General features: G+C 40.6%; 2 protein-coding genes across 4 annotated transcripts in view; one reads left to right on the top strand and one right to left on the bottom strand.

Moving 5' to 3' along the window:
- PPHLN1 (periphilin 1) overlaps positions 1 to 49,308 on the top strand; it is a 78,163-nt gene extending 28,855 nt beyond the window's left edge. The window contains exons 8-13 of the mRNA XM_027657495.1: positions 2,301 to 2,371; positions 10,306 to 10,425; positions 11,640 to 11,780; positions 39,719 to 39,833; positions 39,996 to 41,630; positions 49,050 to 49,308. Of these exons, the coding sequence (XP_027513296.1) occupies positions 2,301 to 2,371; positions 10,306 to 10,425; positions 11,640 to 11,780; positions 39,719 to 39,833; positions 39,996 to 40,024 (476 nt within the window). The 3' untranslated portion in view covers positions 40,025 to 41,630; positions 49,050 to 49,308. The remainder of the gene's footprint in view (positions 1 to 2,300; positions 2,372 to 10,305; positions 10,426 to 11,639; positions 11,781 to 39,718; positions 39,834 to 39,995; positions 41,631 to 49,049) is intronic.
- Positions 49,309 to 52,714: 3,406 nt separating this feature from the next.
- Positions 52,715 to 119,356, bottom strand: PRICKLE1 (prickle planar cell polarity protein 1). Of its 3 annotated transcripts, none has more exons than XM_027657470.1 (8): positions 119,215 to 119,356; positions 62,070 to 62,249; positions 59,736 to 59,849; positions 58,757 to 58,894; positions 58,052 to 58,255; positions 57,298 to 57,484; positions 56,293 to 57,156; positions 52,715 to 54,968 (listed from the first exon to the last, which is right to left on the bottom strand). In XM_027657470.1, the coding sequence occupies exons 2-8, from the start codon at positions 62,199 to 62,201 to the stop codon at positions 54,112 to 54,114; spliced, it is 2,496 nt and encodes an 831-aa protein (XP_027513271.1). In that variant the 5' UTR covers positions 62,202 to 62,249; positions 119,215 to 119,356; the 3' UTR covers positions 52,715 to 54,111. The 3 variants fall into 3 exon arrangements, with proteins under 3 accessions (XP_027513271.1, XP_027513285.1, XP_027513275.1); XM_027657484.1 differs by lacking the exon at positions 119,215 to 119,356 and adding an exon at positions 68,154 to 68,244 and having other exon boundaries at positions 54,112 to 54,968; XM_027657474.1 differs by lacking the exon at positions 119,215 to 119,356 and adding an exon at positions 68,133 to 68,190 and having other exon boundaries at positions 54,112 to 54,968.
- Positions 119,357 to 144,179: the final 24,823 nt, after the last annotated feature.

The raw sequence follows: 144,179 nt of genomic DNA, 5'->3' as shown, positions 1-144,179 counted from the left end.
TGGTATTCCTTCAGTGGGCCGGGAAGTAAGGAGTCTGTAGGGGAGTGTGCGGAGGAGATGCAAGAAGGCAAATATGGTGCATGGAAAATGTCATGTTTAGTCTTACAGGTAGGGCTTTTGGGTTCAAAATAACCACACATATTCAGAAAAAATGGCCTAATAATGTCTCCAAATTAAATGGTGTTTTTTCTCGCTGCTTAACTTTGAATAATTTACTGCCACTTTTATCAGCTCATTTTCATCTGTTTAGGTGCAAACATATAATCCATTCAGCTGAGATAATCTTTAAAGAATCCGGTCTGATAAAGGAGGCGTGTGGGAGGCAGAGTTAGAGTAGTCTGTAAATTTAAAAGGAGGTGGCCCAGCCATGGAGCTGAAAAGCAGGTATCACAGGAGCAAAACTTCAGGGTGGCAAGGGAGATGTTCTGTGCTTTGAGGAGTATGACAGATTAAAGACATGACTATTTCTATTTTGTTGGTTTTGGTTTTGACAAATACTTTGTATTTATAGGCGCTTTTTATTTTTCATAGTTTTTCTATTTATGATTTATTTTTAAAAAGCTTTTTTCTGTTAAAGATCAATTTCTTTTGTTTTATGTCTACTAGAAATTCTTAAATAAGGTTGATTGCTGTGTTTTTAAAGTATGCTCTCCATTTAGCATCCTCTCCAAACTGAGATTTAAAGTGCAATTTAGAACATTCACTTTTGTCAAAGTAACTTTCCCACCTATTTTCATTAGCATTTTTGAAAGACCCATCAGTAGCTGTGAAGATTTTTGCATGGATTAGTAGGCCTTCAACATTACAGCAGTAACTTGCTTGCCTCCAACAGTGATCTTTGCTTTGTATTAAGTCTACACTATTCATATGGTATGAAAATGTGGCAAAAGACTTGAAGACCACCTTTTCAAATACCTCTTAAACATTTCCTATTGTTAAAGATATGCGTTTTGCATAGACTTTTCCTTACATTTTTGTGTAGGTTTTTTAAAATACGTATGCACTATTACTTTATGGCATTGAGTAAAAAAAAGGAAAATAGCTCAGTTCATAGGAGTGAGATATCGTGTCTGCTCTTTATTGCTTTGACTCATTAAATTAAAGCCATAATGAACAATCATGTTTATAGCTCTACTAAAATAATTTTGTAAGTATTTGATAGGCATTTTAAGTCATTTCTTCATTAATTGTCTTGATAAAAATTTAATGGAAGCCAAGGTAAGTTTGTATTTTATTTGTGAACAGTCAACTGTTTCCCAGTGAGAGTGAATAGTCTAGTTAATTTAGACCTACTGACAACATGTTTGCTTTTTGTATTTACCTTTTGCAGATCCCTTAGATGTAATCTGTGGACCACAGCTTGAAAACTAGTAGTTTACACTGCAACCATTTCTGCTGCTGTGGGCTGCCTGAAACTGGTCTGTGGCAAGACCATGCATAGACTGTGATTAGCACAGTGAATTTGATTTGACATTTTGCCAATTGTAACTCTTATAAGAAAAACACTGATCATACAAAGAACATGTAGCCTGTGGCTGATACAATACAGGAGTGTTTCCCATGGCAGGGCTTTTCAACATACTGTGGCCTGCTAAACCAGTTCCTACACTGCCTGGTTTCCTGGAATGATTGACTGTGTTTAATATTTCACCCCTTTATATTATTACATTAATATTAAAAAGTGAAACTACATCATCTTGCTGAATCATATTGATATGCCCTTTCAGTTAATGATGGAGAAAAGGATAGTGGGTTTTCCTAAATGCGTGAAATGACACAGCTGTACCTCTTCTCTCCTTGTGAAGAGAAGAAAGTCTTATCAATATTTATCAGATGATGAAGCATGTAGATTTCACAGAATCATTGAATCACTAAGCTTGGAAAAGACCCACAAGATCATTGAGCCCAACCCTTGACCAAACACCACCTTGTCAACTAAACCATAGCACTAAGTGCTATGTCCAGTTGTTTCTTGAACTCTTCCAGAGATATTGAGTCCACCACCTGGGCATTCTGTTGAAATGCTTGACCACCCTTTCAGTGAAAATATTCTTCCTTATCTCCAACCTGAACCTCCCCCCGTGCAGCTTGAGGCCATTTCCTCTTGTCCGTTGCTTATTTGCCTGGGAGAAGAGGCCAATTCCTATCTTGCTACAACCTCCTGTCATCAGGTAGTTTTAGAGAGTGATAAGGTTCATGTCTGACTTGAGCAAATTTCACTGCAATTTTTGTAAGCCAGTAAGCATATTTGAAATGTATATCTTTAATTTCACAGTCATTAATTTTTTCCTTAATTGTAGGTAAAGAGAGGACACTGAGAACATCGAGAGATGCATCACCTTCAGGGTCCACAGCAGTACCCTCATCAAAGGTGAATTTTTGAGTATTTCTCGCCATGTTTTTAGATTGCTCATTGTTGGATTTTTTCCTCAGTTAGAAGGAGATGCTGTGTGCAATTGTTATGAAAGGGAGCATCTTGAATTGCTCTGCAATCTGCCAGAGGATAGACTTCCCTTATCTGGTAGGAAGGTGCTGATAATGCTGTGTATCTAATGATGACACTGACAGACCTTTTTATTTGGTATTCACTGTCTCATTTTAGGAAAAAGAGAGTTTTGTATGAATTTAAAATTGCCATTTTTCAAAGTTCAGGTTGTACCAGAAAAGGAATGGCAAGGAATAAAAAAATGATCAGGTGGTTTTTAGGAGCAACAGATCAGTTGGACAAGCCTGTATTTGCACTGAACTTCATCCTTTAGTGATTCCTAGACTGTGACTGGATTTGGAAATAGTGTGTAAAGTGTCTGAGTGACTGAGAATATAATGTAAATAGCAGAGAAACAGGGTGCTTGAGGATGTGGCAGGAATGGTGGCATTTAATTGGGAAGGGAACTGCATTGCAAGATAGTTTGGTAAATGTCACCTTATGTTTTTACTAATGCCGTTTTATTTCCCATCAAATCTTGTGGACTGAGCACCAACTACATAATCATGCTAATTAGTTAAATGGACAGACTAATAAACAATCAACATTCAATATTGTTCTGGCTTTCCTGTGACAGCAAAATCATTTTCACATCACAGACTGCTTCCCTGCAAATTATATTTGAGGTTAAAATTAACACTTCCACAGGAGTATTTCTGTAAATTGTTGTGGAATACTTTAATGAGAAGTAAAGAAACAATGCATGATATTGTTTGAAATTAATAACGTCCTATTAAAAAGTAGCACTTACCCTAAGTAACAGGGTGTACTAGCTCAGTTCTTGAGGTCTTTTTAATAAAAGCAATGGAGTGCTTAAACAAAAACAAAAAAAGTACTTTTTGTTGAGAGAAGGGGACGCTGAAGAAAATAATTAAGTGGGGAAAAAAACAGGCTTTGGTTGTGCTATGTTATTCTAAGTACTTATCCCTTATGCAGCTCTTTTAGAAGTGCTGTGCTAGCTAAATGCCAATGTCCTTAAGGGCGGAGGCAAGTGATATATTTTCAGTGATGTAAATAAGGAAAGTAAGATAAAAGCTATTATGCATAAGTTACACTGATTTAGATCATAAAATAAACTTCATAATTAGTTCACCTACTTTGCTTACAGACTCAGCATACTGCAGCTTAATATCAAATCCTTGCTTAATACAAAACTTTGAGAACAAGGAGGAATTGCAAAATTTCTTGCTCTTGTTCTAATATGTAGTGTGAGCTTGAAACATAAAGTATTCTGTAAATGTTCTGTTTTCATCTTCAGTCAGATCTGACCTATGCTGCATTGTTTTTTTTGCTAGCAGTTTGCAAGTATATGCTTATCTGGTATAGGTTACACAAAATGAAACTTTGGGTATGCATCAGCTGCAGAAATGGAAATATTTCCATGCTTGTTTATTGCTTTTCTCTTGAAGTCTCCAAATCTGCTTGTAATGTACTGTCCTATGTCAGTGGAGTCTGTTTGGGATCAACCTCTTGGCTGGATTACACTGACCAGTTAAGTTACATAAGTGCTTCACTGACATAGTAGTGACAGAAAAAGTGTTGGCAAAAACACAAACATCTCTAGAGCCAGAGTCTTACAATCTACTAAGGCTTGAGAAATGACTTATATACTTATATTAAAGGAGATGATTTTCAATGCTCTAAGTTATAATTTAGCTTTGAAATACTTACAAAGGTGTATGTTTCTCCAGCAATACCTCTTTTCACTGTAGTATCTATTTGCAAATCTGAAAAGGTATTCTTATCTATCTTATAATTAATTTTTTACATAATCGTGATTGTGAATTAATACGTGTTGATGTTATCAGATCTTAGCCACCTGTTTAATTGACTACGGCATGAAATCTCTTGTGTTTTTCTTTAATAGCTGCGTGGACCATAAGCTTCAGAGGCTGTGTCCAGCATAGTTAGAGCAAAAGACAGATATAGGAGACAGGGAAACCTACTCAGCAGTGACAGGTTTTTACTGTTCTGTGTTACCCATGAGGTAAAAAAAAACCCAAACAGACCCACTCCAAAAAAAGAGACTTCTGTTTTGAGGCAGGCAATGTGGGGAGGGGGAGCAGTTTGGGGTTTTTACAAGATATACTAGGTTGTTCATTTTTTGCATGTTTGCAGCCTGCGTAGCAGCAGACATTTTCAACTGAGAAGTATGTCCTGTTCTTTCCCTTCAGTTGTAGTGTACCTGGGGAAATACCATTACTTTATTACATAAAATTCACTTGGGATTTAATACATATTTATCGACATTCGACAATGTGGTGGTTTCACCCTAGGCCTTCCTGGAGACCAACTTGTAACCAGGAAGGAACTAGAAAAGTGATCACGGAAGTATTCCATGCTATTCCTTTACGTAACTGGAGGTATAAATAAAGCCAGTGGGAGGGATCGCGCCCTCTTCCTCTCCGGCGAGGTTCGAGAACGGTGGGTCCCTGTTTCGGTCGGGCTTATCTGGAGCCGAGGCCTACAGCGACTGCCGCTATCCCCCATGTGTGAGAGGAGAGCCTTGGGTCGCGTCAAGTCACTCTGCCTGTTCGAAGGGAAGTGGTGAGATTTCTGCTAGTTTGCCTTCGGCTGGCTGTTTGACTTGCTCGGTCCTTGCCCCTTTTTGTCTTTCTCCCTTTCCCTTCCCCTTCCACCCCCCCCCCAGGTGCGTGGTATTTTTCCTTTTGTGTATCTGTCTCATATGTAAAATATATATATATATATTTGCTATAGCTTTGGCTGCTTAGTTTTTTTTTTCCCTCTCTGGGAGGCGGGTCCTCGTTGTCGAGTTTCGGGGAACTTGGCGGGAAGCCAGCTCGAAACTTGTACAACTTTTCTGGTAGCAGAGGATGGTTGTTTTGGTTAAGCTTGGCTTGTTTTGATAAACATTCTCCAGGAAGACAACCAAGCTCAGTGTTGTTTTGCAAACCAATCTATTGTTTTGGGAACAGGTCTGGGAACACTGCCAGAGTCTGGGAAAGCAGCCAAGGAAACTTTGTTTATATAAACAAAGTTTGTTTTGGGATCAGGAAGAAATAATAACAAAAACAATGGCTATTTCATTAATTGGTCTTATAATTCTAACCATCTTTACACCTGTGTTAGGCTACTCTATAGGGAGGCGTCCAGACCTTGAGGATGGATGGAACAAATTGCTTCCATCCTTGAATTTTGACATCGAAGGTTTGGTAAAGGAGATCCCCATGGTCAAAATCGGCTCTAATTACTATGTAAATCTTATCGCAACCATACTGTCATTGATAAAGATACTGGAAGTGCTCCTTAAACTTGGAAGAATGGGGTTCCGTTGCTTTCCCTCTTGTAGGAAAGATCACACCTCAAAGGGACTCGCTGGAACTTTGGAAAGGGTTGCAGACAGGCCAGTCTCCGGGTGGCATGGAGCTTGGGAAGATTTCGGTAGATTAGTAGGACATGTGTCACCCCCCATTAATTGGGAGTTCACACCAGAACAAATGTTTGATTCTGGTGAGATGGCCCGCTGTTTGGCAGAAGGGTGCTTTTCCTACAAAGACCCGAATATGCAATTCTCCGCTCTGTGCTGGGGCCTGGCTAATGCTTATCGAGCTGCCATAGACCACCTTCAGAGGGTTAAGGTCGACACAGAGACCCAAACCACGCCACTTGAAACCAGTGATGTCCCTATTAGGTCCACAGAAGTTGGCGTCCAAACACAACCTAAAGTCAATGCCATTTCTACTAAGTCCACTAGAACTGGGACCCAAGCTAAGAACTGGAAGGTCATCATTGCCCCTATAAAGAAGAAGAAGACGTGGGTAAGGGAGATCAAGGAACTTACGGACCCATCTCCGCAACTAGAACGCACAGAAGAAAGAGGAGAAGAAGAAGAAGAAGAAGAAGAAGAAGAAGAAGAAGAAGAAGGAACAGAGGACGTAGTGGACGAAGGAGCGGCAGCAATGGGAGAAGGAGCAAGAGCAAGTGATGAAGGCGCGACAGCAAGTGATGAAGGCGCGACTGCAAGAGAGGAAGAAGTGGTTGTGACTGAGGAAGGAGCGATTGGAAGAGAAGAAGTAGCTACCAGAGAGGAAGAAACGGCTACACGGGAAGAAGCACGTCCAAAGGAACTAGGGGCACGCCCAAAAGAATACAGAATGGCATCAAAAGGAAAGAAAGCAACAGTACAAACGACCGGTGGTGTATTGTCGCTTGATGATTTATACCCTGACTACACATTCAGTGTTGCAAAAGACGCAAAGAAGGAGCCAAAGCATTCCCCTCAAATGGGGGGGGGAATTATCCCTACCCCTCCAGACCCAACCTTCTCTTGGAGGTGTGAATGATTGGAGGAGGAGGCCCTTATCTCAGCACGCGAAAGATTACTCACTACCTCCACCCGCGGGGTATCGCGAACGACACAGGAGTCCATCTCCACGGCGTGAACGACACAGGAGTCCATCTCCACGGCGTGAACGACGCAGAAGTCCATCTCCACGGCGTGAACGACGCAGAAGTCCATCTCCACGGCACGAGCGGCGTAAGAGTCCATCCCCACGGTATGAACGACGTAGAAGTCCATCTCCGCGGCGTGAACAATATAGAAGTTTATCCCCATGGCATGCCCAGTCTCCACCTCCACATGAGAGATATAGGGAGGAAGTGGGAGCAGTCCCACGTAGGAGTGGAAGAGTAAAGAGAGAGGTGGAAAAGATTCTACGTGGGAGAGATGGACAAGAAATAATGCAAGAAAGTGAAATTACACAATCACTGACCACAAGAGAGCTTCGAGATTTACGGAGAGATTATATGCGCTTGCCTGGTGAAGAAGTCCTCACCTGGCTGGTGCGATGCTGGGACAAGGGAGCTGATAGTCATGTAATTGAAGGTGATGAAGCACGACAGTTGGGATCCATTGCTCGAGACCCAGTGATAAAGCAAGAAATGGGGAGAGAGAAAATGGCGTCCAGCCTTTGGCTCCGAATCCTCCACGCGGTGAGAGTGAAATACCCATTTAAGGAGTCCCTGAAGAGTTCTTCAAGAAGGTGGAGAACTGCAGAAGAAGGCATCCAATACCTACGGGAATTGACCATGCTGGAGATCATCTATTCTGATCCAGATTATTATGACATCCAAGTTCCTGAGAGTGTTCCCTGCACGCAACCAATGTGGAAAAAGGTAATTCAAGGTGCTCCTAAACCATATGTTTCCTGCTTGATATCCGCATATAATCCAAAGATGGAGGAACCAAACGTGGAAACCATGTGTACTTGGATAAGAACCATAGAGGAAAATATGGAAGACTCCTTCAATCCCCTCTACCGACGCACCTACGACAGGGAAAGAATGGAGAGAGATTATGAATATTCCAGATATGAGGACGACCTTAGAGACAGAGAGGACAGAAGGTATAGAGATTACCAAGAAAGGCCAATGGGAAGATCACGGCGGGACCGACAAAGACGACCTCGGCCTAGACCTCGATCCTGGTCTCGATCTCGCTCACGGTCCCTGTCATTCACACGTCGAAGGAAAGAGAACTCTAAGCGTTGGTCACGTAACCAACTATGGGCGTACCTTCGTAATAAAGGAGAAAACATGAAGAAGTGGGATGGTGAACCCACTTCTAAGCTTGAAGCTAGAGTGAGGGAGCTGAAGCGAAAGAAGACTGACAAGAAAGTTGTCTATGTAGTAGACGGAGATTTCTTAGAAGAGAAACTGCGGTCACCGAAACACGAGAAGATGAAGGTCCACTTTGACAACAGCAAAAAGTCTAAGAAGTCAAAGTCAAACTCTGACGACGAATGCTCTGATCAAGACCAGTAGAGGGGCCCTGCCTTCTGCCAGGAGAAGGAGAGGGACCAAGAAGATAACCGAGTTTACTGGGCTGTGTGGGTTCGATGGCCTGGCACATCGGATCCTCAGAAATACCAGGCCTTGATAGATACTGGAGCCCAGTGTACTGTAATGCCTTCAGAGTATAAGAGTACCGAGACTGTTACTATTTCTGGAGTGACCGGAGGGTCTCAAGAATTGTCAGTAGTAGAGGCAGACATGAGCTTGACGGGAGACCAATGGGAAAAGCGTCCCATTGTGACGGGGCCAGAAGCCCCTTGCATCCTTGGTATGGAAGCCAGCTCGAAACTTGTACAGACCTATAGAATTAAATTTAGTGAGATTAAATCCAACAGTTTTTTGTCTGTATTCCACTAGATATTAGAGTGATTAGATTCTTTTTATGGCTTGTGGAAATATAGTAGGTCGTGTGAGATTTTATTTATCTTCATTTCATGCAAAGCTGACTGTTGGTTATGAAGATATTGGGTTTTTTGTTAGTAATGGACAGAGCTATATTTGAGAAAAGGGAGACATTAATAATAGAACCACAGGACAAGATTTTTTGGCAGCTAGGGAAAAGTCGGGGTAAAAATAAAAGTCAGACATACTATGGGAAATAGGAACATTGGGGGGAAAAAAACTTGGCAGCAGATAGTTTTTGGTTAGACTAGTGTAAGAATAATTGTATAGTTTGGAGAGGTGAGCTGGCCAGCTGTTCTATGTTTGTGTCCTATTCCTTGCTTTTAAGAGCCCTGTTCATACTCCTGCATATTGAACTTCCTGACTTTGCTGGTTGTAATTCTGTAATTTGCAGTTATAGAAAAGAGGGATTCCTGATGGAACATCATGTTGCACTTCTCTTCTGGATGCAGATAAAGGTGGTGTCTTTATGACACCGAATTCTGGAAGAGTTCTGTGAATTGTGTACTTATGCCATACTAAAGCACAATGACATGTTTGGATAATAGTTTACTTGAGGTAAACAGAAAACATCTGAAGACAAAGCAGTCTTGATACAGGTCACAGCATTTGTTTCCACTGGCCATTTATGTAACCTAGAATGAACTAATGATAAGAGGGGGCATTGTTTTTTTCATTTGGGTTTTTGTTTGTGTGAGGTTTTTTGTGTACCTGTTTGCTGAGATGAAACAGGTATTAAGTAGATATTGTTACAGCCTTTTCAGGAGTATATCTTTTTTCTTTAGATATCCATCTTAGTGTTGCAATTTTTAAAGCTAGAGTGGTATAGATTCTTGGGTGGATGCTTCTATACATACAGTTAATTCAAATTAAGTACCCACGATAGTGGTAACTAGATCTATAAAGCTAGCTATTCCTAAACTGGTATTTGTCATTGTCTGTTTGCTGCTCTGATAGTAAAATAGTATTCTTAGAGAGAAATCAATTTTTAAATATTATTTATACAAGAATTTCCGTATGAAAAGGTAGAATTAAAGGCCATAAAACCATGACTGACTCTGTTATAAATGATCAGCTTTACCCCCAGAAAAAATAATTGCTTTTAATGGAACCAACACTGATCACTTGAAGTATGTATAAAATACTTTTTGTCCCTAATTTGCTTAGGTTGTATACCCTACCTAGTATTTAATAGTTTAATTTAAATTGTTACAACCTTTTATGCCTGAAAATCACATTGAATTATTACATCACTCCACACTTGTCTGACTTCCTTTAGCTTCCAAATGGTCTCAGATAATTGTTCTGTTGTCTCTGACCTGTGAATTTACTAAAACTGATTCTGAAAGTGTGGTGGTTTCTTATCAGTCTACTGAACTTCATTGATTTATTTTTTTTCTCCTCTTCCTTTATTGCTTTATTATCTGCTCTTTCCCCACCTACTTTTCTTTAAAGAAATCCGTCAGCAAATGAAATAATTTCAACTTTCTTATTTCCTATTTTAAAATGTTTTAGAGATCTGAGTAACTCCTTAAATCAATTTTGAAGATGTTTTGCTGTAAGTGTATTTCATGTTAAATCTTGACTATAATGTTTTTGTACAGGCCTTGGAGAAGAGCAACAGACTATCAGAAAAGGAACTTGCAGAAGCTGCAAGCAAGTGGGCAGCTGAAAAGTCAGAGAAGGCTGAGGAAAGCAATTTACCTGAAATAACAGAGTATGATGTAAGATATGATTATTAATCCACTTGTTTTAAAATGTTACAATGATAGACTCTTTGTTTTTCTGTATTCTTCTGAAAAGCACATTTTGTAACTTACTCTTGAATTTTTCTGCTTATGCTATGAAATATTTGTTGGGAGGGAGTGAGAGGGAGACTAAAGTCTTGGGATTTATTTATTTATTTTGAAAAAATAGACAAAGCCAGAGTACATTTTGTTAGTATAATTTAAATTCATGTTGACCTACAACTGACACAATGAGGCTCCAACTGTCCTGGGGATTCTCCAAGGAACTCTTGTAGCAGTGTAGCTCTGTATGCCTACTGAACTCCTTAAAATTACCAAGGGACTTCCGAGTCAAAACATGAGTGTACGTATAAAATATAAGACTTAGAAGAGAAACTCTGGTTTATTAAGTTCAGTTTCATGCCATGGCAGCCTACCGTGTCATGTATTCTTTTTCAGAAAGTAGTCCTCCTCTATATTAAAAACTAAGTTTTCGCCTTGATACTGCAGGGGTAGATGTGTTGTTTTCCCCTGGAACCCTTATTTCATTAATAATCAATATTAATTATTTGCTAGTTTATTCCCATCTGTTCTTGCCCCTCCTTGTCTTCTACCAGTGGCTATATTGAAGTGTGATTATAACCCTTAGTCATTGTTTTGTTATGCTACTTTTGGGTAGGAGGTACTTTTTTGATTCGGTTATTGTTAGTAGAAGATGTATCGTTTAAAACAACCCAAAAGTCATGTAATGTTAAATTACCTGTTTTAATTCTGTGGTAATTTGCTCTTTGGCTTTCACTTGGCTTCAACTTTAGAGACACTCTTTAAAAAACAAAATAGGACCTACTTTACAAAGTCATGTGTCTTAAACTTTACAATTAATGGGTTTGATATGTATTTTTTTATTTGCTTGTAAATAATTTGAGGGAAAATGAAAACATCTTGGGAAGCATCACATTTCCTCCTCTGTTTCACGCTTGTGGAATGTAAGGCTGTGTTAGAGAAAGGTTTTTATGATGTCATGTTTTCTACCTGTTTAAAATCCCTATTTCTGTATCTGTTAAGATTGTAGCAATAATACTTCACTAACAGTCTTGATGAGCAAACTCCATATCGACCTGATGACTGCATTTGGGATTTTATTTTTTTTCCTCACACTAAGGTTTTTATTTTGCTCTCAAAACTGAATTTATTGTTTGTGGTTGTTTTAGGCTGGATCTTCAGCTCCATTATATGTCGAACAAACAGGGGAAACGGAAGCAAATATAACAGATAGTACGGAATTATATGAGGATGGCCAGTTTCTTGGTCGCTCAAAAGCAATTGCAACTAAGACAAAGGAGATTGAACAGGTGAGTCCTTTTGGCATTTTGTCACTAATACAGTAATGGCTTGCTCTGCTAGAATTATCCTGATTTATTTTTTCCTCCTTCTTGGAGTATAATATGAACGTAATTTGATTTCTTGAGATGATGTGATGATAACATCTCTGACTATTTAATTCTGAAGAACCATGACATTTATCTGCACATGGAAATTAGCGTAGTTTTCTGTAACTTACATACAGCAACTGCTGTTTTTCAAGCTAAGATAATGACTGCTTCTTTGAGTAAAATTGTTTTAAAATCAAATATAATACAAATAATTTCAAATGTAATTAAAAAGTAAGTCTTTATGTGAGATCAAATAATCAAAAATCAGTTTTGCAGTGTAATTTCCTTCACTGAAATGTATGCAGTTTGCAATTGAACACTAGAAGCTGCCTGTTATTGGTTTGTGTGTTTGTATTTGTTTAGCTGGGTTTATTTTTGTTGTTGTGATTGGGGGGTTGCTGTTCGGCTTTTGTGTCTGTTTTGGGGTTTTTTAAATCAGCTTTGAATCTCAGTCACTTTGTCATTCTCTGAGTATTAAGAACCATGAAATTTTGCTTTGACTACAGACAGATGAGAGAGGGTTACTGTATTCAAAATTTGTATTTTTTTCTCTTTTTTGTTGAGTACTGGGGATTGATTTAATACAAAACAAGATTTCTATTACTCTTGTAACAGTTTTTGAGGTAGTTCAATGAAAGCTTATTCATGTATTAGTCTTTATTATGTCACCTCAAAGTAAGGAAATTATCTACAATGACCTTCAATTTCATTTGTCATAAACAACTGAAAGTGGCTTGTTTCTGTTTTTTCTTATTTTAAATGCAGAGTTTGGAGATTTTTCTGACTTGATCTTTCTAATGTAAATGCAACTATGTCCAACTCTGTAAATTGCATTTAAAGTTTATAATTTGGGTGAGAGAAAGAGGTGACTTTCTTCAAACTTGCTGTAATGTACAGTGTTTTCAGTGTATATCTGGGATGGGTGAAATAGAAATACAAATCAGTTTTCCCCCTCATGTTTATCTCATAATAACATCCTCAAGAAAATAGGTTTCATGTCTTGTTTGAGATAAGCTTATTCTAGGTCTTCATTTTTCATCTTAATTCTAGTGGCCTTGGTTCTGTTGCCTGTGAGCCCATTTCCTGTGCTGTAACACTGTTCCTTTTTACTGACACTTGAAAACTAGCTTTCTACTCAATTGTTTTTGCATTTGGGGGTTTTTTCCTCTTTTAATAGTGACTTTTTGCATAATCATGTTCCTGGTGGTCATGGCTTTCCACATGTGCTGGGCCTGGCTGGGATGGAGTTAACCAGAGTATACTGTCAATGCAGTTGGTTTATCCCTGTGCATCAGATCATAGGCTCGTACATGGCCTAAATCAACTACTACCAAATGCATAAACTTATGGCTATTTAAAAATGACAAACTGAAAAAAATACAAAGACTAGGAGCAGATTTTTTAAAAAATAGCAGTTGTGATTATTTAGGCTGATACTGGTGAGTCTATGGATTGGTTTAATTCCCCTAAGTCCTAAAGGCAGGGTTATAGTGATGAAAACAGATGAAAATTTGGACACGAAACTCTAAGGTTGTTTTCGGTATGATCTAATGCTATTGCACTTGGTAGAGTTTGCACTTAATTCTAAGGAAATGGAATACTTTTAGGAACTTGGCTCAGAAAAACCTGAGGAATAATTAAAGATTTGGATTTTGCAGAACCAGTTTCTCCTGTTGTTGATTTGAATATTGAAGCTGTCAGCTTCCGCAGAATTTAAATAAGATTTTAGAATGATGCTAGAAGTACCTTCAATACATCTTAACTGAAGGAGATGCTTATTTTCTTATAAAATGAGGTACTGTGAATTTGTTAAGAGTTAGACAGGATATTTATTTAATCATTGAAACTCAAGACTGGAGAATTATCTGTTTATTTTTCAAATAAATATTTAAAAGTAGATTCTGCTTCAGCAATTAAATTTTCTGGATTTTTTTTATTGTTGTAATAGACCTAATGATTTTCATAATCATCATAATGAAATACTGTGGATCTTCCTACTGTATACTGAAGCAGTCTCTCTGTACAAACTTATATGCTATTCTATTGACTTTGAGTTCTCAGCATCCAAAAGTAAATTTAATTTAGTTTTGTGTGGCTTGAGTTCTCTTCCTTTGACAAATAATGAGAGAGGGAGCAAGGACTGGAATGCAGGGTAAATTTGCAGTGCTGTTGTGAACTGCTTACTAAAGGTTCTTTGGACGAATTTCTCAATATAATTTATACTGATTTTACTACCTTTTAACTGAAAGTATGTTTCTGTTTTTCACACAGTAAAATTAGTCCTTATCATACAAATTTAATACTATCACTAGTCATGCTGTATTGTTTATACAGATGTAACATTTCAATCTTTAAAGTGAACTGTAAGCTATAATACACTTTAGGAAGAGTGACCTGATAATAAAATATATAATATATTTATAAGAAAGCTTTTTCATTATTGGTTTCTGATTATTTGTCTTGAAGACTCAAGTAATAGCAGAAAAAAATTTTGCTTCATGGACTTCTTTTCAGTTAAATTTCACTCAGGTGTTCAAAATAGTTTCTGAATAACTAGTTTTAGTTATTATTTCTGGAATGTAATTTTCTGGAAGGATTACTAAAATAAATTATTTATTGCAAAGAGTTATGCTGCACAAGTGGTGAAACTGTAATCCCTCTGCAAAGCAAGATTTCCAAAAGGTTGTTTTTCAGTATACACTGGACAGCTATTAAGGTATTTAAAATAAGTAATGAGGTCAGACAGGGCTTGTGCCACTGGGTATGTGTCAAAGAATTGGTGAGGGTCTAGCTAGTGTTTGAGGAAATGAGGCTTGATTAGAAGGCTTGACCCATTGGATCTCTTCTACGTCTGTCTCCCAAGTTGTTCTGCTTTCTCTTGGAGCACCAGATCTAGTGATGTTTACTTTTCCGTTCATATTTATTCTTAACCTGATTGCCAGGTATTTTTGCTGTTCCAATCTCCTGATAAAGCCCTCTTTGCTTTGTCCTCTCCACCTGTCTCCAAAGCTCTAACCAGGAAAAAGAGCAAAATTTTCCAAATTTGTACTTTTACTTCATAGTACTGTTGTTCATCTGTAACGCTGCTGATGCTTTTGAGAACGCACGCAGGATCACCCTTGAGGAGAAAAGACGATGCAGAAAGAATCGTGTCTTGCAGAATATACCACCTAAGGAGTCTTTCTGCTGTGCCTTTTGCAACTGGACATGCCTCTCTCATATTGGCCTTTTCAGCCACCAACGCGCTTGTGACAAACGTGGGTAGAGCCCTCCCCAAATCTTCATTTGTGAAGCCCAGCCATGACTGTTGTTCATAGTACTTTTACTACATGGTACTGTTTCAGGCAAATGCAGAGGCAGAAAACTGTGCTGACAGAACATGCAGTGTCACAATGAGCAAATTCATTGCTGTACAGCAGAGAAACAGGCAGCCTGATGCCCTGGGGGGTGGTGGTGGCAGCTTGTGATATAGTCTGTTATTTCTCTTAATAAAAGCAAACAAAAAAAAAATCCCTTGAGCAATTGAATGAAATATTCATACAGGTGTTCTGTTTAAATAAGTGCTTCTCTGTATCTTGTGTATCGCTCATATCACTCTTTTGCAAAGTTCCCATTGCCTTTCCTCTAAGCTACAATAACAGAACCTCCAGATTCAGAATTTTAAAGGAAATGTGATTGTAAATGATCACTCGACTCATCAAGAAAATACTTGTATATTATTTATTTGACGGGGGACTTATTGCAAGCATTCATGTAAAATCATGCCATTTAAAAAAAATGAAGTTTTGTGTGCTATGATAACAGGGGAAAAAGTGTCAGACCAAGTGCTAGTTTCTGTTAGCTGTATAGTGACTATTTTTTAAGAGTCTGCAGTTGCTTTGCAAATATTAACTGAAGCTGACATAAAGAGAGGAGACTAGAAGTTTCATGGATAAAGGCTTGGAAAAATCGAGACACTGTCACTCTCAAACTAGAAAAACTCCAAAGTTTATATTTGATTTGAAATGTGCCAATATTACTTGGAAAGGAAGAGCATGGCTGAAGATGCACAGGTGCTTGAAAACATTTCTGAACTGGGTCTGCAGATCCTGGACATTTCTGATCTCATCTTTGAAAGAACAGGCATACTGACAGTATTGTGGAAACATCCAGCTTGGATGGGATCTCACCTGAGCCAGTCTCCTCTTGAAACAGGGCCTTAGATCAGATTGTTCAGGGCTTTGTCAAATTGAGTCCCACGTATTTCCAATGAAGAAGACTCTGCTGTTTCTCTGGACAGCCTATTTCAGTGTTTCACTGCTCTGTCTCGAGCTCAACTGCCATCACAGTCCAGAACATGCTTTCTTCCAACAAGGACACAGTTTCTGCTCACTGCTTCTCTTGACAGTTTCCTGTCCCCGTTCTTGAACTGCAGAATCCCAGCTCCTTGCTGTGTTCCCCTGCTTTTAGGACCTACTGCACTTGGAGTGGGCTCAGCTGCTCTCAGGGAAGGGTTGATTTCCTAGAATCCTCTGGCTCTGCCGCTTTGTGGTTGAAAGAACAGAATTTTTCCTGTCATTTTTGCACAGCAGGTACTGGGAAGACTGTTCCCTTCCATCCAGGTGCATAGTCTTTTCAATCTTTGTGCCTCTTTGTACTGAATGAAAATTCTGCAGCATTAATGTGTGTCTCATATTTTAATATATTCCATTAAGTAGGCTCTAGATCTATGATGTGTTCTTTAATGTTCGGTTTGTAATAGGAGGCTTTGGAGAGTTTTTAAAAAATAAAATAGGGAAGTAATTAACTTTCTCAGTTGAGGTGTTTTTTGATTGTTTGGGTTTTTTTGAAGCTAGGTGTTTCCTTAGACCTTTGAACATGGCTTTCCCTCTTTGCTCTACATTTATAATTTTGAAATAAAGTGTTACATGTTGTCTGAGTATTTGTTTGAGCATAGTGAGGTAGAACCCCATTAAAGAGATGCTTAAAAGATTGATCTGAGTACTTGAAAATAGTGTAGCAGAAAAGCTTTCACTGTCATGTCAAAATCAATGAATGCCTATAGTTTGCTAATGAAACTATTTCATGCACTTTTTAAATAATTTACATTTAATAACATGCAGTATGCATTAAAGTATTGTTCTGGAGTTGTTTAGTTTCTGTTCTTATATAGTTAAGGATCAGCTTATGCTTTCAGTATGTAATGTGCTGAAGTGTGGTATTTTTTTGGAAGTGATGACAAATACGTCCCTGGTGTTAAATTCACAATTGGAGCTATTCAGCATCAGTGTTACACAAAAGGCTATCTCTTTGTTCTTCCTTTACGAGGAGGAGTAGCAAGGATTCTTAAAATGTCTTATCTTGTCTAGACATCAAGTCTGCAATACTGTGTTAATTAGTCCATTATTATGTGTCCACTTTCTTACACATTGCGTATGCGAGTGACATCAGTTACCTCTGGAAAAGTATTATTTTCTGAAGACAGATATTACCAAATGACAATTTTACCAAGTACCTTCCTTGATTTTGGCAAAAATCAAACCTCTTAGTCTCTGCATGAGATTTGACACTCAGAACTTCAATTTGGCTGTTATCACAGAGTTCTGGCATCTAACAAGGGAGCACAGGAATTAATACATTCACGATGCTTTTTTCTGTTAAGGGAATTACTGTCTAACTGTATGCTTCCAGTTCACCAATGTCTTTAAATATTCAGCAGAATAATATTTTAAAATGTTCAAAACATTTGGATTAATTGCTTCTTTACTTGAATTTCTAAATGAATATTGCTTGTTAACAGCCTTCTTGCTGGAAGATGGTGAAAATAAGAGGTTTTTCTAAAGCTTGCATTTGAAACTTCATAGCTACAATGCATAGAAAGAAGGAAAAGTAGGTGTGTGACTGGGTCCACAGGCTGCCCATATTCTGTTTCCAGATCTGCTACCTCCTTTTTTTAAAGAAAATTGCTTAAATCTCTGGCCTAGAAGTTACAGTTAAGTAAGAAAAACAGGTTTTAGCAATTATAGTGTGTGTAGTTTCAGAAGAACTGTTTCTTGTTCCCCTTCTCTGTCATATTTCTTGTTATGGTAAAATCTGTAGAGCAATAGCTGAATTGTCTTTGTGTGTATTTAACACAATTGATGGGACTGTTCTCTGGAGGTGCTGCTCTGAGCGAAGACTGACCTGTCACAAAGCAATACTTCACGTTGCAAGGACTTAGTTAAGAAAGCTTTGGTTCTAATATCAGAACATAAAAACATTATTACTGGCATTTCTTTTGTAATAAAATAGTTACAATTTCTGTAATGTATGGGAGTATACTGTATGCCTCCCTCCCTGCCCCCAACCCCCCCAGTGTCCATTGCTAGTTTTGTTTTGCTTCAAACAGTGTAAAGATGAAAGAGGGTGTAAATATGAAGTAGCGTCTGCATCTTGGCTAGGAATAAGCTAATGGTGAATATATCAGAAAAGTTTTATAAGGCTTGGATATGATAGATTAAGCACCTAAGTTTTAGCAGTTGTAGTAAAATAAATAAATAAATTACTAATTGGAGTAATTGGAGTCCAAGAAAAAATTAAAGAGGCTTTTGAAGCTGGCCTTGGGTGCACCTTTTCTTTTGACTTTAGCTGAACCAGGGAAACAGGTTACTGTTTCCTCAGATTAGCTTGTTGGTCTGCTTGTGCTGCTGCTCATTTCAGGCAAAATTATCTAGGTTAGAAGAAAATCCCCTAATTAAAATATAAGTTAAGAAGTAGGTGAGTTAAGTGAAGCTGAAGGAACTGGAACACTGGCTAAAAAACACATTAAAGGATTATTTCTGATTGTGGATGAGGTCAGGCATGCTTTGTTTCTGACAGGGATAGACCAGACAAGAGTAACAGGCCAGATGAGAGTAAAAGATGGGGAGGCTGTAGATTTTCATTCCCTCCTAGCTTTTCTGTTGTCCTTCAAACCTTGTGTACTTAATACACAGTGGCAAGGCCTTAATGATGGAATCATCATCATCAGTCTAATTTGGTTGGTAGCATAGTATGTATCATGCCTCCTCTGAGCTTATGTTTATTTTATTTAAATGTAAGTTGTAATTAAGAGAGTTAATTTATTTTTTCATAATCAAAAAAACATTTGTCTCAGGTTCTGGTATTTTGCCTTAGGCTTCTCAAAAAAATTGATGACAATCCCTTTACTTAATTATGTCATCTCCCTATGATCTTGTTTCATCCTTTTGTGGTTTATTAGTTTCCTTGTATCAGTTTCCCTCTCTTTATATATAAGGGGCAAATAATTTATTTCTTTTTACACATTCTTAGGCACTTTTTCTTCGGTAATAATTCTGACTTGCTGATTTTTCTACGACCTTTTACTATTTACTCTAGACTTCCTTTTTATCATTGCAAAATCAAATTGGTTACATTGCTGAGTTTATTTGATCTCTGTAGTTCACACTTGCCCTAATTCTTTTTTTTTTGTGTTGGATCTTTTGGTGTTATAAATATGAGCTGTTTGTTAGCAATTTGTGTTTTCATGTTTATGAAACTGCAAGATGAAGCACGTAAAAGCTTTTGGTCACTGTCTTCATAGTATCTTTTATTCTTCTTACAAATACGTTTATTTAAAGCAGAGTACTTGTAAAAGGATGTGAAAATTTTAGCTGCTTTCCTTTTCTTGTGTTTGGGTCACAATGCTTTAGAAGTTGTAGTCCTTCACTTTACAGTTTTTCAGCTGTGTTCTATTCCTTTTCCGTGGACATTAATGGGTTATTTGGTATGCACTGCTGTGTTCTTAATTACAAACTGCTGCATATGCAAAATCAGTGCAACTCATTCATTTTACTTCAACACCTGAAGGTATGGTTTAATAAGGAAATATATTACCACATTTCAGCTTTTTGCCAGCAGCTTTTTTCATTGGAAAACTGATAGAAAGTGTTATTTAATATGCAACACTCTCAGGGAAATACTTTTAAGAGAACTTAATACCAGAAATGTATGCATTTATGCAGTAACAGTAGGGTATTTCTTAGAGAGGTAGGAATTAGATATAATTCACCTTTAGCTTTCTATCACTAACTATCTATTGAAGATCTTATGTTTTTTATTGTAAACAGTTTTAGGCCTGTGCTGATCACATTATTTTGGAGTTGGTGAATGCTGAACCCATTGACAGATGTAGAGTTTTTGATGTAGAGACACTTCATTATGTGATCATGCAGTACTGCAGATTGCAAGATCTCACAAAGATCTGTTTGTTTACACACAGTCTTAAGGGGGATTGTTTACAGGTGTTACAATGTGGACACAAATCTCTGTAAGACTTAAATGAGAGAGGGTTAGTAGTTAGGTACTTGATAAAATTGCTGAACTAGGTTGAAACCAAAGAAAATGTGAAAGAAGGTTGTTCAGATCTGAAAGACAAGATCCACTTCTTGGTCAGATAAAGTGAAAGTTTAAGGAGATATATATTAAATAGCATTTTTTCAATCAACAGCTAGCAGTGATTGCTTGATTTAAGATTTCTGGTTCTGTCGTGAGAAACCAGAAGAACATAAAAACAGGATGAAAGAAGACTTGGAAACTACAATACTGAGTAGGCTGGAAAGAAAAAAGATTAGTTTTAGGAGATGATGAGTGCGAACAGGATTGGAAAAGGTGTTAGAAAGAGAAGAAACTCACTAAAAATGTGTGGGCCTTGTTATATAATTAGGAACTAATTATGAAAAATTGCTTACTGAAAAAACTGTCAGAAGTTGAGATGCTTGGAAGGATAAGCTGAACTGACACTGCCCAACTCCTGAGAATGCTGAAGGATGAAACCAGAAATGATGAATAGTCTGAGCCTTGATAAAGGCAGTAATTTCTGTAGGAGTGAGTGTTGTTTTTGTGGTGTGTTGCGTTTTTTGTTGGGAGGGGTTGGGGTTTTTTTGTTTGTTTGTTTAGGGTTTTGTTGGGTTTTTGGGGGTTTTGGTGGTGTTGGTGGAGTTTTGTTGTTGTTGCTTTTGATAACTTGGATTTAATTCAGAGGGTAGAGAAAGCCTTCTCTTCAATTTTGTCTCCAGCTTATTCTTGCTTTAGCAGAAGGGCATTGGTGGACTTAAGAAGTAGGTTAGCAGTGGTGTTTGATTTTATTTTTGGACTGTTTTAAGGATTAATGATCAAATTCTTTTTTAGTTGACTCAAGGCACTGATGATCAAAGTTTTAAGTATTTTTTGTTCTTACAACTAATGTCTCTTCAGCATTGTTACTAGGGAAACCTACTGCTTCCTGGATTGAAACAGAATGAGAATAGGATCACTCCCATAAACCTAGTAATTTGATCCAGAGATCTAAATTCCCTTAGAAATAGCCCAAGCTCAAAGAACTACTGTCTAACGTCTGTACCTCCCCCCTCCCCACTCACATCATCTCTATCAGTATTCCCAATACAGTCTGAGCATTGATCTTCTGGAAGACTTAGAGAGGAAACAGGAGCCCAAGTGGTGCTTAAAATAAGATGTATGTAGAGCAAATGGAGGACAGTGTCATAAAGGAAAGGTTTCGTAAAACCATGTGATGATGGGAATGCGGTAATTGAGCGAACATGCAAAAAGTGCTGTAAGTGATAAATGAAATGTGGTGACAGAAAGGACTTGATGTTTGGCATGGAAACTGGTTTCCATTTCTCCTACACTGACAAGAGCTTTCAGGCCTCAGGAGGTTGAAGTAGACAGCGGCAGAGTAGTGTCACTCTACCTGTAGGGAGGGAAAATTTGCAGAAGTGTGAATCTACAGTTTTATGGATTTTTTTGTCTTTTACAGGCTGGGGTGCTTATCTTCGTATAACAGAAACTTGGTTTGTAGATGAGAGTTTTCCTGGTGAATATAGTTTAATCCTGTGATCCATTTGTAATCTAATTTATATACAACACTGATTCATGTGTAAATATAGGATCATCTGTGACCAAAGACACTAGGGTGACAGGTTGTATTTGTCACCTGATTCTTAAATTTATATGTTATATCTCACTGCCTGATGTCTTCTTTCTTTTGGCAGTTGTTTCACTGAGCAGGTTAAACTCAGTATGTTCTAAAGATGGATAGACTACACCCTTTTGCAATAGCTTGTTCTTTTCTGTGAATATTAGTGGATTATTTAAAAGTAGCTACAATTTACAGAAGACTGTTACATAGTTTTTTGTTCAAATTATTTTGAGTACATTTAATATTTATATAGGTTTTTATCTTAAAACCTTGGCATACAAAGTATTAATTTTCTCTGACCTTGAAATACAGGGTAATCTTATAGTTTCAAAAGGCATCAGAATTGAGAACTTTCCTAAATGATATGGGGAAAAAAATCTATTGTAGCATAAGTTGTTTATGCATGGGCTTCTTCTGTAAGTTAAGATTGTGAAAACATTAGATTTTTATCTTGGGGTATAAATGACTAATGCACATCGTCATTTATTGCTGACCCTCAAGGATCAGTTTTCCTGTTTTGTTTGACTCTTGTTTGCATTGATGTTGCAACTTTTGAGTCCTCAGTGATTGTCTGGACGTACATTAGTATGGATATCACAAGGGCACGCTTCACGAAACAGGGCAGAAAAACAGGGGCTGAGACTCCCCACCGGAGAAAGGTTACAGTGTGCCAGTTTTCCTTGCTACTTTGACTTGCAAAGGCTGAAAGAGTCAGCCTGACTTGAAATAAACACAGAAGGTGAATACTGACCAATTGAGTGGGTCATGGTTCTTTAGCTTTTCATGCTTCTTGAGAAGGATTGTTCATACATTAATTTTTTAAACTACTGAACTTCAAGTACTGCTCTCAATGACACTAATGACCTTTAATACATGTTTTTGGTACTGTTTCTCCAATGTTTAATTCACTCGGTAACAGTCTTTCCCCTTCTCCTGACTGCAGATACCTTAAACACTTAGTTTCATTACAGCATGAAATGTTGTACTTATGTGGGTTCTGTGTCTGCTTACTTGACCATAATTACACCTCACAAGCAGTTCACCACCTCAGTATAGTAGATAATTTATATATTAACTTTTTTGGTCACGTGCTACCTAAAAAAAAAATCTCCACATAAGCATTTTTAAACAGAAAATCATAAGTAGATTAGGATTTGCTAACACAAGCTTCAACTGGAAATTTTCCCCTTTTATTATGTTTCTTTTTAAAACTTGGCTTTCTGGAGAAACTAGCTTATGCAGTTGCAGAGTATCTATGCTCTGTATCTTTCGACTCTATTGTCAGATTTCAACTAAATTCAATTTAGACATAAACCAAAATGATTAATTGTTACAAGCTTTATGAAAATAGGCAGTGACAGAAACTGCATGCATTCCAGTGGAGACCATGTTATGATTGCATCTCATTAGACACCTGAAAGTCTCCTTAAGGAAGTACTGCTGTTTAAAAACAAACAAAAAACCAACTAACTCCCAACTTTTACCACTGCAGACTTCAGCTGCACATTACAAAGAGTTTGGTGCTACCATAACTTAAGAAATTATGTCCCTGTACTGTTCCCTGTGCTGGCGCAGTAGTCTTTGTGGGCCTGACCATGAATCAGGTCAAGAAAAAGAATGAGAAGTTTATAGATACTCATTTAGCCAGCTCTCTTCACGGTGTGGCTCCTTAAATGTGCCTGCTGCTACAAGGGAGTACCCTCGCTGTGTTGTGTGTCAAGCCATTACCATCTCTGAACATTCACTGTCTTGAAGGTACTGTTCAGACACACTTAGTGTACTGCTTAGACACTACTTAGTTATTTAATCATCAGGCAGAAATCTATAGAAAGCTGTAGTCTTTGGTGGTATTTGCAGAGTACCTGTTTATTTTTTCAGGGAAGATAAAACTTTAAAAAATATTTCTGTTCAATTTCTATCTAAAGCTGCCATAACGAGAACTCTCTTCTTCAAGGCATCTCACTATCTTCTAACTTTGATAGCATTGGTTCTGCATATTTTTGAGAATTAACTCACTTGGAAGTACTAGTGCATCACTAGACACCTCATAACAACCTCTTCCACGTGGCCTGTTGGAGCCAAACTTTGATTTAGTTGTGAACCAAACTGGTATCTGTTGGCTCCAACCTTTAAGTTTTTGAGTAGATTTTGAGCAGAAAGAGCAGTCACAATAAACCAATATTTTTGGTAGTCAGATAGCTTGGTTTTGTAAACTAAATGATCTCTTTTAATTCAGACTCTAATCGCTTACAGTTCTTTAAAGTATTTAAAGAGATTTTTGTTTTATTTATTGTCTCTCAGCTAATGCAATGAAGAACTGTAAGTGTGCAATTATAGAGAAGTGTTCCCACGCCAAGGCACAACTTGCTGTGAAGTAAAGCTGGAAGCTCTTTTGCATGTGTCTGTTACCTGCCACTGAATAGGGTAGTTGTGACAAGGACTCTGTTACAGTTTAAGATAAGGATGTCTCTGTTCGTTTGGGGGGACCTGTGAGCTACATGCAGCCTCCTTGAAACGTGGAATTAGATGACTTCTGTTGGTGGTGCAGTCTCGCCTGTAGCTCTCCCAGCAAAGGGGATGGAGACTGTACCTTCACCAGTTCTTGGCAGTGGCACTGGTGGGCCCCTCCACACCCACCAAAAAAATTTTGTTTTTTCACACAACTGAAAGGGAGAAACCAATCTAGGAAGGCGAGTGTCAAGTTAGGAATCTTCCTGTCCAAGTTCTTTTATATGCCAAGAGGTGGACCATAACGTAAGGAAGAGAAGAGGACTGGATATGTCCTTGGGAAGGCAGGAACAAAAGGATACAAGAGTTTCTGTGGAAGAGGCAGTGTAGAACTATGTCTAGCTGAGGAATGAGGTGACCTCTGAATTGGAGGGTGGAGGAAATCTGGAAGGGATGAAAGGATTTGTGGTGACAGGAGAGGTAGGGTTAGTAACTGAGTGTGGGAAGCAATGAACCAGGGTGGGACTGGACTTGCAGTTGAAAAAAAAAAAAGATTTGTGCCAAGATCAGGAACTGCAGCCAAGAGGGTGGGGGAAAGAATGAGATGGGGAACATGGGTGGAGATGGGAATTAATTCTTAAGATGGGAATTAGCTCTAAAGCTCATGGGCAAATGCAGTGGAGTTTACTCCCTGGCTGGAGGGTGGAGACGCTACATCATGCAAGAAAACTTGCTGCTATTTCTGGTGCCAGAAACAAGTGGGGAGCAGTCAGGTGCTTCCAGCATGGTGTCTTCCCTTCTGGATGCCCTTGAGCTGTCTGCAGGAAGCTACAATTGTAAGGCAGGAAATGCAACGTTCCTTCATCGAGTACCTGAAATTACCTACTAAAAAATTTAATGAACATGTCAGTCAGTGCTTTTGGTTCAGTTTACTGTATTTGTCGACAACTAGAAAAAAAATTTCTTAATGTAATAACGAGTTTTTAATGAAATTATTAATCTGTTCACCCTAGTGTAGGTCTAGCCATAACTCAAAAATGCCCCGATTATTTTTTTTAATGCTTTTCATAGTTTTTGTCAAATTTACTCATAGGCATAACTACAGCTCACTGTACAATTTCCCTTTTTCTTATGTTGATATGGAAGGAGATTTTCTTGCAACTCTGTTTTTGCTAAAATCAGAAGCAAAGATAAGCAAGTAATTATATGGTCTCTCATGACCCAGATAAGTCACCAAGAAAATTGTGGTTTAGGAGTGTTCCTATTTTAAGCAGGATGGGCTTTTTGCTACTGAGAAAAGCATGTATCATTATAATGAGTTGACTCTGGAGCCTTTTAATGTGTGTAGGTGTTACTTGTGTCACAGTAAGCAGACAGCAGTGATCCCAAAGAAAAGTATCCCATCTACTGTTAAGGTTGTATTAAGTATTCTTGAAAAAACATATGTGGATATTGCTGAAGAGTTATATTAAGATATGCAGAGGTCTCTTAGGGATAAAGTGCTGAGCTTGTTTTTGTCTATTGTAGATCAGCTAAGATTTTAAAAGAGGCAAGGTCACCTAGCATGTTACCTGAGTATGAATACTCAATGCCTAGTGTTGGGTAAGGTTTTATGTGTATAAGGATGCAAATTTTCATTGGTATGTTTGCAGTTGATTTCACTATGTATCACTCAGCATGTAAGTGTAATTAGTAAGTAGGTAGCTTTTTACTGTATCCTTAAAGCTGCTGTATTATATATTATATTTAAGCTCTGAAAAAACATGTGTGCATATGTACATAATATATACAGTGGACAGTGTTTTCATGAATGTTTCCATGCAACTAAGGAACATACCTTTTGTTTATGTTTTCCTGTTTGGCAGAAATGCATGAAATGTAAATTCATGTATCACAAAGTAATATAAAGATGCTCAGATAATTCCATTGACATGAAATGTTTTTCAATGAATTTTTGATTTTTCAGAGTGCGAGGTTGTATGAGAACTTGAGTGAAGACTTGCCAAGGGAATGTGAAGGACTCGGATAAAATTGTGGCAGAAGTGCAGGTTGTCAGAAGTAGTAGTGGTTCCTTTGTCAGATATGTATTGGCCAACTGCAGGATCTTTGGGGCAGGAAGAGTGATTTGGCTTTGTCCACAGTGTAGTTTGCTGAGTGGTGGAGAACTAAGGAGAACAAAGAGAAGATGTGAACAAATGAAAAAGAGATTATTATTAAATTGAGGTAATATGAAGTGAGTCAATGGATTATGTTACAACTAAGCAATAATTTTAGGATCGGTTTTGGTGTATTGCAGCCAACAGATGGGAAGTGTTAGTCGTGTTCTCTTCATTAAGAGTGTGAGCTACTGACTTACCCTAGAGAAGGCAACTTTTCATTTTTTTAAAACAGTTAGTGTTATTATTCTACACAGTCCATGGTACTCTTAAATAAATATATAAATAAATGAAATAATCCTTTGTTTACTATATAAATGAATTCTTTGTGGATGCTGATCCTTGAAATGGAAAAATCCCTTACCTGGTGATTTGAAAATAGGAAGTTTGCAATGTTTATACCTTTATGAGATTTTAAAGAACAGAAAACCCATTTAAATTAAAATTAAATTTTTAATTTAAATAAGAAAATGTCATTCATTTTCATTGTGGTTTTTTATTTAATTTGGCTTACTCTGTTCTAAATAATTAAATATTTTTTCCTGATTTAGTTTTGATTCTAGACAGTGTAGTTCAGCCAGATCTTTATAAGCACAAACTGGCTTTAATGTTGAGGTTTTGTTTGATTTTTTTTTTCCCCAAAAAGTTCTGTAAGGCTGCATGAAGGGAGGAATGCCTTATTTTTCAGGACATGTTTGTGTGAATAACCCATCTACTCTATATCTTTGAGAGCACATGGTAATCTTGTATGAAGTAAGGTTAAAAGGTAAATGGTATGGTATTGTTTCTTTTGGCTGTTGCATTAAAGTGCTTGACCTTTGGCAACCTGTTTTTATCTTAGGCAGTAAACTGTTTAGTTCTGCTTATCAAAAGAGACTTCACTGCTCTCTTTCCATGCTGTTCTTATCCAAAACAGACTGTATCAATCCAGCATCAGTAGACTTTATGAGCAGCAGCTATTATTCTGCCTAAAGATGCAGCATAAAAAGTTTATTTATGTTGTAACAGTACATTTTATTCAATAAATACTTTATATTTTTGTGGTTTCCAGCTTCATTATAGTTCAGATCTTCTTTTGTATTGCCTCCTTATTACTGTACTCTTTCCCTGGATTTTGGCTGTTTGATATGAAATTACTTGGTTTGGTGTTTGCTGTAAAGTGAATTATTTTAGACTATTCAAACTATATCGTTTGTATCTCTAAAGGTAAGATTAAAACAGAAAAGTATGTTTGCAGGTATTAGCAGATTTTCTAGTTATTTGATGATGTCTTCAAATCATGGACAAGGTGGTGGTAATTTGAAATTTTATGAAGTCTTTAGTTAAAGGGTCAACTCCCCCATACCTTCAGTTGTCTGTATGATTTGCCAAAGTGAAGTTCTATACATTGGAATTTTGGCCAGAGGCAGAATTTGCTGTATCTCTGAATTGAATCCCAGAATTAGTCAATTCTGCTGGTGATACTCACCAAATCTTTAACCTGCAGGAAGCTGACAGTTTCAGGGCAGCCGCTGATTTGTCCTAGCTATATTTTTTTTTTCATTGACTTGTTAATTTACATGATGCTTTACTGTTGTTACTAGTAAACAAATACTGGCACCATAATGAGCCTCCCTTTACAGTTAAATAAGATATTTCATGAAGTATATCCAAGAGGACTGAGTCTAGACTGCAAGTATCCTTGTATAAGGCATAGTGTGGCTGGCAGGCCCAGGGCACTAGTGAGGCTGCACCTCAAGTCCTGTGTTCAGTTCTGGGCCTCTCACTGCAAGAAAGACATTGAGGTGCTATAGTGTGTCCAGTGAAAGACAATGGAACTGGGGAAGGGTCTGGAGCACAAGTCCTACGAGGAGCAGCTGAGGGAGCTGGGGATGTTTAACCTGGAGAAAAGGAGGCTCAGGGGGACTTCATCACTCTCTACAACTATCTGACAGGAAGTTGTAGCAAGGTGGGGGCGTCAACCTTTTCTTCCAGGTAACAAGTGACAGGACAAGAGGCAGTGGCCTCAAGTTGCACCAGGGGAGGTTTGGATTTGATATTAGGAAAAGTTTCTTCACTGAAACAGTTGTCAAACATTGGAACAGACTGCCCAGTGTAGTGGTGGAGTCACTATCCATGATGGTATTCAAAAGATGTGTGGATGTGGCACTTAGAGACATGGTTTAGTGGTGGACTTGGCAGTGTTATGTTTACAGTTGGACTCAGTCTTAGAGGTATTAGAGATCAACCTTAATGATTCTGTGATTCTGAGTTTTGTTGTTTGAGTACTAGAAATATCTCTGTTATTCTTTGATTTAGTGGATTTGTTGCATCATGCTGTTACCACAATTTATAGGTGTCACAGATCACAGAAAGCTGCTGTAAGCTGTCTGAAGAATACAGAGCTAAAGCTCTGTAAAACTGTCTCAGGAAAAAACCCAACACAGAACAGTATTTGATGATCCTGGTTTTCTTCTTATGGTCATAAAACTTCTTGTAAGGACTGACTGAAGCCAGGCTTGAAAAGAATCAAAGCTTTTCACTAGATGCCAGAATCTGGAGACAAGCAAACACTTCAAAAAGTCCTGAGTGTGTTCACATATCTTGCCAAGTTTGTTCCCAATATGTCCTCTGTCAGTTCACCCCATCAGACAACTTCTGGAAAATGTACAGTGACACTGGATTGAACAGGGCAGACATTCCTTTAATGCGTTTGATAGGTAACAGTTCTTGTGTTGAAATGCTGCAGTGTTGCTTAACTATCTCAGTAAGAAAGGCTTTTAAAGAGAATGTAGAAAGCTAGTGTTGTGAGATGATGTTTTTAAATACAAATAGGCTTGTTTTTCACATGGAAAAATAATTCACAATGAAAAAAACCAGTGATTCCCGAGCTCTTTTGAACCAGCTAATCTCTGTGATTCTTCAGTATTACTTATGAACTGTAACCCAAACTTATCAAATAATTAATTCTAAGTACTGTGGGATACAGTCAGTGGTATATCCACTCAGTAAATGCAGAACTTGTACTATGTTCCCTTGGAACCACAGTTGGTAATCGCTGCCCTAAGACATATGATTTACTAACCATAAAAGACAGTCTCTACTCATTGTGGCTTTCTCTTCGGGGAGAGACATGCCTTCTGTTTTTACCAATTTTTGGATTGAATTTCTGCTTCTAAATTGAAGTGGAAATAGCTAGAATTGCGGGAACAGATTCAGAAGGAGAGATGATTTGGGTGTCGAATACTAAAAACACAGAAGGAATGCATATATTTGCAGTAAGAAATGAGGCTTCATCATAAAGCTTTTCTGACCTGCTCCAACCTCAACCATTGTTCTAGCTGTATGTTCTGTTTCTGTGTATGTTTTGTATTTGACCGAAGATACTACTAAGATGTGCAAACATTTAAACACAGATCCTGTATGCTTTGTCTTTCTGGGTTATGTGGAAGTTCTGTGAGTAGTTCCAGATGAGCTCAAGGAGACTGTAAACACTACTGTAAAGCTATAGATAAATGTCCTCTTTAGATGTCACTCACAGATGCTTTGTCACCTTCTCACCCAGGATAGGTGATTCCTCTCCACAGCCCAGCCAATGTGCTATCATGTGACCTACTGAGGCTGGTTTTGCCTAAAAAATAATTTTAGTCCTGTATCCTACTGGCTCACACAAACAAGTGGGGTGATGGTTTCTGGCACAGGAATACTGATAGCTGTGAAGGGGGAAGAATCTTTTCAGCTGTCACAGCTGCATATGGAAAAAGATATCCATCCATAAGCTAAGGAAAGATTGCAGAAGTCTTCAAAAACATGGTCTTAATTGTCATTTTCCTTTATTTGATTTTAGATTTGAAATGAGTACTTAAAGTAAATGACGAGAGAGCCTGTTTCAAGGGTAGAGATAGGACAATGACTTGGAGATGAAAAAAGTTTGATCCATTATTGAGGCACTAATAAAATCGATTTGTGAGGCTAATATAATGTGTGAAGTAATTCTAAACTTTCAGAAGCAGTAAGGTTTAACATAAACTAAGCAATAAAATGTGGGTAATCGAAGTAATTGTTTTTCTTCTTGCAGCTGTTGCTTTTCCTTTCTGAAAAGCTGTCCATTACATACAGTAGTTTACGTATTTTGTGTAGTGTTTTCTTTATACTGCATATGTGATGAAAAAACCTACCCTTTGGCATGCAATTTCAAACCTGTTTTAGCATTCCTTTAACCATTAAAGAAGAAAAAAAATTAAGTTGCTCTTTTCATAGTGATGGTGAGGAAGTCTTCTCATATGAAGACTAGTTCTTAAACTCATGGATCCACCAGCTTTGAAATTATATTAGCAATGCTGCTGTCAGTTAATTGTGCAACTAACCTACTTGGAGTTGCTTTTAATTGGAAAAAGGGGGGGGTTTTTTGTTGGTTTTTTTTTTTTTTATTACTGCTTATATTCATTTTGCAGTTGGAGAAAATACAGGTGATCCACACCTCAGGATAAAATTCTGTCTTGCCCATTAATGAAAATGAGCCCTCACAATACAATATTGAGTCTGAGAATATTTGTAGCTGAGAATATTTGTTGAAATTGAAAGTGTGACAACTTTTGTTGAGGGAAAACTAAATTACTATAAGTCGCTTTTTGATAAAATCAAGTGCATCATTGTTGATCTTGACTGCAACACAACCGTTGAACTACTGTACATTTCATACAAAATATTTGTGTGTTTTTATGACAAGAAAGATTGGTTTGTCATTTTATTGTTGCTGTTAATATGCAGCCCATTCTGATGAAGCTTAAATGAATGCTGTGTTCCTTTATGGTCAGCGGACATAACTGAAAGCTATTAAAGCATTTTTAATAAGAGAATTAATGTAGAGTCTTCTGCAGATAAACTTCACCCTTCCTGTTTGGATGGAGCAATAAGTTTACCATGGAGCAGATTTAGGAAATAGCTTTCCATCAATTCAGTATTTTATAAATAAAAAGTTGCAGGGCGAGGTCCTTCCTTTGGCATAAAGCTGATTATTTCCTGTTTAATCCAGAACTGGTGCATTTCAAATAATGGGAGTTTTTTAGCATCAGTCAGAGAGGAGAGTATTTAGGAAATTGTTTTCATTTATGTTCCTATGAAAACATAGTTTCTAGACTTGAAGATCATTATAGAACAAAGAGAAATAATCAGATACATAAATAGTTGCTCTTTCAGACAATTTTTGGACTTGGCTGCTCAGTTGTTTGTATCTAGGCATTCTTAAACATATAGCTGGGTATTCTTATACATGAGCTGAAAAGATGTCATTGATATATCTTCAAGAGATTATCAGTACTTAGTGAGTCTTAGAAACTGATGAACTGTAATTGCTATGGATTATTTGAATTCAGATTTATGATCTGCTTACAGAAGGCACAGACTTTCTATAACAAGAATATGTAAGAGGCAGAATTTAAAGTTGTACTACTGCTTTACCTAAGGAACACACAAGTTAATATACGAAGTAACACTACCCTCATCCAATACATCTGTTGTAAAGAAGCCTATGAAATCTAGGCCACACACAAACTGGTCTCCAAGGGCCTTTAGTTGGTGTTAGAATGCTGTTATTATGTGGTATGATTGGTTTAGCAAAGAATTATCTCCAGTAAAACCACGTAACATAATAGTCCTTGCTCTCCCACATGGGAGCTACTTCTGCTTGACTGAGCAAGACATTTCTTGAAGGAGTAATAATACACTTGCTCTTGCCAAAATGTAACATTAAATGAAGTGTATCATCATGTACATTTCTTTTGTGTACCAGTTCTTGTTCATTTAAACATTTGTGTCAAGTCCTCCACCATAGCATTAAAAAATATTAAAGTAAATCCATGGATTTCCTAGCAATATATTTAAAATAATTTTTTGCTTCTTATTGAAAACTTATGTGTATTAACTTTAAAGCAATGGGGAATTAGTTGCAAAATGTAAGTTTTCATAAATGAAAACTCTGTTGCTGAGCTGTCCAGATACAAATTTTAATTGCCAGGCAGTACAAGTCACAGCAGTTTAATATCAATCTTGCATTGTGCTAATTGCTTTGAATGTAATGCTTTCCCTGTTCCCTTTGACTTTAAAGATTGCTGAGACAGTTCAATAGTTCATATGAACAGCTTTCTAAGCAGTACCAACTTGGCTGTTTTTTGCTATGATTGTTCTGAACTATACAGCCTTGCTCTACAGATCTGTCCTTGTGTAACTGGAGCTGTAAACATGTACTGCACTTGTTGAGGACTTACCTTTTTATTGCTTTTTATTTTTATTACTATTTTTTACTATTTTATTTTATTACTATTTATTACTATTCTCCTATTATTTAATAATAGGAGACCCTCTTATTCTTTGGGTCTCCTTAACAGAGTCGTACAAAAGCTATACGTTCCATCTTTAGATTGCTTTATAAGCATTGAGCAAATGCAAAAAACAGGTAATTTTTTGTTTGGATGGTGAAAAGAATAAGGGAGTTGAGGATGGGTGGTGCTTCTCTGCAGGGATGATTAGAAGTGTGATTGCTCTCGAGGGGCAGAGAAGAGCAGAAGCCATGGGCAGAGGAGGCTGATGTGTGGAAGACAAGGCAGTGTGGCTTTGTTGGAGCACAACTGCAGACATGGCATGCCGGAGACAGTCATGGGCTTCTCCTGAGCAGCAATGGGCTCCATCCCATTCAAACACCATGGCTTCACCAGAATAGCAGAGGTGTCATTGGGGGCATGGTATGAAGAAAAGGAGTATCCAGATGATGTCTTGACCTTAAACTGGAGGTAATGGATTCACGCAGGTAAATAATTTGGCCTGCATGTTTTCTTCACAGTGTATTACAGAGCATGGAAAAGACCAGGATTCTGTCTCAGGACCCAAGCCAACTCTTCAGGGTTTTCAGCCTTAAAATGCATATGTAAACTCAGCAGAGAGTTTGTTACTTTATACATAGACACCCGCCCATCAGTTTTACAGAGCTCTTTTCATCTCCTTTCTAGAATTCTACTTTTAAATGAAGGGGAAGCCTTGTAGTGGCATTGTTTTACACTGCATTTCCTCTATCAAATTAATTTAGTCAAAGGAAAAAGGAAAATCGCAGACAGGAGATGCTATGACCTAGAAGCAAGGTGCTGTAGACCAGCTGAACAGAAACACTGTGGCCCCAGCTCCTGGGGAGTCCAGGGCCAGCCTTAGCTGCCTCTCCCAAGGGCCTCCTCCCAGGCACTGTGGCTCTCAGCACCTGTCCCTGCTGTGCTGTGCTCCCCTGTTGCCCCCAGACATTGCCAGTCCTGGTCCTTGAGGGCAAAGCAGAGTCCAGATCTTGAAATCATGCTACTTTTAAAGTGAGGGCTGTGTTGACATCTATTCCACATGAGGGGCTTCCAGTGGTCCTTTCAGTCAGGTATTTAGATGCCAAAAATATTGGACTTACATTCTGAAAGCTGATTAAACCTATTAAACCAACCATTTTAAACGTTCAATGGAAGGGCAGGCAGAATTGCATTTAAGTGCAAATAACTTTTATATTTTGCATAACTTCAGTAAGTTAATATGCAATTGTTCATTATTACATAGTAGATTAACTTATTTCTCCCAATTTGCATTTCAATGAATATCTAGTTGATCTATAAACACATTGATTAATGGGTGCAGAAAATAATGCATGGATTCAGGAAAAAATTGTTAGTGTGTTTTTAAAAAAGGAATAGAATAGACTTGTTGATATTTTATAACTAAAAATTGTACACCTCTATTGTAACCAAGCATTAAATTTTTTGTATGTTAATTTAGTTTTTTGTAACCATAAAAAATAGTTTATCTTGCTTGAAAATGAATTCTAAATGTCTTGATCATGAGAATTGTCTGCAAGTGCTTTAATGACAGTTCTGAGCATTCTTTGCACTCTGGAGCTATAAATTTATATATTATACTCATAAATATAACAGTACAATTACACTGCCACTGCAGCAATGAAAATTTCTCTGTGCTCTTTAAGTAGAGGATTAGCTTATTGTACTTTAGGAGACTAAATTTTGGGTAAGTTAATGAAGTCTAATTTGCAGAGTTGAAAAAAATCCAAGATAGCATGTAAATAAATTAAAAAGAAGAGATTTGGGGAGAGGTAATAATTTCTTTTAAAATATGTCTTTGGCAAAGAAAAAACTGATACTAGTGATTCAGAAGTCATTCAATGTATACTACTTCCCCAGTTTGCTAGAGCTTATATGCACAATGAAAATGTAAGTTTGACTGCACATGCAATCAGTTGAGAGTTAAGTCTACATTACAAAAATTTTCAGTATTGCTTTTAGTTAGGAGTAGAAGAAAAATTTTGTCTTACGGTCTCACCCATGGTGGGAAAACCTGGCATAGATGTGGCTGGGTTAACAGAAGAGTGCTTTGTCAGACTTATTTTAGGTCTGCTGATGAGGTGAAATAAACTAATTTATACCACCAGAGGGCTATACCAACCCAGCTATCGTGGTTTAGGTGGGGGAACAAAACCTGTTACCTCTCCCTGGTGTAGGGGGGCCCTGGGGCATCACTGAAGCAAGGAAAATTTCCGGTAGTTTGCTCTTTCATTATTGAGGTGTCTGGAGGGGATGTGCTACAGCTTTCAAACTTGTGCTGTACTTGTGCTCTGCAAGTTCATGCCGTGCCTTTGTGAGAAATCAAACAATTACCAGCAAGCATGTTGCTTCTTTCCTCCTTGCATGGGGTATTTGATACTTGTGGGAAATGTGCCCTTGGTAACTGAAGAGCTTCTGTCTTCTGAAAGATAATATATTAAATGAGTACTTACATGAATCACAGCTGCCAGATTGTGATCGCTGGGCATGTTGGGTCTTCTCAAAGGTGAGTTAGTATCTAAGGGTTGCAGGCTGTTTAACGTGGTTTCTGAGCCACAGCCTTAGCTCCTTCCCCTCTGTGAACTGAGCCTTGAGGGTCTTCGGCCTTTTGGATGGGGAGCTAAGAACAGGCATCTCTGAAGAGGAGCACTGACTCAAAATCACTGAGGCTATATACATATGGTGTAGAGCTGCTCAGAGGGCCTACACGCATGTTGTGTTGCTTTGAAGAAGGAGCCCTGGTGGAGGCAAGAGAGTGTTGGATGAATCTGTAAATGTATTGACTGATAAAAATACTGAAAAAAATGCAGGAAAAGTTACAATGAAAAAGAGCAAGGGGTTGAAAATTACAGATTAAATTGTGGGCACAGATTTCACTTGCTAAATCATCACACCTACTTAATGGATGTGGCCCTTGTCGTGTCTGGTGGTCCTGCTTGTGTTTGTGAGCAGAAGTACCCCCTTCGGCATTGAAGTGAGTTTGACCATCTCCTGCATATAGCTGCTCAAGCCTTGCATATGCAAGTCTCTTGATGATTCCTATTCAAGAGGCTTTTACATGTGCATAAAGCCAAGAGCATACAAAAAAGGTGCCACAGTGCCATATTCATTCAAAGCCATAGCTGGAGAAGAAAGTTAATGTTTTACCGCCTCTATATAAAATAAAGCACATCCATTAGATCAGTTCTCCCACAAATGAGAAGTGAAGATTCAGTTGAGTCCTTTCTGAGATGGTAGAAATTTGCATCTTTCGTTTTCTACTCAGTTCTACTTTCTATGAGCTGTGGACAAGAGAGATACACAGGCTCACTTTTGTATCCTGGTGGGACCAGTCTTCCTGGAGATCATTCCAGTTAACAGGGAACTTCTGCCTTGTTTCCCTATTCTTCAAATCTATTTAGAACAGATGCTGTGGTTTTAGCTGGCTTCTGCCTCTGTCTTCCTGTTCAGAGAAGAGCTGAGCTGAAAGAAGTGTGTGGTGTCCATCGTTCCTTTCATGCCAGAGCTTCTAAGCTGTTATCATGTAACAATAAAAAGAGATAAAATTCCATGAGAATAATATAAAAGTATGCATATTTGTGATCCTCTGACTTCACAGATGTCAGATGTGTTGATTTTGGAAAACTCTTCAAAAAGAACTTCAATTCAGCTTAAATACTTCCGGTTCATAGGAAAATCAAGACCATGTATGTATATATAAAGTAAATATATTTATGTATTGTGGAACAGAACAGCTGTTTATACTTCTCTTTCATCTGCTTACTGAAGTTGTACATGCTCTTTCCATTATGCTGGTACTGTAGCTTAGGTCAGAGAATAAATGTATGCTCAGTAAATGATCACCCTATGGCTCTAGCTGTTGTCTGGATTATCTGACATATGTTAGACAGAATAATCATGTCATTGGTATCATTCCCTTTCTTGGTTTTCATTTTAAAAACATTATTTCTTCTTTCCCCACACATGATATAATTTTCAGCTTTTAGTTCCAGATGTTTACAGATGAGCTTTCCATGGTCTGAGGTCAAAATCAGTATCAGCTGGAATTTTAAAGATAGGGTTATTTTTGTACCTTGTTGAATCACAAGTTCTTTCAGTATTTTTCTCCAACAGAGAGCTTCTTTTGCTTGTTTAGAGTCTCTTCTGCAGTTTTCTTCCTTTCTTAAGCATCACATTCTCAGCTCATTCTCCAGAAATAGCCTCCTTGTATTCTGTGCAAAGATGGATTTTAATGTCATGCCACTGTCCTCTTTTTTTTAAGAGCTTTGAGTGCTTTCACACGTTTTTCAAATAGTTGATTGTACCATTAAGTTGTAATTAACATCTTCTGTATTGATATTTTTGTAATTGATAATCTCTATTTCTTTGTGTAACTTCTCTCTGAAGGTTGGTAGTTGTGCACTGACTTAAGATATAAACTGGTTTGTGAAGTTATTTTCACTTTAAGACCATGGCTCACAGTTCTTTCAGTTGTGCTGATGCATCTGATTTTAGAATTGAATCATTGAATCACACTGATTGAGGGAAAGTAATTTTAAAAGGGATAATCTCAGTGATGCAATTTATGTTGCAGCTATACAAATAAGTTTATCAGCACAATTGGGAAGGAGGCAGATTGCACCAGGAGGATCAGAATTAGTAGCTGGGGCAGAAAGCTTCTTGAGGGAAAATTGCTCAATTATTGTTAGAGAAGCTGAGCTGTTTCCTTTGTTTTCTGTTGTTAGAACTGCCTTCCGGCTCCACCTTCGCCCTCTTCCCCTAATTTAGGTCAATTCTAATTTTTTTAAGTCTTTTGTCATAAAGTATTGAAAATGTTCATCTCTTGTATGAAGGTGTTTAGTTTCCAGATTGTTGTGACAGCAAAGTGACTTCTGACTCCAGATGCAGTGACAATGGCTCTCTTGATTCTTCTCCAGATCTTCTTTTGTGAAGATTTGAAAGAAAAATATGCTTAGATCGAGCTAATATTTATATGGTAAAGGTCATAGAATTTCATCTGGGTTAGTTTTTTGTGGTGTGTGAGAGAAATAGCAGATAGTACTATTTGCCATTCATTTGAAGACCAGTTAAAAGTAGAGCATTTCCTTCGGTTGTAGCTTTGGGTGCCTTCCTGTGCAGAAGATGGGCCAATGCATCTGTGTTGTCTATTAGTGCCAGGGTCCTCTGAAGACTCAGAGTTACTAGGTTTATTTACTTGTGGAAGATCATTCACACGTCCTTGGTCTGACCACTTTGAAGGTGGTAAAATAGTTTGATTTTTTTTTTTCTTATTGCACGTCTATTTGTCCTATTTCCCCCAAAGCATAATTGTCTGTGGGGAGAAAAAACATTTCAGAAATCATCCTGTGAAGGTGTTAGCAAGCATGCTGCAAGTACTTGAAAGGCCTGAGTTACCCAAAGCGAAATCCCATCTGTCTGTCACATGACTAATCAGAGACAGCAATTCTTTCTGAGCTTTTTCTTTGGAAAGAGTCAGAGAAAAAAGTTTCCCAAAAGTTACCACAAAGCCTTCTCTGAAAAAAATGCCACGTGCACAACATTTCCACACTGAAGATGTTCAGCTCCAGTTTGGTTTGGGGTGCACTCTTCTTTTTAATTTTTTTTATCACCATTGAAAATCAGTTTCTTCTGAAAGGTTTTCTTTCATTTGTCAACAGTGTTTGAGTCTTGTTTTAGACTGTTTTTATAGAATATGTTTTCAAACATTTGAGAACTGTCTTTATTAAAGGTATCACGTTAATCATTGTTTTTCTGAGAATAGTTTAGTTTGTGTGCAGAATGTTGGGCTTTTTTACTGCTCCTCTGACACGAATATGCTTGAGGTGACCTCAAACTGGTTCTTATGAATACAGTAGTGTGGTGAGGTTTCGTTGGGGGGGAGGTGGGTGTTTTCTTTGTTTTTTAGTTTTGTTTTTAGTAGTGGGGAATTGCTTATATACAGTTGTATCATTGGCATCCACAATATAGGTAAATGTGGGAGGAAGGAGTTGCACATCTCTGTGAAAAACAAGTTCTAAGACAAGTCTAGAATACTAAGAGATAATCATACTTTGAAGAATATCAACATTTTAGCTTATTTTCCTCAAAAAAAATATATGGAGATAGAAAACTTACTATCTTCATTCAAAAAAAAAGTGCATTTTCTAAATGGAAATTGACCAAAGAGGTGTGAAAATGAACTGCACCTGGCAGTTGGAAGACTTCTACAAATTCCTTTTTCTTTGGGTGTTTAGATTAATAAACTTAGCTGGAATCTGGAAAAAAACAAATTTGAAATGCCACTGACTTGCTTTGAAAACCACCTAAGAGCATAGCCAGATGCTTGTTAGAAAAACAGTTGCAGTGATAATGAGAAGTTCTTTCACCTCAAATGTGGTGCATAACTGACTTGAAAACTCCTCATTCCCTGCAGGATGAGGTCAGATGCGTTCAGGTAAAGCACTGTCGGGATTTCTCTGTTCCCTAGTCATTGAATCACCAGTGCACCCAAAGTTGTATTTGTCAAGGACTTTTACAATAAACAGATATCCAACAAACAAACAAAATTTGGTGGAATTATTTAAACACACCTTGTATTTAAAGTATTAAGAAATATTACAAACTAAGTTATTGGTGCTTCGTATAAAGATTAGATTGCTAGAGACATGCCACAGTTTAATTTTAAATATATTGAAATGAAAATCTGGTTTAGCATTTGCACTTTGCTCTACCATTATTTAATAAATATTTCTGTAAGAGGAATTTAATCTCTCCTTTGAAGGCATTTCATCCAATAAAAATTATTTCTGCTATCCAGATAGTTATGAGCTAGTTGCGTTTGTATTAGTACAGGTCAGAAGAGAGGTAAATGCCAATAAGCTTTGCAGTTGAAACTCACTCTGAATCCAATATTCGTTGTTTGGTTTGGATCTAATTCAATGAAGGCTGTTGGTATGCTAAGGTGAAGAGTCTTACATTTAATGTAAAATGTGTTGTTTCTAGGTCTACAGACAAGACTGTGAAACCTTTGGCATGGTAGTGAAGATGCTAATTGATAAAGATCCATCATTAGAGAAGTCCATTCAGTTTGCTCTGAGGCAGAATTTGCATGAAATAGGTGAGCGATGCATTGAAGAACTCAAACATTTCATTGCTCAGTACGATGCTGCCAATCAAGATCTATCAGAATCCTTCAAAGAGGGCTCATACTAAGGTCAGAAATATGCTTATAGATCCTCTTAATTGTGTATGCCATGGTATATAAATCTGCTTTTTGCAGGGAAAGATGAGATCTTTTTGGAGATATGAACCCAAGGCTGTGCTCCTTCGAGGCAGCTCAGGTGGCTGTTCCCTTGTTCACTGTGGTCTCCACAATTGTATTGTTCCTACCTGTACTTGTTGACATATATTCCTTTTAAAGAACGTTCTTTTGAAAAATGTTGTAAAGCAATAAACTATTTTTGAAACCTTTACACTGTCAGCTTGTAAAAAAATGTTCAGTCTGATGTATGCATTCTTATGTTTTGATGCTTATAAGTGTAACTTCAAACATTGTATTTTTTATTAAAATAATAAGACAGCTCTCATTCATCAACATATGCAGAAATATGTCTGGTTTTCATATATACTATAGGAAAGGAAGACTTGCAAAATTGGTCACAATTATGATTTAAATAATCTGTTTTGGTTTAATTTAAAAATTCAGATTAATTCTGTAAAATTACACAAGGGGTTAACTCTAGTCTCTGACTGCTAGAGCAACTCTAACTGCTTGATATAAGAAGTGCTGTATTTTTTTATAATTGTGCATTCTGCAAATGCCTTTTAAATTTTGGTGTTTTCCCTATCAGGACTCATTACTAGTAAGCAGTATTATGTAGGATGGATTCTAATTTTTTTTACTGTTTGTATTTGCTGTGGTTTTGACTACACCATACAGAATGTAACTGCAGGCAGCCACTGAGCAGGGAAAGTTCCCTTTTCCTACTCCGTTCCTCTCCCCCCTTACACCTTCTCACCACTTTTCACCCATCAGTTTTAACAATAACGAGGCTGTGTGTAATCTTTATTTCCGACTTCAAGAAGGAGCAGGAATTGGAGTGGCAAAGATGGGAAAGGAAAGTAAGCAGTACCATCTCTTTAGTAACCCCAGGTAGCTTTGGATTAGGTGTAAAACAAAGTTGATCCCTCAGGCCCCAAATGGACTATCATTTCAAACCTAGGTGATTCTGGGACTACTTTTTATGTGATAGAGCAACTTGTATTTTGGGAACAGTGATTGAGGAAAGTCAAGAGACTGCCAGTGAAAAATATTCAGGACTCGTTTGTGGAATCCTGACTACTGAATGAATGCATTAAGATACTGTTTTTTATGAACATTTTAGAAAAGGGATAATTTGAGTCATAATCACAAAGAGGTAAGTATAAGCATGATTGTTTTCTCTACATTTGCATTTAGGAACATGTGAAACTCTAAAAGGACTAATGACCAAACTCACCATTTCCAGATTTCATCAGAATGGGGTGCAGAAACATAAATGAAATAGCATTGATTTTGCACGTACAGGGTACTGAATGTGTCACAGCATCTTGCACACGCAAATCTCCCTATGGTGTATTAAGTATTCATTGCATCAGATTCCTGAGATGCCTGGTTAGTTCTCATGTCAGTAGGGTGCAGTTTTGCAGTTGGCTTTTGTTGGTTTCTAAGAGTTCACATTGCTCAGAGGAGATGACTGCAAGTACTCTGTTGGCACCTGTGTGAGTCGCACAGTAGTGGGAATCAGCTCATGGGCCTTACAGGATGCTAATTTGGTGAGGGAGAGAGGGGAAGAGAGGCAACCTGTTGTGACACAGTAGTGAGACCTGATGCACCCCTTCTGGCAATCTGTTTTACCAAGATCAGTTGTGAACTGTTGGGGATGAAGACGAAAGAAACAGAGAGGAGTGGGAGAGATACCGAGCTTGGAGAAAAATATATGAGGCTTAAAAGGACTTGTCACCGCCAATACGGACTTTGCTAGCCTGTAAAGGCTATACACGGACTTGACAGTTTTGCCCCTGTTATTCCCAGTTATCCCCAGTTTATTGTTATGAAGTTATCCACATGTTTGTACCCCTGGTTGTTGTTTAAAAATTATGCCCTCCATATTGTCTCCTTCTTCCCCTCACAGTTTCCCCTCACAGAGCCTGTTGCTCTCCCCTGTTTTCCCGCTCCTCTGCCTGATTGGCTGCTGTTTGCTGCAGGGCAGAGGTAGCTGCCATTGGTCCATTCCCCCAGATACCCGAAGTTGCCACCTCTCCTGACCCTGATATCCAATCCCTGCCTTCCCTGACCTGCCAATCTTTTTCTCCTCCCCTCGCTTGAGCCCAACCCCTAGTCCACCTCTATATAAGTCTGAGTCCCTCATAATAAAATCGGCATTGCTTCCCGACCCTCAGCTGTGTCCTAGCCTTTTTGCAGTGCCCTGTCCCTCTCCTTCAACCCACGAGCTGTGGCAAGTGGCGCCCAACGTGGGGCACAGTGAGGGCTCTCATACTGAGAGAACTCCTGTGCCAGCACTTGGGCTCAAGCGACCTTCACGAGGGAAGATCGCTCCGCCAGCTCTCCCCTGCACAGCTGACGACTGTGGACTGCAACAAGTCGCACGGGTCACGCACCGAGAGAGGTGAGCTGCAGGGGACAACCCAAATTCCCTCACCCATCACCACACCCCCGTAACCGAAAAAACAAAGAAGGGAGGAATTACACCCGGAAGTGTTGAGAGACCAGATTACCATCATGGGACTCACACTATCCACCTCCCAGAAATTCGTATATCGCCGCCTTAAAGACTTTATAATCGAGCACGGTCACCCACTGGACAAAAAATCAGCCAAAGCCCTCGCCAAATGGCTTGATCGCCATGACTACCAAATGAACGATAACACCTCGTTCGATACATGGCAAGCCATTGGATTTCAACTGTGGCGAGAGGGAGATAGGGGTGACCGGCTCGCCAAGAAGGCGCAGATAGCCTGGAGGCTTGTTCTGATGGTGCTCCAGCACCAAGTGATGAACAAGAATGTCAGCAGTAACAACAAAGAAGCTGAATCCTCCAAGTTATTAGAAGAGGATGAAAAGGACACTAAGGACACCGGCAAGGACAGTTTCTCCCCAGAGAAAGACATTGTAAAATCTTGTAAAAATGGAGGGAGGGAGAAAAAAGACCCTGACTCACAAGATGGCAGGTGGGAGTCGGACAGCGAGTCCCAAGATGGCGGGAGGGCGCGGGGGAGAGAATCGCGTCGATCTCGGAATGGCGGCGAGGAGGCGGGACCCCGAGTAGCGCGGGAAAGATCGAGGCGGGAAAAACGGAGGCAGGCTCCTGCAGTTCCACCCACAGCGCCGCCTCTGCCCCCATACACACGCGCACGGAGCCCCTCCTCAGACACGCCCTCTTCCACGCCTGCTTCCGCCACTCCCGACTCCTCCCCAGAGCCATCTCCCTCCCGGAAGCCACGGGGTGCAGTGGGTGGGGCAAGGGCAAAGGCCCCAGGTAACATCCGGCAAGATGGCCGCGCCCATAAGGCCCAGGCCACCGAGGCCTACCCCGCCTGCCGGTACTCCCACCGTGACTGCCATTGGGCGCCGTACTCCCCGGAAGAACCGTCCACCGCTCCCGATATCTGGAGAGCTTTCCGGGATGAGGTGGCAAGTGCCCAAGACACGGAATTTCTAAAAGCCTTTCCAGTTTATTACGAAGAGGGTAAAACACCAGAGTGGCGTCCAATCTCGTATCCCATGCTTAAAGACATCAAAAAAGCTATTGTGGAATACGGGTTGGGCGCCCCCTTTACCCTTGGGTTATTAGAGTCGTTTTTCCTAGCGTATACTCTAATCCCGTTCGATATTAGGGCAGTGATGGGAGGCCTGTTGACCACCGTGCAGGCTTCGGTGTTTGAAGCGGAGTGGAGAAAGAGAGTAGTGACCTATGTGAATGATAAAATGGAGAGAAGGGGAATTCCCCCACGGCAGGCAGTAGATATGCTTTATGGTGAGGGAGATTACGCCCGCAGAGGGGATCAAGCAAGATTAGACCCCAAATTGTTAGAGACATCTAAAGAATTGGCATTAGAAGCCCTAAAGAAGGTGGCCGACGCTTATGTGCCGACCCCCTCCTTTACCATGATTAATCAGGGCCCAAAAGAACAATTCACGGATTTCATAACCAGGCTTAAAGCTGCAATTGCCAGGCAAGTTCCTCAGAAAGAGTGCCAGGAAATCCTTTTTAATAAATTGGTAATCGAAAAGGCCAATGAGGACTGCCAGAAAGCGCTTAAGCTTCTTAAAGATCCCACTCTGCTTGAGATGATTGAGGCGTGCAAAAATATAGGATCTAACTCCCATAAAGCACGTCTACTGGCTGCCGCCTTCACCGGACCGAACCACTGTTTTGAGTGTGGGGAAAAGGGGCACTTTAAAAAGCACTGCCCCCGCCTTTCGGCGTCCACACCTGATCTACCAAAAACTTTATGCCGGAGGTGTGGGAAGGGACGGCACTGGACATCTAGTTGCCGTTCCCTCACTAATATAAATGGTGAGCCCCTCTCTCCTCGTCATTCACCAAGGTTACAAAAAAGGGTCACCTTCTCTTCACTACCAGATGTAAGACACCTTGACGAGGAACCGTCGGGAAATGGGGAGCAGAGCGCTTGGGGAAGCGCGACGACAAAAGTGGCCCCCCACTTGCGCTCTGCTCTGCGCACGGCCTCTCACCCAGTTACCCAGTAGTTAAATGGCCACTTCCCGAACAGGTTCCTTCTAAAAATCAATGTGTTCCACTTCCGTGGATAATATTATTTGCTGTTCATCCCACCACCCATCTTAGTTCGTATGAACAGCTAGTTAAAGTAACCCCATCAGCCCCTGTAAATCCGGATAGGACATATCTCATGGTGTCACACCTTTCGGCAGTGGACAAAGGAGTCATTGTAGTGCCCACACTCCTGACTGGACTTACCAACAACAATATTGCCATCTGTTTAACGGTCTATCTTCCCCCCGTGCAGCTGGAGGACCGCTTCCCGGTGGCCAAGATGGTCTCTATGGAAGACCTGCTGTGCGCATTGTCATCGGACGAGGAGCAGCGGAGAGAGGAACAGAGAGAAGTCCTCTGGGCCACAACTGTTAAATCCTCTCGTCCTCTGCTAACCTGTCTCATGTATTATTCCCAACCTAGGCAGCCGCAGCAGGTCAAAGTGGAGGGCCTCTTGGACATGGGAGCCGACGTGACGATCATAGCCTCCAGAGACTGGCCACACGGGTGGCCTGCACAGACCGCCTACGTACGAGTCAGTGGGGTGGGGGGAACCCAACATCCAGTCAGGAGCCAAGGGACACTTACGGTTTATGGGCCGGAAGGTAGGCCAGCGTCTCTCCAACCGTACATCCTCAACATACCAATCACTTTATGGGGATGGGACGCCATGGAGCAGTGGGAGCTCACCTTGAGCTCCCTATCCCATGAGCAAAATTTTTAGGTGGGGTCACTGAAGTACTGCAGCTCCCCAGACTGAGCTGGAAAACAGAGACGCCAGTCTGGGTTGATCAGTGGCCCCTACCTACCAAAAAGCTGCAAATTTTAAACAATCTCGTAGATCAGGAATTGGCAAAAGGACACCTGGAGTCTTCCACCAGTCCCTGGAACACTCCAGTGTTCGTCATACAAAAATCCTCAGGTTCCTGGAGATTTCTTCAGGACCTGCGCAAAGTAAACGAAGTCCTAGAACCAATGGGAGCCCTCCAGCAGGGAATGCCATCTCCATCCATGCTCCCTGCTGAATGGCCCCTAGTGGTCATTGATATTAAGGACTGCTTTTTTCATATATTTTTAGATCTGGCTGATTCGGCTAAATTTGCTTTTTCTGTCCCTGCCATCAACGCTTGCGAACCCCACCGCAGGTATCAGTGGCGAGTGCTTCCGCAGGGGATGAAAAACTCCCCACCACTCTGCCAAATGTTCGTGGCAGAAGTGTTGAGGCCAATTAGGCAAAAATTTCCACAATCAATCATTTTCCATTATATGGACGATGTATTGATTTGTGCGAGGACACAATTGGCGGTAGACAAGACCCTAAATTCTACAATTTTGGCTCTAAATAACAAAGGATTAGAGATCTCCCCTGAGAAAATTCAAAAGGAAGCACCCTGGAGGTACCTTGGACTTAAAATTACAGAAAAGACTATCAAGCCACAATCAATTGAAATTGATAAACGAGTCCAAACCTTAAACGACCTCCAAAAGCTGCTAGGAGCCATCAATTGGATCAGACCTGTGCTGGGGATCACAACCGGTGATCTGCACCCCTTGTTTGAGCTGCTGAAGGGAGACACTGACTTATCTTCACCCCGCTTTTTAACATCAGAAGCGAAAAAATCCTTGTCCATTGTCGAAACAAAAATTACACAGAGACAATCATATAGGAGGATGGAGGGACTGCCATCCTCCCTTGTCATCATAAGGGAAGAAAAACAACCCTTGGCCTTACTGGGCCAATTCACTACGGACTGTAAGGACTTCTGTTTATGGGAGTGGATATTCCTCCCACATCAATTCGGCAAAACTATCACCACACTGGCAGAAATGATTGGCAAAGTCATTTTTAAAGGCCGTACTAGGTGTCTAGAACTCAGTGGAGGAGAACCAGATTCCATCTACCTTCCACTGACTTCTGAACATCTAGACCAACTACTGCAAACTTCCACAGATTTTCAGATAGCCATCGGGGGTTACCCGGGAGAAATTCGGCTACATCTCCCGGCGTGCCCATTTATTCAGAGATTAATTCAAATTCCACTAAAGTTAAAAATTATACAGTCAAATTTACCAATTAAAAATGCGAAGACAGTTTTTACCGATGGCTCAGGGAGAACCGGCAACGCTGTGATCGTTTGGCAAGAAGATAATAATTGGAAACAAGATATTCACAAAGTACAAGGTTCCCCTCAGATAGTGGAACTTTCAGCAGTTGTGCGTGCCTTTCAAATTTTCTGTGGTGAACCCATCAATATTGTTTCTGATTCGGCCTACATTGTTGGTGTGGTCAAGAGAATTGAAAATTCATATCTAAAAGAAGTCTCAAATGAAAATTTGTTCAGATTGTTGACCAAATTGGCATTTTTAATTCAGGTCCGAAAATTTGGCTTCTTCATTGTCCACACCAGGTCACATACTGCTTTGCCAGGTCCTGTGGCGGAGGGAAACCAGCGTGCCGACCATCTGGCAGGTATGGTGGTCACCCCAAACTTATACCAACAGGCAAAATTATCACACGAGTTCTTTCACCAGAATGCGCGATCGTTACAAAAACAATTCGGTCTCAAAATTTCACAGGCCAAAGAGATTTTAAAAGCGTGCCCTGATTGCCAAAATTTCACGCCACTCACCCCAGAAGGAACCAACCCGAGGGGCTTGATGGCGCTAGAGATTTGGCAGTCAGATGTCACGCATGTGGCCGAATTTGGGAAACTAAAATATGTTCATGTATCTATTGATACATTTTCAAAAATGGTTGTAGCCACCGCGCATTCCGGTGAAAAGAGCCGAGACGTAAAGAAACATTTCCTGTCTGCATTCGCTAGGATGGGTGTACCAAAGCAGATAAAGACCGATAATGGGCCATCCTATGTGTCTGCAGACACGAAAAAGTTTTTTGAACAATGGGGGGTGCACCATACCACCGGGATCCCTCACAATCCCACAGGGCAAGGCATAGTAGAACGTGCCCACCAAAATATCAAAAATTTGCTCAAAAAACAAAAAAGGGGGAGTATGGGCCTGACTCCCCAAGAAAGATTAGACAAAGTTATGTATGTTTTAAATTTTTTGAATATGTTGGAGGAATCAGAAACTCACATAAACAGAAGTCCAGCACAGCGGCACTTTACATCAGAGTCTGGTTCTACCACAGTAACATCTCAGAAAGCTAAAGTTATGTACCGGGACCCACTGACCGAGAAATGGACGGGCCCTTTCCCCTTAATCACCTGGGGGAAGGGCTACGCCTGTATTTCAGGTCAGGAAGGACCAAAGTGGGTCCCAGCTCGACGCGTGAAGATCACTCAAAGCTAAAGAAGACGCAACCGACATGAAAGCAACAAACGATCTCCTCCTCATCATCATCCTCTTCGGGACGACTCCTCTCACCACAGCAATCCCACTAAGGCAGTGGATGGACCAACCCAAAGAAAACCTATGGGTAACACTGGCCAAGGTGACGGACACAGATACCCTGTGTCTGTCCTTGACCAGCGCAGCCAGCCCATTTAAAACATGCTTGGTGGGAATCCCCATAACACCAGGGGAATGGGACGCGTTTGTGTCCCAAACGCGGTTCCGAGGAGCGATGCCGCTTAACTCTCCCAATCTCGCCCAGGCGATTGCGGCACTTACGTTCATAGATATCCCTTTCCAAGAAATTGATCTTTTAGGTTCTCTCCCTACCCTTGCGTGTGTTATGTTTCACAGGTACACCCAACCAGTTTTGTTTACCCCTCATGATGTTACCCCTAACAAACCACTGTACCGGGGGACCACTTCGTCGTGGTGTAATGGGTCAATGGTCACCACCATACCCACGGAGCATGTTCCTCGGAACATGCGCTTACCGAAAGGTTATTTCCTGCTGTGTGGGGATCGGGCATGGCCTGGAATTCAGGCTTACCCGGAAGGGGGTCCCTGCGCAGTAGGAAAGTTGGCCCTTTACAATCCGGCGAAGTTTCAAATGACAGAGCAAGCCATCCTTCCCAGATTCAAAATCAAAAGGTCCCTCCGGGAGAATGATGAATTGGTAACCCCAACCCTTCCTAAACTTAAACATAACGAACCCGGATCTCCAAAACCCAACAATCGAGCAAAACGGGATTGGAGATTCCCCCCAGGATCGAAAACACAGACAATTAAACCTCAGACCACCGCTCCCAAAATTCGTAATGCGATTCCGCCTGGGGGTGCTGGGATCGTAACCATACCGCCTCCTCTTCCCTTCCCGGCTGATTGCGATTCCAGCATTCACATCTGGTCTCGCATGAAAAATTTCTGGGCATCCTTCCCTATCCCTGGGATTGGTACGACCCGAAGTTGCCACCTCTCCTGACCCTGATATCCAATCCCTGCCTTCCCTGACCTGCCAATCTTTTTCTCCTCCCCTCACTTGAGCCCAACCCCTAGTCCACCTCTATATAAGTCTGAGTCCCTCATAATAAAATTGGCATTGCTTCCCGACCCTCAGCTGTGTCCTAGCCTTTTTTGCAGTGCCCTGTCCCTCTCCTTCAACCCACGAGCTGTGGCAGTGAACCACAGGCAAAGTTTTCTCTGATGCAGAAGCATAACTACAGCACTTCACTACTTGTCTACAGGACAGAGAACCTTTGGGGTGTTACATCAGAGTTTCTGCTTTGGGTTAGAAATGCTAATGGAAAAATACTGAAATTGTGTGTAATATATTTTTGATTAAAAATCTCCATTGTTACTGTACAGTTTGTTAGGAGTTTCCTTTGTTAGAATTTAATAACTAGTTTCCTAGTTATTAAATTTACCATGATAAAAGTATCTGAATTTTCAAGTGCTTTTCTATTATGTAAGACCTAAACTTACGGTCACAGAATATCTCAAGTTGGAAAGGAACAGTAAAGATCATTGAGTACAACTCTCTGCTACTCGCAGAACTACCTAAAACTGAACCACAAGACTAGGGGCATCATCCAAGCTCTGGCAGCTTGAGGCCACGACCACTTCCCTGGGGAGTCTGTGACAGTGACTGACCACACTCTCAGTGAAGAACCTTTTCCTCACGTACAACCTGAACTTCCCCTGATGCAGCTTAATTCCATTTCCTTGTGTCCTGTTACTGGTCACCAGAGAGAAGAGATCAGCACTTCCCCCTCCACTACCCATCTTGAAGTTGTAGACTGTAATGAGGTCTCCCCTCAATCTTCTCCAGGCTCCTCCTCTAATAGCCTAATCTCTTTCCTATATTGTGGTGCCTAAAACTGCACACAATATTCAAGGTGAGGCCACACCAGTGCAGAGTAGAGCAGGACAATCCCCTCCCTCAACCGGGTGGTGATGCTTTGCCTGATGCCCCCAGGACATGGTTGGCCCTCCTGGCTGCCAGGGCACTGCTGACTCATATTCAACTTGCCTTTGACCAGGACCTCCACAGCCCTTTCTGCAGGGCTGCTCTCCAGCTTCTCATTCTCTAATTTGTATGTATAATCAGAACTACCCTTGTCCCAGGTGGAGAATCTGGCACTTGCTCTTGTTCAACGTCATGCAGCTGCTGATTGCCCAGTTCGCTAGTTTATCCAGATCTCTGTGCAGGGCCTCTCTACCCTTGAGGGAGTCCACAGCTCGTCTCAATTTAGTATTGTTAGCAAACTTACTTAATGTACGTTTGACTCCTCTCTTTACCATTTATAAAAACATTAAAGAGCACTGGCCCTTTTACTATAATTCTTTGAGCCTGACCTGTCGGCCAGTATTCTTGAGTATTTTATATTAGCTAACAGGTCAGTAAGATCTTTCAAAAGTTTGTTATATTGTCCTTTGCTTAATCTGACTATTTTGAAAAAATTGATTAAATTTTACTCCTGAACTAAGGAGTCTTTAATTTTTTTTAAGTGCTATTTCTGTGAAAGGTTTCATTTGCATTCATAGGTGATAGGTTACTGATTTTCCATTTAATACTTGACATTGTGTTGAATGTTCACATTTAACCTTTTGAGATGTATGCTTCCTGTTTATGTAAGTAAAATATACTATGCCAGTTCCTTAACTTAAGGAAGAAAGATGGCTTTTAGTCTTGCTTCCTTTAGAACAAGCGTGTAGTTCAGATTTATTTCAGATCAATATAAAAAAAAATTGTCTCTGGTCTAGAGAACAGCCACAGTGGGGCTCCTGGAAAGTGGTAGGAAGAGCACTGGTGAAAGGAAACATGCTGTGATGGAGGAATTTGATTTCTTTGTTGCTGTAAGAGCTACTGAAAATGGAAGTTACTCCTTGCACTTGATAATGTGCAGATCTCAGAAAGGAGTAAAAAAGGAGGTGGAAATTGAAGGAAAGGAGTATGGAAATTCAGTGCTATCTGCCGAGGCTGGAATGGTTCTAAATGGTTCTGTAACCTCACTTGAGTGAGTTGGCAGCTTTGAATGACAATGTAAGCAGTAAGGGTGAAAATCAGCAACACAACCACTATGGATATGAAAGTATTAGCTGGTGTAGTGGTGCCATGCTTTGGGTTTCTGACAGAAGCTGTTGATAACAAAGGGATGTTTTAGCTACTGCTGCGCAGAGCTTACACAGAGTTAAGGCCCTTTCTGGCTCTCACCCCACCCCACCGGTGAGGAGGCTGGGGGTGCACAAGAAGTGGGAATGAACACAGCTGACCTCAAGTGACCACAAGGATATTCCAGACCATATGGCATCATGCTCAACGTATGAAGCTGGGGGTGAGGGTGAAGAGTTTGCCAGAGCTGCTGCTGTTCAGGGACAGACTGGGTATTATGTGGCTAGTGGTGAGCTACTAGGGTTTTTTTGGTATCACTTCGGGGTGTTGGTTGGTTTTTTTGTGTTTGTTTTTTGCCTATTAAACTGTCTTTAATTCAATCCATGGGTTTTCTTTTATTCTTCTCTCCCCCATCCCACTGGGGATAGTGACTGAGCAGCTGTGTGACATGGATGTCTTTGAGGCACTTGGAATACAGGTCTAATAACACAACCCACATTTTAGAGCTTTGGTGACTGTATCTGAGTCTTGTGCTGGTTGCAGACACTACATCCCATACCATTCTATTTAAGGTGGAAGAATCAATTATAGAAATATTTCTCATAGGAAGTGGTCAAAAATAATAAAGAAGAAATTCTTTATGTCAAGCTGAGAAAACTAAAGTTGTATAATCATCTTAAATTTTTTTCTTGAAGAAACTATTAAGAAGCAACTAGCAATCTATGGAAAACTTTTATCATCTAATATTCCATAAGACATTGCCATTTGGGAGAGTATATATGCTGCATCTCAGGAGATGATGTAAGATCAGAAGAAATACCGGTGGAGACAGTTCTCCATGAGACAGTTACTTGGTCCAACAAAGGACACAGCAGTAGTGGTACAGCATTTTGGTTTTGAGGACCCTGGTTTCCCATTTTTGGAAATGCAGGCAAGAAGGGAAGGTCCTAATCATTGTTGGAGCATCTTGGGGAAGGTATTAAGAAGTCAACATCTCTCCTCATGCCCTATAACTCCTGGCAGTCTGGTGGCTGTAAAGCATGTGGTGCCTGAGCCAGGGCAGAGCCTGCCAGCTGGAACCATCCCACACGGTGCCCATCGGCCCATGCGACGTAACAGCGTATTGCTTTGATCAGCTTTCACATACACAAGACTTGTTTGTACTAGAAAAGTGACTTACACGGCAAGTAACCACTTCTGGGAGTAAAGGATCTGTTACTCATTTTACCCTGAAAAATACAAGCAAGTAACTGCTAGTCTGATTTATCCTTCACAATAGCTTCATTTTCTTTGGTGTAAGCCAGTGCCCATGTATCCATTCCTTATTTAGCTGCTTTTATTTACAACTTCTATATCCTCAAGAAAGGCAAGCTTAGTTTGATTTGACAGGTTTTTCCTGGTAAGAACATCTACTATTTCATTCATTTCCTTTCTTCAGGTGGTCAGAAAGCCAATGGCTTTAGCATTTACTATCTTAATTAGTGAATGTCACTGTTAACAAATTTCTGCCCTTTATTTAAAACAGTGGAAGAAGTTTATTATAACTTAAAGCAGCTCCTGTTCCACATCTCAGTTGAAGGGAACTTTTGAGATTACCTACAAGGTTATAGTTTTTGCCAGCTTGCCTTCTCTAACCACCCAGTATCTCTCTTCCTTTATGTAGGTGAACCTCAGAAATTATTTTTGGGAAAGGAGGGGGAACAATAATAATAAAATCCACATCCACAGGAGTTGCATACTGGTTGTACTGATATATTCCAGGCTTGTGTGGTTTTTACATTTATATAGTTTACATTTTGCTTGACCCATAAATAACACTTGCAAGATTAAGAGGGCCATAGAGAGTATTTACATAGCCCCACCATGCATACAGAGCTTTTAATACCTAGTAGACAAAATTAAGCTGTTTTGCACTGAACATTTTTCAATATTTTTCAGCTTAAACCCCCTGACTAAAATACAAGCAATATTTCATCCATAATGCTGCTGTTAAACCCTTAACAAATCTAGTTTGATCTTGTAACAAACTTCTTCAAATTCAGGGATATAAAAATATTCAGATTTTAAAATTTTAACTGTACAATATGTACATTAGTATTTGCACTGTTAAATTATGAATACATTTAAGCCTATGAAATACTACATTATAAATATCAATGTTTTTGACTTAGAATTGCAGCTAATACATTTTAAAACCTGGATAATGCATGTGAAAAGACACAATTCTGGAGCCTAATCCTTTAAGCCCTTATGGAAATATTTGTTACGTAAGTAGATTCATTGACTTAAATGGGGTTACATGCCTGAGCAAAGGACTCCAGCAGTTTTACCTCTCTCACTGCTGAGGGGTGGGGGGCACGACAGAAGAAACATCACCACTCATTGGCAGCTAAGTCCAATTCCAGCAGCTGGATTAATACCTTCCTTTAAGCAGGCACAAAAAAACCCCAAAATCCAAAACAACCACCTTACACTTTCTCAAAAAATTGTGGAGGAAAATCCATGAAAGTTAAGTGTATAAACCATTTACTGTAGCTCTAGGATACATCAAGGCTTTCAAGCATTTCAGCTCCCACATTCTGATTTTTACCTCTTTAAGGAGCATTTTCTCAACTTAAAAAAAAATAAAGTTCCAGTTTTTGTGCAGAAACTTGAAAGGGGAAGAATGAGCTTTATCTGTGAAGAAAAGACACAGCATAGAGCCTTCTTTTTCTTAGCAGCAAGAGGAAAAAGTCAAAAATCACCTATATGGATACAGCTACAGCACAGGACTGACATTTTTATTTACTTATCTTTGTTGAATCCTCTCTCAGATAATTCAGTAGGTGAATAGCGAGCATAAAATAAAATGTCTACAAAAAGTCTCTATCAAGAACTGCAGTAACAGTATTTTGACAGCTGAAACACAGTATGTAAACCTAGCGGTATCTGAGCAGATCATTTGGTGTGGGGACATTTCTGAATGTTACTTGTACAATGTAAACTCTGGCAGGGTTATCATTTACAATGGCAAAGCATTAAGAACTTTAGCAACTTGTCTAAGTACAATTATTAATATAAAAAGATGTGGTTCATACTGTAGCTACAGAGTTGACTGGTGTTCCCAATTAAGAAATATTAAGAATTAATTAAGAAATAATGCAGTTTTTTCCTTTGTGTCCCCTCTTCTTCTTTGATTTGGTTGTCCTTTGTCCAAACTGAGAAGTAGATAACGCAGTAGTTGGACCAGAAAGATCATCTGTATAGTATGGATATCTCAGTGACCGTGGTTGTGGAATTGGCTGTCCTAGAAAATATCCTTCCTCTTCAGAATCGGATGATGAGGATGAAGTTGAACACCAGGAGTCATCTTCATCACCATACAATCCAAAAAACTTATCAACCACCTGATTCCTCAGTGCATAGTCAGACCTAGTATGGGCATATTGTCCATACAGCTCCGCATTTTGAATAAATGCCCGAAGTTCACGTGAGCTCCTATTCTGAATAAATTTTTCATGATCCTGAGGGGAGTAATAACGAAATCTCTCTCTCGGAGAGCTTCTTCTTTCTGTGGCCAAGTTAAGTGCATTATCTGAACGAGACTTCCTACTTCTTCTGCGATGGTGAGAAGGCCGATTTCCACGTTCTTCAAAATGGTAAACACGCCTACGAGTCCTTTCACTCATTGGAGGCTGACGTATTTCAAGATTCTCATAACTTCCATTATCAATGACATCATCTGAAAACTTCACTTGCTGTGGTCTAGACTGGGATTTAGATCTTCTCAGTACAGGCATATGGACTGGCTTTTCCTCTGGCAAGACTTTTTCCTGACACAACTCTGAGCTCAGACTCTTCAAGGACTCTGTGCTCCGGTGGAGCATTGAAGAATTTAGAGTTCCCATGTTGCTCATCTTCTCACAGTCCTCCACATCCAGCTCTTGGAAAGTTTGCAAAGAGTAGAGAGATGGCCGTGGCTTGCCTTCTCCATCCATTGAAGCCCCTGTGGGGAAAAAGGAGGAAAAGGAAATGAGAGAAGCATGATGGAGACAAGTATTATAACAAAATATAAAATGTTTCTTGTCAGCAAAGCAGACCTTTTGGAACTATTCAGAACTAAAGGACTAGCTTCACAGAAGATTAAACTTGGTTTTGACTTAAAACATTAAAGTATTAGCTCTGATTACCAAAGAATTAGTTCATGAGGACATCAAGAGCAGAAATTCTATTAGTTTAAAATTTTGAAACATGAATACAGCTAGGCCTTTAAGAAAAAAGGATTATTTAAAATTATTCTGCAGTCTATGCTTGCCATTTTTAGGGTTAAAATAATTCATGTTTCTGGTACTGCCAAATTCATGTTCCAGCTGTTGCTACAGGAAAGCCAAGCTTTACTGTCTTGCAAAGAAGGATCCTTACCCTCTAAAAAGCATCAACAATAAGCTGCCCTGGTGTACTCCACATTTGTGTCTACTGACCCTTCATTCCCACAGCAGTGTCATGTGCCCTGTGATGGTCCCAGGTGCAACACCTCTAGTTCATTCTCCTCCTGTGCTCCCTGAAACAACCTCCCCTCCTCAGTTCCTTCATTACTGCTTGGCAAATGCAGCCAGCCTGTGGTTGGGCCTGAGCTACATGAGTAGTTGCAGTAATTCAGGTTTCAGGAGGAAAAGAATGGAGAAGATGACTGAAAAACTTTTAAAATGGGTCTCTAACTCCCAGGTTTGGGGGTTTTGTAGGGAAATAGGAAAGGAAGGTTAACACACACTTTATCCCTTTGAGTAACTTTTGACAATCACATTTGACAAGGAGATTCACAAAAGCGGATTACCAGTTTCCTTTTAGTCAATGGAGAAAGATAATCTCATAAACCTAATTTCCTAAGGCTAAGAAGTTTACCATCCTTTCAGACTTCCTACATATTTTTACAAGCAAATCAGGAAATTATCTAAAGTGTTTTGCAGATTAATGTTATCCTAATATATAATGCAACTTCTTGTACTTAAGGTATGGCAAAAATAAATTGTCATTTGCTTAAAGTGGTGATTCGTATATAACAAATGCACAGTTTAAGACCATTCTTACTCTGTTTGACAAAGAAAGAGAATTCAAAAGGAAAGGAGAAGAGTCTAATAGAATTTAAGAAGCAGAAGCATATCTCACTAAAGATTATGTACTTGATTAAAGCTGTTGCCTACTTTACCCGCATCTTCTACTACTAAAGCTTTTTAGAAATCACAGAAATGAAAAATCTTTGTTGAAAATACTCCAACACTCATACTTTAGTTGACCTCTCCATCAAAACCATTCATTTATTTCCCCATTACCTGTTATGTTAGACAAAGCCAAGGAATCCATTGAGTCTCGAACACTTTGTTCTTGCTGTTTCAAGTCAGACAAACATTCGAGTGAACCTCCATACCATGGTGTTTGGTCGTGTTTGTATCCTGATGCCCCATGTTCCATGTCTAGCTCCTGGATTTTCCTGCTGCTGGCAGGGCCTGGGTGGCTGCCATATGCAGAGTCTCCCAAACCATCTTGTGACTGGGCCCAGTACATGTCTGATTGATATTTCTTACTTGCTAGGCTTGGATTATTTTTTTTCAAGTCCAACTTGCTCTTGACCATGCTATCAGAAATCCAGTGTTCACTTGATCTAATGTCTACTTCAGCGGGCTGCTGGAAGAGGCTTTTATCACCAAACTTCAGAAGAAGTTGAGTCATGTAATCTTCATGTTCTGCCCATTCTTCAGGGTCTTCAGGCATTTCTTGCTCTACTCTTCCTTTCCAGAAATCTTCATTAACGAAGCTTGCCTCTTCCCTTGAAAGGCTTAAATCATCCAACTTACGAGAGAGAGTATCATCAGCATTGTCTGAAAGGCCAGGAAATTTGTAATTGACAGCTGGTGACAGGAGGAGAGACTGACGGCACTGGTCAGCTGACCGGCTGCTTTTTCCCATGCGGACACTCCTCCTGGAATCTCTGGATCGAGCAGACTGAAACGCGGAATCAGAAGAGTCGGAGGCATGAACATCCTCTCCCAAGCTGCAGGTTTTTGAACAATAAATCTGCCCTTGCTTTGGAAGGAAAGGGCAGCCAAGCAAAGAGGTCTTGCACTGAGCACAAGAAAAGCAAGCTTCTGTGGCGTGCCAGTGCTGTCCATCATAGGTCATCTGAGCATGGTCAACACCTAGAAAGGGAGAAAAAGCAGTGCTTTGGGTTTCTCTAAAAAATTACTTGCAGAATTCATGCTTCTGGAATGTAAAATCAGTTCATAAATTGGCTTTCCTTTTCCCTTAATTTGTAACTTTAATGCTTAAAAAGGACTTACCAATATGTTCCCCACAGGTCTCACAGTATTCCGCATAGAGAGATTCAAAACAGGTACAGCAGAACGGCCGCCCATCCTTCATGATGTATCTCTGTCCACCCAGGATTGTTTCACACTCAAGGCAACAGAAGTGCTTCATATGCCAGTGGCGACCTTCAGCTTCTGTACACTCATCAGCAAAAATTATCTGTTCAGAAATAAAATGTATACTTTTAGTTAAGTGGCCAAAACCTGACCTTGGGAGTTAGAGCATGTAAAATATCCTAGCTCTGCAGTTCATACACTAAGTTTATTTTTATTTACCTGCCTTTTGCATACAAAGATAGAAACAACAACCTCCCACAGCAATTGTGGCATTCCAACCTTTTCTAGAACAAAAAAACCAAAAACCAAAAACCAAAAAAAAAAGAAAACCAGCACATTTTAAAGCAAAAAAAAAAAAAAGGAACCTAAGAATTCAACCACTAAAGAGGCCTCTATAAGGATGATATTTTGGAATATTTGTACAGATACTTATTCCATCTACAAGGTTCAACTCTAAACACAAACAAGTTTGTGCCTTCTAAATACCATCGTATTGCTTGTAATATTGCCAATTTGACAAGAAATTAAATACCCCTCAGCCTCCAGACACATCTATGCAGCAGAGTTCTGACTTCTTAAGTGACTGCATTTGAAGTTATGAATTTCCCAACTGCAGTTTCTTAACTGAACAACAGGAGTGTAGATTGGCTGTAAAATGTGAATTATTTACCTCGTCACAGGCTGAACATCGAGGTTTGAGAAGTTCAGCATGGTGTCTGCCACAGTGAATTTTTCCATCTTGGTAGAAGTAGATAAGGTCAACAAGCAGCTCATTGCATGTGAAGCACACAAAACATGAGGGATGCCAGCACACACCGGGCCCAGCTCTCGAGGCAAAAACTGCAACTTCGCCGCCATTTATTTTTGTACCACACTAGGAACAAACACAGAAAGTGAACACAGTTCCCATCCCAAACTACTAGCTTCCTGCGTTTAAACTAAGTTAAAACACCAAACCCAGTATGAGATTTTATTCCAAAATTCTGACAAGAGGGAAAAAATGTTATCAATTTTGGTCTAGACAAACTGTGTCTCAATGAACCTTTTGTGAATATAAGTTTATTTTATACAAAATAACATTTTAAAGCATATGTCTGTTTTTCATTTGTCATTACTTTAGTACGAGTCAGGGGTTTTTTTTGAGTAGGAAATACATCAAAGACTCAATTCATTCCCAGTATCAAAGGTTGTGTTTTGCTTAAACAAGCGCTACCTTCTTTCTTCTTCCATGCAGCTTCAAAAAAATCCTTTTTTTTTTTTTGGTTTTGTTGTTGTTTTCAGATATAGACAGAGATAAGCTTAAATTTTAATACTGAGATACTGTAGTTTTAGATTATTCAGCCTGGTAGTCAGCTTGTGGCACTAGGAGTATTACCTGTTCACAAACTGCATGCATCACTGCTCTTGAGAGTAGTTTAATAGTGCCTCGGCCAAGTGCCTCCTTTTTGCGCTGAGAACTGAATATCTGCAGTTCCTTCTTTTCTTCTTCACTTAAAGACTGGCAGTATCTCACCTTCCAGTGAAAACACAAGAGAACTTATTTTATACACTGAGCCTTTAAAGTAACACATTAATAAGTAAGTGCATATATGCAAGGAATTCATCAGGCCTGCTGCCACTCATCATTAAACTTTTCCAACTTGCCTTCTCTGCCATCTTAATATTCAGGTAATATGGCATAACACAAAAGTAGTATGGAGAGAGATTTTGCATTCGAGGAAAAAAACCCCACCATGCTAAACTAAGGAGTTGTTTAGGAAAGAAAAAAGATTTTTAAAAGCCAACCTAAAATCTGCTGCTATCATAAAACAATGGAATGAACCCAAACCAGCCGTAACATTGTCTTTTAGATTTATGGTTAAGTGCCCACAACTAAGTATTGCAGTAGACACAAGATCTTAAGTATTGACATCCACGCCCCTTTCCTTACAAAGAGCTTGTTTGTTATTTCCACTTCTACTCCAAATTACACTGCATAACTGAGATGCAAACCTTTTACTATCACAAAGCATCCTTTTTGTGCGCTACAATGCAATTTCAGGAATTTGTAGGTTCTTGGTAATTGGTGGGTGGCTGCAAACACTATAAAACCAACTTGTGTTAAGTTTATTGCAGTGACACCAACCTCCCTAACAAGCAGAAGCAGTGTCCTTCCAGACAGCTCTTATCTGCACACAGGCCGAGTGGACAGCTGAACAATGGACTCAGTGTACACACCATGCTGCTTTATAGCTCAGATGCCACTGCAGGCCACGGTTTAGGCTTGTAATAAATACACAGACAGGTAATTCTCAATGTAAAAGCTGGCAAGGAGACCCCAAGCCCTGACAGTTCATGCTAAATTCTGTATTTACCTCATTATCATGGGGTGGCAGCTGATAGAGAAGTTGTTTAATCCGGTGTTTCTCTCCAGGACTGTTAACGTAAGGGACCTTCTCCTCTGGCAAGCAGGCAAAATACAACTGGACCTGACCAGGAGAAACACGGAGTTCAGTCCAAGGGAGATGCATCACCCAAGCACTGCCAGCATCTTTTAGCTACTGTTTTATCTCAGGTCTCATTTATGAAGGAAGGAGGTCACGCTACGTTAGACCTATGACAGGGTTTTTGCTGAAAATACGAGACCCAAATAAACCAACTCAGCAAACCTGAATTGTCTCTGATAAAACTAGCACCCAGCTGCTGAATTGCTTTTCTGGAATGCAATTTGCAGTGACAATTAGGGGGGTATCATAAATTATGCACATTTAATGTTCTCATTATTCCCACCCCCTTTAGGGCTGGTCAACAACTCTGTGGAAATTCCAAGTTTCCCTCTGTAATTTACCACACAAGGCATGAAGCTTTCCAGAAAACAGCCACTATATAAACAAATTTAATTTGCTCTCTGCATTTTACACGTTGTTGAGACAAAAGCTGTTTTGTAGTCTCCTGCTGACCAGGTTCACCCAAAGCATCAGCTTTCATTGCTTCCATGTGGGCTTTGGTAAGAAGGTGGAAACATCCTTCCCTTGGGAGGAGGCTGGATCCAGCCACGTTTCAATCAGGTGCAAGTTAACCATGGAATTTTCATGGGATGAATGTTTTTGTATCAATCTTCACTCTTTTTTGTTTTTTTCAGAAGAATATTATGACAGGAAAGCTGTAATGAACACTATGACAAAGCCCAATGGCAAAAAATATTTTTGTGGAACAGCTACAGATTTATTGTTTTTCCTATGCAGCTTCCAGCTTGTCATGAGACCTGGGGCTGTAAATTTTGCTATTGGGAAAAATATTACTTGCCATCCAGATTTAGATAATTCTCAGGTCAACAGCTTATTACTGTTCAAGACAGATGAAAAAGATGCAGTAATCTGTCACTTAAGCCAGGAAGCAATCAAAATTATTAGACAGGTTGTACAAAACATGACTTAGTCTTCATTTAACCAAAACTTAAAACAACTGAAGTTTACTGTAAGCCCACCTGCTACTAACTGTATTTCAAAAAGCTCTGAAAAAAGATAACATGCAGCAAGAAGTGAAGCTTTAAAGATACTTTCTGCCCTTTTCTCAAGTTTATTGCACTGTTCTCAAAGTAAGTAATTTGTCTTGGGGAAAAAAAAAATCTTCAGGGAGTTTGAGCTAGCTGAGATTATGAGGATATTTTAGGGCATTTAATTGTTCTGGCAGAATGTTAGCTTGCTGTTTGCCTTAAGGTCTGATTCATCAGGATTCTTACAGATGTTAAGTAAGTGATAAAAAGAGTTGCCCTAAAAATAGCCCATTATTTGCCATTCCTGCTGACTTGTTACTTTACTCACTATTAAGAAAATATCTCTACATTGCAAAAAGGAGACATCTTCTGCACTTTTTTTAACTACAAACTGTATAAGCTTGCCAGGATTGCTCTGCCTTCTCTAGCAGATGTTGCAAAGCCACTCTGGCCATTTAACACTAAAGTCTGAGTTCTGGATATTAGCAAGTACATAGTTACAATATCATCAAGTAAATGAATACCATGAGAGGTTCATTTTGATCTCCCACAGAAACTTGCTCATAAATAATTTCACTTTTATTTCCATTACTGTGATGTTATACAAAAAAAAAGGGTAATGAGGAGAGGGGAAAGAACAGCCCAACCAACCCATGAGTGTCGGCTCCAGACACCATGCAAGAGGAATCCTAGCAGGGACAAATGACAGGCATATTTAAACAAGTGTAAAATATGTTATTATTTGTCACAGTGATAGAACACTTGCATTTATGTGCACTGTAGTATCATCCACGTTCTAGATGTCAAATGCCTAATTTGCCAAGTGCAATGAAGTACTTGGCCAAAGAGCACAATGCCATGAGGTATGCCATAATATTTAATTTAACCTAATAACTACTTTCAAAGAAAAAGCACATTTCTATGCTACTTTTAGACTTGACAATACATATCTCTGCAGCACATACTTAGTGAAAAACCTTGACTGGGAACTGTTCTTTGGAACATAAAACTCCTCAGGGTTGAGGATTTTAAGCTCCCTACACACAGCCTCATTGGAACAGGAAACAAACAAAAAAAGAAGTGAAAAGTTCTATATGAATTAAAGTTTTATACATTATAAGAATTTAATTACACCTGTAGAAGCAGCACATCACTCCCTCAGACAGTCCTCCTTATGAGGTTTATTTTTAAAATGCAGAAGTATAGTTGGTACCTGCTCTGGTCTGAGGCCTGGGGGAACCCAAGCATATTCCTCCAAGGCACAGCCAGAGTCATCATCAGAGGTTGAGCTTCGCTGACACCCAAAAATGAGGTTATTGGCTTTGGGCTCCATCTCCAGTGGCATGAGTGTGAAGCGTTAAATATTTCAGCTGCAGCTCATCAAGAAATTGATCTAGAGAAAGAGATTAATAGAGCTTTAATAAATTTGAACATGCAGCAACTAATTATCAGTGTAAATGATCTTAAAACAGTTCAGTATTCCTTTTGTTGTCCAGAATAATAAATTATTGAAGCTTCATTACAACTTGCTATAAGCAATTCAAAAGTTCTTGAAAGAGTTATAAAAATAAAACTACTCAAGAAAAACACAAAACAAACCCTAGACACACACTACCACAATTGGCAACCACAATGTATTTCAATATTAACACTTGTCACCTTTTACAGTTCTGCTTGTTTCACATCACAGGTTGTACATAGGTATATCCAGGAAAGACTCATTGAGCAGATATTAACAACATGAATGACACAAGCTCTTCCTGAAGCCATTACTACCACTAATCTAGTAAAACAAAAGACATGACAACCACATGTTAAAAACTAAAGAAATTACTGGGGAAAGATAGTTGTGCAAGTAGCATCCTGTTGTTCACAAGGTAGGCACAGAGCAGCAAGCATCTGCTGGATTCCTCTGAGAACTTTGTTTTAGCTGTATGGGAGCAGAAGGGCATTGGTCCTGCTAAATATCTGAAATTCAATTATGCCAGATTAGTCTCTGTAAAATACATCATGATTGTTCTGTCAATTTAAAACCCTACAGGGTGATGCTTCTATTGATTCATGAAGCCTGCAAAGCTTAATATCACTGGGATCATTTTGAGTAACAACTGGCAAAGAAGGCTCTCACCAAGATCCATAGCAGTCTGCAGTAAAAAGCTTAAGATAAATATCTTACATTAGAATGTCTAGCAGTTCATAGGAAATTCAGATGAGGAATTTCAATGAATATATTTTTATATATATATATATATATATATATATATAAATACTGATAACCAAACCCACAGAGGATGTGTCCTGACATGGCAGACATCCTGACCAGTCAGGGTAGGAACAAGCTTGCTGTAACAGTACCACATTACACATGAGCTATGTCTTCCCCACTTTAGGACATTCTTTCACCTATTTATCTAAACACAGATCCAATTTTGTGAGTGCTAGATCTGAGCAGCAGAAAATTCTAATCTCCTTGCCATATAACCTTGCTGGTGGGCCTAATGTGGAGAGCAATCTAAAAACTTCTGGTGAGTCCCACGTTATTACATATCCCATATATCACCACCATATTAGAGAAAGTAAGTTGCTGATAGATCACAGATGGAAGATTTAAGACTGTGTACCCAACTATTTTGCTGGTTACTGAACAGGAGTTTCTCCTTCAAGCATGAGGCACTGGTTAGTGCCAAGTTCTGGTGATTCAGCACATAAACTAAACCTGCTCCATAAAAAGTGCCCACATGCATCCAGAGCAACAAACTCACAGAAATTACAATATCCAGTAGTATACAGTCTTATCTACTCCTATATTCTATACATCTAAACATTCCCACACCCAATAAAAAGAGATGGCATTACTTAACTCTTCCACTGGGCTAGTGCTCATAGAAATTAAGTTAACTGTACTCCAAAACCTTCTGGTTCAAAAACATAGGCATTATTTTTGGTGCATGGCTGAGATGCCAACACACTTCATAGCTGCACTGTAATAAGAGATTAATTTAATATTTGATGGGGCAAGCAAACCTGCCAACTTCCCTTCTGAGAACAGGCTATTTCTGGAAAGCTGGTGAGCTGTCAGGCACATGCCTGAAATCTTACTCAAGCTGAACAACTGAAGGTTAGCAAAACAGCTTCTGAGTTTAACATTGCCATATCACCATCTTTCTCAAGGAAGGTGAGTATAACCAAACTCAATCCTATGTATTTCAAATAGAAAACAGACTTCCTGGTACTTACTATATCCCTTGAATTAACTGCCTTCAGAAACAAATGACAAGACAAGAGACTGTTTCCCTTTTCAACTTACTAGTGGAAGTAAAGTTAAGCATCAGGTATGTTTTTGTTATTGCTTGCATAAAACTGGGGTTTGAGGAAGGAGGGATAGAGGAATACTGTGATGCAGTTAGGAAATCACTCTAGCAAAAAGAGGCAACAGTGCTCACTGTTGCTGAGGGATGGGGATGCTCAGGTTGGCAGCTTGTGTCCTGCATCATCTATATCCAAATAACTCTTAAGTAAAAAGTCACTATGAGGATCATTGAGAAGCCCAATTCCTTCCAATATTATCTCAGCAGCAGATGAACTGTTTTACCATTTCCCCTTAGAAAGAGGCAGATATCTAATTTACAATACTGTGTCACTCACTGACATCTAAGCTGGTATTTCCAATTCTTATGGCATCACAACGCAAGAACTTGTAGTGGTCAAACAGTCAGTTTTCAAGAACTGACTCCTGCCCAATAACCCAGGAATAAAAGGAGTCAGTAGGTGAAATGTCTTTGCCAATATTTCATTAGGCAGCCTGACCTCAACCGCACACCACACAAAGCAGATTTGAAACATAATTTAGGCAAAGAGACAGGTTAAGCTCTGGCAGTGCCTCCACACTTGAGCAGAGTGTACCTCATTCACACAGTGCCAAACACTCACAAGCCCACCAGTAACTGAGTAATCGCTTCATATTGATTGTGCAAAACCCTTTCTCTGCAAGATCAGAGATTAACTTCTGTGACCTACTTCTCTTGAAAGGCAAAGAAACAATCCAAAATCTGAACGCATGGTGATGTGTTAACTTTGCTGAGTATTTTGAATACTAAGGCTAAATACTACTTCCGCACTGCAAAAAGCAGTGCTGGGAAACGTCAGGATTTCAACTAGCAAAGGTATGTAAGTGTAGGAGTGTTGCCTAATTCCTAAGGAAGACAAGGCACTGGTAAGAGACCAGACTGCTTTTCTGCAGAAACCGGTCCTGCCTGGGCATCCTCTGACCAATCCATTTAAGAGAGCTTGCACACCAACAAGAGGAAACCACAGACCCACAGGTCCAGTTTCCAGTCATACAGGACAGTTGAAAGTTTGGCTGATAGAGAATAAAGGAAAAATACTCCTTAACTCCAACTCTAAAATCCAACTTTATTGTCAGGGTTCTCCTCCCCAGATAAGGCAACTGGAAATGGTCAAAGCAACGTTCACAAATCTTCAGTAAACTGAGATTACTCAAAAGGACATCATTCACTTTCAAAGAAAAATGCTCCCACAGAGCAAATGCAAAGCTGGCTATAAAATGACTGACAGTACATCATGTATCAATACGGCCATGTCACAAATACTGTGGTGTTGCTGAGAGCAAGGTTTCTAATCCAGCCTAGTTTAACAGCAGGCTATCTGCAGAACTATTTTAGCAATTGCTTGTTTAGGAGTTCTTCTTCCTCTCCTGCTCAAGTGCGATTTGGTTTGCATTTAAAACTACAGGGTTTTTCCTCCCTGCCTCCCAACCACTCATCCTTCAAAGTGATCTGTTTAAAATGATTACATCCTAAGGAAGATTCAAATGAATATAAACAACAGCTGAAAAAATAAGTGCTTTCCAAGGAATGAGTAGAAAGGTGCGTTTTCTACTCCTGCCATGACACCTACAGAACGCAGCAAGGATGTTTTGTTTTGCTTTGCTTTCTTGAAGTCTGTGGAACATTTTGAGGTTTTAGCTCTGTTCAAATACTACCTCTTAAAAAAGGCTTTATAGTCTACAAGGAGGTATTCACTGGCAGGTTGACAACTATGAATAACATAATTTAACTACACAGCTAAATTCGACTTAAAAATTAAAGCAATTAATGTGTTTTTTCCACTGATGAATTAAAACAACCATAATATGAGAAATTCCTTAGAAGCAAAGACAAACTACACTCCTAATTACAAACCTATGGGTACAAAAAATATTGGGATATCAAACTTAGAACAAAGCTGTTGCTGAAGCCCATTTGAAGGTTATCCCTGTGCTAGGATTTCCAGCTCACTGATTATGTTCCCCCCTGACCAGATAGAAAGGTCACGATTTGTGAGCACAGTTAGACAAACATCTCCTTGCCCATCCCCTGCTGTTTTACTCTGTCCTGCAGGGTAAATTGTTTTAACAACTTTTTTTGTTAGAAGGCTTGTTAACAAGGTTGTAGGGGATACAAGATGCATATCACATGCATCCATTCACAATGAAGGCTCAAGGAGTTAAGATTAGCGTGGCCGGCTCATTCCCCTGCCTATTTAATCCCTGGTGGAAGATAACTACATTAGAAGAGGAAGGGCGTAATACAGCAGCAATAAACAACCATAAAGTAACCTATTAATAATTCAAAGACTATTTCCAATATGTATTACGCACATCATCAGGAAGTCCCATTCCTTAGCTACAGAACAAGTAACATATTTACAGTGACTTCTATAGCTCTGTGCTTGGAAAATCTGGATCCAAGTGATGATCAGAATCTGCATCAGCACCAGCGACTTCTTCAGCTGTTGACTCCTTTGAGTAACGAACTACCCAGAGCAGTGGGGGAAAGAACGGAGCCTGTCTACTTGTCAATTCAACGGACCTCTAGATGGACCCTAAAAGTAAGAACTTTTTTTCCCTTTCATTAACCAGCGAACAAGAACCGACAGATGAGTTAACTGCTTTCCTCCTCTAGCATTCCAGCGCAAAGATTACTTTTCCAACTGAAAATCAGACTATCCTTCTCAGGGTATTTTCTTTTGACGAGCCACACTGCAAAGACAGGCTACTTCCATTAACAAAGGGAGGAAGCCCCATGACAAAGCATCGCCCCACGCCAACACATCTGATTTGGCCGTGTTATCCTTGGCACTTTCCAGCGCTGATGGAAACTCAAGCGCACACTGCAGTAAGGCAAGACCCAAACTTCCAGCCGAGGAAGCCGTATTCTCACGGATGCTTCCCCCCTCTCTCCTTAGGAGGGTGTACATATTTAGAAAGAAAGAAATCTTGCCTTTTACAGTGTCCCATTGATTTTTTTAAATTCTATTTTAAACAGCAGCCAGACTTTACTCCAATGTACACATATACTCAGGTTTCACCCCGTCACCTGTTGGCTCTCGAACAACACCCTTCTTTGTTAGGGCTCACAGCCCTCATTTGAGACAAGTTTCCAGTGAAAACACTTGAAGAAAGTGTTCAATAAGCCACAAGGCTGGAATTGTAAAGAATAGAAAAATAAAAAAATTCTGCGCCTAGCCTTGTGTACCGACAGCCCCGCCGCGAGCGCTTATCCCGGAGGAGCCGGGACGGTGCCGTTCTCAGCAGGCAGAGCTCCCTGAAGGACAGGTGGGGTTCATCCATCCTGACCAAGTTCCAAAGACGTTACGGTGGGGCAGAGGCGCCTCCAGCCCCTCGGCTCCCCACGCTCTGCAGCCGGATGGGCGAAGGCACCGGCATCCACTGGCACCCACCCACTCACCCTGCCCCTCCGGCCGAGCTGCCTCCAGGGAGAGCGGATACAAGTAACCGCAAATTACCTCTGTACGGCACCAAAACAGCGGCCAGGCTGCCGCGGAGCCGGGGCAGGCGGCGCAGGAGAGGCGATGCCGGCTGCAGACCCGACCCGCGCCCCGTCCCGGCAGTTTCACACCGAGACCCGGAGCTGCACAGACCCGCGCACCCGGCCAGGCGCCGGCAGCTCCCCGCGGCTCCCTCCCGTGCCCGGCAGGTCCCGAGGAGGGGCCAGCGCCAGGCACGACTCTTCCGAGGGCAGGGGCGGCGGGGAGCTCCTCCAGCCTTGTCCCTGCCGGGCGGCGCCACCACTTCCCTTCCCCGTCCCGCCCGGTGGGAAGCGCAGCGGGAGAGATACCTGCACCGCCCTCCGTCCCCCTCCCCCGGGGCGGCAAGCCAGGGAGGAAGCAGCCTCCCGAGCGCTCCTCCCCAGACTCGCCCCGGAGCGGCAGCACCTCCCGCCTCCCCCCGGGGGCTCCCCCGACCCCGCCGTACCCCAGCGCCGGGTGCCCTCACCGCTCCTCGTCAGGCGGCGGGAAGAATCTCTCCCACCAACGATCTTCGTTCAAAGTGCTGCCCGAGGCGGGGGAGGGAGCGAGGGAAGGGGGAGCGGCTCCTGCCACCGGTCCCGAGGCAGGAAGGGTCGTCGGCCCCGCCGCCTGCCCACCCGAGGGACCGAGCGCCTGCAGAAGCAATAAATTCTGCGCTCAGGACACGATGGACAGCGCTTTTGTTCGTGTTTACGCCTGAAATAGATTTCCCACCCCACCCTGGCCACGCTCCGGCCGCCCCGGGCTGACCCTGCCCGGCCCAGCCACTGCCGCCCCGCGCACTGGGACGGGAAGGGCTCGGGTCAGGACGGGAAATCATTTGTTCTAGATCGCTATGCACGAATAATAAAAATAATAAACCCAGTTTGAAGCCGACGACCACAGCGAGCAGCCGTTCATCGCTGTCTCTTCTGGCGCATCTCAAGTGGGAAAGAGGTGTCTGAGCCCCAACACATGTACAGAGGAGTAGCAGCGGGACTACCGGTGCATATCCTAAGCGGCTGGCAGCCGCCGCTTTTACCACTTCCCCCACCCCCGTAGGCATAAAAAGCACCGAGAGGTGGCTGTTTCGGCTTCAAAGGCAGGCGGCCACCTTCCCCCCGGCACCGCCAATGTAACCGTGAACACTGCGGTCAAATTTCCTCTTCCCTCCCGCTCTTTTGTCTCCCTGGGGAAGTCATTATCAAAGGGAATTTATTCGCGCTGCATCTCGGGGTCAAAGCGGCAACACACACCCCCCACACCCACCCCGCTTCCGCTGCGAAGGGCAGCGGTGACCTAGCCCCGTGTCATGTCGTGTCGTGTCCTGTCTCCACCCGAGGTCCCGCGGCCGGGGGCGGCTTCATCTGCCAGGACCCGCTGCGCGGGACTGAGACGGGGCACTTCACAGACACTTATCGCTTCCCCCAGGAACCGAATTTGCATGGATTCAAATTCACTCCTCTAAATTTGAATGGCTTTGTCCGCAGGGCGCTGAGGGAAGCCAGCCCTGAAGGGTACAGGCACGGCGGCTGCCGCGGGCTGAGGCGCTCAGAGCAGCGTCCCTGTCCCCAGCCCTATCCCCCCCGTCCCCACGGGCTCCCCTAACCCTCGGCCAGGCACACGCGAGTTCTCACGGAGAAGCCCACACCCCCTCCTCCCGTGGGCTGATTCCCCACGGCCAGGAGCAGGCAGACAGACCGGCCGGCCGATGGATCAGGACCAACGCCGGGCTATCTGATCTCACGTGGCACAGCCCATCCCGGGCTAACGACGCTACAAGCACCCGATCCCGACCCGATCCCCACCACCGACCGACTAGATGTGCCCAGAGACCATTACACCTGTAACCGTGGGTGAATTCAGGAGGCCCCGCGCGGATCCAACCTCAGGGAATCAAAGCCACACTCTGTGGCTCCTGCGACTGAAAAAAACCTGCTGAAACTCCAGCAAACTAACCAGCTCCCAACCTTCCACACCCCATTTTGCTTCCATAAGCAGTTTCGCTGGTTGTACTACCTCCATTCTGAAGCAGCTAAGTAATTTTGAGGTCAAAATTGGCATATCACCTGGACAAACTTTACGAGACCCAGACTGTTCCTATTCTGTTTGTTGGACTGAGCAGACCCCATGTGGCGGCCAGCTGAAAATCTGCCAGCTCCATTCATCATTAGTCAAAAATGGAAATGTCAGGAATAATGTTTATTCTTTCCCACTACGTGACTGAATAAATACCAACAATTTGCATATATCCTTTTCCAGAGGTGCTTGACCTTTTCTCAGCACCTCCCCACACCAGGGGCTCAACACCTCTGCACAGCACATTGCAAAAATGAGAATCACCTTTGGAAACTTCTGCACCACAACCAACACAAAGGCTGCAGATAAGTTTGTGAAGTTTCCTGACCATGAGTCTACTGAAGCCAACAAAGAGATGTTCACTTACATTCCCGGTCAGTCAAACTGTCCCCCATTTTATTAAAGCTTTCCCTGACACTGAAGTGTCGGAGGATATACAGAGATAGTTGGCTGCATGGCTCTTTTTTCCCTGTTTTTTTCTGACTTGAGCACAGAAACTACTATATTGTTCTGGACAGTGCACTTATAGAGTATCAGACCAAAACCAACCATTGTGATCTTCTAGTCTGAACTAATGTGCTCATAAGATTTTCCTACCATTACTGGCTGCATGAACAAGATATCTGATCTTGATTCAAAAGTACCAGCAATGAATAACCCACTACAACTCCTGTTAAATCCACTACAGTCCTTGTTAAATTATTTCAAGTAGTCAATTATTTTACACTACTTTTTTTCTTTTCTTTTCTTTTTTTTTTTTTTAAATCTCAAATTGCTGTGTTTCAGTGTTCAAACACTTGATTGTATGGTACCCTTGAACGTTAGGCTAAAGAACCAGCTATCATAACTCCCCTTAGGCATTTGTGAAATTCATTCCTGAACCACCTCCTTTGATTCAGGCTGCTTCCACAAGAACAAATGTGTTGCTATGATTTTTTTCTCTATTTTTACACAACAAATACTACAGCATACATACTTGTTATGTGAAGCATAAACTATGCTACAGAAGTTGTCTCAAAAAAAAAAGACACTGAAAAGATAGGCACAAAACAACTTGCCCTTTATAGTACGTACCACATTCTTGACTGTGTTTGGGTAGAGTTGATCCTTCAAACAAGTGAATGCTTCAAGGGACCTGTAATGGATATGGAACCATTTGCCCTAAGGTATTAGCACAAATTTAGTCTGGGTAACAACTTTCTTTTACTACTGACCAGGCCAAGGGTGTTCTCTGGCCTGTAAGAAATTTGCTGAGTTGTCAGTGTAGTTTCCCAGTTCCAAGTTATCCACATCAGGGACCATCCCCTGACATAACCTGGTAATTGCTACCTTTGTTGGCAATCACAGAAGAGAGACCAAGGAGCAGAAAACTAATTAACCGCTTGTGCTTCAGAGGCAGCTTCTCCAGGTAGGACAGTGGCTTAACACCCACCTCTCAAGCCCGATTAGTTCTGTGGATAAACAGAAGAGTTCACCCTCTGCATCATCACCCTGTAATGATCACCACCTCCATCCCAAGAATTTTAATTAAGCATCATCTCCCCTGTTCATTTAAAATAAAAAGTTGTGAGTCAGCTATGAAAGGTAAAAGCATGCAGTAAGGTGGATGGAAGCTAGAACAAAAAAAAAAATCTCAGTAATAATTCTTTCAGAGAAGTCAGTGAGAAAACTCTTCAAAATAAACCAGGTTTTGTGTTTTGAAATAAAACAAACCACGAAAGGTCTTCCATATACTTGACAGCACAGGAGGAGTCCATGGAGCCAGAATTACAACCCAAGGGGTGGTTATGCACAAATCAAAGCCAATCTCTGATGCAGGCAGGCAGATATGCCTTTCAGGAACTTTAGAGACAGTGACTTGACCGTGTATGGTCCTGCCTGTAGGTTACAGCACAGGGAGCTCTAGGATGCATTTACAGCACCAAAGTCCTTTCCACCTTCAGTGGTCCCTGGTGTATGCTCCAAGGGAGTGAAGAGACCAGAATAAGGGAAGCAGTTTCACCACAATCTGAGATGATCTACTGCAAAACCCAATCCAGTGAAAAATGCTGGTTTAATTTCCTTGACCTACCAGTGTTAGCACAAGGAAAAACCATGATGGACTCCTGTGAGGCTGGACTGTTGTGGAGCTGCAGACTCAGTTCACGGCCTTGCTTCCTCTGTCTTCTGGGAAAACTAGCTGTTTATACACACTTGCTTAGGTGGTATATAAACTGACCTCCAAGACCACTTTATATTTACTATGTTTGCCTTGGTGTGTTCAGAAACCCCTGGGGACATCCACTTGCATCTCTAGATACTTGGAATGTCTTGTCAAACCCAGCCTTAGGTTTCCTCTCACAGGTTAAGGATATGAGTGGGTGAAAGTATGCCTTCATAAGTGGGAACAGTTTGCACTATTTTATCACTATATACAATCACTAGGAGATACCTGACACACTGGATGTCCTTGAAGCAAAGCTCAAGCCTTGAAGGACCCCAATGGGCCTCCAGCCCCTGTCTGAGCCACTTCATGCCTATAGCCATAGGTGAAACCTCTCCCCGTTCAACACTGCTTCCTCCTGCCCACCCAAATGGGAGAGTTTGGTGCCAACAGTGGATCACCATGTGCTGCTGGGAGCAGAGGAAAACCAGTGCTGTTACCAACATATTGGGGCCTCTCGACTGTGCTGCTGACTGGTGTCTTTCTGTATTTTCTTTCTTGAGGCTGCAGAGAAAGGGCATGGAGGCAGCATCTTATGAGTTTGGATGGCTCCAAAGTCTGAACCTTTGCCAATTTTTAAATAATGTTTAAAAATAACATTTAAATAACATTTAAAATCCAGAGAAAACCAGCTCTGTAGGAGACATAGTAGTAAAACACAAGAGATGATATGCAATAGAGGAGAGATACAGGAATTAAAAGAAAGAATGCATGTGAAATGCAACAAGTTAAAAAAAAACAAGAGTAAGATTACTTTTGCCCAGCAAGGGTCTGTGATTAAGTGAGGGTGCTTAGTTTCCACTCTCTTCTTTGCTGCATTCCCTGCGATCCAAAAGCTTGCCTTTTGCCTGCCTCAGTGTGAATGCAGAGGGGACACTGCCACAAACGACTTTAGAAAGTAAGTCAATACATCCAGTAGAAATAATAACATCAGATAACAAAATGAGACAATCAAGTAGCACTAGGCAAATAAATAATAATAATACAAAAACTCACTTTTATTTTCACTAACCAATAGTACACAGATCCGCTGAGGCATCAAGCAATCAAGCATCAAGGAGAGAACCAGTGCTTACACCAGCTACAGATGGACTGAGAACTGGCTGGCATCAGCTACTGTGTTGGGAATGCTTGACTAAGAGAGGTTTATTTTATTTCCTTTCCTTAATGCTCTCAGAGTTGAAGACCAACACACCTTCTAAAACCACAATCCTACTTAGCTTCAGCAGCAAAGAATTAAAATTTCATTAAAATGCCCTTCCTTGTCAGATCGGGCTAGGACTTGCTCCTGAACCAACAGGTCTCTTACTGTACTTGGAAACTCTTAACCCCACAGGCTCATCTGAAGACAGTAATCTTGATTTTATCGTAATTGGCTCTGCACAGCCCACAGTCACCCAGGGCAGAGGTAACTGCCCCACAACACCACCACAACCACCAGCTGATGGGCATGAGTGGGGCTTCCCTGCCCATGCTGACACCCACAGTTCATCAGTGCCCTGTTCCCAGGCTGGACAAGGCACAACAAAGTGCGTTGCAACAACATGTGCCTGCAACATTTTGCCAGTAGCAGAGGCTGAGGCAGGGTGGAATCGCTGCCTGGGGTTTTAATAACACCCCAGCACAAACACCATTATGCAACGGAGAAGGTGTTGCAGAGCCAGGGCTAATGCACTGTTTGCTTATTGAGGGAATTTCAGTCAAGTATTGTGCCAAAGCCTGTGTGGATGGTGCATGATGACACTCTTATTCATGTCAACCTCTGCTCCCAGGCTTGCCTCTGAAGAACTTCTCACAATTTATCTAAATTGGTTTGGAAATTAATTTAGATTAAAAAAGGAAATGGTGTGAACTCTGTGGATCTTCTACTGTGGTCAACATTTATACACACACACAAAGGGACATTGACCCTAGGAGTGGGGCATCCATGTAAAGAAAATAATAACAACAACAAAGTAATATTATAAACTAATAATTCAAACAAATATTTGACTAGTATTTAAAACCAAATTTCAAACCCTTTGTGAGTATGGTTTTGTTGCACAAGTGATGCTCCAGTTACACTCAGTCTTCCCTGTCACTGGCAATACTTTTCAAAAACCTGAACTCAGGAAAAAGCGACTGAGTTTAAGTGAAGGCAGTTTGACATGGAGGATTACAACTGCTCCTGCAGCATTATATCCAGGAAAAACAGAACTCAGTTTTAAGCCAAAGATGAGATATGCAAAGGTTTGTGGTAACCTTCTCTTGCTTAAAATCTGCAGGAGGGAAATCCAGCAGCCATTGAAACAGGTACCCTGCACAGTTCTGTGTGACCATTTTCCACAAGCTACATGCACAGCACACTACAAATACAGGGGAGAGAACAATGCTTAGATTAACTATTAGTTTATTTTACCAAATTAATCTCACAGGTCAACCTCAGGGCAGAAGGTGATGCAAGAAGGATGCACAAATGTCAGGTGGATAACAAGATGCATTACACCTTTATTAGCTTTCCTTAGTACAGCGCTGCAAGAGACACCACCTGATGTCAGCTGTCAAGGCTGAAGGCCATGAAGCTCTACCAAAAGGCATCACCAAAACATGGTAAGTATTTTAGTATTTTGCATAGAAAGATCAATGGCTAAATAATTATCTGAGCCAGGTGAGCCTAGGAACAGTGCTCTCACTTCTTGCTCAGCAAACAAAAAACCCTGTCTCAAAGCTGAGCAGGCTTCTACTTCACCAGAGGTTCACTGCTCATCTATCCAGCCAGCTCATGCTCTCTGCCACTACTGTTACTGTAGCTTTCTTGATTTGTATAAGGTTTCTTTTTCTTCATGCTTTAGAAAGCTTGTCATGGGTTAGTCAGCATCCGAATGACACACTGACTCCAGACACTAACACACGATTTTGCAATGTGTTCCCATACTTTGTTGCTGCCCTAAAACAAAAATGATACTCAAATCTCCTCCTCCCCCTTCTTATTCTTTCCAACTCTGAAACAAAATTAAAAAATAGGAAGAAAAAAAAAAGAAAGAGGAATAAGAAAAAGCCCTCCACCTAACCGAAGTTCCTTCAGTGAGAGCCATGAAGGTTTCCCCCTCACTCCTATGTCTTTCTTAAATGCACTGTAAACTTCCATATGTTGGCATATGCGTCTTGTTTCCCAATGGAAGTACTGTTAATGTAACCCATTACTCCAAAATGGGCACCAAACCAGCCCACGTTTACATGCCTGGGCAAATAAAAATCAATGTTAAGGCGGTTTTGCCCTTAGTACAAACTTCACCTCACCAACATTACTCTAACTGTGTATGACCAATAAGATATGGGGTAAACATGCATGGCTGAAGTTTGCTGTTTCTTTTCCTAGGAGGGGGATGATTCAGCACATTTTCTGGAAAACCCAAAGAGGCTTTCTGCTTAACAGAGTGAGGAATGCTGATCTGGAGGTTACTTCCTCCCACCTCCCCACCCCCACCTTTTGCTTCTTTATTTTTTTATTTTTGGGGGAGTTGGTTCGTTTGGTTGGTTTGGGGTTTGTTTATTTGTTTTTGCTTTTTTTTTTTCCTCTAAGCATGATTAGTTTTTCTCTGCTGGTTTAGCTCACAGAAATGGTTTATTGCAGTATGAGTTGAGCACAACTGTCAGTATTAGGAATGGGATGGGAGGAAAGCTGAGAGGCATGGTCCCACTCCTAGTAAGAAGCTATCTATCATAACTACACTGACACATCAAAACCACATCAAAAGGCAGTCAGGAAGATGGCTTCAACAGCACTTCTCTCAGTTGCATGCCAAGTAACCTTGGGATTACAGACACTGAAGTATGAACTGAAGAGAAAGATTAGGCAAGAAGTGCTAGATCAATAAACCCCTCAGATCTAGTAGAGTCACCATCCACAGGCATTTGAAAGGATAAGGGATTGGCTGGATGGTGACACTCAAAGACCTGCAGTCAATGGCCCAATATGCCCCTGGAAGTGTTCAAGGCCAGGTCAGATGGGGCTTTAAGCAACCAGTTCCAGTGGAAAGTGTCCCTGCCCATAGCAAGGGGGCTCGAACTAGATGATCTTTAAGGTTCCTTCCAACCCAAACCATTCTGTGATTCAGTGGTGATACTATGAAAGAGTATTCCCTTCACTACAGAACTAAGCATCTAGTGGTTGGACATATAAAAGTGCTCCTTTCCTTCTCTTCATCTCCACTGCACTTGAACTGAAAGGCAAAGTGGGCAGGCAGTGTCTGTTCAAGATGTGAGTTATGTCTGTTTGTTCAGGACCATAATATTGAAGATCTCAGTTAAACAAATATTCAAATAGAAATCCAGTTAATTATGTTTCTTAGCTAGCAGTCATTATCCTTTCCACACCAATTGGTAAGATAATTAATTGTAACTACAATAGGGAAAATTAGTTTAAATCCCCTACATATCAAGCTTCATCTCAACATCAACATGACATTACTACAGAAAATTCTGGAGTCTCCAATACATATGTATATTCTTAACTGTATTTATAGAAATGTTTGCAGACTCTTAAGAATATATAAGGATATTTTAGGAGGAAAATATTTTTGATTATTCATAGTACTGCAAATCCATATGTATGAAGCAAACAGTACAAATGAGATTGTTTTAAGAACACTCAGCTGGTACCCTTGACATGAGTGACCTTTGTAGAAGCATCCACTGATCCTGAAGTCCTCATGGTAGTGTCAGCTGCTGAAACAGCAGCTGCTTGACAATACTTGACACCTGATACTCAGCTGGCAGCCTCTGAGCTTTAAGATACACCCACCTGGGCTTGCCAGCACATCCCAGCTTTTCTTAGCAGCTTGCTCAGGAGGCTGGATTCCTTGAAGTAGTAATGCCTAGCTTTGAAAGAGTACCAGAATTTAATGGAAGTGAACAAGTGGTAATGCAAGCTATGGCCATAGACAACATGTGCTTCTAGAGTAGACAACTTCCATCCCCATTTTCTTAGAATATATTTACATTCAGCCACCATGAAGTGAACCATTTTACCATTGCTACAACTTCCAGTGTCAGAGGCTGAACTAATCTACTCAAGTGTCAAGCCACTTGCACAAAGATAGCTCAAGACTAATTTCTAGAATTCTGCAGTTTCTAAGGAAAAAAGTTCAATCGCTTTCAGCATAAGACAGCAGAAAAACATTCAAACCTTTCCAATACATGATGTTTCATTATCTTTTAAACAGTTCTGAAAACATATACTTGAGATAGCAAGATGAACTCAAGGCAAAACTCTAAATTTTGATGAACGAGGTTTTGCTAAGTAAAACCTGTGAATATCAGAGCTGCTCAATATGACTTTAGTTATGTCTGACAGGTGATTTGTCAAGACATGGCATTTTTAGAGGCCTGAAAAATGGCAAGTCACATACAGAGTCTACAAAAAAGTCCTGAGAATACTCATGTATCCTTAGTATTAGTTCCAATTTTCAATTATTTAGTCCCTTTAAACTTGCGTATTTTCCTGACTTGTTTTCTTGTCTACAACAAATATTGCCAGGACAAGATTAACTCTCAGATAATCAGTAAGCAGGGGAAAGATAAGAATAAATGTTTCACAACAGCCAGATACACCTGACTCTCCAGCTTAATGTAATATTTGAATTTTTCTGTTACACACGCATCCCTCCCTCCTCAGTCATCATCTACTTTCTCCTCACTGGTACTCTTTCACAGTACTCCTTTTCTGATAGGCAGAAGTAATGAGTCAGTGATAATTATGTTGTTTTTGTAAATGCAATTGATTAACAGCTGGTCTGGACTTTCCTTCCACGTGATAACAAGAACTCAAGTCTTTTGAAGGTACTCTGAATCTTCCACTGTCCAAGTTTTAAAGCAAGAACCACTTTTTCCAACAAGAGCAGGGTGGGGATTTGGACAAGAACCACTTTTTAGGTTTGGATGATTTGCTTTCATCAGCAAATATCCCATGCACATCTCCAGACTGCTGTGTAAGCTCCATGCAGAAAGAGGACCTTAAGAGATTACTAATGGGCACATCAAAGAAGAGAAAAAAGATAAAAGGTTCGAAAGCGTCATCTAGTTAAAATAGCTACAATTTCATTAGGAAATGGATGAATTAAGAATGGAGAATCCTGACCTTGTTTTGAGCACTGCTACTGCTTTCTCAGCCAACTTGATGCCATTATGGCAAGCTAGATTAGAACGTTCTTTCTCAATCAATTCTTGGTGTACATGTCAGATAATACCTAAAATTTTGCAAGACTTAGTTACCATGCAAAGATCCAGAAAGGGGCCTGCTCAGCTGCAGTAAAACCCACTCTCACATTATTTTATGTAGGTAGTTTGCACAACATTAAATTACAGAAAATAAGGAATGCCTGTATAAACCCACATTGGCTCTGTATTGGGACAACAGAGCTTCAAGTGTTACTCAGCTTCCAATTCTAAGTTAGATAAAGGCTGGATATACTTCTTCCCTACTCATCACAGTAGGGAAGACCACTTTTGGAGAAATCTGCATAGTCAAAACCAGCATGTAGAGTAGGGTGAGAAGCATGCACTTGGCACTGCATAGCAAACCCAAGTAGATGATGACTTGTTAAAATTTCAGATTGATCAACTTCTGCTTGATACCATTGTACTATGTCACTGTGACTGATTGATTCTTCAAGACATGAATGATCAAATGGCATCAGCTGTGCCATTGGGACAACACACCTGCAAGGGGAACAACAGACTTCAGGAAGGAGGAAGAGGAAGAAAGCCAGAGGAAATGGGAGAGAGCAGTTAGTACTCTACAGCTTAGATGCTAGAGTAAGACCTTTGTACCTAATTATGACTTTATTACTCAGCTGCCATAACTGCAATGGACAGGTTGCCTCTTGATTTCTCTAATCTACAGAAGACAGTGGAGCTAATGGAAAAAGGTCAAAAAATTGAAGCAATAAACTGATCCTCTCAGCAGTGGATTTACAATAGAGATCCGTTACTACACAGTGAAAATGACTGAGGTAAGTTTAAGAGATGCAATTATCCGTAGCTTTTCCCCATTAAGCCTTGTAACTCTCTCAATGAGAATTTAAGAGCATGCATATTTCAACTTCTATGTGAAGTTAATAACTTCGCAAGAGACAAACAGTGGAACAAGCCATTCACATTTTGTACTATCAACAAATAAATGCTGGAGAGCAAGTTTTTGGATCCAGCTATTACCTCTAATTACACCTATCTGTATGAATAAATGAGAACTAGTTTGCATTTTTTCCCTGATCATTAGCCTCATTTACAGAAGTGTTACGAGGCCAGTTCTTTATCCATTAGCGTGAATTAAGTGATACCCTGCTGGGTGCAGGACTGTTCAGACATGCTGACTGCGGAGCAGCTGCTCTCCTCCTTTGGTATTGAATGTTGATTAGCATCATAGCACATGACACACTGCAGGGCATATTGTGTGTCACACTACAGCACATAATACTGAATGAGAACCCAAAGCAAATCCCATCCTTTAAAAAGCCAGTCTCTGCTCTGAACACCCAGGCAATAATTAAGTACATGGTCTGTCTTGAGAAAGACAGAATCCCTCGAACAGTGGGCTTTTTTTTGGGACAATGCTGACTACCTGAGGCAGAGCTGTATATTTTCTTAGTTACCCGAAGCAGTAGCAAGCATACCCCCTGCCAAATAATATCTTGTCACATTTCCCAGGAAGATACTTGTGTATTACCCTTGAATTTTGATCTGTGAGACCAAATGAAGCTTCTGTATCATTAGAACCATGCAGAACATCTAAAGAAAGATACTGCAGCTATGAAAACAAGTGCCCCATACAAACTAAACTCTTCAAATATGGATCAAGGTATAGTATCACCTTCCTGTGACTACTAACACATCACCAGTATTCTTTGTCAGCTTTCCTCATCTGAAACATGGGCTGATACCACCTTTTTTTTGCAAAGACTTATTACTTATTTGAACACTATTTTGACAATAGCGTAAAATAGTGCATCGTTGTATTATCAAAGTTTTGCTACTTTGATGCTATTAAAGGGAGGTAAAGGAAAGCTTCTCACAACAGTAGAGAAATTAATGTCACACTGTTCAAATTTATGGAGAAAGTCTAGTTATTTTACAAGAAAACATGCTTCATGAAATACTGACAACAGTAAGGTTGGTTTGTTCTGAATGACTAGAACTTGATTAGTAAACTGTTTCATCATGCACATCTTTTCTCTTGAAGACCAATGCAGCAACAGAATCCAGTTTTCCAGCTAACTAACATGTTTTGCTCTGCATGGTGCTCTCTTGCTCTTGGGCACTGATGTAAGCAAAACAGGAGAATCCCTCTGGGAAGTGCACGCCAAGTTCAGTCACTGGAGTTTATCTAATTACTGTCATAGCTGTACATCTGTTTCAAAGACCAGAGCTAGAATCCTCATGTGAGAGGTGTTAGAAGAAACCAGACATCATTAATCAGAATTATGAACAAGCATAAAACAACCCACTGCTTGTTCTGTGCTGTTCACAATACAGTGATTTTGTAGCAGAACATCATAGCATTAACAACAAAGGGTTAAAAAACCCTTTTTTTGTCCATGGAAAAAGATAAGAAGGGACAGATCACCTCTCTACTTTAAAAGAAATAGGAAAAAAAAATTACAGAAGGTCTCCAAGTTGCATGCTCTCCTCTTTTTTTTCCTCCCACAACTCAAGGGCACAAAGACATTTTTCAGATCTGGTGGAGAGATGTCATTTCAGAGGCTGGGTTTTGTATTAAGAAGGGTGTTATCTTTTAAACTGAGAATAGACTTAGGTTATGCCAGAGATCTTTATAAACTAGTTCCTGTTTTTGATGGCCTCAGCCTCCGTTCCCATGAGCTCAATGAGACTCTCTGCTAGAATGCTTCAGTAAAGAGTTAGAGATGATGATACCTCTGCAACAGTATTGTGAGGCAGCAGTGCCAAACTTTTTTCTGGACAGATCACTGATCTCAGTTTGGTCTCAGAAACAGTACTCATCATAGCACCTCCTCAACCCAGCTCTTCTTTTTACACCTTAAATTAACTTCTCATGTACTGCCTATGCAGAATAATAATCTAACTGCATATATCTCTTGTAGCTGCAGAGTGGTGTTCTGGGGCCTCCCAGCACACTGTCCCCTTGGAAACAGGCAGTCATCAAAAAGGAAGCCCCCAGAGCAGACTGGGTGGGCAGGTCAACTGAGCACCTCTGCCAGAAGACAGTGCTGAGAACCTCCAGCCCCCAACCCAGGAGGCACTGGAGAGCATTCACATCAGAGCATGGGTTGGGAGGACCAGCCATGACACGTGAGCCACGAGCTCTCACTGTAGTTGCAGCCTGCTCAGTTCCAAATATCCACAGTGCCCCAAATACTGGCACTTAGAGCACCTTGACCCTCCTTTAACGGAAAGGACACTTCAACCATCTCTGCACTGATAAGTTAAACAGGAACAGGGCATAAGTGCAAGCACCAGCCTGTAGCCACTCACACCCTTTCACTGGTGGTACAGTCCATGGCGTGGTTTTGAGTAATCAGCACTACTGGACACAGTGAGTGGAATACAAGAAAAGCCATGAACCGTTCCTACCAGGTGGGCCAGGAAAGGATTGGGCTTGAGTATTTCCATCCTCTCTCCACAGTCCTCCAGTACTAGCTCAAAGAGTCTTTGAATATTCAGTCATGCTTTCATGTAGTACCCCAACATATGCAACACATATGTTGCAACACAGACTCTCAGCACCACGATGAATATTTCAAGCATGTTGAATGTAAAAAAAGACAATCCAGCAAAGATTAATGTCTCTGAGAAGGGCATGTATGTGTTGCAGTGTACAGTGCAGAGCAACTATGGCCAAGGGCAATGGATTTGGGCAGTCTGGTCTCAGGGTCAGGGCACCAGTTACTGTTAATGAAACACTGCCCAGACAGATATAGTCTTGGGCTTCTGAAAAGTCTCCCACTGACTTTAATAAAATAAACACGGTTAAAATGGGAAATAGCAGAATAACTGCTGCCTTCCCTGAATTTTTAGGTTTTCATAACTTTCCTTAGAATAACAATCATTTAACTTGGAAAATACCTTTAAAATTATCAACTCTAACCGTTAATTTAACACTGCCAAGCCCATCACTAAACCATGTCCCCAAGTGCCGCATCTACATGTCTTTTAAACACCTTATTAAAAAAAATTTTGGAACTAGGATTTACTCCAGCCTCCAGCCTGAGTGCTGGATGTAGTTACAAACTTCAATGCAAAACATCTATGTTATAAAATACTTTCAGAAACTCTTTTATCATTTGGAAACTTTTTGATAGCATCCAATTTTTAATAAAAATAACTTTTAGTTTTATACGTATTTGAGAAGCAAATGCAGAGAGACCATTTTTACCAAACTGAAAACAAAATAGAAAAATTTGAAACTTTTTGAGTTTGGATGATTTTTTAATACATCTTATAAGTGAACTCTAGTTTAGAGTAAATGCAAAGAAGCAAAGGGACTATCAATGCCATTCACACAGACATTAATTTCAGAAGATACTGCTGTTTTCAATCATGTTTAACACTGTTAATTTTTTCTCATTATCGGCAAAACAAAATATGTACATGCTGAGGATAAGGAAACAGCTTTGTTTACCTTCAAAATCATGTGCGTACCAGAACTAAAGCATGTATTTGCCATATGTCAGCCCCTGCCACCCTTCTTTAAATTACAAATTCATTAATATAGCACAGCAGTGCTATATCGTTAGCAAGGAATAAAGCACACTTTAAAGAGGAATGAAACTATTTAGAGAGAAAGGTTTTCCACTGCAGCAGTGTCTCAGGGAAACCTGACACGAAGGAATGTCAGCCTGAACTTGATTAATTTGTACTCAGAGGAACATATCCCGTCCCCCACTGCAATGGCAGCAGCTTCCCACATCATTTTGCTGTACTCTCCTTTACAGCTTTCTTCTGATCTGCAGGTTGTCCACCAGACAAGTTTGTTCAAATCAACATATTTAATAGAGCCATCTCTTCTCTGTTATCGTCTCAAACTTCACTAATCAAACCATCTGTATTGGATGTGTAGCCTGCCAGAGACGGCTGCTTTGCCAAATAGATTGCACCGGCTGAATATACAAGGTCCTGGTTCAAAACATGCAAATCCAACTCGAACACTCCCATAGGCAACAGCAGCCCTTCCACAAGACCCACACTGTGCTTTCCTGGAATGGTCATACTGGAAACATCAACAGTATCCAGGACAGGACACAACAAGGCTCAAACCCAGGTCAAGTCTGAATTTTTGTTTCCTTCTCTTTGCTTTCTTGATACTGAGATTTGAGGTAAGTCTAATGGTTCAATTTTAGGGCTCAGAAAGAAAAGCCTTGAAAAGCTTGATCCCTGATTTAAATGAAAGCAGATTCTCACCCACACAGAAGAAGCCTGGTGCTTAACAGTCCTTTGCTTGCAAACATTGTTATGTTGTTGAGACAAATGTTATCTTTTTAGAGACAAATGTATCTATGAAGTTTAATGTAGAAGAGAGCATTTATTTCTATAGTGAAATGAAAACAGAAGTTTGTTAAATAAACTTCCTGACTTATTGGTTTGGCTTGGGGTTTTTGTGGTTTTTTGTTTGTTTGTTTGTTTTGTTTTATTTTAGAAAAAAAGGGAACAGTGAAAAAAACTTTATATCTTTATATCTACAAAGAGCTAAGAGTATCCTCAAAACTCCTTTCCTGTGGGAGTTAGGATGCTCAGAAAGTTTGGCTCTTAAATCAACATACGTTTGTTATTTAAGTTACATTGTCATTGCTTTCTTTCCGTTCTGTGAGCTCAAGACATGGTTATCCCCTTCAAGCCTGGAAGCAGCATCTTTACATTGTGACTATTACATTGCCCACACGCCTACTAGGCTAGAGAGAAAACACTTTTGCGACTTAGAAAGCCTGACAACTCTAAACGTGCTACAATAAAAAGCAAGACCTGATAAAAATTCCATTACTTGCTTATCTGCAGAGATTCTTCCCAGTTCAAAGGGTCAATTTCCCAGCAGGGCACCAGTGCTTATCAGCTAGCTCTGCTGAGCCTTTCAGTTGCAAAGAGAAGTGTTTCCTCCAACTGGCATGACAATGGCACTATTAAACAGGCACTTCAAAGATACAGATGTTGTAAATGCTTTGGTTTTGCCAAGTTCTCTATGCCATCACTATCCAACAGACTTTTTCATGCAGAGGTATTTGTCTTCACTAGACAAATGAAAAGCAGATCATAAAAAAAGTCGTGTGAAATGCAGCAAATCCATCACGTGCCTCTACTTCCAAAGCAGGTCCCTTGTTTTCCTAGGTTCAGACAAGCCCATACCTGGCCAAGAGAGAAACAAGGTTACTACAGTATCAGGTTTGACAAACCTGCTGTAGCAGGAAGCCAGGCCCAGTAGGACCTGCTCTTATCCCACAAACCTGTAACCCTCCTTTGGACAGGAGAAAACACATAGACAGTAGTACTACTGAGGAAAACTTACAGGAGTGGACATTGGGAAGAGCAGATCTATTGATTAGCTGCTTGTCTGACACACCAGCCTGGATTCATTTTAAGCTGGCTGCATAGGCAGGAACTCCCTTGGAGCTGGCACTCCCTTGGATGATCAAAGAGACAAGGGGTTTGTTTGTTAGCTTGCTATATGGAATCAAGGTGAGGAGACTGGGCATTGACCGACTGGCCATTCTTCAGTTATTACAGGATCACATGATATAGATCATGCATGTTAATGTGCAGACGTGGTCATCCCACATCTGCCAGTTTGCATTAGCGCTGGATGCATGTACCTTTATCTAGATCTAAGATGACTTGCCTCAGATCTTTCCCAGTATTTGATCTGTGACCTCCCTTCACACATAAACCGTATGTTTTAAGTAAAGATCTCCTAAACTGAGCATAACAAGTTTGCATGTCATTCATCTTTTAAAATTCCTTTTCACTTAGCTCTCTCCCCAGTTTCTTTGGAGCGACAGCCCAGAGTCCCAGCCTTGTTTTTTTGGGCCAACCATCTGCTTGGATAGAGCAGCATTCTTTGGAAAGAGCACTGTAATCTCTTTGGAACGTCTTCAGTGCAGTTCCTTCGATCTGTTAGCTAGGGACACCGGTAACAAGATGTGCCAGAAAGGATTATAACAGCAAGAAGCTTCATTTTCACATGAATGAGGACATGACAGGAAGCTTTTCAAACCAAAACGTTTCCTGTCTGATCAACAAGCCACAGTTTACACATAGGAGTAAACATGTGACCCACAGCAAACCAAGGTCATCTACTCTAAAACATGTCTGTTGAAAGCACAAACAGACCACAATTAAATTAAGTTTTAATTCTAGAAATTAGTTTAAACTCAGATAGGGGTTAGATTCAATCTTCACTGAAGGAATTATCCTTTTTCTAGTTACTCTAGTTCTATCCAGATGGGAAAAAGAAACTTTCCCTTGGACCTCCCATGATCAGTTTCTGCAAGCACGATTACAAAGAGCACAGGCTGCAAACGAAAGCTATTATATTGTAACATCCCAGCAAGTTACACTGTACCAGGAGAGCCCCACATACTTCCCACCTGTCTCAGCAGCAAAGCTGCAAGAGAAGTTCACATCAATGTATGACACCTTGTAGTGCACATCCATAACACAGGGCACACTGTAATTTCAATAAAACTGACCAAGGCAAAATAAAACCCGAATCTCCACAGGTGACAGGTTGATGTGTGATAACACTCAAGTTATAAGCAGTTTTGTCTTAGGGCTGTACGCCATCTCAGCTAACACACATTTTATATGCCCTCGCCTTCCATGCCCCAGGCAGTAAAGCAGAACAGCTTGTGATTGTGACTTGCACACAGGTAGTCTCTCTCTTCCTCTCTTTTATCCTCTCCCTCCCACCTCCCTTCTACTGCGTTATCTTTCAATTAGTCACAGGACTACAGCAAAACACACAGTTCTTCTGATGTTTTGGGTGATCTTTTATCATTTATACATTTAGTACCTGCCTTGTCTCTAGGAGGAGCAATCTTTTCAGAAAGAACCTGCTTTTCAGAGAAGATTAAATTGAAGGAATTAAGTAGGAGATGTTTTAAATAGCAAATCCTAATAAAAACATTGCTTGCTTCTATCAAATACATTCAGGAAGGATTCTCTCAAAGCTTAAAAGCAAGCAGTTGTGCCTGAGACTTCCAGGTGACTACTGTTATGCTTACACAACCAGCACGTACACCATGTACAGCATTTCCTTCCTTGGAGCTGCCCAGGTTCTTTAGACCTCAAAACTTGAGCATCAGAGGTAACTGTAGAGATAAGTCTTTGTGCCTCTGTAAACATGTTGCTTTAGGTGTATACACTTGAAATAAAAAGCATTTCAATATCAAGTCATGTACCTTGACCCCATGAGCCATAGTTGCACGACATTACTCTGACAGAGGATGCTCTAAACGTGTGCCCAAGGAAGGGTTTTATTACTCCTGTGGTTGCCAGGGACCATCTAGCCATTTCTCTCCATTAGCATTTAGATGCAGCATATTAATTTTTCCCTTTAGAAGAAATTTGAAGCCAGTATTACTGAAAAATTATCCGTGATCTTCAGGTATCTAACAATATTTAGCAGGTTTTACAGGAAGGAAAAATTTAGAGTTAAGACTTCAAGTTTAGCAAGTACTACATGCATGCCAGAGGCATGAGTTTCTACCTATATTGCACACATTTGTTTAAAACAAGTAATTTACAGTGGATTTAATCATACCATTCTGCACTGATTTTCACAAATTTTGAAGTAGAAAACTATGGAACAGTATATGTAATTTTTAACTCAAGGAGAACAGTTAATTTAATTCCACTCTTCCAATGCATAAATAAGCAGGGACCTGACTGCCCAAACAGCTCTACCATGAAAAGCTTAGTTAAGACCTCACCAGTTCATATCTAGATGCTCTCCTAGAGAACACTGCTTCAGCTGCTATGCAGCCTGTCATTTTGTACATTACTTGAGGAAAAAGAAACAAAATGCTGAAATAAGGTTTTGCAATGTTCTGGTTATTCTGAAGCATCTCTCCACTGGACCAAGATACAGGAATAAGCATTTATTAAAAATACCACATGCTTAACTTTATAGCGTAAGGTACAAGCAAGCCAGGACAACCCTGGGAGCCAAACAAGGCAAGATTCAATACGGTAATGTTTATCAGGAACTGATGGATTAGGTTTTTTAAAATAGTTATGACTGAACTAGAAGAGCTGATCTCTTAATTAATGCTATTATCTTGAGTCACTCCATCATCACCCATTTGGGTTTGCTTATGTTGCTTATCACATTCCAAGCACGGTTCCCTGAGAAAAGTCGCTCTGGAGAGTTCATTTCACGGTGCTAGTAAGAAAAAGGTTTTACGTTCTCCTTTGTAGTTAAAGGATCACAGTTGCCCACTTGTTTCCTGAGAGAATGCTTCAAAGTGGAAGACCAGGCTAGTCCATCCAGAAGTTTGGAGAGTTCAAGGCTTAGATATGACTTCAAATGGAGTCAGTGAAGAGAATACAGCATTGGGCAGTATGCCCTTCGCCATATGGCTGCTGGGCTCCTTGCCAGTCACAGCTCAAGAGCCAGTACTTGAAATGGTAAGATAAAGAATTACAGCCATCTCGGACTGAACCCTTGAGTGCACACATCTGCAAAGATGTGCGTGCCTACACCAAGAAACAGATCAGAAACAGAGACTCATGAGCTAGTAGCGATGCAGGCTCATAAAGCCACGATGCAGTGCAGCTGGATATTCAGCTTGGGCCAGCAACAATATAGCTGCATTTACATAGCTCTTGTGCCGCTAAAATTGGATGTCTATATTGCATTCCCCCACAGCTTCTGCTTCCAAGGAAGTAGAGCCAATCTGGGAGTGCTCAGAACACACATCTGGGGTCTAGAAATATTCCAAGTGAAAGCTGACAGGATGAATCACCATCTTTCTGCCAGTGAAAGGAGGAAGAGATTTAACAACCAACCTCTTTTCCCCATCCCCAGGCCCCATCTTAACAAGCAGCTGTGATACTCAGAAGCAGAAGGGGTGATTCAGGTGAACAGGAGAGCTAACACCAACAGTCTGGATCTGGAAACAGATGCTCATCGAAGGAAAAAAGATACCAAAGAAAAAATGTTCAAAGTGCAAAGTTGTTTAAATGTAGGTTTTAAATAGGACTTCAGTACTTGACAGAACTCAGGAAAGATTGCTGCTTTCAGTTAAACCTCTAAATGTCAGTGAGACTACAACAGCTTAGGTAGAAACAGCACTGATCCACTGAATAGCCTAAAAATTACACTGAAACTTTATTTTAACGATGTCCAATGGGATAAATAAACAGCACAATCAGCACTGGCAATGCTGGGAAACAGCCAACACCAATGCAGCAGATCGAGCTGGGACTCAGAGGAGGAAAAGCTCCTCAGGGAGGCCCATAGCCCTAGGCCAAAATACAAGGCACTGCTGTGCAGAGCACAGAAGGGAAGGCAAAGGTAACAGAAGACAATTGCCATTAAGCCACATAAATCACTGGAACTGCTTATAGGGAGGGAAAAGTACTGGGATGAGAGTTCTGACCATGCACTGGAGGCTGTTTGAGATTGGACTCTGATCTACCAGGCTCCAGCAGTGCCAGGAGATCCCAGGGAAGGGAAAAGTGACAGCAGTAGGAGGCGCAGTAACAGCATCTGCACTTCCAGAGGCTGCCCTTGCAGTGGAGACACTGCTGGTGCAGAGAGACCTTCCATCAAAAGGCACAGTTTTTAGAAGAGCAAGCCAGACAGCCATGGTATACCATGGTTAGAGAGGATAAGCTGCTCAGTGGAGAATGTACTCTGCTTTACATGAAGCCCAGCACCTGCCGCGTGCTCACTTCTGTGCCCAGGAATTACAGATGCCCAGCACTACCACTGGATTTTGCATCAGATTTCTTTCTGTTTAAGATCTTAATGGTGCTTCAGGTCCCAACTGTTTTGTGATGGCAAAAGTTTCCCTGGCAGTCTGCTTGGCAAAAGGAAGACCTGCCCCATCATTTGTCTTACTATCTGAAGTGACACATACAGGCCTTGGGATTTCTCTCCCCAAGGCCATCTCACTTTTTACAACTTCCTTGCAGTACTGATCCAGACACACTGCCTCTCTCCCAACAGTCTCGTTGCTATTCTCAGGACAGGACTCTGAAGTGCAGGGAGGGAAAGATGTTGAACCAAGGCAACAGGGAAGCGGAGCACACAGACTAAGCTACAATGCAGACACACTTGGCTGCAGGTTTTTGCTCTACGTACATACAAGATACACGTTACATGTGTGTATATGTATGTATACACACATGCATAGGTAAGACTATAAGCAAGCGAGATTATTCCAGAGCACTTAAGGACACAACACTAGACAGGTTGAGACAAGTAAATAATAGTACAATTTAAAAGAGCACACTGACAGCTAAAAGATGCAAAGTAGTTTATTCTAAGAAGTAGCTCCATCTATTTTATGGTGGAATAATTCATTTTGTATTCAGTAAAATCTGTTTCCAGAGTAACTAACGCAAACTGACTTCAGAAGTTCCTTAATTATTTGTGTGGAAACAAGTGGCATTTAACCTGAAATAAGTTAACTTGAAATCCTCAAGCTTAACAAGCCTGAAATTGCTAGGTTTTTTTTTTCCTCTTCATCTCATTCTATGGTTAGAGCTGGAATAGCTATAGCTATAGTTTGTGTAAAGCCATGACCGCTTTTCTAAAAGTGCTAGCCTAGTAGCCAGGTGACACACGTGTTCCACCTGCCTGATTTGCTACACTCTGCAACCCTGAGCCAGACATGGACTGTTGAAAGAGAAAGAAATCCACTAGGACCAAGAACCATCCACAGAACGTACATTTCACAAGGCTTCACCAACAGAGAAGAAATAGATTAACCTCTCTCATTGCCTATCCCAAAACAGGCTCACACGTGTTCTGGTGAGTGGCATGAAAATCTGGTTAGTTTGCACCACAACTCTTCCAGTCACTGGAAGGTCTGAATGCAAGCACATATCTGTGACCACATTTTCCTTCACTAGGGCAAACAAATAATGGATATCCCTCTCCCCAGCAAGACAGAGATTTTTGGAGCTGATCTTTGGAGCTTTGTCTGTACTGCATTTCCAGTGCATAGTATTAAGCACATACGAGTTAAATTGTCAAGAAAGACTATCTCCCCCACCTCTCAAAAAACCCCCCCAAGAAATTCTGCATCTCAACCACATCCTTATTAAAAAAATTAATAAGCACATAGTCAGAAGGGTGTGTGCAAACCACTAAACCAAAATTCCTAAGCTCTAATCCTTTCCAACAATAAAACTTTCTGCTTCTGCCAAACCACTTGGTCCATCTGTTTCACTTTCTTTACTGTAAAAAGGAGAACTTGGCTTCCTTCACTTCACAAAAGCAGACTGTGGACTCAACCTTTATAGTGTCCTTTTCTGAGTAAGTTTTTCTTACTTTCAAATCATTTTCACACCAAAGCTTCAGGTCTTGTCTAACAGAAAGCTCAGGTGATTGTACAAGAACTAGTTCTTGTGCCACTGTCATACACATAGGATTATCTGCTTTTTTTTGCTGTTGTTGACAAAACAGTTGGAAAAATAGAGGTTTTGGGTTGGATTTTCTTGAGGGTTGAGGGATAGAGAAAAGAGCATCTTCCCATATAAAATGTCCCTTTCTTGAAAAGTATAAAATCTGAAGAACCAGAATAGCATTTAAGCCAATCTGCTTCCAGGTTTCAACATTTAATTTGAAAAATCAACATCTTTCCTGAGAATCCAGGACTTGGAGAAAGTCTAAGTATGTATTTATTCTATTGTCCTCTTATCATGAAGAAAAATCTCGGTGTTAAATGGAGAATTTCTTTTTATTAGTCATTAAAGAACTAATTAAGACCTTCTAATACTTCAGTGATGTGAATTTTGAAGAAATTCCATTTGTTGTCCTGTACCTTGCAAACCTTCAAAAACATATGCTTTGGAGAACCTGACCACCACTCCTTCAAGATCTAGGTAACTAATCCAACACGCTTTGTACCTAAGACAAGAAACAATTATTTAAAGAATATATACCACTTAACTGCAACCATTTCCAGGCCTTCTACTTCAAGGTATGAAGAGAGCACCTTGAAAAATGTCTTCTGGAGGCTACCTTTAGAGGAATTGCTCTTGTGGGTGGATATATGTAAATAAGAGTTTCTGCTCCTTAGGGTTTCATATGGAAACATTTACTAAGTTATACCAGCATAAATGGCTGTAAAATCTCAGAACAAACCTTCTCCTTCAATATTAGATGCTTCACCTCAGATTTTATTTGTAATTAAAATGTTCCACAGGAAATAATAACCATAGCCTTAATTAGGTAATTAAACCTGTTCTTGGAGACTTATGTAATGCAAAAGAACAATCATACAGATGGAAAAGTTTAAACCTACTAATTACATGCATGCACAAGTTACAAGAAAAAGCTTCTTTCTTAAATGGCTTATTTTAACTCTGGTAAAATTACACGTTTAGCAACCAGCTGTTGTGCATGTTAAGTTAAGAGCTTTCTAATGCAAACTTCTATTTCACAGTACTCCACCAAAAGCCACCCATTAAGTCTCATAGAGTTAGAAGACTCAGATGAAGTAAAGCTAAAGTCTGATTTCTAGATTCTCTGTTATTGTAAAGGAAATGTTCCCCACCTGCCTGTCCCACCCTTCTCTTAGATGAGCAGTAATAAGGATGTCTCAGTTGCTCTTGAGGCAGCTGTTAAGCCATCCTGCTTTAGAGTAGGATGAAAAGTACAAGGATTAATGAGGGTGGGGGAAAAAATCAAGTACATTAACTTTTCTTAGTGGGTATTTATACAGTTGTAAATGAGCTCTGAAAATTTAAGACAAAGATGTCCCTTGTACTGAGGAGCCTCACAGATATTAAAGAGATTTTCAAATGGGTGCTTTTCATTCTCTTTTACAACTTTTTGCCCAAAACATGTACAGCCCAAGTTGGGATCTGCATCTCAAAATTAACTTTTCTTTGATCAGTCTATGATTTCATGAACATCTGAAAAAGGATAATTGCAGTTATACCTATTTGTATAGAAATGCATTTCCCTAAAGCATTTAGATCAGTTTACACCAGTGCCTTAAGTAAACAGCCAGTGGTATTTTATAGCAAGTCAGCCAGTTTTCAAAACTTTTTTAAATGGTCTTGTCTTGCCTTGCAGAACTTGGACCACAGAAAGGAAGAAACCACTGGCCCTGCACATAGCTCCCTCTACTGATTAGATCTTTATACCTTGTCACACTGCAAAATATTTATAGAAGATCTTTGAGCCATATAGATTTTATAACTCATCAGAAATACTTGAGTGTTATAATATAAAGATTTAAGTGTCAGGTAAAAAACAAACAAACAAACAAACAAAAAACTACATCCAAACAAGTCAGCTTTGTGTGCCCAAAAGTTCCACAAAACCACTGGGAAAAATCCCAACCAACTAAATTCACATTTGTCCCGAAACAAAACCAACAACAGTGCAAACTCACAGAGAAGTCCAGCTTTTCAGAAGCCAGGACAATAATAATGTCGAATTTACTAATATTTACTAGCCAGGTTTTCCAGAAGTGTTGAATTAATTCAAGATTCTTACCTCAAGATCAGACAGGCATCTTAGTATCAAGAAAAATGCAAATCAACTTGTCTATAAAGGAAGCAGAAAATAAAAATCCTCAAAACATTCCATAATCAACTTCCTTAAGTCCTAAATTGAGTCCTATCTCCAGAAAACAGATGCTACCTGTCACATCGCCAACATTATTCCAACTTTAAAAAGCTTATATTTTCCTTTTTTCAGTAGAAATTTTCCTGAGTTTAAATGTCTAGGTTTTTATTTTCAGATTGAAGGCTGATCTCTCAGCATTAAACGCTGATGAAAATTTCACCAAATATTATGAACTAAACCAACATTTATGGGCCATTTTAGGACAATCTTACAACAATACTTTTAAATGTGGCATTTTTGTGCCTGGAATATCCTGACAAAGACTTCACTTGAAGCCTTCAGGGCTGGAAATTGCAGTTTCCTCCTTTTTCAGTAATGTTTGCTTATGTAGAGTCTTAGCAACATTTGTCACCAGTGAAGTGTACAATTAGACTGAATTCTTCTACTTAAAGAGGCCCATGTTTGGTGAATACTCTACAGATCTATCAGCGTGGGTCTAAATTTAGCAAGTCATCTGCAATGCAACAGAGAAGACAACACAAGAACAACAAGAAGTTTTATACTATCCAATCACCTGATTTTAATTTGATTTTAGAAAAAAGCAGCAGTTAATCTACTGCTTATCAGAAAAACATGACTGTTTTCTTTGACCTAAGAAGCTATGACGGTAGACAAGATATTAAGTAATCATTTCACTTGATCTAATCATCAAGGATTCACTTGTGCATATTTAGATGACATAAGAGTATGAATTGCAAGAACTGTGATCACCACCTGCATTAATAGGTGAAAAATACAATTCACAGTCAGACTGTAACTGTTATTTCATCTGAGTCCTTTAACTATAAAATCTATCTACACATAACACTTTCTTCACGTGACAGTTCACTCTGTGCAGCACATAAGACTCTCAACATGTGCTCTCCTCACTTTTTGCAGAATATTAAGCTGACGGGTCAATTGCTCTTAATGGGTTTTCTCAAGTATTTTTCTTGGTGCTTCAACTTAGTAAAATAGTCTGCGTTTATTTCTACTCTTGGGTCCTCTAGTCTTGTAGTAGACCACTAAGTACCAAGCAGTGGATCAATAGCCCTCCTTTCTCTGATCCCATGTCAGTCACAGGAAGAAATATCAGTGGCTTAACAGCATGAGGCCACTCAGCATGTACTATTGTTATTTTATTTTAAGATCAGTGGAAGTAGATACTAGGTGTAACAACACTTGTAGAGAATTAAAAAAACATACTTTGCAGCTGCTTATGCTTCAGCTCAAAGGCTGTGTTTCCAGCAGCAAGACAACTCTTTGAGAGCTTGCCAGGCTTTTTTAGCCAGGTTCTGGTTATTGTAAGATCTTTACCTTGACCTTCTACAAACAGATCTCCAATTACAGGCAACCATGTCCATATGCATCCAGTTTTCTTACTGTAATTCTGTTAAGAATTCCTTCCCATTCAAGCTTCTCCCTACAGGTATCCTGAAATTCATCAAACAGATGCATAAAACACTAAATTTAGATCTCCCAAACAATACCAGTTATCTCTAGTTTCAGAAATCTTGATGTCCTTTGGGAATGGCTAGATAGAGCCATCTCCTGGTTAGACAGGAAACAGAACTTCTGTAAATATACACCTCAACATCTGTGACCTAGTTATTCATCCATTGCAAGAGAAACCCTGTGTGCAGATGCAAGAGTTGGTTTCAAAGGATTGTCTTCATATATGAATACTATAGTTCCTCAAAACAACCAATCAGTAACTACATGGATAATGGAGAATAACCCATCCTGTTGGCTGCTAGGTTTTTGGAGAGTATAGATGTGAAGTTAAAAGCAACTCTGGAGCGAAAACCCCAAGCCCTAAATCTCTCCTGCTGGCTTAAAAAATACTGACACAGCAGTAAAGCTTTATTCACTTGTCTGCAGTAGAAGTCCCAGAAGAACATCCAGGAGACAAATTGCACACAAACTTGGTCAGTTTGTGTGCAAAGGCATCCTATCCTACAAGCCTATCTGATTTCCTTAGGCATAACTAAACTCAGTACCTTGACTTTTCATGATCAATTGGTAAAAACAAGTAATAGTTATGTTTTGGGGATCTTTTTCAGGATATGCTATTAAGTTAACATGACCCAAGCTATAACATCTTTTAATTACACACTGTCTCAACAGAAACTGAAATAAAAAGGCCAAAAAATAACTTAATTGGGTGTTGACAAGTTTAACCCTATTTAAGTTTCTAAGTATCTCATGTCGTGGATTTGCTTTTAAAAAAATCACAGAACATCCTGTTGGTAATGACCCACAGGAATCATCAAGTCCAACTCAAAGTAACAGTATTCTTAGACAGCATTCAGTCATTTGCTTCAGTAGATTTCAAAGCTGTAATTAGTGCTTCTTAGACAGAATTCACTATGAGAACTCTTTTTAAAACCACTTCTCAACAAAACAACTACAAACTACAACCCATATGTGAGAGTTATTTTCCTGTTTTTACCAACTAAGAAGAAAGATGTCAGCATAGCAAACAACCTTTCTTCAGTACTTAAGTGTATCTCTAGATTCCTTGTTAAATCAACACTCAGGACAGCTAACAGATGTGAAAGGTTACAGATAAATGGGTGGATTTTGTTCAATTAACTGTCTTTGTTAGTTTTCCTCCTTCCTAAAAAAAGGTATTTCCATCTCTTCTGAACGGTTGCAAACACTGACTTGCCTGTAAACATACAGAGTACAAACACTACACACACTTTAGAGCAGGTAGGGAAAGATGCCACAATCACTAGGCTGAAGCCTAGCAGCATCATGAAATATAGTGGAACAAAGAACTTGCCGTGACAGTGAGAGCAATCTGTCATCAGTATCTTCTCCAGATTATGGGTGCAAGCAGTAAGTAACTGCAGCCCTTTGAATCAAAATTTATTTTATATTGCATTATGTAAGCCTGCACCTCAGAGAAATGAGAGCCTTTTAGATCCCGGTTTTAATTACAGCTGAGCAACTACCCTGTTCCCTTCTTAGAGGCAGATGAAGCTCAGAAGTCTCTTAAAATATACTTCTCAGCAACCACCACAACGATCTACTGTCCATATGATCACTTTCAAAAGATCTGTGGTTTAACCCTTGAAATGAAAATTCAGCTTTCTCTGTGAAATTCTTATGAGTCAACCTTGATACATAAGCTCTTTAAGAAAAGGACACATATCAGAACATAGGGGTTCTGAATTCTTGGTTTTCTGGTATATTACCACTTGTATGACAGCAGGAGCAGGCACAGCCAGCAGCAACAGGAGTGGCGTGTGGCCCTGCTCCAGCCTCAGCACCATTTCAAAGTGGATCACATACACCAGAATTTGGGATCTCGGGATAGAGCAGTGCATGCCCAAGGTCAAAAAAGTGAAGCAGAGCACTCTTGGTTCTGCCCTAAGGCTACTGTGCCCCTCCTACAGGGGTGCATAAGCAACAGCTGGATCACTGGAAGCATTTCACGTAGGCAGTCTGGCAAGTCACAGATGTCACTTTTAAACAACACAGACATTATTCATAGCCAGTCCCTGCTTACTATCTACAGACCAGACTGGAAACAAGGTTGGCTAAAGAGAAAGGAAAAAAGAGCCAGACAATCTGTTTTCTCAGAGCTCTAGCCATTCCTGGACACAGAAAGTGGGAAAGACTCCGACAGCCAGGACCCACACTTCAGCACAATAGCTGTTCAAAGTCAAGAAGACAGCAAGATAATGCATTATTAGCCAAGTGCTGTAGAAACCTCAGCAACTAGAATCTGCGTTTGCTTTTTACTGCAGCTGGAGAATCTGACAACCTTATTTTCCAGTCCTTGCCTGCTCTCTTTTTTCTAATAATTTTTTTTTAAATATCCAGTCTTTCTGCACAGTGTAACAGTAGAAGATATCACATAGCAGTCCAATGGGCCATGTGAAGATGCATGGCCTGTTTTGCATATTTTTAGCTGCATTAATAAATCTGATGCCTTTTTTTTTTTTCTTCTTAAGATCTGTATTTACAAGAATACACAGGAAAATTTAAACACAGTAAGAACAGCACAGATTGCTGGCAATAAAAAGTTTCAACATCAGTTCATCACATAACTATAGGTATCACCTCAAATGAACTTATTTCTATACATTATATTCTTGGCTTCTTTGCTAAAGCATGGTGTAGCCTACTTATTACACAGCTGCAATCGGGATCTCCCTTCCCTAGGAGCAGGATATAATGAAGTAACAATTTTGGCAAGTACTTCATAGCCACAACTTGCCTAAATCAAGCTTAATCACTCTTTAGTTCGAACATTTATGAAGTTTATCATAACCAGTTTTTGAGACTCACAATAATGTACTTCAATCAAGAAATCTTTGGATAGCCTGGTTTCACCCCCTTCCCCCTTCAAACCTAGTTTAAAGCCCTCTCAGTCAGCCCTGCCAACTCATGGGCTACAATCCTTTTGCCCTTGCTAGACAGATGAAGCCCATCTGACCCTAGCAGGCCTGGTGCCTATGATCAAATAAACCAAAATTCCACTGATGGCACGAGTCCTTAAGCCACTTATTGGTAACATGGGTTTTCCTGTTCCTTCCATCATTAATCCCTGCTACTGAAGGAATTGAACAGAGTACCACTTGCTCTCCTGTCCCATCAACAATCGACCCAGAGCCTTGAAGTCCTTTTTAATTACACTGGTACCCCCCTTGTCAACCTCACCACTGCCAACCTGGACAACCAGCAGTTGGTAATAATCAGAGGGCTGAATTAGTTCTGAGAATCTCCTGGTAATATCCCTTACTCAGGGCCCAGGGAGGCAGTAAAGTTCCCTGTGGCATGGGTCTGGGCAGCAGACAGGGCACTCAGTTCCCCTCAGAAGGGAGTCACCTACTACAGCTACCTTTGTCTTCTTCTTAAATACCTGAGGTCATAATCTGTCTGACAGACGGAGTGCAACTGGGAGACCCTCCAGATTTTTTTCTCTAGTGACATCTACCTACCATCTAGATCCAGGGTCTCACACCTATTCCATAAGGGCACCTGGGAAGGTGATGGGGGTTGGGAGGGGACTCTTCTACCTCCCTGAGCAGGGACTCACTTCCATTCCCCCCCATCCACTAGATTCTTCTCCTTTTGCCTGATGGCAAGAGGGGCAGGGCATCTCTGACGCCTGCTGAGCTTCTCTCAGGCTTGGAAGGGTGAAACTCCACCAGTCTATTTTTCTTTTGCTTTCCCTAATACTCCTTAGCCTTCTCACTTTTTCCTTAAGCTCTGCCACTAGACAGAGCAGATCATTCACCTGTTCACACCGCTCACAGGTGTCTTTTGCACTATCCTGCAGTACTAACACTAGACTCAGACACAGCTGCGTCCTTCTTGGGAGTGTTCTGTCTGGGTCACCACACTCCATCACCGGCAGCAGCAGCAGCGATGGCTTTCAATTGTTTGTAAACCATTGCTGGATCTAGTCAAGTTGGAGAGGAAAAAGAAAACCAATAAAAAACCCCAAAACAAAACCCACCATACCCACACCTAACACACAACCAGAGACAGGAAGGTGGCTGTGTCCTTCCTGCACGAACTGCAGCACCACACTCCCCTTTACCCTCTCCGTGTCATTCACGCTTTTGGAGCCCTTTAAATCTCCCGCAGATGGTCCTGGCAACGCCCCTTGCTCGCCTAATTGGCTACCAAGACCCGCCGGGTCCGGGCGGGGCTGCTTGGGTCCTTGGGCTCGGGAACCTCCCTGCACTGCTTGAATCTACAGCTCTAAACCCCGGGCTTACCTTGGTTGCCGCTACCACCTCTGCTGCTGCTGCCGTCCACTGACTGTCAGAGCACCACCTTTTAAATAACCTTTAATATTGTGTAGAATTTCCCTTCCTCAAGGAACTAATCTCTGACAACACCAAAACCCAGTACTTAGTAAAGCTTAATGAGGAAGCAACAGACAATTTGGCACAGCACTTCTCTACAAGCCCTTAGATGTGGGACCTCTGAAGTCCTTATTAAGAGCACAGTGGTGAACAGTATGAATGCATTAAACAGGGTTTTTTTGTTCTTGTTTTTCTGCTTTTGTATACCTGACGTATACAAGCAACTGTTTATAAACACCAGACCTGACAATGCAGATCAAACAATCAAACTAAGAACTGAAAACACAGGAGATATTTACAAAACTATATAGCACGATTACACTGAAGAGAGCTAGCATTCAAGATCTAGCAAGTTCCAGAAATTTTGAGAGGTTGACAATTACTGTAAAGCATTCTTAAATCTCTTACCACTGCTGTCCTTATCTGCAACAAGATCATTATGGCACAAGTGAGACACACAAAATCCTTTGTTGGAAAAACGTGAACTCAGGTTTTGGAGTCTTTTCCTGGCACTTAAAACCAAAACTAAACCACACCAAACCAAATCAAACAAAGCAAAACAACCCCACATCAAAACATCAACCAAAAAACCACAAACCAAAATAAGTTATAGTACCCTAGAAAAAGACCCAGAAAATTGGGTGGTAAACTAAAAACCAAACACATAGTTACATACAAATGTTTGTTTGTTTGTTTTTATTTGGAATTAATTCCATCTCACAGCCTATCACACAACAACAAAAAAAGGCACTAGGGACAAACCTTCTCATATTTTATCTACAGGAAAAATGTTTTTTAAAAGTCTGTCATATACGAAACCTCAGCTTTTGTAATTACTTCCCCCATCCTAGATCTAGGGATATACTTTTTTTTTCCCCAGAGCATATACTCTTTACCTACCATTTGGATTTAGACCTATGATTCTATCCCTTGTTTAGACTGAAACCTTGTCAACCCACCCTACACTCTATCACCTCTGCTAGGGAGGGACAACAAGTTTTGGTAAAGAAGCCAGGGGTGACAGCCATGCTGATGAAGAAATGGCAGGCAAAGGGTTCCAATCCCTAATAATCTTTGCACCACCGAGAGCAGTAATCACAGACAATAGCATTCCCAACTATTTTAGTGGGTGCCACCATTTCTGTGGAACATTTCACTATTAGAGAAGTCATAAAAGTGAGCCATGTAAATAGACCTGAAGGAGAGAAGTAGGTGTAACTGAAGAATAAGACAAAGCAAGATGCACAAGAAGTGCATAACTGGGGACTTTAAAGACACAACTGAAACCCATTTATGTTTGGGATACTGCATGGACTCTGTATTCTTCCTCCATGCAGATAACAGGCACTGTGCCAGCACTGGCACTCAGCTGATTGCATGGTGGGACTGCAGATGAATTTAAACAAGCAAAAAGCTAACTCTGCCAAAAGAAAAAAAGAAGTGAAATTTCCTGTTGATTTGATTTTTTTTAAACCAGTTCACCATGAGCTTAGACAAGCAGGAATGCTGCTACAAGGGGAGAGGCAGATCACAGCAGCATTTATCTAAACAGTGCTCTAAGCCAGTGGCTCTAAGCCACAGGCCCTCTGTGACCACTTTTCCCTTTGCTATTCTCAAACTATTATTGCTGTATCCATGTTGAGTGATTCCACTTTCACATTCAGAGTGGTACCCTGAACCTCTCTGTTCTTTTGCATTTGCACATTGGGGTAGGTGAGGAAGAACATGAGATAGATTTACTGTGGGTAGGAATTAGCTATTTGTATGTATTTCACTTACCTGTATAGAACACTTTAAACTGATGAAACAGTAATAGACTCTGACATGCTAGACAGTAACACAAAAAACCAAACCAAAACAAGGCAACACAAAAACCTCAAACCCAATCAAAAAAAGCATCAGTGCAGAACAGTGGAATTCCTTGGAAAGACATGCTTTCTCTGCATGGCCAACTTACCTACCAGTGCCACCAGCACTCACTGGCACTAGATAGGCCTGTTATGCTCATGTAAGCAGTTCCCTAACCATCTTCAGATGCCCAGAAAAGCAATAGGAATCGAATGACAGTCTCCATGATAATCCCCACTCAAATCCAATTTCTACTAAATTGCTGTAGCTATCTTTGGACATCCAAAACTTTGTTCTTTAAAGCATAACTATGACTTAATGAAACTTCCCCTTTACAACCAAATTACCTGGAAGGAATCCACACTCATAAAAATTTTGTCTGAAAGGTACAAACATGCAACTTCAGCTACTTGCAAGGGAGCATAATAAAAATATGTTGAATATGAAAACCAAACTCGGAGGTTCAAGCTGAGCTGCAAGATTGCTACTCATCCAGAATGACCAGTTTCTCAACCTTATTTCATACCATGTAGATTTAGAAGATGACAATCTTTATTGCCTTTTATTTATGTATTCCTCTGGAAGTACTCTACACGGTACTCACAAGCAGTTGTTTCTGAAGAATTTACTGATCTTGCAAACGTTTTGAGAACAAACCCCTGACCATTCATGGGTTGTGAATGATTAGGTCTGCTGTCCTACCTAATGACCAAGTCGCTTTAGCGTGACAAAACTCAGTTGTCCATCACTTACAGTACATCTCTAAACCGCAACATGAAGCCTGTATTTCATGAATACAGCCTCTAAATTAATATTTTAGAAGCTACTTTCAAAAGAAAAGCAACTTAGAGCCTACTTAAATCTTAATCCCCTTCTAACAGCACTGGAAGATATTGTTGCTCAAGTGCCACTTAGTCGACCATACAGCCAGCTACTTTAGCAACCAGGCATCCATGAACGAAGGAAGTCAGACAAACAGGTCAACATATTCATGATGCCATACTGCACCCGCAAAGAGTAACTGTACACACAAGGAAAGAAACTGGGATTTTTCTATTATCCCCATTCTTCCAGTGGGAACACATGATTTACTAAAGGCCTTCTAATTTATGAAGACACAATTCATAGAAACACTGGCTTATTTATTAAGAGACCTGCTGCATGCTCCACAAATCCAAACACTGCATTGATACAGGGTGGTCTGAATTCAGTTGATCCTGCTCTGAGAGAAGGTTAGACCAACTGTGCTCCAGAGATTGTTTCACAAACTAGGTCCATCAAATGGATTCAGTCCTACCCCCCCAAAAAAAATAAAAGAAGACAGTTAGTGGCACCAGAGCTACAGGTTCTACAGAAAGGGACAGGAGATATTTTAGGTTTTAATTTTAAAAATGGTTTTATGATGCAAAAAGGTGACGTGTGAAGACAGCAATCAGCAGTAGTCATGGATGTAATGTCAGCCCTTCAGTGAACTTAGCTGAACTTCCAGAACAAACAAAATCACCCTGTTCTTGTTTTCCAATGCATTTTGTATTATTTCAAGAAATGTCTTCAATATTTAGTTCAAGCTTCAGTGAGGGGCAAGAGATGTCTACATTTAAAAGATACTTTTTAAGATTGAAGCAACACTGACAGTTTTATTTACTTCACTAGGCTTTCCTTGAGCTAACAATCCTGCCAAATCTTAGCTTGCTCTAGTCACAGAACAAACTATGGAATATCAACTTCAAACTGTTGCGGGTGATGTCAATGTTTTGCATTCCTGTACAAGTCTTTGCATGCCAGAGTACAGACAGCATGCTATTGACAAGTTGAAAGTGTTACCTACTCAATAGAAGCTTCCTAAAACTAATGCTAGAAGACTGAAATAAAAATCCCACAGGACCACAGCCTGTCATCCCCTAAAGGCCTGTGTCATGATCCTAGATATAATAAGAATGTGATAAGAAAAGAATTTTAAAAACACTAAAGATCACGTACAGGAAGCAGCTTCAGGGTTATGCCTTATCAACCCAATCTACTTTTAGCTTTGTAATTAATAAGAAATGGTCAGTCAGACAAAACATTCAGTTAGTACTTGCAGTAAGACTTACACATTCCAAGTTCCATGTAAAAGTATTTCCACTTTTAAATGCAAAGCATATTGGTTAAGAAACCTTAGTCATTACAAGAAAAAAACTGTTTAAAAAGTAAGGGCCAGTTCCATTTCTCCCTTGTTCTAAAGGTCTTTATTGACAGATAAATAATCATTGAAGGGTAAATTTCCAGCTATTTGTTATTCACACTTTTCTGTGTAAGATATGGATAACTTTGATCCTTGAAGTCAACTTCTTGTACAGGTTGCTGAAGATCAAGATGATTACAGGCATTACACACTGAATCCTGAAGTGCTTCAACTGATATTCAAAGGACTGGAATGCAGATGCAACTATGCTGTTTCTATTACCTTATCACACTTGAAAAAGTTGGTTTTTGTAAACTTATCATTCAGACTGTGCATTATCTGATGAAAAATGAAAGCTAATGCAACAACATTGAAAAATTTGGGGCTTGATTTCCTTTTTAAAAGTAGTACTGCAGCACTGAGCACTTTTATATAGCAATTTTCATGCCTCATGACTGCACAATAAAACCAGCACCAGGGCTGAGCAACGCTTCACTCAAAGAAAGCTGTTGTTTAGGAGACCTTCTACTCTCTGGAGGTACATAGGAGTCAACCATTTTTACTTTTCAGTTGGCTAAGAAGGAGTTCCCAAACTGTGCTCATTTGTACATATTCCACACCAGTAAGTCCTGTGATCTAGAAAAGTACTTTTAAGAGTCTCTCATTAGATGTTGATTTTCAATTCATTTTAACACCTTATATAAGAGGTTCTGCACCACAGGTCTGACTCCCTGTCACCCAATGGCCAAGCTACATAATAGTAGGCAATGTACTTAAAATGAATGAGTTCTTGCTTCCATGTTCCGGTATTGTGCTTTTGACCAGTCAAGAGGCAACTAATAATGTACTCAGTTCAAACGCAGAAGAGGATGAGGACAGCAATAAAAGAAACCTCACAGAAGGTGCGGGAACCACTTCATTTTTTTTGCAGTATGAGATAGTGGAACATCATGTTCCCATCAGCAGCTTATTGCTGTAACAAACTAAAAAGCAGGTGTGAACATTAGATAGGGACTACTAGATATATACCATTAAAAACTGATATTTTTGTGCAATTATAGCTTCATAGGGGAAAGAAGACAGTAGCATCACATAGAAACAGCTTTATTTAGAATCTGCATATAAATGGAATAAATAAGCAACAAAGAGCTGCAAGGAAGGGATACAGAAGAGAAAGACAGAAGGACGACAGAAAAATTCCTTGAGGAGGTTAAACTGCTGCCACACACGAATACACTATTAAACCCAAGTGCTTGTGTACCATGTGGGAGAATGTTTACAGGTATCAGAGCTGAAGGTCTTGGATGAATACCAGGATGCACTGTTGAGAAAGTCCATTGTACAATTAAGAAGGGAGAGGAGTTGCTGAACGAGGCACTTTCATTTAAGCCCATCCTGCTAGATCCTTACCCAATTATTTACCACTGAGGGTTTCCTTTCCCAATACTGAAATCAAGGAACATCACCTCTCCCCCCAAAAAACCCCAAACAAACAAACAAACAAACAACCCCCCAAAAAAATCCCTCCTGAAAGCATGTTTTCTTTCTCCTATAGGAAGAAGGGTACAAAAGGAGACAAGTCTTGTTTGGTGTAGGACTAATCAGTATTTGTAAAAGAATAAGAAAAAAAAGAAAGCCTTCCAGTCTATTTGAGAATGGTTACAACACCTACCACTCAGGTGATTCATTATTAGCACCTCTGTCTCACAGCCCTATCAGAAAGTCTATAAAACTGTTAACATTTTTCATGTTAACAGGATAATGCTTACAAGGATTTAACTAAAAACTCTGAAACCACATGCCTAAAATTCTGAGAAATCATAATCTTATTTTTAAACAATATTTTGGTCAAGTTGGCCAGATGCCCAAGTTCTGCAGGGCCAGTAATTCCTCCCCATTTCTTTTCTGCAGAAAATTTTCTGAATACTGAGTATTCCGTTCATTTTGTTAGACTAGTTTAATGCATGTGAGGAGCTCACCATGCAGCTCAGGGTGCAGCGCTTGAAGGCTTTGATCTACAAATCTGGCTGCAGGTTGGTCAGGCTGTCACCCTTTTCTGTTTGCCAGGTGAGTCACATTTCTCCCTATTTGACAGTCACCCTGTATCCATCAAAAGATATGGACACTGCTGTTTGAAGGTACAATCTGCCTGTAATCTCAGCAACCTCCTGAGGTGCCCCTTCTCCTTCCAAGGCCGTTAGAGGGAAGCAGTGGCAGTCATAGCTTGCATCCCAAGCAGAATTACTCTGCAGGCCTGAATTTAGCTCCTGCCTATCCTTCCTTGAAAAGGAGAACCGACAGTTACTGATCCTAGATGGCCTCCTCACAATTATTAACAAAACATGTTTCTCCTTCAGTCTTAGGCAGGACTATCTCGCTCCTGTATCTTCGGGACAAGCTCAGTTCTGGGCAAAAGCTTCCCAGGAATGAGGGTGATAAGGAAGCGCTCCTTTGGCTATTCAGCAGAGCCCATTTCTTCCTCACTCTGCTGCCTCTGGGCCTGGTTAAACTAGTTTGGGCAGCTTACCAGGGCCTTAGAGAACCACATCAAAGTGCAAGACTTCTTGTGTTGTCTTCCGTGTTTGTGGAGTGGTTGTGAGAAGGCTCCTGCCTCCGCCTACGTACTCAGACCACTTGCACCCTCATGGAGCTGCCACCACAACAGGCAACACACACACTTGCCTGTCCAGAGGGTCTTCTGGGGTGGGGAAGAGCTTAGTCTCCAACATGGAATGCCACAGCCTGCCAGGCTCCTGCCATACCCTCTGGCCAGCTGGGGCAACCAGAGGCCAAGGGCTACGTTCTACTTCACTTCTCAAGCTCTACCTGCAAAGGCATGTCCATCCTCCCCTGACAGAAAAAGTGAAGCAAGATGTCACTCCAAAAGCTGAACACCTTCACAGATCTTTGAGTAGAGGGACTGGGACCTTTAAGCTTGTTCCCTTTTCCTTTGGGTTTCAATATAATTTGGAACAGTGGTAAATTAACAGAGACCAAGCATGCAGAGGAACAGAAAAAATAGCCAGTCTCTGTTGGTTTTTTTTGTTTGGTTTTTTTTTGTTTGTTTGGGTTTTTTTGCATTGCAGGTTGTCATCTGTCCCTCAAATCCGTCTAATTTCACTCATTTAAAGCAGGATGATGGCAAATTGAGGGGAATGAAAAAAAGCACACTTTGCTTTGCTCTTAGTGCCACTGCAAACCCGTCCCCGAAATAATTTTAGCCTTGAAAACACAGCTAGGCAGAAGCGTTCTGAGTGCCACAAGCGCACTGGGAAAAGCAGGAGCGTTGTCCTTTCCTCGCGGCCGGCCTTGCTCCGTTTAACATCACCTCTCCCCTGGCTGATCCCGATCCCGGCCGCGGCAGGAGCAGGAGCCGGCGCGCGCTCAGCGCACAGGCGCCACCTGGCGGGGGTGGGGCGGAGCAGCGGCCGCCGGTGCCGTGAGCGGGGAGGCGGCGACAGGGACCCACGGACAGGGACCCGCCGACAGGGACCTGCCGCCGGAGCGACCCCGCCGGGACCGCCCGCCCGCCCGCCCCCCACCCTCACAGGCTGAGGCGACGGGCGGAACGAGCCCTCTATCGAGTGGCGTTCGGCTGAGGTCTGTATTGGGGCCGGCGCTGTTTAAGATCCTTGTCGGCGATACGGACAGTGCCATCGAGTGCACCCTCAGCAAGGTCGCCGACGCCAAGCTGTGTGGTGTGGCTGACACGCTGGAGGGAAGGGATGCCATCCAGAGGCTTCTGGACAGGCTTGAGAGGTGGGTCTGTGCAAACCTCATGAAGTTCAACAAGGCCAAGTGCCAGGTTCTGCACCAGGGTCAGGGTAATCCCAAGCACAGGTACAGACTGGGAGAAGAATGCATTGAGAGCAGTCCTGAGGAGAAGGACTTGGGGGTGTTGGTGGAGAAGAAGCTCAGCATAACCCATCAAGGTGCACTTGCAACCCAGAAAGCCAAATGTGTCCCAGGCTGCAGGGAAAGCAGTGTGGCCAGCAGGGCAAGAGGTGATTCTGCCCTTCTGCTCTCATTAGACCCACCCAGAATACTGCACTGCATCCAGCTCTGGGGCCCGTAACACAAGCACCTGAACATGCTGGAGCAAGTCCAGAGGAGAGCTAGGAAGAAGATGAGAGGGCTGGAGCACCTCTTTTATGAAGGCAGGCTGAGAGAGCTGGGGCTGTTCAGCCTGGAGAAGAGAAAGCTCCAAGGAGCCTTTTAGAGCAGCCTTCCAGCACCTACAAAAAGCTAGAGGGGGACTTACCTCAAGGGCATGTAGTGACAGGACAAACGGTATTGGCTTTGAACTGAAACAAGGTACATTTAGATTAGATATTAGAAAGAAATCCTTTATTGTGAAGGTGGTGAGGCACCAGAACAGGCTGCCCAGAGAAGCTGTGGATTCCTCATCCATGGAAGTGCTCAAGGCCAGGTTGGATGGGGCTTTGAGCAACCTAGTCCAGAGGAAGGTGTCCCTGCTTACACCAGGGTGGTTGGAACTAGATGATCTTTAAGGTCCCTTCCAACCCATATCATTCTATGACAATTCATCAACCTTTTGTTCAGCTATACATTAAGCCACCATCACAAGTCACACTGACTCCATGGTTGCAGCTCCATTGCACCTTTCCTCAGTGAAGAGATTAGTATATTGCCATTTTCCACCAGGATTGAGAGGCCTGCATTGGACAGTAGCAGCCAGAGCCCTAACACCACAGGCTGTGAGCTTTCCATACCCCACCACTTAGCTACTACATTTGTCATCTTTGAGTCTGTGCTTGGTGTTTACCTGATCAGATTTGGCTGTTAACCCTCCTTGATGGAAGACCCTATCCTTCAGTCCTTCCCTGAAGTCACCAGCTGCAAAAAAGCTGAGCCAGGCCCTATCACAGTAGTCTAGTTTACTTTGCAAACCCAGAAGTCTAGTTGGAGCTCAAGTCACATATTTCAGTATTTTAGTGGAAGTGTCAAGGACTATCATTAATTCTGCATATTTTTCATGTATGCAGCTTCAAGGTGACTATTCTCAAGCATTTCTTCTGTAGATAGTTGTCACAGCACAGACTTGATAAACATCTACACCTTCTCAGGCCAGTATGCTCTGCCCTCCATGCTGGTAGTGCACCTTACAGTGTTGGCCTAACAGCTACAGAAACGCTTCAGCTTTAGAGGAGAGGATCCCAGGCTTCCTTACAGAAGTGTGCTTGGTGTGCATCTATTGCGGCACAGGTGCAGCATGTGCACACATGATCAGGTGTCTTCCAAAATGTTTTTCTTAAAGGGCCAAATTCATAGCTATAGCAAACTATGTGCATACTTTGGTCAGAAATTCAGGCATAAATGTTTTGCAGTGTGTCCTGATATTTATTTTATTCCATATGGTATCATAGAGCAAGCTAATTTGTAAGTGAGGGCTGGAACTGTTCCATGGAAAAGAAAACTGAGGATACCAGAATGCCGTTAGACACCAACATTACAAAATTGTCTCTAAATAGTAATTCTGGAAGGATGCCAGTAAATATATATTTTCTGTGCACCCTTCCATAGCATACCAATTTTTAATCATTTTTACCTTCCTTAAACAGGACAGTCAGATAAAACCTTAGAGCCTGCTGGTGTTATGTAAAACATTGCTTTACTTTCCCACCACACACACTTTTGTCCTTAACACATGCATCTTTTTTTAAAAGAGTTTTAAACACTTTCTTACAGTGTATGCCGTGACACAGACCTGTAACTGAATAGAAGGATTATTCAGGAGTAATCTATTCATACTTCTGATCCCATACGTTTTTGCTTTCTGCCACAAAAGACATGAGTGCCAAGCATCTGTCTGAGGATTCTTGTCAGAAAGCATCTATGTGAAAAAAGGTAGCTTTTAAAGACAGCTGAAATAGGTACATAGTGAACTGTTCAGTAGTCAGAGCTTTCAGGATGTCTACATATAAATCAAGACTGAAAGCAAATGGCTCTGGAATTATTTACTAGAAGGACTGCTTTCTGAAATTTACATTGGCCTTATTGCTACTTCCAAAAGAGATTTGTGTTTTGCAGAAGCATGGCACTATCAGTTCTGTATTTTGTGGTGACAACTCCTCAAAATTAACTATAAAGAAGCTCAAGCTCTGGATCTCCAAACCCATCTCCATTTTCTGAGATCAAGTCTTACATCATGAAATTTCACAGGCAGAAAGTTACTTAAGTTTGTTCAGAGCCTTTAAGTCACCAACCTTATTACACGCTATTATCTTTGATTTGTTCTTAACCACTACAACTAATAAAGAGCCAGAAGCATGCTCTTCTATTCCCATATCTTTTTCATAGGAGGCTGCTTCATCTATGAAAATAATAAGGTGCTTCATATTGCTTGGCAAAGATTTCAGTCTTTCTTCAGGCTTGCTGTATGTACCAATTTGCATTAGAGACTAATTTTCTCATAGATTCTGATACTCTATCTACAGAACCTTTTGTTTCTCTCGTACCCAAAAATGACTTGCACACCAGACCTCATGCTTTAAAAATACTACCAAAAGTAGTTTCTGTTCCAGACACGTATTGCAGCCTCCACAATAATAACTCTCAGAAGAGCTTAAACGTGCTCCAAAAATTGTATGACAGAATGAGTCTCAAAGCCATTAGATGAAAAATTAGTAAAGCCTACCACCAGAAAGACTATCTTCACATCTCTGCAGTTGGAAGGCAGTCAGTTCCCCACTCCACAACAAAGACTGCTCTACCTGAACAAAGCTGTGAAGTGTCCAGCTTCCAGGTGTGAAAAGCTTATTTGACCAACAAGCATATGTATCCCTATCATACACCCTTCTCTGCCCCCACCACTCCTCACATCAGTTGTAGGCAAGCACTGCTGCACATGACCACAGCAGTTCACAGCAGCAACGAACACCACATCTTAGTTTAGTCTCCACCACGCTACCTGTCAGACAACTATACTTCAAAAAAGCCATGGTTAAAGCTACAGTGAATTGACTATGATAAACCATTTTCCCCATAATGTAAGTAATGCAAAACCTAGCAGGGACAAGGAAGGATTTGCTCTTGGAATTCACAACTGTAGTCAAGAAGTCAGAAACCAGTTGTGCATCACCTCTGTGGCTGGGAAGCCACACTGAACATTGAGATCTGCATTACTACAACCCAGTGCAGCACAGCAAGCTTCTGTGGCATCTTCTGTCCCTGATACAAAAGGCCACCACGTATCAGCTAAGCAACCTCTTGATTTTTTGAGGAGCTAGTGGATTAAAATGGAAGGGGAAAGCTCAAGGACCCAACAGCTAAACACCACAGGAATTTCACTCTCATCATAATAAAATTAGAGATAAAATTTAAATGATATATTAAGCCTACCACAGTATTCAAGTTTAAAGAGACTCCCTTGTGGACACCTGTGATTTGCTACTCTAGCAGAAAACAAAAATTCAAATGCACCAATAGATTTACTGCAAGTTAGAATACATTACAGGAGGCAACTATTTCATGGGAGGTTTTTAAACTACAGAAAGAGGCAGTCAAAGCAATGTTTCAGTTAGGTAGAGAACGTTGCAGTAATTTCAAAAACTAAATAGTGGTAAAGTTGGAAGTCTGTGGCACTGGTTAATGAATGAGGTGACTGTTCTCAAAGATATCCACACGTGTACAGATCATAGCTAGCATGAACAGCTTTTACAGCACTGCTGTATAATCTCATTCTGTTATTTGACTACTGATGGTAATTAAGGACCATAAGCCATTGCCAAAAAATAAACAAATGTGTACAACCTCCAAAACTTGGGCAGTGGCAAAAACTGTGTGCAGATATTCCAGGTTTATTACAAAGTACTTCACTTTTCAGAGAAAATTTGAAGTTGTAGCAAGTTCTTAAGCATGTACAAAACATAAGAACAGAGCTGAACACTTTATAAGCACAGAAAACCAACAATAACCAAGAAAGTTTTGTTTATATATAATTAATATCTTGAACCTGGATAATGAGGAACAAGATTCACAGATTAGAACTACTAAAGCAGTAGAAAACCACAAAGAAAGTTTAGGTTGTAGCGACAGAGCCAATCCAGCTTTCTTTCCTTTGGGAGCTGCACAGGAATACAACTATAACTCAGACTTTTCACAGGATCTGACTCTAGTAAGTTAAGTACTTTACCATACATATTGCTTATTAACTACCAAAACTGACATAGTAGTACCAAGATGTTAAGTCAAAGACATGTGCATCATGATTAGGGGTACTAGCTGTGATGTATTATATATGAAAATGATACATTATGTATGAAAAGAAACAAGCATAGCAATAGATTTCTACAAACTAAAGTCACAGTGGCACATTGAACAATTTTAGGTTAACCAGACTGACTTAAAAATAGAAACCAGAGGCTAGGCTCTTCTCTCACCCCATTTTACATGTCTTTACTTCCATTGATTTCAAGTGGAGTTCTTCACAATTTATGCCATTGTGAGAGGAGAATCAAGCCTTGTGTGTTTGAAAGGAAACAGCAGACATGTTTCCCACCAGAGTGCAGGGGGAGATTTAAAAAAAACCACAAGTATATGAACTGTGAAACCGATAGAGTACACAAGCAAAGGCAAGCAAAGAGGCTCTAGCTGGGGGTGAAGAGAACTCGCAGCTTACCCAAGGTTTGCCTTTTTTTTTTAAAGACTTGGAACTGGTGTTAGGAAGTCAGAAGCTCAGGCACTGGCTTCTAAAATAAAAGTTTAGAAATAAATATTGCTTTTTTTATTTTTTTCAGACAGACTTAATTGGTTTATATTTTCCTACAGTTATTCCATAAAATGAGGAGCAGGCCATTTTCTTTCTGAAGGACACAAAGACTTTCCACTCCCAGCAACTGGGAAGTGAGAGCAGAGATCTGAACTATTTTCATCACTAGAAATAGTGCCTAACCGTCATTCATACTCAAGTCCAAGCAGATGATCTTCCAAAACCCTTCAGGATCATCTGAACAACTAATATTACAGTGGTTAGAAAAAGCAACACTTGAAACTGGAACTCCAGTCAGACAAAGTAATAGACGTGACATAAGTGACAAAATCACTTCATAGGTTGGAGCTACAGCAGAACAGAAGCTACAGCTTTATGGTCTATGGTTGGGGTTTTTTTTCTTTTTTTGTTTTTGGTAGCAGCATGTGGTTAGGAAGCTCCTCTTTCACCACACCCTAGTGTGCATGAACACAGTCATTGTCCTGTTCAAACTGATCTGGGAAGCTCACTTAAATTAAAAAGAAACCCCCCAAATATTTCCAAAGTATCTCTACATCCCCCACTTAAACTGTGCCTTCAAAACTATGCAACAGTATAAGGTAAATAGCTCGAGTAGTTTACAGAGGGAATAGTGTCTTAATTCATTGTTTTATCAGGTTTTATTTACAACAGTAATGCAAGATTGAAGTAATTCATATTCATTCAGAGTCCAACTCTGGCAGAATATTACTGTAACTGCCTGTTTGGAAGTGTTTTTCCCCCTACTCTCACTCCTATGCATGACCGGTGTCACAGCCCACATACTGGTTTTTAAGTCTCCCCCTGCACTCCAGCAGGACAACGTGCCATCAGTTTCCTTTTAAAAACAAGTCTAGATTATCTTCACCCAATTGCATTAGATATCAGCTGATTTAATACACAACAAAGTAGGATGAAGGTAAATGCACAGAATTGCACAAAGGAGGATGACTTCCACCTGCAGAAAAAATGTTGCATAATTCAAGATGTGCCTCCTGATTTTCATGAGACCTGTTCTTTCAAAGCATGTCTCCTTCCAGAGGCCATGGGAATATGGAAAGAGATGCAAGAACAAGCATATGCCCTGGAATATCCAACTTCGAGCGTTTTGTAGTTAGCATTTAGATGTTGAACACTGATTTAGGCATCAAATTTAAAAAAAAAAAAAAAGGAGGCTGGTATCACTTCAATTCCTAAAATAAGGTCGCCAAGTACACCACTGTGAAAAAGCCCTCAGCATATCAGTACCTCCTCACAGCATCAGCTCCAGGCTAATAAGACATCCACTAATATGTTAAAAATGTTTATGAATAGTCACAGTACAAGACAGACAGAGAGACATAAAAAAATTAACCTTCCAAAATTACAGCCTAAAAGGTGGCAGACTGAGAACTAGACAGTAGAGCTCCAAGTGTCAGGGGACATCTTGCAAAGAAATGAGAAAAGCAATAAATCTGCAGCAATGAAACAGATGCTCCCTTGTCACTGTGGTCACTTCAGTTCAATCAAATACCTGCATTGCTCAGTTTCAGCATATTAACAGCTACTCTAAAACCATACAAGTTGTTCTTGCATGAAATCAATGGTTTTATATAACTGGAAAACTATATATTGAGAACAAAATGGGCTAATAGCCTGGACCACTGAACTACAGCTTCACACCACCCAAAATCCCCTGCAAAGATTGTCCAAGCAGAGGGGCTGTATGAAAGGTTGGGGTAAAGCTTGACATTTGTTGGGTTTGCAAACAGCTAAAGAAGCCACGGAGCTCACCAACCTATTCGGCAGCATCCATTGCTGAGAGCACTTCCACAGCTTTTTGGCAGCTCATAGTTGAGCACAACAGCAGTACGTAGGACTCCCTCTTACCACGTGGATGTTGTCTCCAGCTTTACCCTGGTAACACAGCTTCCTTCCACAGAGCCTCCTAAGGGGATGCCAGTGCCCTGTAAAAGGGGACATGCACCCTGGGATCTGGCTGTGAAGAGCTGCTGTAGCACAACTGCTTGCTTTTTCAGGCAGTCGCATTTCTCCTGAATGGCAGGGGTACCTTCTAGCAGATACCTGCTGCAATCCAAACCTACACTGAGCTGCTGATAGGACAGAACAAAGCTGCACCCTGGGTAAACAATATCCTTAAGAGGCTGGAAGTTACATAGTTTTTTGGTACCTCAGAACAGATGAGAGCCTGGTCTGCTTTCTACGTGTTTGGCAGTACTCTAAGACATTTGCTGGCTATCAGCCTGCCAAGCTGTTTAGGCTTATAAGTTTCTTTGCACTCGCTTTATGCTATTAATTTTATTAAATATAAACATATCCTTTGTATATATTTTTCTCATATTCCATAGGCACAGAATGAACTCATTTCAGTCCCAGGATGAATAAGAACTCAATATTTATCACACAGATCCACCATGCTTTGCAAACAAGACTGGAAGAAAAAAAAGCCCTTTCATGAGTTAGCCATATGATCTTTCTGATGAGCAAAGCATGAGAAAACAGTTCAAAGCTCTCAGAAAGCCGTATGTATACTTTTACAAAAGACATTTACAATTCACTAGTGAGGTTCTAGAGCTGGCATAACTCATTTAGGAGTCTGTATACAGAGATGCAAATATGCTAGGTTCAGACATTTCTTCAGCACCTTCATAAAATTCATTTCAAAGTACATAAATATTCATACTTTGAATAGTCATCTCAGCATGTGAAGCTTTTATTTTTATATGAAAATACCAATTCCTACAAAGAGTCTGAAATAAAGTAAAAGCATATTAGTTCTAAAGTATGCACACAAACACATGCAATGTCTTTACATAAACACTTTTGAACTTCTGGGTGATTAACACTTGATTACAAAAAGAGATCCTTAAAAAACATCTCCACTAATCATGCACTAATTTTTAACATACTTGAAAACAAGTCAGGTTTTACTGCTCTTAGACAACTTGATCCACACCTGAAAGTGCAAGGTGGCTTTCAATTTGTGCCATGGTTATTGTGTGTCTGTGTTGCCACAGAAATGGGCCATGGGTGAGGGCAGTGTCCAACCAGCCCATGTGCTGGACAGGTTGAGCAAGAGTGTCTGGGCTGAGCCTCTGGCTGAGCTAGCACTACTCTGTCACAGGAGCACCCTGTTAATGAAGAGATTAGGGGAGGGCAAAATGGGGAAAGCTAAACAATTACAGTGCCTGTGTCAGGGGGCTCCAGCAGGGAGCATAGGAATACAGAAGGGATGTGTGTTTTGAGAAATGGTGCAGCAGTGTCTGCCTAGAAGTGTTTAAGGTTCCAGACGCAAGTCTCTCATGTCAGTCTTTTTAAGACTGGTGAGAGAAGATGCAGCTTTCCTACAGAACAAGAGGATGCAAGAGTCCTACCACACAGCACAATCCAAGGCCTATGTTGTTATATTCATAACTGCATCCATGTTGCTATTTTCTTTTCAAAACACTCAAACATTCAGAAACGAAGATGTTTGGACAACGAAGACTCTCTCAGAGAAAATTAAAGGGACTAATATCACTCTGCTTAAAAAAAACCCCCAAACTAATTTTACTATAAGCATCGCGATATTGACATGCAGATTTTTAATCACGCTGGTTGCAATTAAACAAATCAGTGATCAAATCCACAGAGAAGCCAGTTTTCATATACACCACATTAAGACAGACATTAGACAGGATTTGGCATGCTGCCGACAGAGAAGCCTAGTTCTGGAATCATGTAGTATTAAAACTGGGATTACTAGAAAGCAAAAAGCTCAAAAAGTGGGTTAAAAAACATCACAGGAACCAAATTTTACTTTATATAAAAGCAAGCAATTATATTTCAATATTTGGATGGCAGTTGAAAATGCTTTTTTGGCATGCAACTGCTCTACAAAGCTGATATTGTATGTAACTGGAACCATTTAAAAAAGAAAAAGAATTGTTACTAAAGTCAAAGACAGTAATTGCAAGCTGTAGGATCTGTGCTTAGACAAAAGGGGGACAACGGAATAAAACTGTTATAGATACAAACTTACAAGCACACTCCATAATACTCTTACATCTTAAGGAGGGGAGAGAGGGGAGGAAAAGGAAGGAGAGAAGTACAGAAGGCAGAACAGCAAGAGCTATCAGGTGCTATAAATTCTTGTTTCAAACACAGACCTTAGGAGTACATGACTTTGGTGCAGAACAACTGAAATAACACAGTTCCAGCTCTTGTTGATGCGTAATCCACTGGAAATGAAAGGCCTGCCTGAGAGACTGTCTACCCCAGGTTTACTAGCTAGCAAAGCACTGAGCTTGATAGGTTCAAAATAATCTTGAAAAGCAACTCATCAAGCTTATGGCTATATTGAAGAACTTTTAAGAAGTCAGCCTTCCAGGCAGAGTTCCAAGAAAAGGTAAACTTGCAAAAAGTTGTCACCTACAGATATTTTAAAAAGACTGAAAATATTTGTATTGGCTCATACCTCTTGTATATGAGCACCTCACTCATTTTGTAAATTTAGAAAAACCTCCTTGCACAAAAACATGCTTGAGAAGTATTGTTAGTTTGTGCTGAAAAGTCGTTCGCTCATTTAGTTTTGCTAAAAAAAGTATAACGTACATATTACAAACAAGTAAAATACAAAGAGGAAGAGTTATAGCAGACCACCTATGAAATTTTCTTCAGTAGCTGGAACTATCCTTTGTCAATGAACCAGCAGCCAAAGAGCTGTTTCTGAAAAAAGCATGTAATTTTGGCAAACTGATTTGATAGTCTATCTGGGAATTTCTGCCAGAAGTACCACGACTTCAGTATGCTATTACTTGCAAAACATGTTTCTTCAGCCATAAGGTGGGAGGGGAAAAAGATGAGTGATTGCTGTGCTGTATCCTTCCAAGCTGGTTCTTCCCATTATACAACTCCTAATCCAAACAATTTAAGCACTCAAGTAAAAGTTACTCATTTCTGTAAACATTTCCAGGAGCAGGACCTAAGCATGCATGGCTTACACCAAGCATATACTAATGGCTAGAGCTAACCTCAAGTTTACCTCTGTTTAAACAGCATAAGCAAAAACCAGAGCTGGTCAAACTCAAGCTTAAGTCTTAATACAAGGCGATAAAGGGAATATTGATATAAGCCACTTGGTGACTATGCATCCATCTCAATCAAGCATTCTTAATGCAATCTTGTATCATACAACAGTTTTCCCAAAAGCACGAATGATGCTTCGCAATTATTAGAAAGAGTAATGTTTCAGAGCATGGTCTTATATCACAGCAGGGATCTCTTTACTTTAGGGTAAGGTAGTGGTAGAAAACAGAAACACAACCCAGCTTGTTTGTTTGTTTTAAATGGACTTCATCACTGCACATCCAATTAACACTGGAATGCACAAGATATAGCACCCAAGCAAATAGAGGCCTTAAATTTAAGAGCAACTCTCAGTCTACTCTGTTAGAAGCTGTGTATCACAGTCATTGACAACATATTTATCAATAGATTAATATGACAAAGCAAAAGGACTTTTAGGCTATGATACAAAGGCTTGCAGCATTAGAAAGGGTCAAAGCAATCTGCAAAAACATAATGCAAAGCCACGCCATTTAAATTACTCTGCAAAATGTAGACATTCATTAGCATAGAAAAGTTTCACAGGAAAACAATGACAAAGTAAAAGTCATCGTATTTTCATATGCTAATTAATTAAATATTCCAAATGCATTTAATCTCTTATTATAACCATAGGGGGAGACAGACCAAACTCTTGAAGTTCTGAAAAGCCGGGTCATTAGCGTGCCAAGTCATTCCTCAGATCTTCCCCTTATATACAAATATACGTTCCCAACTTACAACATATGTAAGTAAAACTCTGCATCCCCCTTCTACCCCCTCCATTTCTCCTTCTTTGGAAGGCACTTGCTATCTCTTACTTCTATATTCTAAAAGTCCTATTAAATGCTAGGAAAAGCTCATTTACTAGGGAACAGAACCTAAAAGTGCAGAAGCCATTTTGCCAAAAGCCTGAGCTAAACACCCCAGTCGCCCTAAGAAATAGAACAATTGAGTTGAAAATGAGATTAATAACATTCTTGCACATACACATGAAAATCCACACATAGTTTGTAGTCTTTAAGTTCAAATGACATTTCTAGCCATTTCTTGTCTTATGAAACAAGAAAGGGATTCTGATGTTTACATAAGGTTCTTCTTGCTTAATAAATCTTAAATTGAAACAGATTTTTTTTAAACAATTACCTTCTTCAGAGTTATCATACTACAGGATATTAGGAAAAACCAGACTCTCCTGTTGCTTTTACCCACATCTGACTCCAATCTTAATAGTTTAGCTATTAACCCTGTAAGATCCACACACATGCACACCCCTTGCCCAGTTATGTTAAAATTGTTATATTACTGATCTGGGCTTACTCATTACAAAACCTTTTGTTATACAGAGAGCAGCTCTGTGGACCTTGATTTACAGGACACAGTTTACCGTGCTGTTGGCAGAACTGCACCAGCCCGGCTCATCCGGGGCTCTGCAGGGAGAAATGAGAGAATCTGTCACTGCATCAGAGTAATTGCTCTCTCCTTCTCCCTTTTCACTCTCTGTCCAAGCCCACTCTGACCTACTCACATCTTGGGATGAAAACCTGGCCACTGTGATATACCTGTGTTGTAAAGGAGTAGTACAAATCACGTAATGCCTCCTAGAAATAATAACAATAACTAGAGCTAAAGGCGGAAAACCCCTTCCTGCTCGAAAACCTCAGTACTCACTCTGAGTGTCGCGCAAAACATGCAGTTTAAAGAACTCAGCTACCAGCTAAACAACGATCACAGGGAACTTCGCTGCAATAACGCTAGTCATACATTTTTGCCATCTTTTAGGTTTTAGCACGTAAGGAATGCGCATTGTTAACGTTTAAGTCCGCTGTACAAACGTTTCTCAGCGCGCTTGTAAAATACCCCCCGCTGCGTTTCCTCGCTCTCCAGCTGATGGCATTCGGAAACACTGCCGGGTGCTCTCTTTTGCCTTTCTCGGCCACCCCGCTGGGGGACAGTCAGAGATTCCTGCCCAAGGCCAGACCCAAGGCCCGGGCTCGGACCGTAGCGAAGGCTCCCGGACTCAACCCAGCCGGGTCGGTTGATAAACGGTGGCTGCTGGAGTTTGAAATCCCGCGGTGGGCATAAATATTCTGGGAGAAGGGGCTCGGGGAGGGTCCATCGCCCTTTCAGAGCTCTCTTCACCGAGGAAGGAAAAAACCCACATACTTCGGCGAGGTCCGTGCTGCAGCGGCGGAGAGATGCGGGGGACAGGGTACCCCCAGAAACAGCGAACAGTGCGGAAGATGCTGCCGGGATGGCAGATCGAGATTTCCCCCCCGGCCAGGGTCCCCGCTCGGGTCAGGACCCAGAGGCGGACACTTCGCTCAGGATAAGGGAGGAGGCGGAGGCTGCCTTGCAGGAGCCAGTTGTCACCCACTGACAGGCAACAGCTGAGCTCCCGCATCTGAACCCTCACTCAGCCCGGCGGCCCCGGCGCGCCCCTCCGCCGAGGGCACCGAGCCGGCACCGCGGCGGCGCCGCGACACCTTCCCTCGGGAGTCGCCGCGGGGCTCGGCGGAACTCCCCGCGCCCCCCCTCCTCCCCTGCTCCGCCAAGCCCGCAGCCCCGTCCGACAACTCCGCGCAGGACAGCGCCGGCTCCGGCGTCGGGCGGCTCCTCGCGGTCACGCCCTGCAGATCCAAGCCCCGCGCAGGGCGCAGGACCCCCACCGCACCGCGGGAAGAGCCCCGCCACCAGGGGCACAGTGCTGCCCGCGGACGGAGCCCCCGTCAAACCCGCCGGGCGTCCCGCCGCAGGCTGCCCGTCACTCCTTACCCCGGGGAGCCGCCACTTACCCTCCCCGCAGCGCGGCCGGACCACGGCGACGTACTCTCGAGCGGAGAGCGGCGGTGGGGTCCGTCACACAGACGGCGAGGGAAGCGGGTACGCGGCTCTGCCGCACGGAGTCAGCGCCGGCGGGGGACGCGCATCTCCGGCCGCGCCGCGAAGGGACCGCCCGCTGCCGCCTCCGCCGCGACTGCCCAGCCCGCCCGCGCTCCCCGCCCTAATGGGGCTCTGCCGCCCCGCGCCCGGCCCGCGACGGCCGCGCTCCGCCGCGTCCATTGGCTGTCGCCCGCCGAGCCCACCAATCGCCGCCGGGCCAGGCCGGGCGCCGGCTCGCGGGGCTCGGGGGGCAGGGCTCGGGCCGAGGGGCGGAGCGAGGGGCGGGGCCCGGGCAGACCCCGCCCCAGGGCCCAGCGGCGCGCGGGGGAGGCGCTGGCGTGTGGGGCTGGGGGGGACTCGGGAAAACTTGGGGGAACCCCTTTTCCCCCCGGTTTGGGATGGCTGGGGAGCAGTCGGAGGACGGGCAGCCTCCCTGCTCCGTTTCCCCCGGTCAGACAGAACTCTGGAGACGCCAGTTTCCACCGAGGGAGCGGGAGGGGGAAAGTTAATGGAAATTTTTTCCTGTTGATCTGTGCAGAGGTGGGCGATGGAGCCCGTTCCGGTGGGATTCGCGGCCCACGGTGCTGTCGGTGGGCTGCGCATACCCACCGATGGCAGCCGGGGCACTGCTGGATAGAAGGGTTTTTGGGTCCGGCAGCCACCAGGCTTAGGGAAGCTCCCGGAGGGAGCTGGCGGGGGTGGACACTTCCCAAAGCAAAGCAACCCTGGCGTTAACATCGAGAGGGTCGCAAAACGAAGGCGGCAGGCATTAAAGGGACGCTGAAGCAGCGAGGGGCACGTTTAAATCCCTTTGCTATGTTGTTACCGGCACTTTCGGTATCTGTTTCAGCGGCCGGAGTGTGCAGCCCTTGTTTCAGCGTCTTGCACCTAACTCACTTTAAGCAACGTGGATTGAACTCCTGTTTCTCTAGTGGTCTCACAGTGTTTAAAACCCCTGTGGAAACATCAGAGAATGAGTAACAATGAAGGCGTTTAACTCAACGTTATATTTTTTCTGTAGATGCAAATTGGAAGATGAGATAATTTTGCCAGAGTGACTTCTAAGCAGTCACAAACTCTCCCCACTTGGTGAAACAAATATGTTTGAAACGTCAAAAGTTGTTTTATATAAAGCTGAAATCTGGCTGTTGTGTGGCAGTGTCTGTCTTGATTTTCTAACAAAGGAATTACATGAGGAAACGGAAATTACAATTTTCCCATCTTGTTTTGAAACATATTTGGTTTTCCTGTGTTAGCTGAGTAAGTTTGTTATCTGTATTCCAGTCTGGTCAAAATCATCTTTCTGCATATGAAAAAATAAAAATGTAACTCACAGGAAACAACTTCAGACTACAACCCAAGGCTACAACTTTGCTACAGCAAGAGTGTTAAACCTACTTATCACCTTAAAAGTTTCAACTGCAATTCAAGCCCTGGGTGCTCTGCTCTGCCATTTCCTTGCAGCCTGGATGTAATATCACCATCATATTGCTGAGCAATTCTTTTTAAATCCTAACCAAGTCTGAAAATAAACACTTCCAGATTGCATCTATGTGGAAGTTTTCAGAGAGAAAGGACAGACGCTTGTACAGGCAGGTGAAACCTCAGGAGAGTCAGCTTCTATCACCCTTTCCATCAGAATGAGTTTGGATTTCATCTGTAATTTAAGAAAAAACACAGAGGATGAAGGAAGAGTGTGAAAAAAGAGAAATTTATTGTAAAATATATAATATAATAAAAACAAATTATATCATAATACTGTAAAAATTAATTATAAAGGGAATGCAAAGAAAAGGTGGCAAAGATGGCAAAAGGACCATCTCTCCCCTTAGAGTTGTTTGTTCCTTGTCCTGTGTTTTCCCCTGCCACCTACTCAAGCATTTCTGTAACACTTATCACAAAGATCTAAATATGTTTAGGTTCTGCTGGCCAGATTACATGATTTCTGCCATTTACTTCTTCCCACTTCAGGTTCCAAAGGCATAGGAAATAAGATGCTTGGCTGTTCAATAACCTTGTCAAAGGTGTTTGAAGTCATATATTAGGAGATCTGAATCTGGAATGAAAGAATTTATGGCCAATGCGCTCTTTTAAGTTGTATATCTGTTTATCTGATCCTCACTTACACATGCCTCTAATTAAGCTATAAACTCTGAGTTTCTACTTAACCATATGGATAGCCTGGGAAGTTTGCTACAGTAATGTAATTTAGCCATTCTACAGCCATGTCTGCAATGCAAATCCAGCAGAGCTGCTTTAATAGTGTTATAACCTACCCTGTTTTTCACAACATGGACAAAAATAAAGCCTGTCCAAGTTACCAACTGTAGTCCTGAGGAAACAGCACAGACAGTTTTCTCTTTGTATATACAGGACTTTGTTTTATGTCCAAGAGAAAACACAGCTACTGCAAGCCTCAGGAAATAAGATAAAAAAAATACAACCTGCAAATGCAATTGCTGAGGAAAGGAATATAATCTTCTCCATCAATTTTTTTGGACTTTCTATAGGAACTACTTAGCTGTCCTGTGATTTTGTTGCATACTGATAAGCAAGTTTAAAAGGGGCTTGAGTCACAGCTTTGTTACTGTAACATAGTAAAAGCCCCAAATTCCATGAGACTATTGCCCCTTTTATGAAAAATGTTTTCTAGAATATGTTTTATATTTAGGATTTTTCTCCAGAAAGTAATGCTGACAGTTATCTTTAATTTTATGTGAGGAATGGAATTTTTGGCCCACGTTGCAGAAGGTTAAAATTTAAAAATGTGAAATATGAAAAGTTTTTGTGTGATTTTGAAGTAGGATGAAAGCATCCACACAGATTCATATGGATACCCTGGAAGGAAATGCCTAGAGCAATCCACCAGACCTTCTTTTCCAATCCTACCTCTTCCAGTGAATACTTTAAATTTTTCTTATTATCTTTAAAGTGTCACATGTTTTCATATTGAAATCGTACCTACAGAGTTACAACTGTAACTGCGGGTAAGTGAACAAAAGTAGCTCCTTAGCTTGGTAGCATAAATGTAGTCTATCAGTGATGTAGCTTTGAGGCTAGCCTGGCTTGGAAGTGGCCCTTAGAGGTCCTTTCCAACCTTGATCCTGTCATCTAGAGCTTTTGGATTCAGCCAGTACAGAAGATACAGGTCAGACTATGTTGTCTAGTTACTAAAGCAGTGTAAGTACGGGGAATAGAAATAGGCCTTTCCCTCGAGATGGAGAGTTTGAGTGAAGCATAGCAGTCTTGATACTGACATTAGGCGACCCCACGGGTGTCTGTGGTGGTTTTATTGTGGATTAAAACAAAATTTGTGTTGGATTAGGGGCAAGATTTGAATTTCTTCAAGGTTTTGGTTTATCTTTTCTCTAAGGTGTGAAGCACAAACCATCTTCATTTGGGCATTTTAGGAGAGGAACGGTGCTTTAATTTCTGCTGCTCACTTTCTATAATGCTGTACATTAGATTTTTACTTTCTCTTTTTATTCCGTAGTCTTTCTTCAGGAAGGGATCCCACAATGTGTGCAACAGCCATTCTTTTCCTATTTGTACCTCTAAATAGCAGTAGGAATGCCTCAGTTTCCCTGTTTGCATGCAAACAGTAAGCAAAGGCTTAGTTAATCTTTATGCTACACTCGAGTTTTTCAGACAAAAATCTGTATAGAAGCACACAAATTATTAAGAAGAGCACCTTGTTCATGTTCTGTGTTGGGTGTTTCTGGGCTGCTTCACAGAGACACGTGGATAGAAATAAAACCTGTCCAAGTTACCAAGTTACTTGGAATGGAGTCATGTGGACTGGTGGAAGCAATTAGGCACAAGTTTTCAAATGCTAATTCTTATAAAACCCTCTTTTTTCTTTGGCTTGTACCCAGCAATATGTTCTTTATCAGTTGTATAGATTTGACTTAAAAAACCCCCAGTCGTAACAATGAGTTTTCAAAATGTCAGTGGTTAAGAGAGTTGTTTTCCCCACAACCTTGGCAGGTGTACTGCTTTCCTCTTCTGTATCCACATGAGACTCAACAATCTACATCAGACAAACCTGGTCACTGGTCGGTCAAAGCAGGGACAGACTGAGTACTATGACTCCCATCCCAGCATCCAGGTTTGATTTCTTTTCCCAAGTAAACTTGAGTGTAGTATGTATGGAGGGAGGGAATTGCATCTGGCTACAGAGTCAGGACAAAGCTGGAGTGCGTGCTTGTATTTTGGAGAGGGGATGGCTTCTTAGGCTTTCCTGTTCAAGTATTCTTCCAGTTTACGATATCTTCTTTTCTGATTTATTTTTGTAATGGTCCTTCATTTTTGTGTAAGATCTCTCCTGCTGATTTTGCCTGTTTTGTTTGGTTTGGCCTTATCCTATGGCTCCATAACTTTTTCAGCTGTATAGTTGCTCCTAATCTCTGTCTAGAAGTCAGCTGAATCCTTGCATGGCCAGCTAAAAAAAATATTTCTTATGGATTTCTTTCCCAGGCACCTTCACTGGTTGTTTAACTTTCTAAGTCCTATCCATCTCTGCCAAAATGTTATCCTTATATGAAGGCTTCCTGCTCTGCCTTTGATCAGAGTGCTCAATTGGTTCTTCTAGCCTAGTTATCTTCTGTGGGCTAGGATAAAATGGGCAACTTGACTGAGATGAAAAAAAGTCAACATTTAGTTTACAATCCATTTAAGTAATCCTAGTCCTGGTTCCAAGATCTGCTGTAATGCCTTGTGCTCCCTTCTGCCAGAGCTGGAGTCAGTCCTGTGAGCTGTAGTGACGTTTGTAGCAGCTCTTGGAAAACATCCCAACATTTCTGTAACTATTCCGGCCATGGATGATTGTATTCTGCCTTCTGAGTGGTCTCAGATGAAACTGGTTGTATTCAAGAAACAACAGAAAAACTCCCTGCATTTCTCTAGTTCCAGATGAATCCTCAGAAACTCAGTGGTTCTTCGCATATTTATTTCCTGGTTCTAGCAATCTCCTGTGTGCCTATGAGACTACAATGGATTTTTCACTGCGTTGTCCCCAGGAGTGTGGCCATTTCATTGCCTGGAGGTGTTTCTGTTTGAACAGGAGACACTGAGATTGAACAACCTGCTGTTGTCCTCGTTTTGAGAGATGAAACAGCTTTGAGAGCATATGTCTGATCCCACATCCACTAAGACACTTGATGATTAGCCCTTTCATAAGATCAACCCAGATTTGTAACTACTACACAGAAAAAAAAAGCCCAGCCTTGATAGAAGGCAATAAATATTATTTTGTACAAATATCTATAATGACTTTAAGTATCTTTTGTTCTTATTAAATTCAGTTTACTTAAAAATTACACTTTGGGAAGTCAGGGTGTTAGAAATTAGGGATAATATGCCACACCATTTTTCCTTTTCCTTCTCTATGATGGCACAAGTGCAAATCACAACCCTAACTTTATTAACTTTTGTTTCACTGTGTTACAGTTTTAACATTATTTAAATATAGTTCGTTATTTAACTATGCAGAAGATCTTAATCTTTTACTTAAATGTAAATTGCAAAGTACAATCGCTAAACAAATTGATTGAATACCATTGATTTTTCATCAAATAATTGTGGCAAATCATGTAATCAATTATTCATCATCCTCAGAGAAGAACAGGAGACATGAAGAATAAGATGTAATTAAGATAAAACACTATTGGATTCTGTACTGATAATTTCCTTTGAAATTACAATTCTTGCAATTAAATCAAAATGAAATTAAAATGTGAGTTACCTGATTGAGACACTGAGGAATGATTGTACAAAAGTGTTATCTGAAAGAGCTTATTCATGTATGCGGACACAGATGACATCCGTAGCCTGAAATATTTTCTATTTTTTCTCATGTATTACTTCTGTCTAATGCAAGGATGCTGTTATTATTATAGATTTTAGTCTCCTCCATTATTATGTGACCGATGCACCAGTTACAAAAATTAAAGCACATTCTTAAAAACAAATTAAATATTTAACTCCTCTGCTAAATTTACCTTTAGGCTAACTTGTGTTTTTTCATACTAAATGCCAAAAATGAACATGGATAAATTTGCATTGCTATAAGAATTTGGGTTTGGAAGTCTTATGGATTTTTGAATTTACTAATTGATTTGTTATTTTCGTGAATACAGGACCTAACTTGCTGGATATTTAAATCAATGGAAAGTATCATTTTGTCTTCAGTCATGTCGCATACCTAGAAAAAGATTCTCTAAGAAACAATAAAAACGTCAACATTAGTCTTACTCATAAACATTGTTAATGAAATAATTTCTCAGTCAGTTGGACTCAGGTAAAAGTAAAGCCTGATCTTGACAGCAGTCCCCAGCATATGTAAGTGCTTTTTTCAAGTATTCAACATTTTTTTACTGTCATGTTAAAAGTTAAAAGAATTAGATCTTCTTTTACCTGAAGAAGTAAACTGGAAGGTCACTAATCTAGCAAATTATGTTTCTTTTTCAAATTAAAAAAGAAATATTTCAGAAGAATTGATAAAGTTAGGGTTTTTTTAACACCAGGGATTAACCGTTCTTTAGAAGTAATCATTATTCAAGCTATGTAGCTGCATGCAGCTATTAGTTGCAAGTAATAACCTCACATGATATTGTTTTGATGCTGATAGGATGAGTGCAGTAATACACAAATCACAAATATTTGGTAGATTTGAAATTCATGTACTGGGAATATACTTTCAGTTATGATTAGGACTATGATTTAGATATGAGTTTTTTAACAGTTTTTAATGTCTTTTTGCCCCAACAGCATGCATTGTAACAACCAGTTCAGAAGCCATAAATGCAAAGTTTGCAGGTGACATACATGCACATGGATAAATGCACGTTGCCTAAATAGCCATTGGTTTGAAAAATGAAAAGGATAAATAGAATTCAATCTAATTTAAATAACATTTTAGCTAGACCTCTGCAGTGGGGCAGAAATGGTAATGTCATCAGCACTATTTCTTTTCTCTCTCCTCTCTGCTAGACAAATTGCATTTTATTGTGTCTTTATATTAAGTATCAACAAATTGGTTATTTTCAACATTTGTTAAAAGTAACTTCAAAAAATAAATGTGAAAAACAGACCCCAAACAAAATAAAAAAATCCTCAGATTTGCAGTACTGAAAGAATGCGATAAATCTTTGTGTTTTACAGACATACCTTGTTTTCAGAATTTGATGTTCATTATTCAAATTATCAGTATTGCCATGTGTTAGGCAGCATTACACTGTTTCTATTATCGTATTGGCTGAACACACTATGCTGCTAGTGTCTATATTGACAAATTTAAGATTCTACTTCCTTAAGCAGTCTGAAATTACTTTGAAATGCATTTTCAGAAAACATTTGAGTTCTGAAACTTGGTAACATGGGAGTTCATGGAAACATAAAAGCTGCAAGTAAATAAATCAAAGGATGCTCTTTGGAGATGGTTAAGAGCTAGAAATCCAACAGAAGGGAAAGGGGATAATGAGTGGGCAGCATTTCTGAAAATCAGGAATGTTTACAGAATTTGAATGCTTGTTCTTTTTTTTTCCCCACAGTTTTTGCCAGATTCAAATATCAAGTCTCTTCAGTAGTGATGCTACCTGAACAGTTGATAATTAAGCACTCATCTGTATTTCAGGTTTCTTCTCTTCCATGCAGTGTCACAGCACAATTTGCTATAGCCCTGACATGTCCCTTCAGTGCTAAGTCTCTCTCTGGACCTAGTCAGAGGGGAATGTTGCCGAATTTTTGTACTTTTCATTCTCCACCCTGTACGGTTTATTGTATATTGGTTGCTTCTCTGAGGTGTCAACACTTAAGTAAGCTGAGGTACTGGATATAAAAAGGCATGCTTATTCATTTGGACCTGTCATTTTCTCAGACTCTGCCTATCTATCTGTCAAGGTTGACTTGAAAATATGTCAAGCCACCTGATTTATCAGTTAAATATGCCTTAAATTTTTTTGCTTGCATTTTATGTAGTTAAACACGATATAATGGAAACTCCAGAAAGTCAAAACAAAAGAGTCAGCAAAACAGGATTTGTCAAACTCACACTGAATTACTCAATCAGCTTACGCTAATTGAGAAGAAAAAAAAGTCTCAGGACTCATTTTAGTGTTGAAATTGTGGAATCATAGAATGGTTTTGGTTGGAAGGGACACCGAAGGTACCTAGTTCCACCCCCCCCTGCCAGGTACACCTCCAGTATACCAGGTTGCTCAGTGCTGCATCCAATCTGGCCTTGAACACCTACAGGGATGGAGCATCCACAACTTCTCTGGGCAACCTGTGCCAGTGCCTCACCATGCTCACTGTAGAGAAATTCTTCCATATATCTACCTAAATTTTCCCTCTTTCAGTTTGAACCCAAACAATTGCTTCAAGATTCTCTGTAGTACAGAGTGATTTTATGCTGTACATTGTTTAATTGCATCAAAGGAAAGCATCTGACCCAATGTGCTTAAACCTGGGTACGAAAAATACAGATTCACAACCTTTTGCAAAAATCTTTCAGCAATTTCCTTGATACTTAGAAAACAGTATTTTCTTGTGCTTGTGTTAGCAAGGACCGCTTTCATTCTTCTCATTGTACTAATTTAAGAAATTTGGTCATCCACAAAGGTATCTTACAAAGTCTCTATCCTTTGGTCCAGTGGCAAAAATCTGTCTTGAATTGCAATCAGTGGGAAATTTGTCACGATTAGTCAGTACTTGTCAAATCTGTGTCAAACCATGGCAAAATCTCACTGACCTCTAGCTCATGATTTATCAAATGCAGCTAACACACGTGCAAAATGAAAACAGATTTTAAAAGGGGAAAAAGAGAGAAGAAATGGTATTCATTAAGTGAAAGCATTTTCTTTTCTAATATATAGTTTTGAAGTTAAGAATTAGTCAAAGACACTGCAGACAATACCAAGACAGTGAGGAGAGCAGTCTCTTTTGAAAATTTGCACTTGCGTTGGTACTTCCTAAAAGGTGGTCCTGTCTTGGAAAGTCAAGGGAGTGCGTGCCTACTGGAAGTAGTTCAGGCTCAGATTCACATAGCTGATGGTGGAGAGCATGATTCCCATCTTTTGTACATCAGTCTGGTCACCAGAACACTCACCTGAGGCTTCACTACCTTGTTACTCTTCCATTCACAGCTTAAGGGTTAAAATTAATATCTCCTACCTTGCAGAGGAATGACTTGAAAACTATACGGGAGAAACAAGACACAGGGGTCCTGGATGGTGATACAGATACGACAGCAACAGTCAAGAGCTTTTCCCTCCCTTTTTCCCTTGCTGGGGGTCAGGGCACTCGTTTCTGTTCCAGGAAGAGAGCATTCAAAAATGAGGGGTGCAGCGCTGTGTCTACAAAAGACGTTTTTTATCAGTCTGACTCCTGTAAGCAAAATTTATGAGCTCTCTGGAGCCTGATTTATTGTTCACAGAAATGGAATGCAAAAGAAACATGCTCCTTTTTTTTGTTTTTTGTTTTTTTTTTTCACAAACAAAAGTGAAATACAAGGTGCAGGGTAATATGTGAGTATGCACAAAGTGTATATGAAGTTGTGGGTATGTTTGTTGCACTTGTTGGACTTGGAAACCCTGGAACAACCAGTTTCTCTCTCCTTGATTCACAAAAATATCGAGAGAACAAACTCACCATTGACTTCTGCTGAGGTCAGTGAGAAGTGGCTGTGTTACTTTGAAAGCAGAATTTTACCTGGAAAACAGAATCTAGTAGAGCCTATGCTCTCTCCTCACTGTTTGAAATTTTCTGACATTGCTTTCTTTACATGCCTCCCCTCCCAATTCAAATGGAAAAAGCTGACCTTGTACCTTCGAGATGCTGAGTTACTATCAGTGTGCAAAATTATACTTCTTTGATGCAGCAGGTTAGCAGGAGGTGTAGTGGAGGGTGAGACAGTGTGTTAGTAAATACATTCAAGGTGGGAAGAGTCAAACAATGAAATAAGTCTTGACACAATTATCAAAATCATTCCCATTGTGGATATTGTTGGAGGTATTGCATTTCACTTGATTCCTTTGACTGATTCCCTGTTATACATCAATGTGGTGGAGAGCTCTGCTTTCCATGACTCTTCCTCTGAATCTGTAAGATGCTTGCAAGTCTTCATGTCCCACATGCGAGATCCAAGTCACCACAAGAAGGGTCCTTTAAAAAGGAGTTCCAGAGATGAAAAGATGTAAATAAGTACAATTTCTTTGACAAGTACGATCGTAATAAAAGATTATGATTAGCAGCCAGTAACGATTACTGGCTGCTAATCCAGTACCAAGAGATTGAAGAAAGTATATAAAGAATAACTTCCAACATAAAAAGAATAACCACAGCCTATTGAGTTTTTCATCACCATCCTATCTTGTCCTATTGCTACAGGATTCATCAGTAGCAAACTTCTTAACTGTTATTTGTATTTCATAGAAAACCTGTTTCACCACTTTCTCTCCCTGCCATTTTTCAGGCAGATACCTCTAAGTTGCTAGGTTTCCTAACTCTGTTGAGTGTTTCAACCTGATATCATGTATGATTTCCATATTCTTTGCTCTAAATCTTATGGGAACCTCCCCTGCCTACGTATTTTTCATAACTTCCCTGATACTACAGAATAGGGATTTGGGATGCAGCAACACACTTCCCCAACTCTTTGCTCTTCAGTCTCACTTGGTAGGCTGGACCTAGTTTTAAAGATACTGTTGTGTGGAAGTATTCCTTGTGCTTCGTCACACTGACTAGGTAGAATTTATACTCATAAACAGATAACCATTCTTCTTCTTTCTTACCTATGAAATGCTGTAGTTTCAGAAAACCAACAGATGACCATAAAATAAACATGAAGAATCAGGGTGCATTGGAAAATGTGAAAAGTCTATCCTACATTAAGTTCAAATCCAAAGCCCACATTCGTAACAGCCCAATAAAGCTAACACGATCCCAGATATAGAGGCAAAAACTGGAATACCTTTATTGAACATGCGAACCACTATTTAAGGGTCTCGGGGGCTTAACATGGTAAAAAGGAGGCAGGGTTATGCCAAATAGGGGATTCCACAATCTATTAGCATTTCCAGTAGCAGAGGTGACGTAAGGGAAAAAAGGGATTTAAATTTCTGGGATCCAGTATTTACATTTTGGGGAAAAAGGATTTGATATTTCCAGTAAGCAAGATTATACTGGGGAAGGGTGATCAGCTCTTCCCCAGGAAGAGAGAAGACAATGGGATATCTGATAGCACCATGCAAAGTCTCTCTACATCCTGCTGGGGGAGGCAGGTCAATGGATCTTGTCTGGTCTTTTAGACAGTGGGTTTTTCCCCAGCCCCTGTGGCTCAAGGTTTCCTGTTTTATCCTAGCAGTTCCTTTTCTGTTGGTAGCTGAATTTTGGACTGCAACACACATTTACCTCAAAACTGAATTTCCATGGTGTACATGACTTTCATGCAGACCCTCAGGTTTGTCTTAACTCATAACACCCATGTCATCCTGTACCGCTTTCATTCAAGGAATTTGATGCATGCTCTATGCCTATATCAATTAAGATTTCCTCATTTTCTCACTGGTGCTGGGGTAACTCCAATAGCTGGTTTAACAAAGTATTATAACAATGTTTTAAACTAAGAACTACAAAAATCTGCCTCAAAAACGGAGGCTAAACTTGAAGCTTGCCTCTCGGGTGACTGAGTGATTAAACAATTTTCCTACTTGAGTGTTGAACTGTGAGTGTAACTGATAGCTGCATGTTTACGTACAGTTTGGTCACTAAACGTAATGAGAAACAGTGATAAATGGGATATTTGATGAAAGGGAGTGCCAGGGAATTTCTAGTTGAAGAAATAAAAGAAGTCACTGGAAAGCAGCTCTAGACACAACATCTCATCTCTCTTGCTAGTGTGGTTGAATATGACCAGTCTGAGTGGGGCTGTATGGGATAGGTGGGAAGAAATAGTGCTGTCTCATTTTAGGACTTGGTGTTATGAGCATGTGCAACAAACACTGAGGTCCCAGTGGGGTAGCGGGTTGCAGTCCTCAGTAGCTGCCTCTGCTTTGTCACCAGCAGCCACAGGAAAGACAACAGGGCTGCTAGGGGCAGCCCACAGATCTCTTTCCCATTTGTGCATGAGCAGGCAACATTTCCTGTAGGAATGTGGGAGAGGGAGGACCCAAAATCAACCGCACAGGAGAGAAGAAGAAGGTATAATGAAAAGACCCAACAGTTCAGAAGGACTGTGGGCTTGCTGCCCACTCCCTCCTCTCCTCATCTTGCTGTGTCAGCAGAGGGCACTTCCCTTTTCAGTCATCCTCAAGGAGGACAGGAAAGGGCTGAACCCTCCCTAGATTGACCTATGGGATGTGGAGCCTCCAGTGCTGCAAAAGGAGCAGGGGTGATGCTAGGTCAAGAAACAGACGTGAGTTTGGGGGCTGAACTGATCTATAGCTGGAGAGCGTGTTCTTATTTTTGGTTTCTAGGTTGAGCTGCTTGCAAAGTTATACTATAGATGTGAAGATGAACATCCCTGAATTTGCATGGAACTGAGGGAGACGTAATGCCCAAACAAAGCCACAGTGAGCTGACCGCAGGTCAGGCTCCCAAGTGGGACTCTTGTAAAGAAATTCCAAAAGTACTTCTCAATATTCTCAATATTTTGGATCTGGTAGTACTGTAAATACTGTATGGATATCTGGGAAGGAGAGATATGATCTAAAAATATGATCTCAACTTTCTAATGCAAAGTGAAATAGTCAGAAAAAAGCATCTAAGTATTTGAGAGCTCATCACACATTGGCCTAGGGTAGGAGTCATGACTTTTAAGTGCTTGAGGTTGACAGGACTAGGCAAATATTGATCCAGGGTGTAATGTGACAGGCAAAACACCCCTTTGAGATCACTCATATATGTCCTGGGGAAAGGAGCACATGCTACAGTGTTTGGAGAGTGAGTGAGAACATCCATTAATTGTGCTTTCCTTCAGGTTCCTGTAGGAATAGGTTTGGGGTTTTTTTCCACAGCTGGTTTCTATAGACAGGCCAGGCATTTTAAAATCTCTAAACAATCACAATGCAGCTGTAGTTCTGGGAGATATCACTGAACACACTTTTGTTCCTTGGTATTTAAGTTAGACTTGAAACATTATTTTCTTGCATTGCAAACCCCCCCACATTTAAATCCTTGCATATAAGGTGTATCTTACACAGTCTTTGAAATCACAAGGTTTGGGAGAGGAAGCTTAGTTGGAAGACATTCAGCTGAGAAATGTCTACAATAAATTCTATTCTCATTTTTTTCTCAATTTCTCCCTCTCTTCTAACACACAGCTTTGATAAGAAGGGATAGGAGATATAATTACCCATTTTCTCTCCCTCTTCCTACATTTATAAAAGCGGTACATTTTGGAAAGCCTGCAGTGTGGGAAAATAATAAAACTTTACAATTGCTTAGCCAGAAAAAGACGATATTAAAAATCTCTGAATGCTCAGATGAATTCTCAGCCTGATCTAAAACAGAACAGGGGAAAAAAGATCACCAGGTTTCATAAATTGTAGGTGCAGCTTTGACAGGAAATGTAGTACAGGGGCCAGATCACATGCTTTGCATCACAGAATTGGCAGTTTCTGGCTGTGGTATGGGCATATCTGTTCCCAGAGAGAAAGGAGTGTGTCTGGGGTACTCTTCATAGAATCATAGAATGGTTTGGGTTGGAAAGGACCTTAAAGATCACCTAGTTCCAACATCTTCTACTATTTTGCCCTATTATGGTCAGGGACACCTTCCACTAGACTAGGTTGCTCAAAGCCCCATCCAACATGGTCTTGAATACTCTCCCGGGGAGCTGATGCCCTTTCTGCCATTCTGATCTCCTGTGGCTTAAATAAACCTGGAAGAACATTTTTGCAGTTAAAAACTATGCTGTTAAAAATCCAGAAGCATTCCCCTTCTGGTTTCTGACCAGCTTGAGGTGTTACTAGCCAAGGTAAGGCTCAGCCTGCTGGTGTGTGGTCTGTGAATGCAGCCAAGGGGTTGGTCTGGCATGTCTGACTCTGCTCTGAGTTACACCAGTGTATGCGGAGCAGGAGCAGAATGAAATCTGCTAGCAGAGCTGTAGTAAAGGCAGGGGAGACTGATCTGTGCCAGAGCTTTAAACAGCAGGAGGTTAGAGCAATGTGGAGAAATAGCTACCTCCAACAGCATGTCCTCACCTGTAATAATGACTGCGAGAGCTGCCCTGAGCTCTGGCTCCTGCAGCATGGGACGCAGCTGTCTTTGTTGGTGTGTCATGGTGCTGCAGTTACAAGAGCATCATCTGTTAAAAGGAGTTATTTCCTCTCTGTCCTCAGTTAATGTCTTGGAATTGGATCAGTTCAGAAAAGAACTTGATTGATGAGGGACTTGTATCTTTTATGACCCAAAACCAAACTAGGATTTGGTCTTTGGTCAAATGCTGTATTTGTTGTGGGAGACTTGTAGTTCTCAGGCTTGACCTACCTCTATGCCCCTCAGCTAACACACAGCAGTTCTAAAGCACATTACTGTATCAACAAGTCCACAATCCCAAGCAACCTGAAAATAAGAGCTCTATGTTGTAGTAAAATACCATTATGAAATGTTCTTTTTTTTTTTTATAGGTTCCAGGTCTTTTGTGCTCAATGTCCAAGGAAGATATATGGTACTAGTAGATGCAAGATATAAACTCTAACAGATTCATATTAGCTAGAAAGTAGGCAAAAAAAAAAAAAAAAAAAAAGGCAGTACAGAATGTCCATTGAGTACAATGGAAAATCCTCACAATAAATCAATTTCCAGATTTCTTCCTTACTGCTGTTAAGAATAAGTGGTCTAAAAGACCAAACTCCCTAAAACCCAGTTGGGAAAAAGCCTATTAAATTAGGGTGGGGAGAACTGAAATCAATCTCCTCAATTAATCCTCTATTTGGACTTTTTTTAAAGCTTTAGCACATGTTATTTTTCTTTAAAGGGGGATTTAGTACTTGAGCAAATGTTCCCACATATCAGCCAAATGTAAAGTCACTAACTTGCTTTTTCCATAGCCTTTTCTGATTAATGAGAAAAAATATTTTTGTTTTGGACAAAGGTCTATAAGTTCCTGATAATTTTCATGCTTGAACCTGATCTCTGGTAAACTAATATAAATCAGGAGCAACTTGGTTGAAACCAGTGAAGTAAGATTAGTATGGGAGAAGAGCTGTACTCAGTCTTGTAAATGATCTCCTCTCTTAAATTTCTTCAAAAATATGCAAGCCAACAGCATGAATCGAGTGTAATTAAGAGCAGAATTTAGACTGAAAGGTTGCGTATAAGATTACATGCATTGCTGTGGCAGCAGACTGATGTCACACACAGAGGAGTTTTTACTTTCTTCCTGCACCAAGGGGAAGATCCTTGAGTTGTGAAAAAGAAAGCAATTATTCAGGAGCAAACATTGAAATCAGTGACGGAACAGCATGGAGAACACACAGTATTACTGAACAAGTAAATTTCAGTTTATTTTGCTGGTGATTTAATATTTAACTCTTTCTTCAAGAAAAATAAAATGAAGAACAAAGCTGCAGCAAAGAAAGTACATTAACTTTTGCAATGGTTTCATGTGTTTTCTTGCTACTTAAATGTAATGTTTATCTAATAAACAGTATTTCAGTGTTAAACAGTAACTCTCTGTCCCATTTTGAAAGTCAGAGCGTCCTTCAGGAGTTGCTATGATGCCTTTGAAAGCAGTTTTTCTATAATCAAAAGACATACTATGTCGCTGGAACAGGGTCTCAAGGAAGGCTGCTCACCACTTTCTGCCTCTGGGTAATTTTGGCCTCAAACACAACCCCATGCCAATCTTTCTTGCTTGCTTGCTTTCTCCCTGGTTTGGAGGAAACTCAGCAGTACCTTGGAAAGAAAGTTCATCAAGATAATGCCACAGTCCAAAGTCAAGCCATTAGCTACTGCATGAATAGGTTTTTTTTAAAAATAAATGTTTTTCTGTTGCTTTTTCTGTGGAGATAAAAATAGAAATGATTTTTCAGACTTTCAAATCTTGACTACTGAAGGACTGTGCAATATTAACTTTTTTATTTCATTAGGGCTACTTGCTTGCTTAGAACTCTCTGTGTTTAAGTGTGTTTTTGAATTAATGCTGTACATGGTACCAACCACCCAATCTCACAGAAAACAATCCTGAATTCAAACGAAATAACTATTCTACAACTGTGAAATTTAAAAACAAGCTTCTCTTCTAATTCTTAAACAGAGTAAATTAAATTCATACTTTCTAGTACACTTAATCCTGAGCTGTTTGACATATCTGAACATTAGCCATTTGCACCGGGGTATAAAGTGAGTATGGCTTTCAGAAATGCACTATTCCTGTAGACTGTTGATCCAAATTGACTGTCAAAAGTTCTCTGAAGAATTTCAGCAGCTGACCTGCTTTATCACGACCACCAGCTGCTAAAAGCTGTAGATGGTGATGAGAGCTTAGGTGAGAGAAAAGACTTTGGAGAGAAGTTAAAAGACAGGAGTGCAGAGAAACTTCTGTGAGCTCTTCAGGTCTTTGGCCCTTGTGTTTACTCGTTAAAGAGAAATTGTGGTTGAATGATACCTGCTGAATTAGACCCTTAGGGTTGAGTCATTCAGAGAGATCAGGGAAATTATAAGCTATGATATTTATTTCAAGAAGATAAAATAAACGGTTATACACTTCATGCCTTGTGTCAAACTGTTCATCATCCAAAAACTATAAGGATAAAGCTGTTTAAACTGTGGTGACTCAGATTGGGATTTATCTAATAGGAGTTTAGTATAGATAACCATGTTTAAGGCGGTCAACAAACTCCCTATGTAACTACTGAAAAGAAAGAAATAGAGTAAAATTTACTTGGCCTTCCTTATCTGTCTTGCCTATTTCTTTCTGTTAGCAGTAGAAGGAACATTGATAATTAAATCAAATACAGTCAGTTATGTTTCATTAGGTGAGCCTTGTTCTCTTCGGTTTTAACTGTGGTTTAGGCAAGAGTTAACTTTTCTAGATTCCTCAGAAGATTTAGATTTGAGGTTCCCAAATCCCTGTAGTTGGTAAGACCTGTACAAAAGACCTTCACTGCTCACAACATGATTTTTATTGCTAGAAAAAGGTAATCACTTAGGGTAACAAAAGAATACCAAAAAAAAAAAAAAAATCCAGCTATTCCCTTCTTACACTGCCTCACTCTTTTCCCAAGCTGCATTTTTTTTGTCTTGAACAAGACAAAAAAGAGTGTGAGAGTGAATTAAGACAATGAACAAGCACTTTGCTGAGCAAGTTGGAGACACAGCTGAAAGTTAACACCTATTTTCTATCGCCACTGTTTCTCTTACTCCTTCATGTCCAGTCCAAGGAAAGGGAATGCAGTTGTCTTATTATGGCAATCCTGAAACAAGTTTCCTGATATATGTGATTGCAGCACTGCTCTTTTGCATCATAGAATTCCTATAGAAAGATGGACAAAATGGGTAAATACTTTCTGGTAGCAGTGATGGTGTACTTGTATCTATTATATGAAATCAAAAAGTCCTAGATATAAATGTGGCCTGAGCTTTATTTTTGTTTTCATGTGGCACAGAGGAGGTGACAGAGCATGGGAATGGGACAGAGGAATTCCTGAGATCTGAACTCCAGTTGGATACTGAGTCTGTGGCCTTGGGCTAGTCTGGCATTTCAGTACTTCAGTGACTGACACCCCATAAATACACAAATAACAGATAGGAGCAACTTAGGTCTGGATTTCATCCTGGCCTCAGAAGGCATGAACTCAGGAGCTGCAGACAGCAGTCTTCTGACAATCTGCCTTATGGCCTGTAAGCCACAGTACTGAGTGCTGCAGTCACTTTCCATCTTATTTCTAAAATACTTATGAAGCAAGGCTTAGACACAGTACATCATCCCCCTGTCCACATTTCCTCATCAATAAAATGGGGCTAGCAAGACTATTTTTCTTTTACCTGTGCTTATTTACAAGACTGTCAAGATTTAAATCAATGACAGAATAACAATAAGCCACTATCTTTTCAAAAGTCCTCTGAACACAGAAGTGTCAGTGTGCCCATGACCATGACAAAGCACCACATACCAGATTGTGAATCTCTTCCGTTGGTGAACAGATACTCACACAAGGGGTTACACTGAAGTCAGCATAGGTTCACACAGCTTTTGGCTACTGTGAATAAGGGACCACAGTCTGGTCCTCATTACTACTGAAGTTAGATGAACATTAGCAGTAAAATATGGCTAATCAGAACCAAAGAACCATGAGATTTTTTTTCTTTAAAAAAGAAAAGAACTATTTAATGACGGACAAAATTTTGAAAGAAATGACTGAGTGATGTAGGAAAAAAAGTGATAACTTAAGATATCTAACAAACCACTGTAAGAGGTATAATTATATAGGAGGTTAATAATACATAAACTCTGACGTTCTGTTGGAATTAATTGATGTAAAGCATCAGTGTGGATTTTTCCCTCCCTCTCTTGCTGGTGTTTGTAATTTAGATGAATGAAAGGAGCCTGATTACTAATTAGGTAGAGTTCAATAGGTTACATTTTCTGAGAGAGTTGTGCCTCCACAAATTCTTTGTGGCCAGTTCCTCTTATCCCAGCTCTGACAAAATTCCCAACAAAGCTCAGCACTAACATACTTCAGGATTAGGTCTTGTCTTTGTTACCTGTCTCTGCCTTTGGGGTCACTCAAGGTTGCCTGTAGCTCCAAATGAATGAATTACTTTTAAATTAGAAGTATGTTTCTTTGAAGCTGCAATGAGAAAGGGGATATATGGTGAATTACATACACTACACATAGCATAAAATCACCCAGCACATACTAAAAGAGCTGTCTCTAAGCTGCAAAGCTCAGCCTGAGACTTAAAGCTTACCCAATCCGGGTAACGCCAGAGCTGAAAGGGCCGATTTGGTGTTGTATTGCTGTGGAGCGTGGTGCAGGAGGCTCAGCCTGGAGGAAAGTCAGGAGCAGCTAACCTGAACTCCTCTTTCCTTTAGCAAATCCCCTGGTACACAAGGGAGGCCCATGTGGTGACATCCTTGGATTTTCTTGTGCAGGTCTTCAGGGCAGCACAGGGCAGTGGAGTGCCCTGCAAGGGGCATTCCCAGCAAGGGGCTGCCCACTCTGGCTGGATCTCACCCTGTTCCATGTGAGCCAAAGTCTTATCCACATTGCAGATGTATTAATTAATCCCCACACTCCCTGCTCCACAGGAAAAAACCAAGCAAGATGTAATACCATTTTTCTTTCCAGACTCCTCTCAAGTGTATGACTGTGTCTATTTTGTGGTATGTATTAAAGAGCAAGCCTGGCTGGTGTTTGCAGATCCATGTCCATAGTGCTTATTTGCCCTTAATCTTAGAGTTGCGTTAGAAGGTCACTGTGACTTCTTTATCTCACATAGCAAAATAAAGCAATACCATTGTGGACTTAGGTCCACTCCAGGTTGCTTTTAAGAATCAATTCTAGTCAAACAGATCTCTGGAGCTTATAGATGTAAGTAGTTTTCTTCTATAAGAAGTAAAGGCCAGAGGCCAAGAAGCTCTGATCCCTTAAGAAGTGAAGGCAGGACATTTTTTTTGCTAAAAGGAGAGCTGCTGGTTTCCCATGTTTGATTTGCAGTCTCCTGCTGAGGCAATAAATGTTCACAATTGCTGGCATTATTGTGTGCTGCTGCAGCTTGAAGTTTTCACTGTTTCAGTAGCCATGCAAGGCGTCTGAAAAGGCTAACAAAAAAAGAGCTTTGTTTCTAGCCAGGAAAAGGATAAATAGTAGAAAGAATTAAAATCTGCTAATCTGCTCTTAAGTTTTCCAGAAACTGCTGAGGTAAAATACAGTGGCAAAATACACATTGACTTCTAGCTCTGGTTGTGAGCAGGAGCTGAACCTGAGCACAGACCAGCGTGTTGCGCTGTGATGTGCATGGAGGTCCTACTTCAGCTACACAGAGGCAGGAGGGGCTTTCTGGTGCTCGTGCACCTCTGACTGAGTGACATTGCATCTGCTTCTTCAGGCATCAGGGGAAGCTAATGAGTCTTTACACGGGTCAGTGACTGTTATTAAATGAATTTTGACCCTCACGGTTCTGGAAATGTATGGATACTAATCGCCTAAATATTTTCTAATACATGCTGAAGTAGAGGTTGTAGTCTGTCAGATATTCTGCTCTAAGCATTCCGCATCCTATCAGCAATGTGTTTACTTTGCAGCTCTGGCTTCATGTAATTAAGGGGGAAAGGGACTGTTTGTACAAATAGGCATTATAGGAAAAGAAGGAAGGTCTGTCATTGTTCCAAGCGTGCACACCTGAATAATCCATATTGTCCATGATTCATCTTCAGGTGTGAATGCTGCTAGCTAGAGATCATTATTTGAATTTATACATACTTTTCATGAATGTGGATCTAGTGTATGTGGGAATGACAGGGGCTGTTGTAATCAAAAGCTTGTGTCATACTTGTTGCAGTGCCTTCTCGTTCACCTGGAGTCTGCTGTGACCTTTGTGTAATATTCTGAGTCATTGAAACAGAAGCAGCTTTGGATATAGATTCACACTGTGTGGCCAAGGGCCTCTTCTGACTCCCAAGGTTACTAGAAGGAATAATACATCAGATAACCTGCACATCACTTGCCTAGCACTTGAGTAATACTTCCCTTCTGTTTTAAGTGTAGAGGAACTGCAAAGCTTAGCATAAAGAGAGAAGTGCAGTTACAGCACACATAACTAACATTAGAAAATTATTCTTTCCCTCACTGAAAATTATTAAAAAAATTCAGGCCCTTGAGACAAATATTTTGACGTAGTTTGGAAAATAACAGAAAAGCTGCTGTGAGTGCTCGGCAACACACCAAGAGTTCATAAGTTAATAAGACTCAAGAAAACATTCCTGTAAGCAGCATTTTTGCTTTGGGCTCTAAGTATAAATTTTCCATAATGAAGAGAAATGCATGCCTGGGATTTAAAGAAAATGTAAAGAAGGTTATGGGAATAGGACACAGTAGGAAAAATTTCCCTATTATGCCTTGTGCTTCACTGCATACTTAAAGTATCAACAATACCATAAAAGATGCTGAATTTGTCTTTCAGGAGCTGTGGAAGGTGTTTCATCAGGGGTTGTGATTTATGGCTGTTCTGGTGAATAGTATGGACCATGGCCTGAGGGCATTGATAATGAGCGGCCCTTTGCACTCTGAGGGCAAACAACACATCACAGCTCTAGCCATAGCGTTTTCCCCCTCAAAACAGGGTGGTTTTCTCCCCATTACCAATTAGTAGCAATCCTCCCTAAGAACTCTTGCCCAGGTGAGAAGACTATAAGCTGTAATTGTCAGAGATCACAGGGAGCTTGCTAATGACTAAACAAGAACATACAGCTATGTACAGGCATTTCAGCCTAGTCCTGTTGAAATTACTAACATACATCAGTAAAAACTGAGACCATACAATGAGTCTCAAATTTGAGAGATTTGCTGAAGTTTTTCATGGAAAGCTGTTGCATAACATACTCAAAAGAATTTTTCAAGGAAGAATAGAGTTCAATGATTTCATCTTTTTTGGGTTTGCTTTCTTTTCGTTTTTATTTTAGGATATTGGATGACTGTTATTGTACTACTGAGTCACTCGCACTGTTTAGTGCGGACAACCTCATAACATCCTCTGCAATAAGGGAAACTACTTTATGAACGAAGAATTGGATGCAGAGCAGGAATTTTTAGTTAGATTGTCAGAGAAGAATATCTGAAGCACCCTCTTTTGAAATTGGGTCACTTTTCCTTGCATTGGTTCATCCTTTTCAGTTATAGGGAAGATAAGAATCTGTTAACTCCATGGAAATCTTGCCAGCGTTTCTAAAGATACACACAGCATACTTCAATATGTTCCCGATGATTTAGTCTCTGCCTCAGCCAGACAAGCTTGTCCTATATTTTCAACTACTTTACATGACAACTGTATTTGCGATGAAATATTTTGACCTGAATTGCCACTAAATCTATATATTTCAAAATAATAACTTGTGACCTTTCCTCTCAATGAGTCAGTAGGTAATCATATCAAAGTGTGGAGATAAAAGGATTGCTACTGGCGCAACAAGAGACCTATGTCGGAGCATTGTGGGCACAAGGTAACATTGATATTGAAAGTGGGTTTAGGTACAGCCTCAAATACTCTAGACATCCATTTGCTCTTTCAGAATCAAGATTTTTAAGAAAATTGGTCTGTCTGAGAAAATGCTTGTGAATACATATGTCACTGGGTGTTGTTTAAAAATTTGGGTCTTACCCCTAAAATATGGCAGTGAATGATCCATATGTGTGTAAATCACTCCTAGATCTACATAGTTTTGGGGTAGAACATTGCTATGATCTTACAAGCTACTTTATTAGTTTTTTATTAAGTTATCTTCTCAGCTCCCTAATCAAAGTAATCATGGGTATTTCTAACCATGAAACAGAATAGGGGCTGGTGGAGGTTCACATTTATTTGACAGATCTAGTTTTTTTGGCTTTTTAGATGGCAAATTAGTCTGACTTCTGCAGTGCTTTGGCGACTAGTGATCCAAATATAGTTTCTTGAATTCACAGCACCTTGTTTGCCTTAATATTCTTCTTTGTTTGAGTCTTTGAAGTCATCTGTACATAATCTTTTCTACAGGTGCTCAGCTGTGATCTCATCTGTAGAAAGTCCAAAGGAGAATTTGTGTTGAGCTGGTCTACATCTTATCCATTTACAGTGTGCTAGAGAACATCTCTGAGAAGTTCACTGACTGATTTCTACAGGTGATATTTGAATTAATGTAAATGAGCTTTCAAAGGCATCTGCAATGCTTTAAGATTCCAGCATTCAGGATGTTATTTTGGCTTTTTATATCACCAGGAGCATCACTAACATGAAAACTAAAAAGTATTCATGTTATGCAGCCACTCAAAAGAAGTGCTGTAAAAAAAACAAGGGTGTGATATGCATTTGCTTTTGTTTGATATTGGCCAATGTTTTGTTTTGCATCTGACACATATAGCTATTCATAGAGTATGGCAGAACTGACTCCTTCATTAAACTAATCCTGATGTTTGTACCTGACAAAGCTGGAAACCTCTTCCAAATTATATTGCATCATGTATAGTTGAGATTTTTTTCTTCACAGTGTCTCAAAATTATTTGTATAGTTCAATATCTGAATTGCAGAAGCAAGTAGACGCTTGTTCTCCACATGTGTCTTAGTGTCTGGTGTCTGCAGCCCCAATAAGCAAGTAAAGCAAAGAGGGTTCTCTAGGGAATCAGTTGTGGAGTTTTATGATTATTTTCCTACTTTTAATATGAAAAAGTCTTGGTTATTAAAGAGACAAAATTTCATTTGAGTACTTCTAAAACTAAGAATCCTGCTTGGTTTAAACCCATCAGAGATGAACCCTGTCTAACTGTTCCTTCAGATAGTATGAGCTTCTTTAGGTAAAGTTTTTATTATCAAACATTTGATTCCAGTAGAGAAATTTTAAAGCTCATCTGAAAATCTATGTGGATGTGCTCACAAAAAAAAAAAAATCTCCATGAAAATTTGGATATATGAAATCTGTTGCTTAGATATATTTATTTATGTTGATTCAAGATTTGCTAGGAATTGAAATGAAATATTTAAAAAATGGTAACCAAACCAAAAGCTACTAACATCTCATCAGAAGTATGAATTTTGTCTGATCACACAACAATTAAAATGCCTGTAAAGTGTTTTCTTCAGTGGTTTTACTCCTTGGGATCAAGGAAACATTTAGCCTGTGGTCTGTTGCATGCCAAGGACAGTCAAAAATGGTTGTCTTGCCTGTTTCAAAATAAGCGTGTGAAATCTATGTCTCGCATAATCTATGACTTGAACAAAATAGTGGAGAAAATATACTTAAATCGAAGTACACGGCTGTTGTTATGGTGATACATTAAACTTACCAATTCTGATGTGGATCCAGAAACAAGATAAAGAGGGTGTGCTCCCATCTTGGAGCACTTCAAATCAAACTTCCTGTGAGCTGTAGTGGAGAAATATCTTTACAATGAGGACAGGAACTCTCATAGTAAAATAAAATACAAAATCTGCACTGATGTCACTCATAGGATTGGAAATGCCAAATTTAAGATGCTAGTGCAACCTTAGTCCCCTTCCTTTGGTGTGCTCTTTGTAGGTTTTCTTTTACAGGATCACACACTTCATTTAGCAGTTACGCAAAAATTGCTGAAAGAGTGATTGCTATGCTCCAAGGAAATGTGTCTCTTCCAGTACAGCAAGGATGGTGCCTAAACAATGGATGCTACCTAAACAATATAGATAGAGCAATCTCCCTCGCACTCTTTTGGGGAAGTTTCTCTACAGCAGAGCTTCTGAGTGCATAGAGGCACCAGTGACCATAAGATATATGCGTGTGTGTGCATGTGTGGGCACGTATACATAAATGCCTATTTTTACTAGTGATTTTTCAGTGTAAGGTGCCTGAAGGCAATGTTGCAAACTGGTGTTTTTTATGAGATAGTACTGAGAGTATCAGATGTATGCCTATGTGTGAGCATGTATTACATGGCTTTCTGGGAACCAAACTTGTCACTGTCAGCAGCAGTTCCTGGACTAAACTGTCTCTGAAACTGCACCCAGCTTTTGCCTTGGGAACCATAGTTGTTTTTTACTTGAAAAGTAACCAACATATGAGCACCATGGATAATCATGAGTGTAAGTGATTCTAGGAATCTTCTTCAGTCCTGTGAGACTGATGCTTATTTCTCATTTCTGGTAGTCAGTCTGAATGACTGCCCCTGGTGAGTTGGACATATCTCCTTTGACTGGAAAAATCTCTTG

The sequence above is a fragment of the Corapipo altera genome, unplaced genomic scaffold (assembly GCF_003945725.1).
Source record: "Corapipo altera isolate COAL_440 unplaced genomic scaffold, ASM394572v1 1, whole genome shotgun sequence".
Classification (NCBI taxonomy): domain Eukaryota; kingdom Metazoa; phylum Chordata; class Aves; order Passeriformes; family Pipridae; genus Corapipo; species Corapipo altera.
This window is presented reverse-complemented; position numbering and strand designations above follow the sequence as displayed.

What these genes read in the sequence shown, in the direction of transcription:
- PRICKLE1 (XM_027657470.1), bottom strand. Translation starts at nt 62,201, where the DNA reads ATGCCACTGGAGATGGAGCCCAAAGCCAATAACCTCATTTTTGGGTGT. An exon ending in TGCCACCCCATGATAATGAG is followed by an intron (nt 58,895 to 59,735) that starts GTAAATACAGAA and finishes TTTCACTGGAAG; the next exon opens with GTGAGATACTGCCAGTCTTT. An exon ending in TGCATGCAGTTTGTGAACAG is followed by an intron (nt 58,256 to 58,756) that starts GTAATACTCCTA and finishes GTTTGTTCCTAG; the next exon opens with TGTGGTACAAAAATAAATGG.